The sequence below is a fragment of the Crinia signifera genome, chromosome 1, assembly GCF_055691185.1.
Source record: "Crinia signifera chromosome 1, ASM5569118v1, whole genome shotgun sequence".
Lineage (NCBI taxonomy): Eukaryota > Metazoa > Chordata > Amphibia > Anura > Myobatrachidae > Crinia > Crinia signifera.
In genome coordinates this window covers 29,217,236-29,361,414 of record NC_139217.1, presented here as the reverse complement: position 1 = coordinate 29,361,414, position 144,179 = coordinate 29,217,236, and the positions used below count along the sequence as shown (strand labels likewise).

At 47.6% G+C, this 144,179-nt stretch overlaps 2 protein-coding genes across 3 annotated transcripts; both read left to right on the top strand.

Moving 5' to 3' along the window:
• The first annotated feature begins 884 nt into the window (after positions 1–884).
• On the top strand, positions 885–12,633 carry LOC146075143 (transmembrane protein 127-like). The gene is made up of 3 exons (XM_083184131.1): positions 885–1,205; positions 9,348–9,518; positions 12,005–12,633. The coding sequence occupies exons 1-3, from the start codon at positions 986–988 to the stop codon at positions 12,298–12,300; spliced, it is 687 nt and encodes a 228-aa protein (XP_083040257.1). The 5' UTR covers positions 885–985; the 3' UTR covers positions 12,301–12,633.
• A 24,050-nt stretch (positions 12,634–36,683) lies between these two features.
• LZTS3 (leucine zipper tumor suppressor family member 3) lies at positions 36,684–135,755 on the top strand. Of its 2 annotated transcripts, none has more exons than XM_083183924.1 (4): positions 36,684–36,875; positions 117,999–118,346; positions 124,858–125,688; positions 133,563–135,755. In XM_083183924.1, exons 2-4 carry the CDS (start codon positions 118,038–118,040, stop codon positions 134,265–134,267), a joined length of 1,845 nt encoding a protein of 614 aa, XP_083040050.1. In that variant the 5' UTR covers positions 36,684–36,875; positions 117,999–118,037; the 3' UTR covers positions 134,268–135,755. The 2 variants fall into 2 exon arrangements, with proteins under 2 accessions (XP_083040050.1, XP_083040137.1); XM_083184011.1 differs by lacking the exon at positions 36,684–36,875 and adding an exon at positions 57,869–58,165.
• The last annotated feature ends 8,424 nt before the right edge of the window (positions 135,756–144,179 follow it).

Below are 144,179 nucleotides of genomic sequence, written 5' to 3'. Positions count from 1 at the left end.
AAGGGTGTGCGGCCTGATGTTTAATTTATTTGCATCCCACCACTGGACAGTTGTATATTTGTGAATTTCTTTAAGCTACCGTAATTATTCTAGCTTTATATCATGGATCCATTGCAAAAGATACGGTATTCACATTGGGTGGTAAATTTGATAAGACGGGAGATGTATTAAAGATGAGATGTTGCCCATAGCAACCAATCAGATTCTTATTCATTTAGCAGCTTCTAGAAAATAATAGATAGAATCTGATTGGTTGCTAAGGGCAAAATCCCTACCATCTTAGTAAATGTACTCCTAGCAGTGTTACGGCTTGCAGCGAAGTCAGGAAGCATGCATCCCGGTGCTTGCACATTCCAACAGGCACTTTTACGCCAAAGGGAGGGGCTAATGTGGCATTTGCATATAACCATGGCCGCAACTCTGGCAACAGTGGCGACAGCATACCTCCATATACCGAGTGGCATACCCATACCTCCCAACATGACCCTCTCCAGGAGGGACACAATGCTCTGTTTCTGGACTTCCCTGGTAATGTATGATTGCTGTCACCTTTCTTATCAATGAACCTGTTTGGCACAGGCGATGGCAGTCATACATTAAGAGGGAAGTCTAGAAAAAGAGCATTGTTTCCCTCCTGGAGAGGGTCATGTTGGGAGGTATGGGTATGCCACTCGCCCAGGTGAGGCCTGCAGCTGAATGGGAAAAAGCCCAGTGGTAATGGGGATGGGGAACTTTACATCTCCCAGCTTGCAGGCCTGGTCACAGTACAACATGCAGTACTAGCGCATTACACTCGGCCGCCATCAGGGGGAGCTCTATGCCCGCCGAGTCAGTTCGCTGTTCCTCACACTGACCGGGCTGGCGCACTACCCCCAGCTGTCTCCAGGGGCCACCGCAGCTCAGTGACAGGCGCGGCAGCAGCAGCAGCAAGATGGCGCCGCCGGAAGTGGCTGGGTGACAGCGGCCGGTGACAGCCGGGATAGAGATGGCGCTGCAGACAGGCCCTGGGCACGGGATCCCACCCGTCGCTGTCCTCGCTTCCTCCCAGCGATGTCTACCGGCCGCCTTCTCACAGACCATGGCCGTGGTGAGCGCCTGCACCGCCCTGGCCGACCCCAGCTGGCTGCTAGTACAGATGAAGGGACAGGTCTACGTGTACGGGCCGGCCTATGTGCTGCACGGGGGGCTCAACCTCACCGAGACCGGTAAGAGCAGGGGAGACCCGGGGGACAGGTGCATAGTGTTATACAGTATGTACAGGGGGGACAGGTGCATAGTGTTATACAGTATGTACAGGGGGACAGGTGCATAGTGTTATACAGTATGTACAGGGGGGACAGGTGCATAGTGTTATACAGTATGTACAGGGGGACAGGTGCATAGTGTTATACAGTATGTACAGGGGGGACAGGTGCATAGTGTTATACAGTATGTACAGGGGGGACAGGTGCATAGTGTTATACAGTATGTACAGGGGGGACAGGTGCATAGTGTTATACAGTATGTACAGGGGGGACAGGTGCATAGTGTTATACAGTATGTACAGGGGGACAGGTGCATAGTGTTATACAGTATGTACAGGGGGGACAGGTGCATAGTGTTATACAGTATGTACAGGGGGACAGGTGCATAGTGTTATACAGTATGTACAGGGGGGACAGGTGCATAGTGTTATACAGTATGTACAGGGGGGACAGGTGCATAGTGTTATACAGTATGTACAGGGGGGACAGGTGCATAGTGTTATACAGTATGTACAGGGGGGACAGGTGCATAGTGTTATACAGTATGTACAGGGGGGACAGGTGCATAGTGTTATACAGTATGTACAGGGGGGACAGGTGCATAGTGTTATACAGTATGTACAGGGGGGACAGGTGTATAGTGTTATACAGTATGTACAGGGGGGACAAGTGTATAGTGTTATACAGTATGTACAGGGGGGACAGGTGCATAGTGTTATACAGTATGTACAGGGGGGACAGGTGCATAGTGTTATACAGTATGTACAGGGGGACAGGTGCATAGTGTTATACAGTATGTACAGGGGGGACAGGTGCATAGTGTTATACAGTATGTACAGGGGGGACAGGTGCATAGTGTTATACAGTATGTACAGGGGGGACAGGTGCATAGTGTTATACAGTATGTACAGGGGGGACAGGTGCATAGTGTTATACAGTATGTACAGGGGGGACAGGTGCATAGTGTTATACAGTATGTACAGGGGGGACAGGTGCATAGTGTTATACAGTATGTACAGGGGGGACAAGTGTATAGTGTTATACAGTATGTACAGGGGGGACAAGTGTATAGTGTTATACAGTATGTACAGGGGGGACAGGTGCATAGTGTTATACAGTATGTACAGGGGGGACAGGTGCATAGTGTTATACAGTATGTACAGGGGGGACAAGTGTATAGTGTTATACAGTATGGACAGGGGGGACAGGTGCATAGTGTTATACAGTATGTACAGGGGGGACAGGTGTATAGTGTTATACAGTATAGACAGGTGCATAGTGATCTTTGTACAGGGGGGGGACAGGTGCATAGTGTTATACAGTATGTACAGGGGGGACAGGTGCATAGTGTTATACAGTATGTACAGGGGGGACAGGTGTATAGTTTTATACAGTATGTACAGGGTGGACAGGTGCATAGTGTTATACAGTATGGACAGGTGCATAGTGATCTATGTACGGGGGGGGGGGGCAGGTGCATAGTGTTATACAGTATGTACAGGGGGGACAGGTGCATAGCATTATATGTACCGGGGGGACAGGTGCATAGTGGTGTACAGTATGTACAGGGGGGACGGGTGCATAGCATTATATGTACAGGGGGGACAGGTGTATAGTGTTATACAGTATGTAGAGGGGCAGGTGCATAGTGATCTATGTACAGGGGGGGAGGTGCATAGTGATCTATGTACAGGGGGGGGCAGGTGCATAGTGATCTATGTACAGGGGGGGACAGGGGCATAGTGTTATACAGTATGGACAGGGGGGACGGGTGCATAGTGATCTATGTACAGGGGGGGGGACAGGTGCATAGTGATCTATGTACAGGGGGGGGACAGGTGCATAGTGATCTATGTACAGGGGGGGGGGACAGGTGCATAGTGTTATACAGTATGTACAGGGGGGACGGGTGCATAGCATAATATGTACAGGGGGGACAGGTGTATAGTGTTATACAGTATGGACAGGGGGGGCAGGTGCATAGTGATCTATGGACAGGGGGGGGCAGGTGCATAGTGATCTATGTACATGGGGGGGGGGGGCAGGTGTATAGTGATCTATGTACAGGGGGGGCAGGTGCATAGTGATCTATGTACAGGGGGGGACAGGGGCATAGTGTTATACAGTATGTACAGGGGTGACGGGTGCATAGCATATGTACAGGGTGACAGGTGTATAGTGTTATACAGTATGTACGGGGGGGCCGGTGCATACTTTTATATGTACAGGTGGACAGGTGCATAGCATTATATGTACAGGTGGACAGGTGCATAGTGTTATATATACACAGGGTGGACAGGTGCATAGTGTTATATATACAGGGTGGACAGGTGCATAGTGTTATATGTACAGGGGGACAGGTGCATAGTGTTATATGGACAGGGGGACAGGTGCATAGTGTTATATGGACAGGGGGACAGGTGCATAGTGTTATATGGACAGGGGGACAGGTGCATAGTGTTATATGGACAGGGGGACAGGTGCATAGTGTTATATGGACAGGGGGACAGGTGCATAGTGTTATATGGACAGGGGGACAGGTGCATAGTGTTATATGGACAGGGGGACAGGTGCATAGTGTTATATGGACAGGGGGACAGGTGCATAGTGTTATATGGACAGGGGGACAGGTGCATAGTGTTATATGGACAGGGGGACAGGTGCATAGTGTTATATGGACAGGGGGACAGGTGCATAGTGTTATATGGACAGGGGGACAGGTGCATAGTGATATATGTACAGGGGGACAGGTGCATAGTGTTATATGGACAGGGGGACAGGTGCATAGTGTTATATGGACAGGGGGACAGGTGCATAGTGTTATATGTACAGGGGGACAGGTGCATAGCTTTATATGTACAGGGGGACAGGTGCATAGCGTTATATGGACAGGGGGACAGGTGCATAGCGTTATATGTACAGGGGGACAGGTGCATAGCGTTATATGTACAGGGGGACAGGTGCATAGCTTTATATGTACAGGGGGACAGGTGCATAGCGTTATATGTACAGGGGGACAGGTGCATAGCGTTATATGTACAGGGGGACAGGTGCATAGCGTTATATGTACAGGGGGACAGGTGCATAGCGTTATATGTACAGGGGGACAGGTGCATAGCGTTATATGTACAGGGGGACAGGTGCATAGCTTTATATGTACAGGGGGACAGGTGCATAGCGTTATATGTACAGGGGGACAGGTGCATAGCGTTATATGTACAGGGGGACAGGTGCATAGCGTTATATGTACAGGGGGACAGGTGCATAGCGTTATATGTACAGGGGGACAGGTGCATAGCGTTATATGTACAGGGGGACAGGTGCATAGCGTTATATGTACAGGGGGACAGGTGCATAGCGTTATATGTACAGGGGGACAGGTGCATAGCGTTATATGTACAGGGGGACAGGTGCATAGCGTTATATGTACAGGGGGACAGGTGCATAGCGTTATATGTACAGGGGGACAGGTGCATAGCGTTATATGTACAGGGGGACAGGTGCATAGTGTTCTATGTACAGGGGGACAGGTGCATAGCGTTATATGTACAGGGGGACAGGTGCATAGCGTTATATGTACAGGCGGACAAGTGCTTAGCATTATATGTACAGGGGGACAGGTGCATAGCGTTATATGTACAGGGGGACAGGTGCATAGTGTTATATGTACAGGGGGACAGGTGCATAGCGTTATATGTACAGGTGGACAGGTGCATAGCATTATATGTACAGGTGGACAGGTGCATAGCGTTATATATACAGGGTGGACAGGTGCATAGTGTTATATGTACAGGTGGACAGGTGCATAGTGTTATATGTACAGGTGGACAGGTGCATAGTGTTATATATACACAGGGTGGACAGGTGCATAGTGTTATATATACAGGGTGGACAGGTGCATAGTGTTATATGTACAGGTGGACAGGTGCATAGTGTTATATGTACAGGTGGACAGGTGCATCTCCTATATATTTGTCTACATCTGTCACTCAAAGTGGGTGTCTGTGTCTATAACGCTCTGTTCCTGGACTTTCCTCTTAATGTGTGATTGCCTTCATCTGTGCTGAACACCTTTCTGAGAAATTAACCTGTTTAAAACAGGTGATGGCAATCATACATTAAGGGGAAGTCTAGAAACAGAGCATTGTGTCCCTCCTGGAGAGGGTCATGTTGGGAGGTATGTGACAGAGAACCAGCCCAGTGAGCCCACAGACAGTGCCAGACACCCACTGCCTTCCCATGTTGGCCAGCACTGCTACTCCACAGCCACCAGGTGAGCGCCTCCCTCCCGCGATTTGCGGCAAAACCTCCCCCCCCGCGCCCCCCCTCCCGCGATTCGCGGCAAAAACACTCGCTCCCCCGCGACCCCCCCTACCGCGATTCGCAGCAAAAACACCCCCGCGACCCCCCCCTCCCGCGATTCGCTGCAAAAAGAACCCCCCCACGACCCCTCCCGCAATTCGCGGCATAACCACCACCCCGCGACCCCCCCTCCCGCGAATCACGGCAAACCCTCCCCCGTGACCCCCCCCCCCCCGATTCGCGGAAAAAACACCCCCCCCCCCCCCCCCCCGCGACCTCCCTCCCGCGATTCGCGGCAAAAAGAACCCCCCCGCGACCCCCCCTTGCACGATTGGCGGCACCCCCCCTGCGACCCCCCTCCCACGATTCGCGACCCCCCCCCCACCGCAATTCGCAGCAGCCCCAGGATTAAATGGCACATGCAAAACACTGACATGGCTATGGTCGACAATGAAAAAGGTTGACATGAGTTTTTGAAGATTTTTTTTAAATTTTTTTAATTTTTTCATATTCATTGTCATGTGTCGACATGGACACCAATGAAGTGGCACACTTATGTCAACATTTACATGTGTTGACCTTTCTGTGTTGATTTTTTCTTGTGGCGATTCGCGTCACACCCCCCGCAACCCCCCCTCCTGCGATTCGCGGCACCCCCCGTGACCCCCCTTCCCGCAATTCGCGGCAACCCCCCACCGGAACTCCTGTGAACCCCGCCCTCCCGCGATTCGCGGCACCCACCCCCGCGACCCCCCCTCCCGCAATTCGCGGCACCCCCCCGTGATTCGCGGCAGCTCCAGAATTAAATTGCACATGGAAAACACTGACATGGCTATGGTCGACAATGAAAAAGGTTGACATGAGTTTTTGAAGTTTTTTTGTCATTTTTTGAATATTTTCATATTCATTCTCATGTGTCGACATGGACACCAATGAAGTGCCACACTTATGTCAACATTTACATGTGTTGACCTTTCTGTGTTGATTTTTTTCTTGTGGCGATTCGCGTCACACCCCCCGCAACCCCCCCTCCGGCGATTCGCGGCACCCCGGCACCCCCCCGCGACCCCCCCCCCCTCCCGCAATTCGCGGCAACCCCCCACCGGAACCCCCATGAACCCCGCTCTCCCGCGATTCGCGGCACCCACCCCCCGCGATTCGCGGCAGCCCCAGGATTAAATGGCACATGCAAAACACTGACATGGCTATGGTCGACAATGAAAAAGGTTGACATGAGTTTTTGAAGTTTTTTTTTTCATTTTTTTAATATTTACATATTCATTCTCATGTGTCGACATGGACACCAATGAAGTGCCACACTTATGTCAACATTTACATGTGTTGACCTTTCTGTGTTGATTTTTTCTTGTGGCGATTTGCGTCACCCCCCCCCACCCCCCCCCACAACCCCCACTCCCGCGATTCACGGCACACACCTCCCCCGCGATTCTCGGCACCCCACCCCGTGACCCCCCCTCCCGTGATTCACGGCACACCCCCGCGACCCCCCCTCCCATGATTCGCCGCAACCCCCGCCCCGTAACCCCCCCTCCCGCGATTCGCGGCACCCACCCACGCGACCCCCCCTCCCGCGATTCGCGGCAGCTCCAGAATTAAATTGCACATGGAAAACACTGACATGGCTATGGTCGACAATGAAAAAGGTTGACATGAGTTTTTGAAGTTTTTTTTTTTTATTTTTTGAATGTTTTCATATTCATTCTCATGTGTCGACATGGACACCAATGAAGTGCCACACTTATGTCAACATTTACATGTGTTGACCTTTCTGTGTTGATTTTTTCTTGTGGCGATTTGCGTCACACCCCCCACCCCCCGCAACCCCCACTCCCGCAATTCACGGCACACACACACCCCCCCGCGATTCTCGGCACCCCACCCCGTGACCCCCCCTCCCGTGATTCACGGCACACCCCCCGCGACCCCCCCTACCATGATTCGCCGCAACCCCCGTAAACCCCCTCCCGCGATTTGCGGCAACCCACCCCGCGACCCCCCTCCCGCGATTCTCTGCAATCCCTCCCCCGATTTGCAGCATCCACCCCCCCACAACCCCCCCTCCTGCAATTCGCGGCACCCCCCGCGACCCCCCCTCCTGCAATTCGCGGCACCCTCCGCGACCCCCCCTCCCGCGATTCGCGGACACCTAAGTTGCAATACAGGGCATCTTTCATACAATTCTAACCATATTTCTCATATACAAACGTTCACAAATTAAGGGGGCGCAGCCCCTTACGACGGTGTGAAGAGCGCCCGTAGGGCGCGATGAATCACCTAGTAGTGTTATATATACACAGGGTGGACAGGTGCATAGTGTTATATGTACAGGTGGACAGGTGCATAGTGTTATATGTACAGGGGGACAGGTGCATACTTTTATATGTACAGGTGGACAGGTGCATAGCATTATATGTACAGGTGGACAGGTGCATAGTGTTATATATACACAGGGTGGACAGGTGCATAGTGTTATATATACAGGGTGGACAGGTGCATAGTGTTATATATACAGGGGGACAGGTGCATAGTGTTATATGTACAGGGGGACAGGTGCATAGTGTTATATGTACAGGGGGACAGGTGCATAGTGTTATATGGACAGGGGGACAGGTGCATAGTGTTATATGGACAGGTGCATAGTGTTATATGGACAGGGGGACAGGTGCATAGTGTTATATGGACAGGGGGACAGGTGCATAGTGTTATATGGACAGGGGGACAGGTGCACAGTGATATATGTGCAGGGGGGGACAGGTGCACAGTGATATATGTGCAGGGGGGACATGTGCACAGTGATATATGTGCAGGGGGGGACAGGTGCACAGTGATATATGTGCAGGGGGGGACAGGTGCACAGTGATATATGTGCAGGGGGGACAGGTGCACAGTGATATATGTGCAGGGGGGACAGGTGCACAGTGATATATGTGCGGGGGGGACAGGTGCACAGTGATATATGTGCAGGGGGGGACAGGTGCACAGTGATATATGTGCAGGGGGGACATGTGCACAGTGATATATGTGCAGGGGGGGACAGGTGCACAGTGATATATGTGCAGGGGGGGACAGGTGCACAGTGATATATGTGCAGGGGGGGACAGGTGCACAGTGATATATGTGCAGGGGGGGACAGGTGCACAGTGATATATGTGCAGGGGGGACAGGTGCACAGTGATATATGTGCGGGGGGGACAGGTGCACAGTGATATATGTGCAGGGGGGGACAGGTGCACAGTGATAAATGTGCAGGGGGGACATGTGCACAGTGATATATGTGCAGGGGGGGACAGGTGCACAGTGATATACTGTATGTACAGGGGGGACAGGTGCACAGTGATATATGTGCAGGGGGGGGACAGGTGCACAGTGATAAATGTGCAGGGGGGACATGTGCACAGTGATATATGTGCAGGGGGGGACAGGTGCACAGTGATATACTGTATGTACAGGGGGGACAGGTGCACAGTGATATATGTGCAGGGGGGGGACAGGTGCACAGTGATATATGTGCAGGGGGGGACAGGTGCACAGTGATATACTGTATGTACAGGGGGGACAGGTGCACAGTGTAAATGCTGTATTCAACATTGCAGCAATGTTCGCCTACCCAATATATACACATACCACAACTTGTTACCCCACTTACTGTCACCCCCTGCCCACCAATCATTATAAGCACCTCTGCAAGAGACAGAACAATGGGCCGGTCCTGGCAGAAGCTAATATTGTAATAATGTTTATTGTGTACAGCCATTTACTGGTTGTCTTTGTCTCATGAAGGTCCGGACCGTCTCCTCTATGAGAAGGGTCTCTGTGTCCTGGTCCTCATCCTGACTTGCTGCTACATTAGCATTCTGATCGGTTTCTCTGCCTTCCTGCTGGACTTCCTGGACACCCGCCTCAGGAGGATAATGGGGATGAAGGTGTCTCCTGCTCTGCACTTCACCACCGGTAACTATCATTAGGCCTAAGAAATGGGACTTACTATGGAAAAGTTCCCACAACAAGAATGTATGTGATTATACGGGTTACGCACCATCCTCTGTGCTACCTGGATTTGTGCTTGTACTACAGGAGATCGCAAGCTGAAATTCACAGTAAATGCAGCCTTGGGACGGGTCATGGGAATTAATTGGAGCTAAATTCCCTATTATTTTCTATTCCTTTTGTATTTTTTGGATACAGGATACATGCGCTGCATAAATAAGATCATACCACAGATGGAGCCATTTTCATTCCCCCCGCCCACAGCGCCATTCGCCAAGACGGGGATGCGCAAGCATCTCACACTGCCGTGAATGGTCCGCGTGAGTGTCTCATACGCACGCATGTCCCAATTCTTGGCAAATGGCTGTCGGGATGATTGAAAACGGCTCTATCTGTACATCAAAGACCCCTGGCATCACTTGGGTTTCATTTCTGGTACTGAGGGTATACAATGCTCCCACCAGGTGACATCAGTGTTAAAAAAAAAAAGTGTTAAAAGGATTGTGATGGCAATCCCTAAAACTTGGACAATCAGATGAACGACTGTACACCAGCACATACCTGACCCTGAAGATGATCGGTGGCACAATTAATTTCATTTTTATTTCTCCAAATTTGTCAATGACATTTTTTTTTTTTTCCAATCCTAGCGGGTTCATTGGAAAATGCTGATACTCTGGTGAGCCGTGATTCAGGCGCATCTGGGAATCAATGGGTTATGGTATACAGGGTCAACACTAAAGGGTCGACATGGCCTGCACATAAAAAGGTTGACATTCGTTTTTTTGGTGTCACGTGGACTCCAAGTTAGTGTACCACGTTTGTTTGGTGTCACGTGGACTCCAAGTTAGTGTACCACGTTTGTTTGCCATGTTTCGGCAGGATGGCTCGCTCCGCTGCACTCAATACTTTCCTGTTCCCAGCTGAGCCCACGTGGATGTAAAGTCCAAAAAACGGTACTTATGTAGTATCTGGGCTGCCGATTTTGTGATTGTATGCCTTACCTTAAGGCATACAATCAGATGCGATGCGATTCGATGCGATTTTGCATAGGATTCAATGTTAAGAAGGTCCTGTTCATTTCCCCACTATCCAAGTGGGCATAGAGTTGATTTTATATAGTGTGGCGAGCGCAGCGAGCCACCGAGCCCGAAGCGTGGCGAGCGAACGCATATTTCTTAAAAAGTATTCTGTGTCCCCTCGCGGGGCTCGCTACGCTCGCCACAGGTTTATGTCCGACTCCATGCCCACTTGGATAGTGGGAAAAGGAAAAGGACCCCTTTTTTCCATTGAATTCTATGTTAAAATGGACTCAGACCATTTTAACATTGAATCCTATGGAAAAATCTTGACCATCGCATCGCATACGACTTGGTCGCATGCGATCCGATCCGATTTCTAAATCGGACGCCCAGATACTACATAAGTACCCAAAAAACTAATGTCCACCTTTTCTCTACTGACCTTGTGCATGTCGACCTATTGACTTTTGACCTATCGACTGTATATCCTTATAAAGCTGCGTAATATGTACAAATGTATGTAAAGAGCTCATGTGATGTGGAAATCGGTCGCTTCCTTCTATGCGGTTTGGAGTATGATGAAATCCTCACATAACAGGAAGCTTTGCATACTGTACGTGTGGAATTCTAGTTGTTGGCTGTGTGTGTCAAAGCCGGTCCGATTTGACCTGTTTTAATCCGCTTTCATCATATTGGGCCGATAAATCAGATGAAAATAGGCCAAATTGAATGTATTTGACTTCCGATCCAATGCGCGTTCCAATGCACATTGGATCAGATCCAACAGATCATACGTGCAGCACATATGATCTGTTGGATCGGATGCATCAGCGTCACATCGCAGGTGCTTTTTAGCACACGTGATGTATCGCATCCGATCTGTAAGTGTGTGCCAGCCTGCAGAGCAGGGAAGTGCCATCCCCGCTCTTCGCCTACGACACCCCTCCCCCTTTCCTCCCTGCGGCACTGTTGCGGGCGGGCAGCAGATTTAAAAACTCCCGTTCAAAACCACAGTGCTGCTGATTGGCTGAGAGAGCTGTCTCAACCAATCAGCGGCCCTCATTCTTTTGAATGGCAGTATTCAAACCTCTTCCCTGCCAGTAGCTCTCCAAGAGTTTTTTACATGCGATAAATCGCATCTGGCTTATCGCATTTGAAAAATGGCACATCAAGTGCTAAATTGCATGCAGCTCAACTGAGGGTGCTGCCGGGGAAGTTGAGGGGAAATCTATTCCGACTGTCCCTCGGACAAGTTGGACCTGTGTGCAGGGACCATTAGAAACCTTGTAGAGATCTGTCACATGACCTCTTGCATAGTGCCGACTATTTGTCACATGACCTATTTTTTTTTTTTTTTTTTTTACACAGTCCATGTTGCAGCAATTGTCTGATCTGTGTGAGTAACGCAATTCTCTGATCACTTTGCAGTCTTGTCATCGGGGGCAGCTGTGGCTCTGTGCTCCTACCTCTTCATTGTTCTCTCCCAGGAGGTCCACGTCCAGGCCCCGAAGCTCCCTCCAAGCTATGTCACTCTAGGAGAAAGCTTTTATTTTGCCATCTGTGCCTGCGGTGCATCTATTATCGCCACTGGCCTGAGTTTATATTACCCTAGAAGGTACAGGAGGGAATACTGCACAGAAGCCCCCACATCACAGGTTGCTGGGGAGACCTCTCCGCTTCTCCAGGAACCAGAGACCGCAGATCCCCCAGGAGAGTACGGGTAACCTGCACTCGGGGTGTTCCTGCAATATGGACTGTGCAATCGAGCGGAGGACCAAATGTTATTACTGCACTCGTTAATGGAACCTTTTAATTTATTCGTTCTACAGTATTATTTTGTTATGTTTATTTGATGTGAATCTGATGGACGCCCGTAGGTCCAGGCCCTTGCACTGTCTTGTTGCTCCGTTCTCACTCAGGACGTTACCTCTGTCTGCCTCATCTGTAATTGTTCTCTCTATATGTGTAATAATATTTTATGTATATGTTATTCTGAATGCCCAGCACTGCAATGTCTTGTGGCGCTTACAAATAAAAGCTGATGCGCTTTTAACACACTTATTATTGTTGACCGCTACGCTGCAGCCTTTCCTCTGTTTCCATTGCGCAGGTATGGGGATTAGAGTCGACATACATTAGGTGGATCACTAAAGGTTGACACATGAAATAGGTCGACACGCCTAAGGTCGAAAGGTCTACACAAGCCTTTTTTTTTTGTCACGAATTTTAACGTAAGTCGACATGTACCACGTCAAGTTAGCCATGCTTCGGGCACTGTGCCTCACTGCAACTGCATTGGTACAACCTCACCTAGAGTACTGTGTTCAGTTCTGGAGGCCATATCTCCAGAAGGATATAAATACATTAGAGACTGTACAAAGATGGGCAACTAGAATGGTGCATGGCCTACATCACAAAACGTACCAGGAAAGACTAAAAGATCTTAATATGTAAACTTTAGAGCATAGAAGGGAAAGGGGGGACATGATAGAAACTTTCACATATCAAGGGTTATAACAAGGTACAGGTTGGAGACATTCCTCACAGGAAGAGGAGCAGCAGAACACGAGGACATGCACTGACACTAGGGGGAGGAAGATTCAGGGGAAATGTGAGGAAGAATTACTTCACAGAAAGAGTAGTAGATAAGTGGAATAGCCTCCCATCAGAGGTGGTAGAGGCTCTCACTGCCCTTCTCTCCTCTCACTGCCCTCCTCTCCTCCCTCTCCCTATGGAAGTCCTGAGCAGCCCCACGATTGTGCAGCCTCAAGTATTGCCATAAAGCAGCTATATCGCACCTGCATTTCTCCCTCCGCTCCCGGTTACCTCTACTCCAGGTTGTGCCGGTTGTATTGTTGGATGCACCATGCAGGAGAGTGAGAAGCCGGGATCACAAGGAAGTCACAGTGATGTGGTCAGGGTGATAGCGACCTAGACACCTCCCACATCCTCTATAATAAAAGGTTAACGCTAATACTCACCTCTGAGAAGGATTCAAGTGTTCTGCACGCCTGCAACCACTAAAGTTGATTAATTTGGCTGTTCCAGCGCTGACATCGGCCCTTATTCAGATCTGATCGCAGTACAAATTTGTTCTCAAAATGGACAAAACTATGTGCACTGCAGGTGGGGCAGATGTAACCTGTGCAGAGAGAGTTAGATTTGTGTGAGTTATTTTGTTTCGGTGCAGGGTAAATACCGGCTGCATTACTTTTACACTGCAATTTAGATTTCAGGTTCAACACACCCAACCCAAATCTAACTCACATCTGCCCCACCTGCAGTGCACATAGTTTTGTCCATTTTGAGAACAAATTTGCACTGCGATCAGATCTGAATAAGGGCCATTATTTGGACGGGTTGGGATCTATTAATGTCATAGTGGAATGTGCTGTAACATAGGGTTTGTGCGTCCATGACATCCAAGCCTGTTCTGCAACCGGCTGTAACCAGCTGCTTTAGTTAAATAGGAGTGTAGGCTTGTGTGTAAAATTTAAATGGGTACACGTATGGACACCATATATGGCAGCGGTCTAAAATAAATAGTAGGCATTGTCATTTTAATTAAAAACTTATAATTCATTAAGAATGTTACCGCGGAAACCAGGGTCGTGGCATACTGCAAAAGGTGCGGCTACTTCAGTCGGAATTGGATACGGGCCTTGGCCACTGACCGGATTTTCAATGTCAGCATCCCGGAGACCTAGAGAACATGTCAGTATGTCAGCCTGATTGCAATGGTTGCAACGAGTGTATGGAGAAAACCTGTGATGTCACCAATCCTTTCTCCAGCAGGGGGCAGTAAAAGAGCTGGTTATCTCTATTAGATCCAGGTTCACTGTAAATGCGTTAAAGGAGTGATTCCCAAGTACCACTGGCAGGTGATGTTTTCTTATCCATGGACAGGTGAGATCATCTATATTGCTGGGTGAGTAATTACCCCACCTGATCCCACAGACCAAAATAATCAATTCATTACCTGTTTGGAAAACGAGGGTGGGGAACCCCTGCTTGAAATTACATACAATGGGGGACTCCTCAAACGAATCAGGTGTCCATAAACAATGAAAGTGCCATGTTTGCATTTCCAGACATCCTCCTTGCAATAACTCTAAATTAATGTTTCCCTAAGTTTGATATGTGGTCTGATGTGCGACAGAGGAACCCAATAACTGTGACGTACCCTAAATCTAAGGATGGCTCTTTCACCCATCTGTTTCATGCAGTAATCACGCAGGTCTGAAATCGGCCGCATCTAGCGACTTCTAGCAAATTGTGCATGTACTGTAGTGCACATATTATATTTATAAGGTGCCACAAGGGATAGGCAGCGCCACACATGACACACATTAGAACAATAAAGGTTATACAGAAACTTCTGCCAATCCCGAGGGAATGCCTCTTACCCTAGCAGGTAAATACCAAGACCGGCGTTCCCGCCTCTGTTGCAATACGTATGTTTTAAGATGCACATTATACATCGTGAGTGTGGCCATGTACAGACTTGCGTATGACTCGGAATCGGCCCAGTATTGGGATTCTCGTCCCGTTAGAACCATCGGTACTTGTTTCCTAGCACGGCCACCCCGATTTCCATCGGGGTGGTCGTGTCGGAAAAATTGCGTCGGTCGCATCGCATACGACCAAATCGCATGCGATGCGACCGACCCGATTTTTAAATTGAATCAAATGTGAATAGGGTCCCTGGGACCCGATTTTTCATTGGATTCAATGTAAAATATTCCCTAGACCCCCAATTTTACACCCTGAACCCCACGCCACGATTGACGCCAACCCGAAGCGTGGCGAGCGGCGGCAGTGCGCGTCCTCCGACCTTTTCATTCCCCTACTATCCACATCGGCGTGGAGTTGAGAATATAAAGTGTGGCGAGCCACCGAGCCTGAAGCCACACTTCGGGCCCCGCGAGGGGACGCGTATACCTGTGAAGTTATACGCGTCCCCTCGCGGGGCCCGAAGTGTGGCGAGCGGACGCGTATAACTTCACAGGTATACGCGTCCCCTCGCGGGGCCCAAAGTGTGGCGAGCGGACGCGTATAACTTCACAGGTATACGCGTCCCCTCGCGGGGCTCGCCACGCTTCGGGCGCGGTGGCTCGCTGCGCTCGCCACACTTTATATTCTCAACTCCACGCCGACGTGGACAGTAGGGGAATGAAAAGGTCGGAGGACGCGCACCGCCACCACTCGCCACGCTTCGGGTTTGCGTCAATCGTGGGGTGACGACGGGGCCATATATAATGTGAAATGGGTCATATTGGCCCATTTCACATTGTTTCCTATGTGAGATGGACTTAATCAAGTCCATCTCATCTTGTGCCATTATAATGGCACAAGACCGACGCGATGCTCCCGATTTCAATGTAAAAAAATATTTTAACATTGAAGCCTATAGCAAAATCGCGTCCATCGCGTCGGTCGCGTCGGGGGCAATGTTAATGGTCGCGACCGACGCGATGCCCGCGATTTCGCCTTTGCCGGCAAAATGGACCTGATTTCAAAGGAAATCGGGTCCATCGCGGGCATCGTGTACCTTAATTTTAAGGTACACGATGCCCGCGATTGTGGCCGTGCTAGGAAACAAGTACCGAACCATCTGACGGTGGTGGGTGAAAGAAACCGCTTTGCCAATTTATGCAACTGAGACTCCCGCCCAAATCCTGAAGCTATCAAAATAAGCTACGAGACATCACCTAGATATTAGTTTCTATGGCGACATCTTTGCGAAATGCAAATCTACTAATCCGGAAACTGACGTTCCTGGAGTAGGTGAAAAACACGACAAATATCCAGTCTTTCGTTTCGTCTGGTCAGAAGGATGGTCAGTGCATGGTAGAAGCTATAGACCAGAGGTTCTCAAACTAGGTCTTTAAGGCACCCTTGCAGTACAGGTTTTAAGGCTATCTATGATTAAGCACATGCAGCTTCAATAGTACGTTGGTCAAATTGATTTAACTATCTGTACACAATAATGGACATTCATAGAACTGTTTCTGCGCATGTCTACGCAGGGAGCGTGCGAACTCGGCGAGAAGTCCGGTCGCCGAGTGCTTGCTCCTGGCCTTCTGACCACTGCTGCCAGCCTGTATCAGCAATGTCCTATGCACAGACCTGCAGTTGAAGTAATGGTGTGTGACAGGCGGGTGTCGCTTAGCATGTGTGAGGGGAGAAGCCGGTCCCTTGGGTACTAAATTGCTCTAATGACCGTAGAGGTCGCGCCATTGTTTACAAGTGTAGATGCAGCAAATTAATAGGCGTATCGTCCTCGTCCAGTCTGTGCGCGATGAAACTTACTGTCCACTTGTGTAACGAATCGTGTAATTAGGAGATAGTATTAGATTAAGCCAGAAATTGGTTCGTGAAGACCCAGGACAGCTGATGAACCAGCAAAGTCTGTGCCAAAATCCCACTGTATATTATGTAAAATGCTATAGATTAATTTCCTAATTGGACTTTAATAGTTTTATATTACATTATTTGACCGGATAATAGTATGTAAGGTTCTGAAGATAGGGGGTCATTCGGGTGAGGTTGCATAGGGTGGAAATTTCAGTTTGACCATGCTCAATCTGATGCAGAGTGTGCTGGGATGTGTAGTTCAACAACAGCTGGAGTGTCAAGGTTATCCACCAAGGTCCTAGGATGTGGGTCGGGCACTACAGCAGCAGGAGAGTCTGCTTGTAATAGAACAGCGCTATCACTGCTGCTGCCAAAGGAGTGTTAGCGACTCCCAACAGCACCCGAATTCCAACACTGGGTCCGATAAGTATACTTACCTTTCTAACCTACCCTATGCTGCTGCAGCCAAACCCTGACCCCGGCACCCTAACCCTAAATCCCCCAATTAGTGCCCAAACCTGCCTAACCAGCATACTTACAATTAGGATTCTTGCAGTCGGGGTCTGGCATTTGCATCTCCATCGATGTCGGGATTCCAGAGGGGGTCTTCTGGCTGTGAGTTGGGATTCTGGCACAGGATGTTGAACACATCCCCCTCCTACCTCCAGCTTCCATGCGCCATGCAGAGCGAGATGCCCGGCCAAGTTCAGACGGAACTTGGCCGGATCTGTCTTGTTGTGAAGGTGGGAGTTTCAGGGGGGCCCGATGACAGTGCACAGGAACCGCCCTGACACGTGGGCGTGATTTTGCGATTCTGAGTTGTGCATACAGGGAAGGGCAGCATTTCTCTAAACTTAGGGTATCATGCATATTGTATGGAGCCTGTGCGGGTACTGATCTAATAATGGTTCTGTTGCTTGGGTAAAACCAGTAGGCGGCATGGCTTCCTGCATTATCGTAATGTAGTAAATTCCGCAGCTGCTCACCCCTACACCCGCTTTGAAAGAATGAAATAAGTGTCCCTGATTGAAACCTATACTCGCAGTCTAGGAGAACTAGCGCCGAACGCCCCCCCCCCCACACACACCTGAATCCTCTCCCTAGTGTACACTAAGACATCACCTCGCATGCGGTCACTGACCATCGAATGATTTGTGCTCGTAGTGCTCAGCGTTCTTTTGTGAAAGTGACAGGCCAGTAGCAGCAGCCAGAAGCCAGCAGGAAGCAGCAGCCAGGAGCCAAGCCAGCAGGACTGAGAACGAGAGAAGTCCGCACCTGAAAGCAGGATCTGGAGCAGGGAAAGGTTAAGGCTCATGCAGAAGAGCGTTGTGTGGATTTGGGATTAGGTGGGGGGCCCCAGAAATATCATTGTACAGGGCCCCAAGATTTCTGTTGCCGGCCCTGGCCGGGGGGAGCTATGGCTGATGACAGTGAGAGGTGTCACTGCCGGCTGCCTCAGCGCCTTCCTAGCACCTAAGCTGAGGATGCTGGTCACCACAGTAATGCTGCTTATCAGCAGTGCATGGCTACAGTACAGAGGGGCCGGGGGGAGCTATGGCTGATAAAAATATCTATTTCCAGCTGCGACAGACACATTCCTGGACTGTTACCTCCTCGCTGCAGCAGGTGACACCAAGTACACGCACTTACTGAGGAGAGGAACAATCTCCTCTCCGACATGTAACAGATAGGACTAATGCTCACTGGATTTGCCCCCAGGCCTGGCAGGCGTTATGTCTCTTGAGAATATGTTTACTGACTAAGACGGGAGTTCTAATGAAGATGGGCTGTTGACCATAGCACATAGTTATCTCCCCTCCTGCATTCTGCAGGAGACTCCCTGACATAGCAGCAATCTCCCTCTCTCCCTGATTAGTCTAGCATTAGTCATTAGTTTCAGAGAACTGTCTGCTTTATGGGGCAGCCATTTTATCATGCCCCCACATGCACAGCGCCCCCCCCCCCCCCTGGTGCTATAGTTACGCCACTGTATCCCACTTCGAATAGAACACCCATCTTAGTAAGTTTACCCCCCTGTGATTCTAGCAGGAAGCTTCATAAACTCTTCCATTGCAGTCCAGGTTTTAAGAATATCCATGTTTGAGTTTAGATGATTAAATGAAATTAAGATAATAATTAAGTCACCTGTGCTAAATCATGGATATACTAAATCATGGCATACTGTAGTCACATGTGATTTGACTGGAGCGAGGTGTAAGTTACTTTGCTTGGTTGCATTACATGACGGAATGCCCCCTGCCCGCTCTCCAGACCCCTGGCTTCCGCTGAACCTGGCGCTGAACCTGGCAGTTATGTTCAGGTTTCTGACCGCTGACATCACTGCCAGAAGTTTGCCCCAGAATGCCGTCCGGCGGATGCGTGATCATCAGTCCCTCCTGACATATGCTGGGCACTGCATGATGAAGGGGTAGAATTTATTTTAGAATGGATGTAGGGGGAATGGGGAGGGGTGCAAATCACCCCTAGGTATATTTAAAAAAAAATTAATATGCTATTAGTTAATTGGCCAAAACCTGGACTGTAGCGGTGCAGTTGGGGAATCCCTGTTCTAGTGTATCAGTGCATGTAGTTGATCTTATCACAACCAGCCCATAGCATTGTTTTCTGTGGGCACTCTTCTGGCACCGTGGAGGACGCATGAAGGGCTTGATTCAGACCTAAACAATTGGGGAGAGAAAGAAGACTCTTTTTGTGGGGCACTCTTTTAATTCAGACCTGCCAGCTGGGCTGCATGTGCTCAGAACCCAGCGAGCTGGGTAAATTAGCCATACCGAAGGCATTGTTTTGAAGGCACGGCGGTACTTGTTTCCAAAAACGGCGCCCCCGATTTCCTTCGCAAAGCATCACATGCATCGCATGCCTCTATATTGCATGCAATGCAATGCGATGCAGTGCCACCCCCACTATCAAAGCCAACCCGAAGCGTGGTGAGCGCAGCGAGCCCGCGAGGGGGCGGCGTTACGCGTCCTCCGACCTTTTCCTACCCCCACTATCCACGTCGGCGTGGAGTTGATTTGAGATAGTGCAGTGAGCCCCCGAGCCCGAAGCGTGGATTACTTAACATGTATTCCGTGTCCCCTCGCAGGGCTCGGCTTCGCTCGCCACACTTCGGGCTCACCACACTATCTAAAATCAACTCCACGACGACGTGGATAGTGGGGGTATGAAAAGGTCGGAGGACGCGTTCCGCTGTGCTCGCCACACTTCGGGTTGGCGTTGACAACGGGGGGCATTTAATATTGTAAGCACCCATCAGGGTTGTACAATTAAAAATCGCATTACATCGCATGCCATTTGCTGGCATGCGATGCAATGCGATATTTAATTGTACATTCCGGGTCACTTTCCCGAATATCGCATCGCATACCATCGCATACCTTATGGCATGGTATGCTAGGAATCAAGTACCGCCACAGCTTTCAATTTGAGCTGTGAAAGTTTTTAGCCCACAAACTCTCCACCCCACCCCCAGTCCCTATCTGCTCCTACCTCCAATCTCTGTCTTCACAGCTCCCTCTCTCCATATCTACCAAGTTTGCAACAGGTCAGTGTCCCTGCAAAAATTGGTTTCACTTTCTGTTAAGGAGTAATTTGGTCCGTCGAGGGGCCTTTAGTGGTCACTGGCAGTACTTTGCCTCATAGGCCCTTATTCAGATCGCAGTACAAATTTGGGTACTTGTTTCCTAGCACGGCGCCACCGACTTTTATCTTATGGCATCGGGGCTATCATATCGGTTTGCATCACATGCGATGCAATCAGACCCGATTTTTAATTGTACAGCCACCCTGATGGGTGATAATGCCCCCCCATTGTTAACGACACCTCCACTATAAACGCCAACCCAAAGCATGGCGATCACAGCAAGCCCGCGAGGGGCGGCGGTACGCATCCACCGACCTTTTCATACCCCCACTATCCACGTCGGTGTGGAGTTTATTATAGATAGTGTGGCGAGCGCAGCGAGCCACCGAGCCCGAAGCGTGGCGAGCGGACTCGGATTACTTCACATGTATTCCGCGTCCCCCACGCTTCGGGCTCGGTGGCTCGCTGCCCTCGCCACACTATCTAAAATAAACTCAACACCGACGTGGATAGTGGGGGTATGAAAAGGTCGGAAGACGCGTACCGCCGCCCCTGTATAATGTAAAATCGGGTGTAATCGCGTCGCATCACATTGCATGCCATTGTAATGGCATGCGATGCAACACGATGTTAAAATTGTATAGGAAGCTCTTAAAACCCTAATATCGGGTCAGATCGGGTCCCATCGCATACCTTAACTAATGGTATGCGATGGGACCCGACGGTCGCCGTGCTAGGAAACAAGTACCCAAATTTGTTTGGAAAATGGACAGAACCATGTGCACTGCAGGTGGGGCAGATGTAACATGTATAGAGAGAGTTAAATTTGGGTGGGGTGTGTTGAAACTGAAATGTAAATTGCAGTGTGAAATAAATGCAGCCAGTATTTACCCTGCACAGAAACAAAATAACTCACACAAATCTAACTCTCTCTGCACATGTTACATCTGCCCCACCTGCTGTGCACATGGTTCTGTCCATTTTCCAAACAAATTTATACTGCGATCAGATCTGAATAGCCTTGTCTACATATTAGTAAGCCCGCTCGAAGCAAGAGCTTCGAAAGCTAGTCTGCTACATTGTGATTTGCATCTATATGTATGTCTAGTGTCTGTGTGACTCCAAAACACTGCCATCTGTTGGCAGCAAGTGGAACTACATCTAGCTTTTGATGCATTTGTAAGTAGAGCCTCATACGGCCAGCCTGCACTGTTCTTGCACAGAGAAAGATATCAAGGGCAAAGAGGTCGAGCCATACAGGAGGTGAGGTGACATTTCTGGGGCACTGCCATGCTCTCAGCTATTTGCCCTTTTTTCACCAACAGTTTTAATTAGCCCGATGTACAGGAAAGCAGGAGTGGAATTGAAGGGAAGCCTTTATTACAGGAGAAGCCTGTCTGCTCCTTCCACAGGTATCATGGTTCCCATCACATTACAGTATTTACCAGGGGCGCTCGGCTGCTGAGCTGGCACATATATGCCGTTACTTGGGATGTGATGTGATGTATGCTCCGAAGCACTACAATCCCCATAATGGCAGATTTACCTACGGCATTGAGTGCTCTCTTTTGCATTGTAAATGCTCCTTCTGATGCCTGGAGACTCAGAATAGATGCTTGATAGGAACTGTACCTATCATGATGTAAGATAGCAAATGTATTATGCAGTATCGCAATGGGCCCTTGTGTGCTTTACATCAGGGGTGGCCAAACCTGTCCTCAAGATCTACCAACAGTTCATATTTCTCAGGCAACCTGTGGATCTATAGTAGGAATGAATGCAGCATGTTTGAAAATGTGACAGTGAGTAATGACTGCACCTGTGCACCAGCGAGGGAGTCTGGGAAATGTGACAGTTAGTAATGACTACACCTGTGCACCAGCGAGGGAGTCTGGGAAATGTGACAGTTAGTAATGACTACATGTGTGCTCCAGCTAGGGAGCCTAGGAAATGTGACAATTAGTAATGACAACACCTGTGCACCAGCTAGGGAGTCTGGGAAATGTGACAGTTAGTAATGACTACACCTGTGCACCAGCTAGGGATTCTGGAAAATGGGACAGTTAGTAATGACTACACCTGTGCACCAGCTAGGGATTCTGGGAAATGTGACAGATAGTAATGACTACAGCTGTGCACCAGCTATGTCGTCTGTGGAATGTGACCGTTAGTAATGACTACACCTGTGCACCAGCTAGGGAGACTAGGAAATGTGACTGTTAGTAATGACTACACCTGTGCACCAGCTAGGGAGACTGGGAAATGTGACAGTTAGTAATGACTACACCTGTGCACCAGCTAGGGAGACTGGGAAATGTGACAGTTAGTAATGACTACACCTGTGCACTAGCTAGGGAGACTGGGAAATGTGACAGTAAGTAATGACTACACCTGTGCACCAGCTAGGGAGACTGGGAAATGTGAAAGTTAGTAATGACTACACCTGTGCACTAGCTAAAGAGACTGGGAAATGTGACAGTTAGTAATGACTACACCTGTGCACCAGCTAGGTGATATGGAAAACGTGAACCATTGGTAGATCTTGAGGACCAGTTTGGCCAACCCTGCTTTACAGGGTGCTGCTCAAAAACAAGGGATAACCATGCGGAGGAACATTAGGTGATGACAAGGTATGGGGGAACCGGGGCTTGGCTTGTGCATTACAAGCTTTTTTGGGCTTAGGTGGTTGTATCTGTGGCAGATTGGGTTCAGGGTCCATTGTTTCCTATTGTTCTACCCTAGGTTTTTGAGAAGCATTATTTTGTATTACAGGTTGAGTATCCCTTATCTGCAATGCTTAGGGCCTTCATACTTACTGTACCTGGTCCCGTGGTGGTGCCCCGGAGTCCACATCGGCCTTCAGGATACTCTTCAACTGCATCACTGGTCCCAAGGGAGCATTGCGCGGATGCAGGACTATTTGTCTATCTACAACAAGAAGATAGACAGCCATTAGGTCAAAACCATTAGTTCGACAACTCAATAGGTCGACATGCCATTAGGTCGACATACCATTAGGTCGACTTGTTATTAGGTCGACATGCCATTAGGTTGACACTGCCATTAGGTCGACAGTGTCTAGGTCGACAGTCAAAAGGTCGACATGGGATTTTTCACTGTTTTTTTACCCAAATGTCGACACAGTCGACATGGACACAGTTTGAAGTGAACCGCAGCCCCTCGCATCGCTCGCTTCGCTCGCGATGCTTCGGGCACGGTGCCTCGCTGCGCTCGGCACACTATTTTATTCTCACACCTCGCCCTAGTGCAGTGATTTTCAACCTTTTTACCTTGCGGCACACTAAATAAGATTTTAAAATTGCCAAGGCACACCATGAGATCCCCACAGAGCAAAACACATTGGCCCCCACAGGAAAAACAACAAACCTATTGGTCCCCATATAAAAAACAACCACACTGGTCCCCACAGGTAACAAAAATAAAATACATTGGCCCTTTACATGAAAAGAAGAGACCAGTAAATAACAGTTGAACTGGTGGTGGCTGTAAACTGGTTTGGGCATCTCTAGATCTAGGGGCACACTTGAGAACAGCTCAAGGCACACTAGTGTGCCACGGCACAGTGGTTGAAAAACACTGCCCTAGTGGATGGTAGGGCATGAAATACCGCCTGTCGGCACATGCCGGCTCAAAAAACAGTGAAAACCCCATGTCGACCTTTTGACTGTCAACCTTTTGACTGTTGACCTAATGGCAGTGTCGACCTAATGGCATGTCGACCTAATGACATGTCGACCTAATAACATGTCGACCTAATGGCATGTCGACCTAATGGCATGTCGACCTATTGAGTTGTCGAACTAATGGTGTCGACCTAATGGCTGTCTATCTTCTTGTTGTAGACAAATAGTCCGGATACCGTCTTGTGATGGTCTGCAGAACCCCAGCGAGTCAGGGTGGAGGGCAGTGGGGATATTGAGGCAGAAGTTTGTAGTCACAGGGGCTAGGGACTAAGAGATCTACATTACCTGGAGCGCACTTGGGCGCGGTGTAGTGCTCCCGCAGGTCTTCTGGAGTTCCGGCGCTGGCGGGGATGGAGCGCAGCACACTAACAGAAGTTGGCGGTGAGTCAGTGCGCCCTCCGCGCGTCTCCCTCTGGAGGGGTGGATCTAATGGCAGGGTCCCGGTGGCATGGAAGGGAGTAGGCTGCAACCTGCAGGGTCAGGGAGTACCCGACCCCCATCTCCGCAGCGCTAACTCACCCGGTACATGGGGTAGGGTTGGGATACAGCAGGAAACTTGTGGTGTGTCTTCCCAGATCGCCAGCTAGGCCATGCCCCCGCTGGAGGGCTTTGAGGCTTGAAAAGCAAGCACCAGTTCCTGGGTGCATGGGGAGGAGGTGCCACTTCCTCCGCGTCTGGTGTCCCTGCACTGCCTGCAGCAGCTTTTGTAAACAGCGCGCCCCTCAGACTCTGATGGCACCGGCTCCCTCAAGCCACCGCGGTGGCTGCCTCACTATAGTTATGCCACTGCCGAGGGGACACCGTGTTAGATTATGTGCAAAGGGTTATGGCCAGTGTTCCCTCTAAGCTGTGCGCATGTGCGCGCACACACAATTCGCCGAGCGCACGCACAGACATTACAACAGAGCGCACAAAGCAGCAGCTGTCCCCTTTTTGCAGTTGTGGACTCAATTAATGTGTGTTTCACCCATTAACTACATTGTGGGCTGTGTTTTGAATGTTTTGAATGTTTAATATCATTTTGAAGTAAAGTTAACACAAATGTTGAACGTCGTTTTCCAGTTATATATATGTGACGCACAAAAATTTAAATTTCCTACCAAAGTTGCACAGCCAATACCTTTTGCCACACACAGGCCTTCGTATATTTAGAGGGAACATTGGTTATGGTGCGAATAGACAGTGAGGTGTTCATGAATTCACGTGTCAACAGGTGAACTGCTTGAGAAAGAAACTTTTTAGGCTTCTGGTGGGAATAGCCCTGTAGCGTCTGCCTGATGGCAGCAGGGTAAACAAGCCATGGCCAGGATGTAGTTGGTCCTTGACTATCTTCGTTGCCCGCTTTTTTGCTCTGGACAGGTACAGGTCCTGGACAGAGGGAAGGTCCGTCCCGATTATCTTTTCCGCAGTTCTGACTACCTTTTGGAGTCTGCATTTGTCTCTCTCGCTGGCGGAGCCGTACCAGACTAGTATTGAGCACAGTACAGACTCCACAATCGAGGAGTAGAAGCTTCTGTGGGATGTTGAACTTCCTCAGTTGCCTAAGGAAGAATAGCCCCTGCTGCGCTTTTCCAACAATAGTATCAGTGTTGGGCCCCAATTTAAGGTCCCGGGAGATTGTGGTTCCTAGGAACTTGAAGGAGTCCACTAGCGACACCACACTGTCAGCAATTGTTAGCGGAGGAACACCAACAGCCTTCTTCCTAAAGTCCACTACCATCTCAACGGCTTTGAGTGGGTTGAGCTCTAGATGGTTGCTGCTGCACCACCGGGCCAATCGGTCCATTTCTTGCCTGTAGGCCGATTCCTCCCCGTCCTTGATAAGACCAATGATGATAGTGTTATCTGCTACAGTAATTTGAATATCTTTACTGATTGTGCCTCAGAGGTGCAGTCATTGGTGTACAGGGAGAAGAGCAGGGCTGATGGACCGCACTTGGGAGGTGAATTTCCCTACTTTCACAACTTGTTTTCTATCAGTCAGAAAGTCCACAATCCAAGAACAATGGGGATAATTGTGTTGAAGGCCCAGCTGAAGTCGACAAACAGGACCCTTGCATAGGTACCAGGCATATCCAGGTGCTGCAGAATGAAGTGCAGGCCCAGGTTGACTGCGTCCTCAACGCATCAATTATATCGGTAGGCGAACTGGAGGGGTCTAGCTGGTGGCCAGTCACAGCTTTCAGGTGGTTCAGTACCAGGCGCTCTAATGTTTTCATGATCATAGACATCAGAGCTATCGGCCGGTAGTCGTTCAGATTTGTAATAGTGGATTTCTTGGGGACTGGAACAATAGAGGGGCTTTTGAGGCAGGAGGGAACCTTGCATAGCTCCAGTGATTTGTTGAAGATCCTGGTGAATATGGGGGAAAGTTGACCCGCGCATACTCTCAGGGCAGATGGTGACAACCCGTCAGGACCTGGTGCTTTCCATGGTTTGGCCCTCTTGAATATCTCCTCCACCTCTACTTGGGTGACCCGGAGTGACTGTAGCTGGCTGTCGACATTTGGGGCAGCATAGAGGGTATGCTTTGGTTCACAGTGCACTACTTTCTCAAACCCACAGGCAGGTCACATACAGTATACCCCATGGCAGGTTACCCAGGGTAGGTGTGTCAGCCACAGATTACTGAAGTTGATTTTGGCATCCGCTATTACCCTATTTCTGGACTGGATTTTTCTCATTGGGGTTTTTTGGGTCATGATCACATACTGTATAACATTCAATATCTTAAGGCCCCTAAAGGACACTAGTCCGATTTGGGACGGTTTTACCCGATTCAGACAGATCGGGCTGAGAAATCGTCCCAAACAGTATGTGTTTGACATCCCATCGGGTTCCATGTGCGGACCTTATGCGCATCGGGCTGGAGTCGGAGGTCAGACCTCTGAATTTGGAATAGAGAAATTATAGACAGAATTTGATAGGTTGCTATCGGCAACAGCAGCTCTTCATTTTTAAAAGCTTGAGAAAATTGACACATATGTCAGTGACAGATCCATATGAAGGAACTGTTGGGGGGACGCTGTTGGTAACGTTTATATAAAGATTCTGGAATGAGCGGACACCACTGTAGCTCGCTGCCCGCCCATGTAACAGTACACTGCAACCATTGCTGCTGCTGCTGTGTTCTAGTGAGGCATGCATGCCCATATTCTGTTGTCATGGTAACCGCATCACCATTCTTGTCAGTATCCTCCTGGTAAATTCTCTCCGAGCCTCGGCATGTGACTTTGACATGTGAGAAGAACTGTGCAGAGACGAGTGGAGACGTTACATAATACGTAACAAGGAGAAATGATCTGTGCCAGGATTTACATCGTGTGAAATGCTGTAAGTAGCACAACACATTCTGTTACTTATATAATACATTCCTGTACGTATAAATGCAGCATAACGAATACCGCTATTAAAAAATTCTATATGTGCCGATTATTTTATTCAGAACCTAGGGGCTAATTCGCATTGCCGCAGTGCGAAGAGGGTGAAATTCATTTGGGATCCCTGAGCATCGAATACACCCCCCCCCCCCCCGCCCATGTGCAACGTCATATGCTGAGACTTACTAGGTGCTGCGACGGCTGTAGGGAGATCGTAACCGATGACGACGGCAGCATCCCTCATACCCTCCAACATGACCCATTCCATTAGGTACAAAATGCTCTGTTTCTGGACTTCCCTGCCAGTGGCAGTTGCAGAGGTGAGCCTGCAGCACAGTCCAATATTCAAATAGGGGAGCCACTCCAAACATCACTGTCCTAGACTCACTGGCAGTTGATGTGAATTTTGGACTGTGCTGGAGTCCAACCTCTGTAATGGCCACTGGCAGGGAAGTCCAGGAACAGAGCATTTTGTACCTAATGCAATTGGTCATGTTGGAGGGTATGATCCCTCCGTCCCAATGGCCAGAAGCCATCTGCATTTTCTGGGGTGCCGCCCACGATGCCAGCAGGCTGTCAATCAGCCAGCGTACGGCCTGCGATCACAGGGCCATTGCCGGCTGTAATCACATTGAGGGACCGCTCAGATGCACTGCGGACTGCATTTCTCCAATGAATTCCCGGCCCTGCGATTCATTATGAATCAGCCCCCTAATACCAGACCAATGACAGATCAGGCAATGAATATCTTTTTTGTTTTAACGATCCCTTATTTATTTTATTAGCAGTTTCTTATATAGCGCACACATATTCTGAACATCAGAGTATATTAGAACACTCACATCTGTGCCTGCCCCAGTGGAGCTTACAGTCTATATTCCCTATCACATGTACACGCACACACAGACATTCTAGGGTTTATTTTTGTTGGGAGCTAATTAACCTACCAGTATATTTTTGGATTGCGGGAGGAAACCGGAGTACCCGGAGGAAACCCACGCAAGCACGGGGAGAATATACAAACTCCTTCTCCATCCAGGGCCGGTGCTAGGCACCGGAGCGCCCCAGGCGAGTCGGGGTGGGGGCGCCCCGGTGCCGGGGGGGGGGGGAGCGGTGGTAGTGGGGTACCTGTGTAAAAAACTTGCGGCACCGGTGTCCCTGCAGTGCTGGAGCGGGCAGGGGTGTCCGTGCCGCGGGGGTACCTGCGGCGCTGTCATTGTGTATAAAATGTGTAGAAAATAACTAGCGCTTCCCGCGCCGTGCTAGTTATTTTCTATTCACTGCAGGGACCCTGCCGGCCGCCGCCAGCTTTGTACACAATGACAGCGCCGCAGGTACCCCCGCGGCACGGACACCCCTGCCCGCTCCAGCACTGCAGGGACGCCGGCGCCGCAAGTCTTTTACACAGTTCGCTAACCCTCCATGCTGGGGGTGAGGGGCGAACTGCCGCCCTCCAGGTGCCGGCACCCTAGGCAAATGCCTAGAGCTGCCTAGTGGTGGCGCCGGCCCTGTCTCCATTACATCTAAAAGTTTTGGGCGTAACAAGGCAATTTGATAACTGTTCATTTACTTTGCAAATACTGGACCAGAAAATGCCCTTAAGTCATTTTAAATAATCTCTGAACTAATATTTCCCATTTATCAACCCGAATATTCAAAACTTATCTGGATGATGTAATGATGCAAAAAAATATATATATTTCCGACCCCTGCAAACGGGGCTTTTTTCAGGGATTTTTCTCCTCCTGCCGGAGTATTACATTTCTATTGTTCTATTCTAGAATTAGTAACAGCTTACCTAATGTTTTATAACAGAAAATCACAAAGCAAACTGTGAACTAGAGCCGTCAGAAAAACAAGAACACCGAATCTATTTCCTAAACCCGTGAAACCATTCTCAGTTCTATCAAACGGAAACTTCAAATTTAAGCATTATTGTCTCCTGCTGAAATCAACCCAACATTTGGCAAGCAGGGACAAGTATCGGTAGAGGCAAATGCGCCAAAGCAACCCTACTAAGGGCCTAATTCAGACCTGTTTGCTAGGCTGCGTATACACGCCGTCCCATCACCCGCATCCCATTGGTAGCATGTGAGGGGATGTGTATAAGAACACATCGCTTGCAGCCGAAGGAGAGAGAAATGATTTCTCTCCCCTTCGGTAATAAAAGTCAGTGTGAAGAGGTGGTGAGAGCTGACGTCATGTGACGTCAGCCACCCGCCACCAATCAGGCATCTCCCTGCCTATGTTCCCAGGGAAACACCAAGCATTTTTGGGGGGGACGCCCATAAAACACTGTGTGTCTCCTTGCTACCGCTCCCTTCCCTCCCACTATGGAGCGAACGGCTTGGCAATTATCCAGCTCATCTATCCGCCTTCTGCAGCTCTCTCCAGCTCCTCTAGTTTCCTGCAGCTCTCTCCAGCTCCTCTATTCTCCTGCAGCTCTCTCCAGCTCCTCTATTCTCCTGCAGCTCTCTCCAGCTCTCCCCAGCTCCTCTATTCTCCTACAGCTCTCTCCAGCTCCTCTATTCTCCTGCAGCTCTCTCGAGCACTCCCCAGCTCCTCTATTCTCCTGCAGCTCTCTCCAGCTCTCCCCAGCTCCTCTATTCTCCTGCAGCTCTCTCCAGCTCCTCTATTCTCCTGCAGCTCTCTCCAGCACTCCCCAGCTCCTCTATTCTCCTGCAGCTCTCTCTGGCTCCTCTATTCTCCAGCAGCTCTCTCCAGCTCTCCCCAGCTCCCCTTCCCTCACCCAGCTATATGCAAATACTCTTTTCTCCAGCTGCTCATTTGCTCCTATCTTCTTACCCCACCACACCCTTTCAACCCAAGATTCATGGTAACAACACCCTCTTCGCCACATCTACCAAGTTTGGCCATGCCACCCAGAACCTTGGCCCTTCAGATCCCTTGGCAGCCCTGATCACTGCTGACCCACTGCACCTGTATGTGGCTTAGAGAGATTAATGCTAACATGTGAATAATGTCCACTGTAGCTAAACAGTTACATTTAATAAAAATGGAATTGTAAATAATAAATAAGTACAGCTACTTGGGTGGGAAAACGACCCTGTTCCTTCGCTTCCGAGGCCTTCTTCAGCAACCATAGCTACTGGGGTAAATCACAGGTAGGCGAAACTACCGATCCATCTTGTGGCCTACAGGTTCTTTGCCCTCACTACCAAACCGGCCTTGGGCTGGTCATTTACAAAAAAGGAAGGATAATGCCTCATGTTATTTTGGGTGTTAGGCCTGCGTGGATTACTTCAGAGGTACTAATGCCTCTAAGCCGGCACAAACCTGAACAGAAGACCCTAGGAACCTACCTTTGGACCTGTCAACATCATCATCAAGTATGGATTCACCGCTATGGGAGCCAGGCGGTGGTCACCGTTCAGACAGAACACAATGGGTGGTCGCTTCTCCTTTCTCAGGGTCAGTTTGTACGTGGCCTAAAGAGCACACGAACAAGCCCATTAATATATAATATAGCTCATTAGCTTTGAAGACTCTGCTAAAAGTGATGGAGAAGTACAAGGTTTTATCTACGCCACTAACAGGTGTTGTCTCTCATGCCCCTTGTGTAAAATCCCTCACTGTAACAGAGCTCAAAGAAGATTCATCCACAATTTCGACAACACCAGTAGGGGGCTGCTGAGCCCTGCCATTCCCCACAATGTGTTTCATCCACCTGCCTCACTTCTGAAAACCTCACATTCTCCCTTTGATGCCTACCCTGACGGCTGGGACGCTGGCTGGCAGGCTTTACAAATGTTATCACATGTGAAGTGGTGGATTTAAAAAGAATATTTTAACGGCAGGTTCACTGGAAGTTCACATTCCTCTATATACCAGACGTGAGTGATGGCTCATTCGCACATAAAAAAAAAAAGGCAATTTCAACCTATTAAACCAAACCAAAAAGAAGATCAGGTCGAGCTTGACTGTATATTAATGGATAGAAGCGCTCTACAAAGGCATCATTTGACAAGAAAGTCAATATATAGGAAACAGAACATAAAGTCAAAAGTTCGAAATGATTTTGTTACTTCTGTTCTGTCTCTAGCTGCGCTCTTAAAGCGGCGACGTTATACAGCGGTGGTACTTCGGCTGCAAACAATGTATATGTTATGTAGTAAGGGCCTGATTCTGGTTGGACAAAACTATGCTGCACTGCAGGTGGGGCTGATGTAACAAGTGCAAGCCAATGTTGACCTACCATGGATGGTGCAACTAGTAAACCATACTTACCGACTTTTGAGCTGCCCTCTCCGGGAGAGGGCAGCCAGCTCTGTTAGACAGGGAGGCGGAGCCATCTCTGGGAGTGAAAAAGAGGTGGTCCGGGGGCGGGGCAACATACATGCTGTCCTGTTGGGGGACGTGCCTACAGCATTGCATCATTTTAGCCCCGCCTCGCAATGCCGGTATTTCAGGGTGTGGCTAAAATGCAGCGATCGCGGGATTTTACCCGCGGACCCTCCCGCCCAGGGACAGATCGCGGGAGGTGGGGGAATATGCGGGAGGATTGCCACCCTTTCCGGGGGGCCGGGAGGGGGACCCGATTTCCGCAACCCTATAGTAACCACTGCCATCAGACCATTGATAGTGGCTAAACATCGATGGTTGCCGGCCAATCCGGTGATAAGCTGTGAGCTGAATCAATACCGTGGCATATTTATTATTATACTTTATTTATAGGGTACCACAAGGGTTCTGGAGTGCCATGAAAGGTGGCCCTGGGCAAAGCAATGCACTATGGGGGTGATTCTAGTTCACCCGCCCTGTTGCAAATGCAAAACGTGGACCGATGTTAAAGATCTGCGCATAATCGCTTATGTGCATGTGCAAGACTTTGCTGCAAGCGCCTCTCGGAGACTAGGGGGGGGCGCGCAGGAGGCGGGTAGGGGGCAGTCGCATGCGAACGCTCTGCATTAACCGGGCGTACCCACGAAAACGATGGATGTGCCCCTTGGGAATGGGGGCGACCAGCTGCCTTCTAGGGACGGGCGGCTGACATCACCAGAAGTCAGCTGCCAGCCCTGTTCTCGGATCAGGGTGCCACTAATCCAGGTCGCCAGAGAGTGAACCAGAATCAGGACCTATGGGGGTTATTCTGGTTAACTCCTTCTGGCAAATTCCTTCTTATGCTGCCCATACACTTATGCAATGGGATTCGATGCGACATCGATGTATGGGCAGCATTAGATGGACAAAACCATGTGCACTGCAGGTGGGGTAGATGTAACATGTGCAGAAAGAATTAGATTTGGGTGGGGTTTTGCAGTGTAAAAATAAAGCAGTCAGTATTTACCCTGTACAAAAACAAAATAACTCAAATCTAATTCTCTCTACACATGTTACATCTGCCCCACCTGCAGTGCACATGGTTTTGTCCAGCTAAGAAGGAATTTGCAAGAAGGAGTGAACCAGAATAAACCCCAATGTCCCTACCCACACGTTTGTGGGAATATGATGCCGTCCTGTATCATTTCTCTGCATGCTTCCATACAGTGACTGGCTGTAACTTACCTACCAATCAGCATGCTGACAACCATTCACTGTCTGACTGCAGGGGGGAGCCAGCAGATAATGCTGCACTGATTGGTGGATAGCTCCAGCCGTCCACCAATTAGCAGGCTGCCAGCCATTTGGTATCTGGCTTCAGCCTGGGATGCAGGCAACATTCTTTACCTCCCTCCCAAGAAGCTCCATAGGCACCTGCCCAGGAGGCATTAATGCGGTGATGGGGAACTTTCGGCCCTCCAGCTGTTGTTGAACTACACATCCCAACATGTCCTGCAACAGTTTTGCTGTTTGGCCATTCTAAAACTGTTGCAGGGAATGCTGGGATGTGTAGTTCAACAACAGCTGGAGCACCTAAGGTTCCCATTCCTGCTTTGAGGCCCAATAAGACCTTAGGATCCTGGGCATCTGTCCAGTGGGCCTCAATGTTAAGATGCATACCTCCCAACTGTCCCACATATCACGGGAATGTCCTGGTTTTTTGGGGCGTTCCCGCGGCCAGCAGTGTCCTGTGGTGGTGGTGGTGGGGGATCGGCAGTTGCGAGTTGGCCAGATGTACTAAAAGTGATAAAGTGGAGATATAAAGGGCCAGATGCACTAAGCTTCAAAAGGTGATAGGTGATAAAGGGTGGGATGTACTAAGGGTAAAATGCGGTAAAACCCCGGTTTTACCGCATTTTCCTATGTATTAAAACCCCGCCGCCACGGTACCGCTTTGTAGGGTATCGCCACCTTTGGGTGGTGATACCCTATAGAAGCCAATGGGCTTCTATCGCCGCCCGACGCCAACCCAACGCCTTCGCTGACCCCCCTGTCCCCCCTCACTCTCGGTTACCTTAGTCCAGGTCCTCCTGGACCCCAGAAGGTAAGCCCTTCCTCTCCCTAGTAACGCAGCCGGACGTCCTTCCGGCTGCAGGGGGAGGAGGAGGCGCCGGGGACAGCCTGCTTAGCTGTCCCCGGCGTGAGGGGAGAGCGTGGCGGCAGGGAGATGACGGAGACCCCCCCTGCACACCACAGTACAGGATATCGCGGGGGTCTCCATCACTGCACCGCGATGCCAGCCGCATATGTTAGTACATATGCGCTGGCATCGCGGCGGGCAGGCAGCCAATCAGCTCCTGTCTGACAGTTTTCAAACACAGTCTGTGACATGGCAGGCAGGAGCTGATTGGCTGGCTGTTTATCACTCTCCATTTTATCACTTTTGAAGCTTAGTACATCTGGCCCATAGTGCCAAATAATCAGATCCTAACTGCCACATGGTCAATGGTGACAGTAGGGGGCTGGGTGTTCTGCACTTTATGACTCTCCACTTTATCACTTTTAAAGGCTTCGTATATCTAGCTGGCCTCTATGTGGTATAGCAGGCCATATTGCACAATTTGCCTTATATTGCAGGGATTCGGTATGAAATCCCGACGGTCGAAATCCCGACATTCAAAATACCGACAATTATTGACCGACGGTCAAAATCCAGACATGGTCAAAATACCGACATTTAAAATCCCGACAAGGTCAAAATAAGGTCGACATGGGTTTTTTCACTGTTTTTTTACCCGCATGTCGACATGAACACAGTTGGAAGTCAACCGCAGCCCCTCGCATCGCTCGCTTCGTTCGCAAAGCTTCGGGCACAGTGCCTCGCTGCGTTCGGCACACTATTTTATTCTAGTGGATGGTAGGGCATTAAATACCGCCTGTCGGCACATGTCGGGTCAAAAAACTGTCAAAAAACCCATGTCAACCTCGCGAACTGTTGACCGAAAGTCATGCTGACTTTTTCACCTGTCTACATTCTATATGTCGGTATTTTGACTTTGTCAGGATTTTGAATGGATTTTAAATGGATTTTGAACTTCTCGGGATTTTGACCTTGTCGGGATTTTAAATGTCTCTATTTTGACCATTTCTGGATTTTTACCTTGTCGGGATTTTGACCCCGGTCAATGGTTGTCGGTATTTTGACTGCATCCCTATTGCAGAATATGTGGCTACAAAGCACCGTAGATTGGGACAATGGTCAGCATCAGCTAATGTGACTGGTGGCAGCCAGCCTGATGCTACGTGGGTTTACTACAGTATATGAAGGAATTCCCATCATTTAGATCCACCACAATGACCTGAATTTCCCTCATTTTAATTCCCCATCCAACTTAAGTTTCTTTCATAAAGATTTGCGAAAATCTCTATTTGAATTATTATTTTTCTTTCCACCTCTACAGTATGTCCAATTGGTTGAAGAATGACCGGGCCCTCAGTATTGGGTCACAATTTGGGATGGCGGCCCTATTACTACAGGGCCAAAGACAGATTATGGAAAATAGATGTCCTCCTTTTTAAAACATAACCAATCCCACTGGTGATACACAGCCGGGCACCATGGATACAACATGCATCGTATCTGGGGATGGAGACATGATGTATTATTTATACAGATGGCGGAACGTTTACTATACTTGTTTTGGACCAATTTAGGGTATAATGGCATTTGGTATGATCAGTATAACGGTTATTATGTCGACATAAGAATACGGACATGGTCGAATTATGACATGTGCAGCATGTCGACAGTGACCGTGTCGATTATTGGACTTGTCCACGTGGAAGAGACGACAACATCTCATGTTTTGGACATCAGATCCGCAATCCAGTGTACTTTGGATTAGGGTCGGAGATTGGACCTGCTGCACATCTCATCTCCGACTCGGACAGCATCCCGGCAGCGCGGAATAGGATCTCATACGATATATCGTATGCAAAAGGACCGCGAGGATCCATCATATGTGATCCTGCCTCACGGGAAGCTCCCTGGTGGCTCAAGGGGCATCACATGTAACTTCTACCATCGGGGAAGTTGCATAGTAGTGTGTGTGGGGCCTAGCCGCCCGCATTCACAGACTGCCATCATTTCAAATGGAGACAGGTATTGATACTGTGAACATATCTACATTGAGGATGTCCTCGTGGTTCCTGAGGACAGTTTGAACTATGCCGACATGCAAATGTCAACACTGTGGTTACAAATGACATTTTTCTGACCGGATAGCCTATTAAATAACACACAAGGGAGGTTCCTGAAACATTAACCCCTTCCTGCCCATCTGTCATACAACAATAAAAATAATAATGAAAATAATAATAATAATAATAATAATAATAATAATAATGATAATAATAATACCCCAGAGCAGCTCCCTACATTGTGCAGCATACTAATGCAAATAAATGTAATATCTGGCATGGTATGCCCCCTCTCTGCATGCAATGCCCCTATTTGCATTCATCTGCAGAATAATATATATATATATATATATATTTTTATATATATATATATATATATATATATATATATATATATATATATATATATATATATATATATATATATATATACACAGTAATAGCGCCATTTATATTTATATATATATTCACATACACAGTAATAGCGCCAGGCTCAGCAGGAGCAGGAGGGGCTGCGGGCCAGCTGGGGGAGGGCACCGGTGGGCCAGTGATGCCACTCTGGCAGGGATGTGGGGCGGAGTGAGTGGCTGCTGCCCCCGGGGCACACTGATGATGCCAGCAGCTGGATCTGACACCCTGTAGTACCGGCGGGCCAGGATGGAGGAGGGGGCGGCCAGGTGAGCTGCAGGCAGCCGGTGCAGCCCGCGTACAGCCCGGACACAGAGCCGATGCACCGCGCGGACTGGAGCAGGGAAGATGCCCCGTACATGGAGGTGGGTGCCGGGCAGGGGGCGGCTGGGGCAGCGGGGACTGCAGTGCAGCACAAGCAGCGGCGTCTTCCCAGTAGATGATGTCATCCCAGGCTATGGGCGACACCGGGCCGGGGCCGCGGCTGCTGCTGCTGCTGCTGGTCTTACTCACTGGCTGGTATACAGTGTATGGGCAGAGTCACTGGCAGGCTGTGTGGTATACAGTATATGGGCTCAGTCACTGGCATGGCTGGTATACAGTATATGGGCTCAGTCACTGGCATGGCTGGTATACAGTATATGGGCTCAGTCACTGGCAGGGCTGTGTGGTGTATACAGTATATGGGCTCAGTCACTGGCAGGGCTGTGTGGTGTATACAGTATATGGGCTCAGTCACTGCAGGGCTGTGTTGTATATATGGGCTCAGTCACTGGCAGGGCTGTGTGGTATATATGGGCTCAGTCACTGGCAGGCTGTGTGGTATATATGGGCTCAGTCACTGGCAGGGCTGTGTGGTATATATGGGCAGAGTCACTGGCAGGGCTGTGTGGTATATATGGGCTCAGTCACTGGCAGGGCTGTGTGGTATATATGTGCTCAGTCACTGGCAGGGCTGTGGTATATATGGGCTCAGTCACTGGCAGGGCTGTGTGGTATATATGGGCTCAGTCACTGGCAGGGCTGTGTGGTATATATGGGCTCAGTCACTGGCAGGGCTGTGTTGTATATATGGGCTCAGTCACTGGCAGGGCTGTGTGGTATTATATGGGCTCAGTCACTGGCAGGCTGTGTGGTATATATGGGCTCAGTCACTGGCAGGGCTGTGTGGTCTATATGGGCTCAGTCAGTTGCAGGGCTGTGTGGTCTATATGGGCTCAGTCACTGGCAGGGCTGTGTGGTATATATGGGCTCAGTCACTGGCAGGGCTGTGTGATATATATGGGCAGAGTCACTGGCAGGGCTGTGTGGTATATATGGGCTCAGTCACTAGCAGGGCTGTGTGGTATATAGGGGCTCAGTCATTGGCAGGGCTGTGTGGTATATATGGGCAGAGTCCATGGCGGGCTGTGTGGTATATATGGGCTCAGTCACTGGCAGGGCTGTGTGGTATATATGGGCTCAGTCACTGGCAGGGCTGTGTGGTATATATGGGCTCAGTCACTGGCAGGGCTGTGTGGTATATATGGGCTCAGTCACTGGCAGGGCTGTGTGGTATATATGGGCTCAGTCACTGGCAGGCTGTGTGGTATATATGGGCTCAGTCACTGGCAGGGCTGTGTGGTCTATATGGACTCAGTCAGTTGCAGGGCTGTGTGGTCTATATGGGCTCAGTCACTGGCAGGGCTGTGTGGTATATATGGGCTCAGCCACTGGCAGGGCTATGTGGTATATATGGGCAGAGTCACTGGCAGGGCTGTGTGGTATATATGGGCTCAGTCACTGGCAGGGCTGTGTGGTATATATGGGCTCAGTCACTGGCAGGGCTGTGTGGTATATGGGCTCAGTCAGTGGCAGGACTGTGTGGTATATATGGGCTCAGTCACTGGCAGGGCTGTGTGGTATATATGGTATCAGTCACTGGCAGGGCTGTGTGGTATATATGGGCCCAGTCACTAGCAGGGCTGTGTGGTATATATGGGCTCAGTCATTGGCAGGGCTGTGTGGTATATATGGGCAGAGTCACTGGCAGGGCTGTGTGGTATATATGTGGTCAGTCACTGGCAGGGCTGTGTGGTATATATGGGCTCAGTCAGTGGCAGGGCTGTGTGGTATATATGGGCTCAGTCACTGGCAGAGCTGTGTGGTATATATGGGCTCATTCAGTGGCAGGGCTGTGTGGTGTATATGGGCTTTGTCACTGGCGGGGCTGTGTGGTATATATGGGCAGAGTCACTGGCAGGGCTGTGTGGTATATATGGGCTCAGTCACTGGCAGGGCTGTGTGGTATATATGGGCTCAGTCAGTGGCAGGGCTGTGTGGTATATATGGGCTCAGTCACTGGCAGGGCTGTGTGGTATATGGGCTCAGTCACTGGCAGGGCTGTGTGGTATATGGGCTCAGTCACTGGCAGGGCTGTGTAGTATATATGGTCTCAGTCACTGGCAGGGCTGTGTGGTATATATGGGCTCAGTCAGTGGCAGGGCTGTGTGCTATATATGGGCAGAGTCACTGGCAGGGCTGTGTGGTATATATGTGGTCAGTCACTGGCAGGGCTGTGTGGTATATATGGGCTCAGTCAGTGGCAGGGCTGTGTGGTATATATGGGCTCAGTCACTGGCAGGGCTGTGTGGTATATATGGGCTCAGTCACTGGCAGGGCTGTGTGGTATATATGTGCTCAGTCACTGGCAGGGCTGTGTGGTATATATGGGCTCAGTCACTGGCAGGGCTGTGTGGTATATATGGGCTCAGTCACTGGCAGGGCTGTGTGGTATATATTAGCTCAGTCACTGGCAGGACTGTGTGGTATATATGGGCAGAGTCACTGGCATGGCTGTGTGGTATATGGGCTCAGTCACTGGCAGGGCTGTGTGGTATATATGGGCTCAGTCACTGGCAGGGCTGTGTGGTATATATGGGCTCAGTCACTGGCAGGGCTGTGTGGTATATATGGGCAGAGTCACTGGCAGGGCTGTGTGGTATATATGGGCAGAGTCACTGGCATGGCTGTGTGGTATATATGGGCTCAGTCACTGGCAGGGCTGTGTGGTATATATGGGCTCAGTCACTGGCAGGGCTGTGTGGTATATATGGGCTCAGTCACTGGCAGGGCTGTGTGGTATATATGGGCTCAGTCACTGGCAGGGCTGTGTGGTATATATGGGCTCAGTCACTGGCAGGGCTGTGTGGTATATATGGGCTCAGTCACTGGCATGGCTGTGTGGTATATATGGGCTCAGTCACTGGCATGGCCGTGTGGTATATATGGGCTCAGTCAGTGGCAGGACTGTGTGCTATATATCGGCAGAGTCACTGGCAGGGCTGTGTGGTATATGGATATGGGCTCAGTCAGTGGCAGGGCTGTGTGGTATATACGGGCAAAGTCACTGGCAGGGCTGTGTGGTATATATGGGCTCAGTCACTGCCAGGGCTGTGTGGTATATATGGGCTCATTCACTGCCAGGGCTGTGTGGTATATATGGGCTCAGTCAGTGGCAGGGCTGTGTGTTATATATGGGCTCAGTCACTGGCAGGGCTGTGTGGTATATATGGGCTCAGTCACTGGCAGGGCTGTGTGGTATATATGGGCTCAGTCAGTGGCAGGGCTGTGTGGTATATATGGGCTCTGTTACTGGCAGGGCTGTGTGGTATATATGGGCAGAGTCACTGGCAGGGCTGTGTGGTATATATGGGCTCAGTCACTGGCAGGGCTGTGTGGTATATATGGGCTCAGTCACTGGCAGGGCTGTGTGGTATATATGGGCTCAGTCACTGGCGGGGCTGTGTGGTATATATGGGCAGAGTCACTGCCAGAGCTGTGTGGTATATATGGGCTCAGTCACTGCCAGAGCTGTGTGGTATATATGGGCTCAGTCACTGGCAGGGCTGTGTGGTATATATGGGCTCAGTCACTGGCAGGGCTGTGTGGTATATATGGGCTCAGTCACTGGCAGGGCTGTGTGGTATATATGGGCTCAGTCACTGGCAGGGCTGTGTGGTATATATGGGCTCAGTCACTGGCAGGGCTGTGTGGTATATATGGGCAGAGTCACTGGCTTGGCTGTGTGGTATATATGGGCTCAGTCAGTGGCAGGGCTGTGTGGTATATATGGGCTCAGTCACTGGCAGGGCTGTGTGGTATATATGGGCTCAGTCACTGGAAGGGCTGTGTGGTATATATGGGCTCAGTCACTGGCATGGCTGTGTGGTATATATGGGCTCAGTCACTGGCAGGGCTGTGTGGTATACAGTATGTGGTCAGTCACTGGCAGGGCTGTGTGGTATATATGGGCTCAGTCACTGGCAGGGCTGTGTGGTATACAGTATGTGGGATCAGTCACTGACAGGGCTGTGTGGTATATATGGGCTCAGTCATTGGCAGGGCTGTGTGATATATATGTGGTCAGTCACTGGCAGGGCTGTGTGGTATATATGGGCTCAGTCACTGGCAGGGCTGTGTGGTATACAGTATGTGGGCAGAGTCACTGGCAGGGCTGTGTGGTATATATATGTGGTCAGTCACTGGCAGGGCTGTGTGGTATACAGTATGTGGTCAGTTACTGGCAGTGCTGTGTGGTATATATGGGCTCAGTCACTGGCAGGGCTGTGTGGTATATATGGGCTCAGTCACTGGCAGGGCTGTGTGGTATATATGGGCACAGTCACTGGCAGGGCTGTGTGGTATATATGGGCTCAGTCACTGGCAGGGCTGTGTGGTATATATGTGCTCAGTCACGGGCTGGCTGTGTGGTATATATGGGCTCAGTCACTGGCAGGGCTGTGTGGTATATATGGGCAGAGTCACTGCCAGGGCTGTGTGGTATATATGGGCTCAGTCAGTGGCAGGGCTGTGTGGTATATATGGGCTCAGTCACTGGCAGGGCTGTGTGGTATATATATGTGGTCAGTCACTGGCAGGGCTGTGTGGTATATATGGGCTCAGTCAGTGGCAGGGCTGTGTGGTATATATGGGCTCAGTCAGTGGCAGGGCTGTGTGGTATATATGGGCTCAGTCACTGGCAGGGCTGTGTGGTATATATGGGCTCAGTCACTGGCAGGGCTGTGTGGTATATATGGGCTCAGTCACTGGCAGGGCTGTTTGGTATATATGGGCTCAGTCACTGGCAGGGCTGTGTGGTATATATGGGCTCAGTCACTGGCAGGGCTGTGTGGTATATATGGGCTCAGTCACTGGCAGGGCTGTGTGGTATACAGTATGTGGTCAGTCACTGGCAGGGCTGTGTGGTATACAGTATGTGGGATCAGTCACTGGCAGGGCTGTGTGGTATACATGGGCTCAGTCATTGGCAGGGCTGTGTGGTATATATGTGGTCAGTCACTGGCAGGGCTGTGTGGTATATATGGGCTCAGTCACTGGCAGGGCTGTGTGGTATACAGTATGTGGGCAGAGTCACTGGCAGGGCTGTGTGGTATATATATGTGGTCAGTCACTGGCAGGGCTGTGTGGTATACAGTATGTGGTCAGTTACTGGCAGTGCTGTGTGGTATATATGGGCTCAGTCACTGGCAGGGCTGTGTGGTATATATGGGCTCAGTCACTGGCAGGGCTGTGTGGTATATATGGGCACAGTCACTGGCAGGGCTGTGTGGTATATATGGGCTCAGTCACTGGCAGGGCTGTGTGGTATATATGTGCTCAGTCACGGGCTGGCTGTGTGGTATATATGGGCTCAGTCACTGCCAGGGCTGTGTGGTATATATGGGCAGAGTCACTGCCAGGGCTGTGTGGTATATATGGGCTCAGTCAGTGGCATGGCTGTGTGGTATATATGGGCAGAGTCACTGCCAGGGCTGTTTGGTATATATGTGCTCAGTCACTGGCAGGGCTGTGTGGTATATATGGGCTCAGTCACTGGCAGGGCTGTGTGGTATATATGGGCTCAGTCACTGGCAGGGCTGTGTGGTATATATATGGGCTCAGTCACTGGCAGGGCTGTGTGGTATATATGGGCTCAGTCACTGGCAGGCTGTGTGGTATATATGGGCAGAGTCACTGGCAGGGCTGTGTGGTATATATGGGCAGAGTCACTGCCAGGGCTGTGTGGTATATATGGGCTCAGTCACTGGCAGGGCTGTGTGGTATATATGGGCTCAGTCACTGGCAGGGCTGTGTGGTATATATGGGCTCAGTCACTGGCAGGGCTGTGTGGTATATATGGGCAGAGTCACTGGCAGGGCTGTGTGGTATATATGGGCTCAGTCACTGGCAGGGCTGTTTGGTATATATGGGCTCAGTCACTGGCAGGGCTGTGTGGTACAGTATATATGGGCTCAGTCACTGGCAGGGCTGTGTGGTATATATGGGCTCAGTCACTGGCAGGCTGTGTGGTATATATGGGCAGAGTCACTGGCAGGGCTGTGTGGTATATATGGGCAGAGTCACTGCCAGGGCTGTGTGGTATATATGGGCTCAGTTACTGGCAGGGCTGTGTAGTATATATGGGCTCAGTCACTGGCAGGGCTGTGTGGTATACAGTATGTGGGCAGAGTCACTGGCAGGGCTGTGTGGTATATATATGTGGTCAGTCACTGGCAGGGCTGTGTGGTATACAGTATGTGGCCAGTTACTGGCAGTGCTGTGTGGTATATATGGGCTCAGTCACTGGCAGGGCTGTGTGGTATATATGGGCTCAGTCACTGGCAGGGCTGTGTGGTATATATGGGCACAGTCACTGGCAGGGCTGTGTGGTATATATGGGCTCAGTCACTGGCAGGGCTGTGTGGTATATATGTGCTCAGTCACTGGCTGGCTGTGTGGTATATATGGGCTCAGTCACTGGCAGGGCTGTGTGGTATATATGGGCAGAGTCACTGCCAGGGCTGTGTGGTATATTTGGGCTCAGTCAGTGGCAGGGCTGTGTGGTATATATGGGCTCAGTCACTGGCAGGGCTGTGTGGTATAAATATGTGGTCAGTCACTGGCAGGGCTGTGTGGTATATATATATGTGGTCAGACACTGGCAGGGCTGTGTGGTATATATGGGCTCAGTCACTGGCAGGGCTGTGTGGTATATATGGGCTCAGTCACTGGCAGGGCTGTGTGGTATATATGGGCTCAGTCACTGGCAGGGCTGTGTGGCATATATGGGCTCAGTCACTGGCAGGGCTGTGTGGTATATATGGGCTCAGTCACTGGCAGGGCTGTTTGGTATATATGGGCTTAGTCATTTTCAGGGCTGTGTGGTATATATGTGGTCAGTCACTGGCAGGGCTGTGTGGTATATATGTGGTCAGTCACTGGCAGGGCTGTGTGGTATATATGGGCTCAGTCACTGGCAGGGCTGTGTGGTATACAGTATGTGGGCAGAGTCACTGGCAGGGCTGTGTGGTATATATATGTGGTCAGTCACTGGCAGGGCTGTGTGGTATACAGTATGTGGTCAGTTACTGGCAGTGCTGTGTGGTATATATGGGCTCAGTCACTGGCAGGGCTGTGTGGTATATATGGGCTCAGTCACTGGCAGGGCTGTGTGGTATATATGGGCACAGTCACTGGCAGGGCTGTGTGGTATATATGGGCTCAGTCACTGGCAGGGCTGTGTGGTATATATGTGCTCAGTCACTGGCTGGCTGTGTGGTATATATGGGCTCAGTCACTGGCAGGGCTGTGTGGTATATATGGGCTCAGTCACTGGCAGGGCTGTGTGGTATATATGGGCACAGTCACTGGCAGGGCTGTGTGGTATATATGGGCTCAGTCACTGGCAGGGCTGTGTGGTATATATGTGCTCAGTCACTGGCTGGCTGTGTGGTATATATGGGCAGAGTCACTGGCAGGGCTGTGTGGTATATATGGGCTCATTCAGTGGCAGGACTGTGTGGTATATATGGGCTCAGTCACTGGCAGGGCTGTGTGGTATACATATGTGGTCAGTCAGTGGCAGGACTGTGTGGTATATATGGGCTCAGTCACTGGCAGGGCTGTGTGGTATATATGGGCTCAGTCACTGGCAGGGTTGTGTGGTATATATATGTGGTCAGTCACTGGCAGGGCTGTGTGGTATATATGGGATCAGTCACTGGCAGGGCTGTGTGGTATATATGGGCTCAGTCACTGGCAGGGCTGTTTGGTATATATGGGCTCAGTCACTGGCAGGGCTGTGTGGTATATATGGGCAGAGTCACTGGCAGGGCTGTGTGGTATATATGGGCTCAGTCACTGGCAGGCTGTGTGGTATATATGGGCAGAGTCACTGGCAGGGCTGTGTGGTATATATTGCCAGAGTCACTGCCAGTGCTGTGTGGTATATATGGGCTCAGTCACTGGCAGGGCTGTGTGGTATATATGGGCTCAGTCACTGGCAGGGCTGTGTGGTATATATGGGCTCAGTCACTGGCAGGGCTGTGTGGTATATATGGGCAGAGTCACTTGCAGGGCTGTGTGGTATATATGGGCTCAGTCACTGGCAGGGCTGTGTGGTATATATGGGCTCAGTCACTGGCAGGGCTGTTTGGTATATATGGGCTCAGTCACTGGCAGGGCTGTGTGGTATATATGGGCTCAGTCACTGGCAGGGCTGTGTGGTATATATGGGCTCAGTCACTGGCAGGGCTGTGTGGTATATATGGGCAGAGTCACTGCCAGGGCTGTGTGGTATATATGGGCTCAGTCACTGGCATGGCTGTGTGGTATATATGGGCTCAGTCACTGGCAGGGCTGTGTGGTATATATGTGCTCAGTCACTGGCAGGGCTGTGTGGTATATATGGGCTCAGTCACTGGCAGGGCTGTGTGGTATACAGTATGTGGGCAGAGTCACTGGCAGGGCTGTGTGGTATATATATGTGGTCAGTCACTGGCAGGGCTGTGTGGTATACAGTATGTGGTCAGTTACTGACAGTGCTGTGTGGTATATATGGGCTCAGTCACTGGCAGGGCTGTGTGGTATATATGGGCTCAGTCACTGGCAGAGCTGTGTGGTATATATGGGCACAGTCACTGGCAGGGCTGTGTGGTATATATGGGCTCAGTCACTGGCAGGGCTGTATGGTATATATGGGCTCAGTCACTGGCAGGGCTGTGTGGTATATATGGGCTCAGTCACTGGCAGGGCTGTATGGTATATATGGGCTCAGTCACTGACAGGGCTGTGTGGTATATATGTGGTCAGTCACTGGCAGGGCTGTGTGATATATATGGGCTCAGTCACTGGCATGGCTGTGTGGTATATATGGGCTCAGTCACTGGCAGGGCTGTGTGGTATATATGGGCTCAGTCACTGGCAGGGCTGTGTGGTATATATATGTGGTCAGTCACTGGCAGGGCTGTGTGGTATACAGTATGTGGTCAGTTACTGGCAGTGCTGTGTGGTATATATGGGCTCAGTCACTGGCAGGTCTGTGTGGTATATATGGGCTCAGTCACTGGCAGGGCTGTGTGGTATATATGGGCACAGTCACTGGCAGGGCTGTGTGGTATATATGGGCTCAGTCACTGGCAGGGCTGTGTGGTATATATGTGCTCAGTCACTGGCTGGCTGTGTGGTATATATGGGCTCAGTCACTGGCAGGGCTGTGTGGTATATATGGGCAGAGTCACTGCCAGGGCTGTGTGGTATATATGGGCTCAGTCAGTGGCAGGACTGTGTGGTATATATGGGCTCAGTCACTGGCAGGGCTGTGTGGTATATATATGTGGTCAGTCAGTGGCAGGACTGTGTGGTATATATGGGCTCAGTCACTGGCAGGGCTGTGTGGTATATATATGTGGTCAGTCACTGGCAGGGCTGTGTGGTATATATGGGCTCAGTCACTGGCAGGGCTGTGTGGTATATATGGTATCAGTCACTGGCAGGGCTGTGTGGTATATATGGGCTCAGTCACTGGCAGGGCTGTGTGGTATACAGTATGTGGGCAGAGTCACTGGCAGGGCTGTGTGGTATATATATGTGGTCAGTCACTGGCAGGGCTGTGTGGTATACAGTATGTGGTCAGTTACTGACAGTGCTGTGTGGTATATATGGGCTCAGTCACTGGCAGGGCTGTGTGGTATATATGGGCTCAGTCACTGGCAGAGCTGTGTGGTATATATGGGCTCAGTCACTGGCAGGGCTGTGTGGTATAAATGGGCTCAGTCACTGGCAGGGCTTTGTGGTATATATGGGCTCAGTCACTGGCAGGGCTGTATAGTATATATGGGCTCAGTCACTGACAGGGCTGTGGGGTATATATGTGGTCAGTCACTGGCAGGGCTGTGTGATATATATGGGCTCAGTCACTGGCATGGCTGTGTGGTATATATGGGCTCAGTCACTGGCAGGGCTGTGTGGTATATATGGGCTCAGTCACAGGATGCGGTCATTCGTCAGACTGCATTTAGGTCTACAGTCATTAGGTCGACCCCACTAGGTCGACTGGCAGGAAGGTCGACCTGACTTAAGGTCGACATGGGCCAAGGTCGACATGACTTAAGGTCGAATTTGCATAAAGGTCGACATGAGGAAGGTCGACTGGTCATAAGGTCGACATGGGTTTTTCACTGTTTTTTGAGCCGACATGTGCCGACAGGCGGTATTTCATGCCCTACCATCCACTCGGGCGTGGTGGGAGAATAAAATAGTGTGCCGAGCGCAGCGAGGCACCGTGCCCGAAGCATCGCGAGCGAAGCGAGCGATGCGAGGGTCCGACTCTCATTGCCAACTGTGTCCATGTCGACTGTGTCGACATTCGGATCAAAAAACAGTGAAAAACCCACGTCGACCTTATGACCAGTCGACCTTCCTCATGTCGACCTTTATGCAAATTCGACCTTAAGTCATGTCGACCTTGGCCCATGTCGACCTTAAGTCAGGTCGACCTTCCTGCCAGTCGACCTAGTGGGGTCGACCTAATGACTGTAGACCTAAATGCAGTCTGACGAATGATCCCATTCCCTCAGTCACTGGCAGGGCTGTGTGGTATATATGGGCTCAGTTATTGGCAGGACTGTGTGGTATACAGTATATGGGCTCAGTCACTGGCAGGGCTGTGTGGTATATATGTGGTCAGTCACTGGCAGGGCTGTGTGGTATATATGGGCTCAGTCACTGGCAGGGCTGTGTGGTATATGGGCTCCGTCACTGGCAGGGCTGTGTGGTTAATATGGGCTCAGTCAGTGGCAGGGCTGTGTGGTATATATGTGCTCAGTTACTGGCAGGAGTGTGTGGTATATATGGGCTCAGTTACTGGCAGGGCTGTGTGGTATACAGTATGTGGGCAGAGTCACTGGCAGGGATGTGTGGTATATATGGGCTCAGTCACTGGCAGGGCTGTGTGGTATATATGTGCTCAGTTACTGGCAGGACTGTGTGGTATACAGTATGTGGGCAGAGACACTGGCAGGGCTGTGTGGTATATATGGGCTCAGTTACTGGCAGGGCTGTGTGGTATACAGTATGTGGGCAGAGTCACTGGCAGGGATGTGTGGTATATATGGGCTCAGTCACTGGCAGGGCTGTGTGATATATATGGGCTCAGTCACTGGCAGGGCTGTGTGGTATATATGGTATCAGTCACTGGCAGGACTGTGTGGTATATATGGTATCAGTCACTGGCAGGACTGTGTGGTATATATGGGCTCAGTCACTGGCAGGGCTGTGTGGTATATATGGGCTCAGTCACTGTTAGTATAATGTTAGTTTCAGCTGCATTATGGGATGGTAACCTATGAGGGTTATAGATTTCTGTTGGGCCATCGAATACCATTGAGAAAGGAAGGAAGTAACAGCCCTGGGTAGTCATATTCCTTAGATGATCCATTTAGCCAAAACATATTTAATCCCACGAATGTACGCTCCGAAACACTCACTTTGGTATGCAATTCTGCGTGTTTCCACATGTTCTCTGCCCCTTTGTAGGTTCATGAATTAGGATTGTCCTACTCCCTCAGAATAGCCTAAAGACAAATGCTGCTAAATTCTCCCAGAGTCCCAGACGAGCCCCCCGGATCCTACCTATGTAACCAGTCTTGAATCACATCATTAAATCACTTCCCTGTAGTTTTAGCATTGTGCAGTGGGAAGTTGTGTCATATTAATGCGAAACGCGTCACTCCCCCATCCTCTTAAATGGTCAACTTGGACCTACTGTCCAGGTATCACCCTACAAGTATGCTATAATATGTCCAATTTATTACCTCTATGTGAGTTCTAGGAGAGAGATAAAGTTACCAACCAACCAGCTCCTGTCATTATTAAAACACAGCACAACATTTCGGCAGAAAGCGGTAATCTGTAAAGTAAGTATAGACTTACTTTTCATTCCGAAGGGTTGAAAAATCATTCGATGATGAGTGACCATCGAACCAGCGAGCCTGGCGGCCAGGTCTGAATCAGTGCAAAGTGAATGAACAAAGTCATGGATTATGCAGGATTATAGTCAGGTGTAGGGTTAACCAGTCATAACCAACAGGTGACAGTGATCATCATTTCATATGTAGGTTGAAACACAATCATAAACTGAAACAGAAACAGCTGTGTAGGAGGCTTAAAACTGGGTGAGGAACAGCGAACTGCTGCTACAGAGCTGTGGAAGGCCCTCACATCACATGTAATATTGACAGAGTCGCAGTATTACCTTGTCACATGCTGGCAGTGTGGCAGAGGAGGGTTACAGGTAGGATATGCCAGGGGAGTTTAGGGATACATACAGTACTAGGCATGTATACTGTATATATATATATATATATATATATATATATATATATATTACTATCATGGTGTGGCAGACTGACTCATAGCTCAGCAAGTCTCCCGGGTGCTAGTGTTGGTGGGATGACAGCGTGACCTGAATTTGTCGCTGAGAATTACTCTTCTGGCATAGATTCGTTGGGCTGCACGTACTGTATCACAGGACGCTCCAGCTGCAGGTAACCAGGAGTCAGGTCTGGCTCTATAAATAATAGTCTGTTGTGGGGGTGGTGGGGGGGATGTAGTGGAATGGAAATGATTCTATACGGCCAAAATGAAACGGATTGCATGTTTCCACGTTACTATTGTGCCTGTTAAGTTCCCAAGGGGTCCCAATGACCTGTTTCAGCGCTTTCTCTGACATTGTGTAATGTTTCGCTATAATAAGTACCGGAGAATATTAAATGACTCCATATTGTTAACCCTTCCAGTCCTGCCGGCCTTCGCCTGCCAGGCAAACATTGCCGTTATGTGAATTTGCTAGATTTTTGTGTGGTTTATGTTGAGTTTTGACTGTTGACCTACACATTGTTGGCATACCGTACCATCTTTATAGCATTAATAACAGAATGATTGCCCGCCACCCGATCACATTTTTTTTTTTTTCCCTTTGCAAATAAAAACTTTTAAGTCCACCGGAGATTGTCCGAAAAGGGGAGAGTAATTACTTTGTATCCTTGATTTGTTTCTTCAGGCTGCTACTTATTGGTAATGCTGCAGATTTAATGTAATGCAACTACTATGGCAACCACAGGCGCATGGCACATGATCTAGTGAACAGAGATGATGTGAAATGATGAAATTCTTAGATTTGTGACAACACTATGAGCAATACTTAAACTGATTAATCAGGCTGCAATCACAGATGAACATCGTGACCAATGGTCGTTATCTTCGTTTGGAACTGCAATCGAATTGCAGTTTTTAGCAATTGTAAAAGCGGGCAGCAGGAGGTATGCGTCCTCTCCTGCATTTGCATTGCCGATGGGGACAGCACTGACACTGGGCTGGAATTTGGGGAAGTACAGTATATTTAGGGCCTGATTTGGAAATAACCCCCCACCCAATTTTTAACGGGCATAATTATGACCTGAAAGCACGGCTGTGAATTCACAGGCCGGTCGAAAATTGATGCGCACCACCAGTAGTACACATGCACGAGGCTGTCATGCAATAAAAGCCTGCTACTGCTACACAAGGTGATTCACAGGAAGACGGTGTTTGGGGGAGGTAGCTGGCCGTTTTCTGGGAGTGTCAGGGAACGTGCAGGTGTGTGAGGGGAAGTCATGTGACATAAGCTCCGGCCCCGATCAGCCTGATTCTATCACAGCGGCTGAGTAAGTCCTGGGCTATGCACACACTGTGCACACTGGGGAGTCATTACATGGTGAGCGGCTGTTATCTGGGAGTGTCAGGGAATACGCAGGTGTGGCCAGGTGTGTGAGGGGAAGTCATGTGACATCAGCTCCGCCCCCGATCAGCCTGATTCTATCACAGCCGCTGAGTAAGTCCTGGGCTACGCACACACTGCACACACTGGGGAATCATTACATAGTGAGCGGCTGTTATCTGGGAGTGTCAGGTAATACGCAGGTGTGGCCAGGTGTGTGAGGGGAAGTCATGTGACATAAGCTCCGGCCCCGATCAGCCTGATTCTATCACAGCCGCTGAGTAAGTCCTGGGCTATGCACACACTGCACACACTGGGGAATCATTACATGGTGAGCAGCTGTTATCTGGGAGTGTCAGGTAATACGCAGGTGTGGCCAGGTGTGTGAAGGGAAGTCATGTGACATCAGCTCCGCCCCCGATCAGCCTGATTCTATCACAGCCGCTGAGTAAGTCCTGGGCTATGCACACACTGCACACACTGGGGAATCATTACATGGTTAGCAGCTGTTATCTGGGAGTGTCAGGTAATACGCAGGTGTGGCCAGGTGTGTGAAGGGAAGTCATGTGACATCAGCTCCGCCCCCGATCAGCCTGATTCTATCACAGCCGCTGAGTAAGTCCCGGGCTACGCACACACTGCACACACTGGGGAATTATTACATGGTGAGCGGCTGTTATCTGGGAGTGTCAGGTAATACGCAAGTGTGGCCAGGTGTGTGAGAGGAGGTCATGTGATGTCAGCTCCGCCCCCGATCAGCCTGAATCTATCACAGCCACTGAGTAAGTCCTGGGCTACACACACACTGCACACACTGGGGAATCATTACATGGTGAGCGGCTGTTATCTGGAAGTGTCAGGTAATAGGCAGGCGTGGCCAGGTGTGTGAAGGGAAGTCATGTGACATCAGCTCCGCCCCCGATCAGCCTGATTCTATCACAGCCGCTGAGTAAGTCCCGGGCTATGCACACACTGCACACACTGGGGAATTATTACATGGTGAGCGGCTGTTATCTGGGAGTGTCAGGTAATACGCAAGTGTGGCCAGGTGTGTGAGAGGAGGTCATGTGATGTCAGCTCCGCCCCCGATCAGCCTGAATCTATCACAGCCACTGAGTAAGTCCTGGGCTACACACACACTGCACACACTGGGGAATCATTACATGGTGAGCGGCTGTTATCTGGGAGTGTCAGGTAATAGGCAGGCGTGGCCAGGTGTGTGAGAGGAGGTCATGTGATGTCAGCTCCTTCCCCGATGAGCCTGATTCTATCACAGCCGCTGAGTAAGTCCTGGGCTACACACAGACTGCACACACTGGAGAATACATGGTGAGCGGCTGTTATCTGGGAGTGTCAGGGAATAAGCAGGCGTGGCCAGGTGTGTGAGGGGAAGTCATGTGACATCAGCTCCGCCCCTGATCAGCCTGATTCTATCGCAGCCGCTGAGTAAGTCCTGGGCTACACACAGACTGCACACACTGGAGAATCATTACATGGTGAGCGGCTGTTATCTGGGAGTGTCAGGGAATACTCAGGCGTGGCCAGATGTGTGAGGGGAAGTCATGTGACGTCAACTCCGCCCCCGATCAGCCTGATTCTATCGCAGCCACTGAGTAAGTCCTGGGCTACACACAGACTGCACACACTGGGGAATCATTACATGGTGAGCGGCTGTGAAAGGATTTGCAGCTTATCGCAGGCTTGCACCGGGCAGGATTTCTCTCTGGCGGGGTGGCGTATACCTGATCGCAGGGCTCCGAAAATTAGCAGCCCTACGATCAGGTCTGGATTAGGCCGAAAGTACCAACCAGTCATTTCTTTTCAGAACACTGCCTGTAACATGGCAGTTAGGAGCTGATTGGCTGGTACTTTATCTTTCTCTACTTTTTCCAAGGCTTAGGGCCCGATTCACACCTGGTCATACAGGGCCGAATTGGGCTGCAAAGAGGTCTGCATCCGCCCACTGCCCTACGAAATCCCACCTTGTGATTAGGTTTCCAAGGCTTGCGACTTACAAATTAATTTTCCTCTTGTCCCTGGTGTTTGCAGCCACTTCCGGCCGCCCGTTGACGTCTCTTGCCCTACCCCAGCAGGCAAAAACATACCTGTGGCTTTTTCTGGACCATTTTTGCGGGCACGCCCATGAAAACGGCCAGGATCCACCCCCACACGCCCACTCCCTGTTAATCATGCTGCAATCGGCTTGCAAATAGAAATATTTGCTAAAACCGATTGCAGTGGGTGCAACTATCCGCCGCCACTGTATAGAAGCACTGTGCATGGTCCCCTACAACCACTGCATGTACAGACACAAGTGCGTCTTCCCCACCTGTACTCACCTGTATGCTCCTGGCGGGATCTGGTACATACTGTACATTCTATACAGCGCTGGGTACCTATCACACGTACCCTTCGCGTTAACCATGTATCATCCTGAAACACTGTTCCGCCTCACTCATAAACCAGCGGACCTGGCCAGCTCCATCACATACCTCTGCCATCTATAGGACCGGCCAATCAGAGCAGTGCTTATCTGAGGCGTAGGACAAAAACACTATGAAGCGGTTACTGTGGGCGGGAGGACAGATTTGTGTACTGGCACGGTACTTGTTTTCTTATTTCAGTAAGGCGACAACAGAAGAAAGCAACGGGAGCCGACCGTTATCATCGGTGTAAAGCATTTGTTTTTATATTTTGAGTCTTTTTAAAATTTCAATTTTTTATTTTTTTTTGCCATTTAAACATTTCTGTTTATAATTGGACAGTAAAGCTCGGGCTCCAGTCCCACTGTGCGTGTGCAGTCCAGCAATTATCGCCGGCGCTATATATATACTGTACATAGGATGACTCATACTGGGGTGGATTAGGTACAAGCCCAATCAGGTATAATGGTTTCCATAGCAACCGCACAGATAGCGACATTCAAACTCCAGAATTGGAGACGAGCACATCCTATGGCAGCAAAACATGGCAAATATTGGGTATTATTATTTTCACTAAGGGGGTTATTCAGACCTGTTCTCAATTTGACAGAGGTCTGAATAACCCCCTAAATCATCAGATCTGAATGGGGCCCTAAGTCCCGTTACCCTGGTACAGGGACATGTAAGCCCAGGTCTCTCTGGTAAGGAGCGATACTTCTGAGCAGCAGGCCATGTGTTAAGGATCTCATTCCTGGGGCTTTCTGATGCAGAACTCATTATCTTGATATAAGCTCTGACAGATGTGTATTGCAAGCAGGGCTGGGGTATAGAATTGTCATGCGTCAGTAAGCAGCCAGGCTTTTATTTAGTAACTACTGTATGACTGAAGTCCAATAAGTATGCTGTCTTGTTACCCAGAATGCCATTCTGCAACAATGGTCTGAGCCTATCAGGACAGGAGGAGAGCTGCAATGTGGCCTATGTGCTGTGTTGGCATGCCGATAGTGCTGGGACATCCTTATACACAGAATATCATCCTTATATACTGAATATCTGTGATCCACCTAATATAACAAAACCGTCTGCTAAATATTCATCTCAAGATGCATTAGGCCCCAAATTGTTGCTGTGTCATTCTCCAGGCTGTATGACATGACCATTATTTATTTACAGTTTCTTATATAGCGCAGCATATTCCGCTGAGCTTTACAATTAGAAACAACAGTGATAAAATAACAGACCGACATAGGGGTAGGAGGGCCCTGCTCGCAGGCTTACAATCTATAGGACCATTTGTAGTCTATCCATAAATTCAGCCAGACAACTGTACCACTGAGCCACACAGGAGAGCTGTGTACCGCTGGGCCACACAGGAGAGCTGTGTAGCACTAGGCCACACAGGAGAGCTGTGTACCGCTGGGCCACACAGGAGAGCTGTGTAGCACTAGGCCACACAGGAGAGCTGTGTACCGCTGGGCCGCACGGGAGAGCCGTGTATCACTGGGCCGCACAGGAGAGCCGTGTACCACTGGGCCACACGGGAGAGCTGTGTACCACTGGGCCACACGGGAGAACTGTGTACCACTGGACCACACGGGAGAGCTGTGTACCACTGGGCCACACAGGAGAGCTGTGTACCGCTGGGCCACACAGGAGAGCTGTGTACCGCTGGGCCACACAGGAGAGCTGTGTAGCACTAGGCCACACAGGAGAGCTGTGTACCGCTGGGCCGCACAGGAGAGCCGTGTACCACTGGGCCACACGGGAGAGCTGTGTACCACTGGGCCGCACGGCCACACGGGAGAGCTGTGTACCACTGGGCCACACAGGGGAGATGTGTACCACTGGGCCGCACATGAGAGCCATGTACCACTGGGCCACACAGGAGAGCTGTGTTCCACTGGGCCATACAGGAGAGCTGTGTAACCAGTGGGCCATACAGGAGTGCTTTGTTCCACTGGGCTACACAGGAGAGCCGTGTACCACTGGGCCACACAGGAGAGCTGTATACCACTGGGCCACATGGGAGCTGTGTTCCATCGGGCCACATGGGAGCTGTGTAGCACTGGGCCACACGGGAGCTGTGTAGCACTGGGCCACACGGGAGAGCTGTGTACCACTGGGCCACACGGGAGAGCTGTGTACCACTGAGCCACACAGGAGAGCTGTGTACCACTGGGCCACACGGGAGAACTGTGTACCACTGGGCCACACGGGAGAACTGTGTACCACTGGGCCACACAGGAGAGCCGTGTACCACTGGGCCACACAGGAGAGCTGTGTACTGCTGGGCCACACAGGAGAGCTGTGTACTGCTGGGCCACACAGGAGAGCTGTGTACCGCTGGGCCACACAGGAGGGCTGTGTAGCACTAGGCCACACAGGAGAGCTGTGTACCGCTGGGCCGCACAGGAGAGCCGTGTACCACTGGGCCACGCGAAAGAGCTGTGTACTACTGGGACGCACAGCCACACAGGAGAGCTGTGTACCACTGGGCCACACAGGGGAGATGTGTACCACTGGGCCGCACATGAGAGCCATGTACCACTGGGCCACACAGGAGAGCTGTGTTCCACTGGGCCATACAGGAGAGCTGTGTAACCAGTGGGCCATACAGGAGTGCTTTGTACCACTGGGCCACACAGGAGAGCCGCGTACCACTGGGCCACACAGGAGAGCTGTGTACCAATGGGCCACATGGGAGCTGTGTTCCACTGGGCCACACGGGAGCTGTGTAGCACTGGGCCACACGGGAGCTGTGTAGCACTGGGCCACACGGGAGCTGTGTACCACTGGGACACACGGGAGAGCTGTGTAACACTGGGCTACACAGGAGAGCTGTGTACCACTGGGCCACACGGGAGAGCTGCGTACCACTGGGCCACACAGGAGAGCTGTGTAACCAGTGGCGAATCTAGAACCTTGTGGGCCCCATAACAAAATTTTTAATGCCCCCCCCCCCCCCCCCCCTACGCTAAAAATTTGGCAGGCACATGCATGCACACGTCATGGCTCCAGAGACACTGTATGAGGACCCACCTGTGCACTGACTCTCACATACATTCTGTATATTATGAACATGTCCAGCAGTCAAGCCATGTTGGGGGCGCATTGTCCTGTATCTGTATAGGGTGAGGTAGGCATGAAGCTGCTATGCTGGATATGGGGCTATATGTGGTGTTGTGAGGCTGTAATGCCGGACATGGGGCTATATGTGGTAGCATGAGGCTGTTATGCTGGACATGGGGCTATAAGTGATGGTCACGAGGCTGTTATGCTGGACATGGGGGCTATATGTGATAGCATGAGGCTGTTATGCTGGACATGGGGCTATAAGTGATGGTCATGGGGCTTTTATGCTGGACATGGGGCTATACGTGATGGTCATGAGGCTGTTATGCTGGACATGGGGTCATATGTGTTAGCATGGGTCTGTTATGCTGGACATAGGCCGGTTATGCTGGTCATGGGGCTATAAGTGATGGTCATGGGGCTGTTCCCCCGGACATGGGGCTATATGTGTTAGCATGAGGCTGGTATGCTGGACATTGGGCTATAAGTAATGGTCATGGATCTGTTATGCTGAACATGGGGCTATAAGCCATGATCATGAGGCTGTTATGATGAACATGGGGCCATATGTGTTAGCATGGGCCTGTTATGCGGGCATGGGCCTATAAGTGATTGTCATGAGGCTGTTATGCTGGACATAGGGCTATATGTTGTAGCATGAGGCTGTTATGCTGGACATGGGGCTATATGTGATGGTCATGGGGCTGTTATTCTAGACATGGGGCTGTAAGTGATGGTCATGTGGCTATTATGCTGAACATGGAGCTACATGTTGTAGCATGGGGCTGTTCCAACGGACATGGGGCTATATGTGGTAGTATGGCGTTAGGCTTCTACGCATTTCTGGCAAAACAACAGGAATAGTGTCACATGCACTGAAAGCACTGTCCCAACATATTGGTACAAATCCATGTAATCTCCACCTCTTTCTCCAATCCAGAAGTTCAAGTATGTAAATAAAGAGGAGAACAAAACAATGATGTAACACTGTGTAATCAATAAAAATCCTCCTCCAAACGTGTAGGGAGACTGTGAGGAAACGGTGCTCCCAACGTTCCCAAACGATCCAGGATTGGTAGAGAGTCACCTCACTCGCTGCGCTCGCCACACTATATAAAATCAACTCCACGCCGACGTAGATAGTGGGGGTATGAAAAGGTCGGGGGTGAAAAATACAATTGCATCACATATACATATACACTGGGTGTTTTTTGGCATTACATATACATATACACTGGGGGTTTTGTGGTAAATTGCAATGCACAAAAAATCGCATGCAATCGCAATTGATTTTGAGTGTAATGCGATGCGATCTGCGGTCAGGGTGCAGTGAATAAATTAACTAGTGAGACCGCATCGCATTCATCGCATTGCACTAAAACATGCCATGTGATGCGAGTTCATTACGCAGAATAGCCCACTAAGAAACTTGCGTAGTGGGCGCCGTACTAATACACAAGTACCCATTTTTCTTTTGTATATCCTATTCTACACATTTCTCTTTTTATTCTATTTATGTGGGGAATGCACATAGAAAAAGAGGGGGCCCCGCCATAAGTTCGGGCCCCAGCATGCCTAGAAGCGGCCCTGATATCAGCGCCTCTCTCTATGCACCCCCCTGTTCTGCAGAACCCAGATGTGATCTCAGGAACATTCTCAGTGTCAGTCTCCGGCCAGAACCCGCCTCACAGAGCAAATGATTCCTCGCTGCCTCATTAAAACGCATATTCTACTGATAAGAAATATTACAAATATCTCGGCTTGTAAACTGGCACCGTGGGATACGGGAGCGTGACACCCACCTACCAGCCTACTCTGCCAGCCAGCCCAACCGTACACTCAGTCCTACACAGAGAGACGTGACTCACACACACAACACACCACACACACACACACACATGAAGAGCACGCGAATGCTGAGGATCTGAGCTGCAGTTTCTCTCCGTATGAGAACCATGCTGAGGAACGCTGGGATATGCGGCAGTATTGGGGAAGGATGGTGCTCCTGTGCACAGCACACACAGCTGTGGGGCTGAGGATTTGGTGGGCCCCAATACAGGAGATGGGAAGCGAGTGTGCAAAGGTAAGGGGGGGCTTAGCACCTTGTCACAGCCTGGGACTGCCTGCATCCGCAGACATTCACGGGATCGTTTCTGCTGCTATCTGTGTTATCCTGCAGAACGTGACACTGTGCATTCTGCGTGCTTGGTGCATCTGCAGTTTGCATGCAGAAATGAGAACAACGCTACGGCATTGCTACATGTATGTAAGCGTACGTCCCTACATGCTCTCTGTCTCCGTGTGTGCGTGTCAGTGTATGCATGAGCCCGTGAGGATGTTACATGTAGGGCTGCAGTGACTTGAGATCACGTGACGCACTGATATGTTATTTATATTGTCTGCCAATGGGTTGTAAATGTTGGAGCACCGTTAACCCGTTAGAGACCCCCGGGGGACCAGTTACAATTTCAGTTGCCCCTATGGCTGTGCAGTGGGGGGTTCTCCGCACATCACAGGATTGCCTTCCACACTCACCTTTGGCTGTAAGGTGGCGTATAGTAAAGTGCAAGCTGTGTGGGCAAGACTGCAAATGATTAAAGCGGCAATCATTTACACTGCAAAATCAAACTGGTTTCTTTAAAAAAAACTGGAGATTTCTTACCAAATCTCTCACTTATGATGTTAAAGGCAGTCGCGCAACCAAACTCTGCTGGCGTGTGATGTACAGTATCCCTGGCACACGCACACACGTACAGAATGTGACTGTAGCTGAATACGATTGCCGGTACTTTCCTACGCCGTCTGGGTATGGTGCAGGGGGAGGGGGTGCATGACAGCCACTGGTGCATTGTGTACGATGGGAAGTTTATGGTATCAGTGTGGAGCATGACCACTAGGCCAGATGGATGCAATCCAGTCGTACAGCTCACCAGATGACGTACTGCGATACTACACGGGATAAAGTCTTGTGCCGTTTAAAGCATAATAATGATACGTGAAAATACGCCGGCCTATCGGATGGCCTATGGAGTAATCAGAATTAAAATTGATACAGTAATTTGTTGTTAGGTGTGGATGGAGCCGGGGTTACTTACTTGGGCAAAACGGGCCCCTAGCTGTAAAAACATGTGCTGAGCACCCCCAATCAGGACTGATGCTGATGTGACTGAGTATCAGGAGAGTATGAGTCTGTAATGGGACAGTAGTGATAAGACTCCGGGCTAACACAGGAGCCAGATCTCTAGACTGTGAGTAATATACAGTATATGTAATGGGTGTGGTATAAATATCCGACGGTCGGGATTCCGACAGTCATTAGTCAGAGGTCGGAATCCCGACTGCACAGCGTGGGGAGCGCAATGAAGCCTCATATTTTATTCTCCCTCTATGGGGGTCGTGGACCCCCACGAGGAAGCAGTCGGGATTGCGACGTCGGAGTAATGACTGACGGAATCCCGACTGTCGGGGAGCCGTCCGGCACCCTATGTAATAAGACCTCATGGGGATATTGCTGTTATGTGAGTACATTATATTATAAGCATTTCCAGCGGTCAGGACATGTTGGGGTGCAGTGTCCGATGTATAGGGTGTAATAGATGTATTATGGTCGGTGGTCAGGACATGTTGGGGTGTAGTGTACTGTGTCTGTATAGGGTGTAATAGATGTATTATGGTCGGTGGTCAGGACATGTTGGGAGTGTAGTGTCCTATGTCTGTATAGGGTGTAATATATGTATTATGGCCAGCGGTCAGGACATGTTGGGGTGTAGTGTCCTATGTCTGTATAGGGTGTAATAGATGTATTATGGCCGGCGGTCAGGACATGTTGGGGGTGTAGTGTCCTATGTCTGTATAGGGTGTAATAGATGTATTATGGCCAGCGGTCAGGACATGGGGGTGTAGTGTCCTATGTCTGTATAGGGTGTAATAGATGTATTATGGCCAGCGGTCAGGACATGTTGGGGTGTAGTGTCCTATGTCTGTATAGGGTGTAATAGATGTATTATGGTCAGCGGTCAGGACATGTTGGGGTGTAGTGTCCTATGTCTGTATAGGGTGTAATAGATGTATTACGGCCAGCGGTCAGGACATGTTGGGGTGTAGTGTCCTATGTCTGTATAGGGTGTAATAGATGTATTACGGCCAGCGGTCAGGACATGTTGGGGGTGTAGTGTCCGATGTCTGTATAGGGTGTAATAGATGTATTATGGCCGGCGGTCAGGACATGTTGGGGTGTAGCGTCCTGTCTGTATAGGGTGTAATAGATGTATTATGGTCAGCGGTCAGGACATGCTGGGAGTGTAGTGTCCTATGTCTGTATAGGGTGTAATAGATGTATTATGGCCAGTGGTCAAGACATGTTGGGGTGTAGTGTCCTATGTCTGTATAGGGTGTAATAGATGTATTATGGTCGGCGGTCAGGACATGTTGGGGTGTAGTGTCCTATGTCTGTATAGGGTGTAATAGATGTATTATGGCCAGCGGTCAGGACATGTTGGGGGTGTAGTGTCCGATGTCTGTATAGGGTGTAATAGATGTATTATGGCCAGCAGTCAGGACATGTTGGGGTGTAGTGTCCTATGTCTGTATAGGGTGTAATAGATGTATTATGACCAGTGGTCAGGACATGTTGGGGTGTAGTGTCCTATGTCTGTATAGGGTGTAATAGATGTATTATGGTCAGCAGTCAGGACATGTTGGGGTGTAGTGTCCTATGTCTGTATAGGGTGTAATACATGTATTATGGTCGGCGGTCAGGACATGTTGGGGTGTAGTGTCCTATGTCTGTATAGGGTGTAATAAATGCATTATGGCCAGCGGTCAGGACATGTTGGGGGTGTAGTGTCCTATGTCTGTATAGGGTGTAATAGATGTATTATGGTCAGCGGTCAGGACATGCTGGGAGTGTAGTGTCCTATGTCTGTATAGGGTGTAATAGATGTATTATGGCCAGTGGTCAAGACATGTTGGGGTGTAGTGTCCTATGTCTGTATAGGGTGTAATAGATGTATTATGGTCGGCGGTCAGGACATGTTGGGGTGTAGTGTCCTATGTCTGTATAGGGTGTAATAGATGTATTATGGCAAGCGGTCAGGACATGTTGGGGTGTAGTGTCCTATGTCTGTATAGGGTGTAATAGATGTATTATGGCCAGCGGTCAGGACATGTTGGGGTGTAGTGTCCTATGTCTGTATAGGGTGTAATAGATGTATTATGGCAGCGGTCAGGGCATGTTGGGGGTTTAGTGTCCTATGTCTGTATAGGGTGTAATAGATGTATTATGGTCGGCGGTCAGGACATGTTGGGGTGTAGTGTCCTATGTTTGCATAGGGTGTAATAGAAGTATTATGTCCGGTGGTCAGGACATGTTGGGGGTGTAGTGTCCTATGTCTGTATAGGGTGTAATAGAAGTATTGGTACTCTTTACCTAGAAGGGCGGCCATCGCGGGCATCGCATGCACTAAAAAATCGCATGCGATGCGACTGTCGCGATGCCCGCGATTTCCCATAGGGAACAATGTTAAATGTCCCAATTGACCCGATTTTGCTGTTCAATGTCTCAATTGACCCGATTTTTCCATTGGTAACAATGTTAAATGGCCCACAGAGGCCAAATAGGCACCCTGAAGTGTGAAATGGCCCCCACAATTGTTAACGCCACCCCACGATCAACGTCAACCCGAAGCGCGGCGAGCGCAGCGAGCCCGCGAGGGGCGGCGGTACGCGTCCTACGACCTTTTCATACCCCCACTATCCACGTCGGCGTTGAGTTGAGAATAGAAAGTGTGGCGAGCGCAGCGAGCCACCGAGCCTGAAGCGTGGCGAGCGCAGCGAGCCCCGCGAGGGGACGCGGATACCTTCACAGGTATCCGCATCCCCTCGCGGGCTTCACAGCTGTCCGCGGCCCCTCGCGGGGCTCGCTGCGCTCGCCACGCTTCGGGCTCGGTGGCTCGCTGCGCTCGCCACACTTTCTATTCTCAACTCCACGCCGACGTGAATAGTGGGGGTATGAAAAGGTTGTAGGACGCGTACCGCCGCCCCTCGCGGGCTCGCTGCGCTCGCCACGCTTCGGGTTCACGTTGATCGTGGGGTGGCGTTAACAATTGTGGAGGCCATTTCACACTTCAGGGTGCCTATTTGGCCTCTGTGGGCCATTTAATATTGTTTCCTATGGAAAATCGGGTCAATTGAGACATTGAACAGGAAAATCGGGTCAATTGGGACATTTAACATTGTTCCCTATGGGAAATCGTGGGCATCGCGTCGGTCGCATCGCATGCGATTTTTTGGTCGCATGCGATGCGACCGACGCAATTTTTTTTTACTAACGATGCTCACGATCAAAATCGTGGGCGCCCTTCTAGGTAAAGAGTACCGAAGTATTATGGCCGGTGGTCAGGACATGTTGGGGTGTAGTGTCCTATGTCTGTATAGGGTGTAATAGATGTATTATGGCCAGCGGTCAGGACATGTTGGGGTGTAGTGTCCTATGTCTGTATAGGGTGTAATAGATGTATTATGGCAAGCGGTCAGGACATGTTGGGGTGTAGTGTCCTATGTCTGTATAGGGTGTAATAGATGTATTATGGCCAGCGGTCAGGACATGTTGGGGTGTAGTGTCCTATGTCTGTATAGGGTGTAATAGATGTATTATGGCAAGCGGTCAGGACATGTTGGGGTGTAGTGTCCTATGTCTGTATAGGGTGTAATAGATGTATTATGGCCAGCGGTCAGGACATGTTGGGGTGTAGTGTCTCATGTCTGTATAGGGTGTAATAGATGTATTATGGCCAGCGGTCAGGACATGTTGGGGTGTAGTGTCCTATGTCTGTATAGGGTGTAATAGATGTATTATGGCCAGCGGTCAGGACATGTTGGGGTGTAGTGTCCTATGTCTGTATAGGGTGTAATAGATGTATTATGGCCAGCAGTCAGGACATGTTGGGGTGTAGTGTCCTATGTCTGTATAGGGTGTAATAGTTGTATTATGGCCAGCAGTCAGGACATGTTGGGGTGTAGTATCCTATGTCTGTATAGGGTGTAATAGATGTATTATGGTCGGCGGTCAGGACATGTTGGGGTGTAGTGTCCTATGTCTGTATAGGGTGTAATAGATGTATTATGGCCAGCAGTCAGGACATGTTGGGGTGTAGTGTCCTATGTCTGTATAGGGTGTAATAGATGTATTATGGCCAGCGGTCAGGACATGGGGGTGTAGTGTCCTATGTCTGTATAGGGTGTAATAGATGTATTATGGCCAGTGGTCAGGACATGGGGGTGTAGTGTCCTATGTCTGTATAGGGTATTATGGGCAGCGGTCAGTACATGTTAGGGTGTAGTGTAATAGTGTTCCCGCTAGGCTGTTTTAGCGGAGCGCTGCGCCCTGCCCGGTATTTAAAGGGCAAAATGCACCCTGCCCCTCTAGCAGCGCCCCGCTAAAACAGCCTGCTGCCTGTCCCCGGGGAAGCCCAGCGCTGCCGTAGATGGTGGTGCCCGGCGCTTTCCCGACAGCTCAGGGACGTCGTTGCGGCCGGGCATGTCCCCTTTAGTGATGCGGCGGCCCGGGCACGCTGCCTTTAGTGACGCGCCAGCCCGGGCACGCCCCTTTAGTGATGCGGCGGCCCGGGCACGCCCCCTTTTAATGACGTCGGCGTGCCCGGTCCGCCCCTCTTATGCTGCCCCAAATACACCAGCGCCCTGCCCCATTTAGTTCCTAGAAGGAACACTAGTGTACTAGTATGTCAATATACTGTAGGGTTTATTATGGTCATGGCCAGTGGTCGTGGGTGAACTTATATTGTGTCTTATTACAGTGCAACAGTTCATATTGTGCCACATTACAATACCTCTACTTCATTTTGTGCCACATTACAATGCCTCTACTTCATTTTGTGCCACATTACAATGCCTCTACTTCATTTTGTGCCACATTACAGTGCCCTAGTTTATATTATGACACGTTATTCTACCCTCCTGGTATGCACTGTGGCTGTGTTGGTGATTGGGATGTGGACAGTGAAATGAGTTCTTTTTTTGGAGGGTGCTCCCACAATGTAGTTGTCCTGGGGCTCCCATAAGCCTTAATCCTGCCCAGTGTGTTTATGGGAGGTAATGGCGGGGTGGATTAGTTAAAGGCCGTGTGTCATGAGCATTTTGTGCGAGTGCCTCAGCCACTGACTGCATTTGTGCACGCAGTTCTAACAGCCCCGGTAGCTTAATTCCTACAAAAACCCAGCCACCCACCCATGAGTAACCCTTGGATGTTGGCTTATCTGTTGTATTAATCTAAGCTGCACTTTGGTTTAATCGCGCACTATTCCTGGATTCTTTGTATTTCCTACCGATCTATGAAAACCACACCCACAATTCATTCAAACTCCACCCCAATCCCCCATTCAGATCAAGGAGCACCCAAACGCTTCAAAATCTAGCTGCCCAGGCCTGCCAAAGAGGTGCAACAACTCCATCAACATTTGAGAGGTGCACTTCCGCTTTACAGTGACGTAGCATTGACTGAATTTTTTTATAATGTCATGACTACACCCCCTTCATTTTTGGACCCACTATTTTCCATGGAACCATGACCACACCTACCGTTGCCAGTCTCACTTATTATGAAGCCCCGCCTACTTCCCCTACTATGTTCTTTCTCTCTGGGGTCTGCAGAGGATTGTTGATCTGCCGAAATTGGGTCCAGTTGACCAGAAAGTTTACTGAACATAGAGTTGCAAAGTAATTAGTGTTCTTGGGGGCTCATTTCAGTTCTTACACACATAGGGGATAATTCAGGCCTGATCACTGGACAGCTAATTTCCATAGTCCTACACAATCACTCACCAAAAAATGGCTTCCCCACCCTCCGGGACCGGAACGGACATCATCAGTACTCCCTTCCAATGCCAGGATGTTCCTGCGGGTGCCAGCCCCAAATCGATGAAAAGCCTTCGCTGGCTCTCGTCGCAGGTTGGCGTGGTGCATGTGCACTACGAAGCGTGTGCATGCGCGTTTGTAATAATAGGCAGGGCTGCTGGTGTTCTGAATCAGGCCCATTGGACATTACACCACAAGGTGCCATCTTTGTGGAGTTTTGCATTTCCCCTGTGTTTTAGTTCAGTACAATGACAGCACAACATTCAGTAATTGTTGAGTGAACTTACAGCTTCTGGCCTCCAGAGTAAATAGCAAGGTACATGTCACAGACAGGCAAAATGTTCCCTTCTGTAATGTTGATCTGACATACATACCTTTAATAGGAGTAATCCCAGCATGCCGCATTCCATCGCTCCGATAAGGCCAAGGGAGGACCCAGAGGAGATAACAAGTCAGCAAAGTTAGACATTTGTTTATACACTTTGCAAGACGTTACTTTGATCAGAGGTTGACCTTGAAATACCTGGAAACTGTCCAAAATCCAAATCATTGTGAATCATCTTTCTGTCCTTTCATCACGGAATAAAAAGTTGGCTATAGATAATGTATATTTTCCCAGGGTGTGGTATGGCTGCCCGTCAATCGGGATCCCGACAGTCCGTATACCGACATCGGAATCCCGACTGCCGGTGCTCCGACAGGGGGGCGGGTGCAAAGAAGCCCCTTGCGGGCTCTCTGTGCTCGCCATAGGTTCTATTCACCCTCTATGGGGGTCGTGGACCCCCATAAGGGAGAATAGACCCTGTCAGTCAGGATCCCCCTGTCGGAGCACCGGCAGTCGGGGTTCCGATGTCGGTATACTGACTGTCGGGATCCCTATTGTCGGGCAGTCATCCGGCACCCATTTATCCTAACTTTACAGTTTTCGCTACCTGAGTTTTCTACTATATTCCAGTTTTTGATGGTTGTTCTCTTATCATTTCCCTCTGCAGTGCTGCTTACCAGACTCACCTAAATATCTGTCTGATTCCTGGTATTAGTGGCATGCATGCACGTACAGTCGGAGTGCTGGACTTGTCTGACAAGTGATACGTTTACTGTCACCAGCCAGTTATGCTGGGTAGCTTCCATTATCTATGTTGCCCCAAAAGGTCGGGCCGCTGATGTCACTGTTGGGGGTGGGCCGGGTCAGCTATCACTGTTGGGGGCCAGCTGGGATAGCTGACGTCACTTTTGGGAGCGGGCCTACATCACTGTTAGGGGCAGGCCAGGCCCAGCGACTTTAGTACAGGGGACGGGCCCAGCATCTACAGCAGTGCTGGGCTTCCCCCCTGAGTGCATCAGCGGGGTCAGATGACAGTCTGTTCTAGCAGGGCGTTGCTAGAAGAGCAGTTGCGCAGTTTTTCCCTTTAAAAATCACGGCGCCCTGCTAAAACAGCCTAGCGCGAACACTACTATATTTACCAAAGGCCGATGTTGATCAATATCAAGATCAATCTTAGTCACTGTTGGGCTTCTACGGCTATAAGACACATTTACTATCATTTTAAAATTAATTAAAAAATGTATTTCTTCGTAAATGTGTCTTTCAGCACTAGAAGCCCAACATCGATTAAAGACCAATTTTTACCGATCAACAGCGACTAAAAAGTCCTTTATAAAATATACCCCCAAAACTAAGAAGGGTCACCTGTGTAACGGTCACAGGTCAGTGCTTGGGTCCCCAAAGGGGCTTGTATTCATTATTTTGTGCAGTTCGTTTATTTACTGTGTAATCTCCTCCGGCGTTTAGAACGTTCATTTCTGAAATGGTTTCACTGATTTCTTTCTGTTCTAAGAATTAAAAATGATACCCCAAAAATAAAAGGCCCTCTTACAGCGTACCGCTGGTTACCGTCGGGGAGAGAAGCACTGATTCGGCATATTACGGCACATGTATTTAGCCAATTATCCACATTTAAGGACAATAGGCCCTGCGATGGTAATGCAGCAGCAATTGCAGGTTCCTTGACGGGGTAATATTTCAGCAGCATTATATAGCAGCGACACGAGGCACACCTGCGTAGTGACTAGGAGCGATGGGATTATTACAGTGCTGCGCTGTTATAGTAACACAGCTGTGTGTACACTGACTCATTACAGCTATTAATCATGTCACATCTGGATATCCTGTTACAGTATCAGCGCAGTGTACAGTATCTATTGGCGCAGGGAGCGTATGAGTCTCTGTACAGTGCCGCGTCGCACTTGGTGCTATATAAATATTAATACTGATGATATTCTCAGCTCCAGTGTTTACATTGTATTTGTACTATGGTGTTTTTTAGAGTTAACCGCAAGAACTATTGTGATCTCCACCCAGAAGAAATTTATTGAAAGGCTGCTGTTCAGTGCAACCCCATACAATGGATCTTTACAAAAAAAGCTGTCCCGGTCTCAACTGGACTGTCCTGTCTCATGGACTCCGAAAGGGGTGGGGCTTACAGACATGAATGTTAAGATTCTCTAGAAAGTGGGCGGGGATATGGAATTTTGCCGCATCACTCTGAGAAGTCCAAGAAACAGCTTCCATTAATCAGGGCTTCACGCTGGCAAAAAAGCTGTTGCCAGGAAATCATAGAAGGTGAATGGGGTGGGCACCCACAGAAGAGGAGGGGCTAAGCAGTGCTTGATGGAAATGGGGGTGGAGCTAAGCAATGTGCGACAATATAAAGAGAAACATTTCTGTGTCACCATTGGATGTCTGTGCACGCCTGAACAGAATGACACTTGAATTGCTCTGTTGGACACCATTTAGTGGCTTGCACACAAAACAATTGAAATCCCCCCCCCCCCATAGAGTTGAGGAGCAGCATTCCTGCAATCCAATTCCAAACACGCATTGCTATTTCAGTAGAATTTTGCATTTTTCCCAGCACATTGAAGTATGGCACCGTGGGTTAAATTTGACATCTTTTAAAAGTCTCCAGTGCTTTCGGGTACCCTTGCCACAACTATCACGAATTGGCATTTATGATTGGATCCGGCATTTCTCTGGTAGTCATATTTGTGCAGAGTTTTTGAGTTTCATGACACAAACTCATATTTTTTTGAAAATATATTTATTAGATTTTCAAATTTTTTCCATAACATACATTTCACATGGAGTATACGAAAAGGGGGGGGGAGGGAGAACAAACCATTTTCTCCAAAACAGTAGTTCGCAAATCACCAATGTCATTACTTATGCCAAATGGAGTACATCTAATTATCCAATCATTGTTTTTAACAGATATTGTCGTAAATTACGTGGTTTTAACTGACAATCTACACATCTAGACCTAACCTTTTGAATTATTATCATTTGAGATCACACATGGTCTTATAAGGAAAAACGCTGTATGTTACTTATAAACATCAATCAAACTGTTTCTTGGAGATGAAATATACTAAAGTAAAATAAAACAATGCGGAATGCATGGGGGAGTAAGGAGAAGGGTGGAAGAAGGGAGTTGATTAAATATATCAACTATCAACTTGGGGGGGGTAATGGAGGGGAACATAATTTCAACAGTGGGAGGGGGGGTGGAAGGGTGGGGGGATGTCCTAGTTTCACTTAGGTCATAATTACTTTGTGAGTGGTATCATGCGGTCACAGCTAGTTATCCGTCCATCTCAGCAGTAATTGGGGGGGGGGGGGGGGGCATGGAACGTACTTATACACCTCTTCTTGATCACATCAGTACAAAGTTTATATATGACATTTCAAACCACATATGAGTCATTTGGAGATCACCATTGGTTCACAAATCCAATTCATTGAAATTGCGTCTTTGAAAGGCCAATGGTTTCGTGCGTATAAAAGGTTCCCATTTTCTCCTAAAACTAGGGGACAGTGATTTTGAAACATAAAGGGAGTTGTACCTTTCATATGACATATTTCTAGGCTTTCACCTAATTGGATTGAAGCCATTGGTATTTGTTACAATAAATATGTTTTGGTATTTACTGTACATATCAAAGAGACTGCTTCATTCAGATGTCAACGGTCTCTTCTTCCTCCTTGCTAACTGATACCCCTAACACTCCGACACAAAAAACTAGTTATTACAGGTTAACCTGGATGGTGGCTCAATGTACTTGGGTTAAGCAGGTTCCAGACTCAGAAATCGGGTATCTACCTGGGTTGGCCTGGGAAGGACCCCGGTAACCCCAGTTTGGTACTTCTGCCAAGTAAAGAGGTGCCCTTGTACATCAGGGGTTCCCAACCACAGTCCTCTAGGCACATTAATGGTGGGTACCCACTGGCGGATATATCGCTGGACCATTGGCCAGCATGCACCAGCGATATGTCGGTGAAGGGCATTGTTCACAGGCATATCTAAAGATATATCGTTGCTTCGTGCTATGTTTATGGGCGATCCGCCAACCACCCATACACCCGCACCAGACCCGGCGGTGAACGACAGCTCAATGGGCAGGCTCATGTAAATGCACCCGCCCAGTTGTGATGTAAGTCACAATGGATTGGATAACATTTATGGAGCGCACGTTGTCCGATCTGTCTGTAGATATGTCAGGTGCGACTATGCCGGTCTGGACATTTCTATTCGGGCAAGATTTGTAACTTATTTGTGCTAATAAATCAACGTGATTCGACAAATCTGCGGTCTATATTGTCACAGCCTAGCGCCCATGTGCAGCAGGAAGGCACCAAGTGGGAGGTTACGTTACTGTAGGTGCCTTGGAGGAATCCATTGGCCCTGGTCACCAACTGCTGTTGGCAAATGTTAATAAATCCTTCTGTCTAAAACAGCCTGGGATGTGTTCCCTGGGTATGAGCCATCTCCATCACTATTATTGCCGGAATGCTGTACTTTTGACAGTTATTTAACGTTTCATGCTGTCTCAGCAGTACAGACGGAGTGTCAACTCCCACTCAGAGCCATAAATACGCATAGAACAGGGATATCTGCTCAGAGGGATTTAATGCCATGTATGAAAATGGGATTAAAAAATAAAAGCTAAACTTTCTAATAAGCTGCACTTTTCGCTTCCCTGAGCTCTAGGATTCATGGCTGTCCACCTTGATTTAGGATTTGGGGCATCAACATGTAGGAAGTTAATATTCAGTAAAATCTCTTATCACTTTATAATCTCAACTCAAGAAATGCCCGTTAGACCCTCAATTTAAATTTAAATTTGGCTGAAACATGCCCCAAAAAAGCCTTTGTCAGGTAGTTTGGTCCAACAACCCACGGAATCTATTACATGGTTATTTCGTTGGATCCTCCTCTTCCCTAGAAGCAACCTAGAGAACATATGAAGGCCATTAAGCCTTTGTAACTAGATAAAGTCCAGCCAGAGTTGAACTCTATTCTTACATTAGCCACCATAGATACCGTCCTTCATAAGGAAATGTTAAGAGAACCATGTCTATGCCTGGGGTAGAACCAAAGCACGTAGATCTTAAGTTATCATGCCATTGCCCTTTTGAGTTAATTGATCACCACTGAAATGTATCCCAACTATTCAAAACAAATTCATCATGATCAAGTGGGCTTTATACGGTGTAACCCGGTGGTTACCAAACTTTCTGAATCACGGTGCCCTAGATCAGGGGTGGCCAAACCTGTCCTCAAGATCTACCAACAGTTCATGTTTCTCAGGCAACCTGTGGATCTATAGTAGGAAGGAACGCAGCAGGTTTGAATATGTGACAGTTAGTAATGACTACAATTGCGCACCAGCTAGGGAGTCTGGGAAATGTGAGTTAGTTATGAGTGCACCAGCTAGGGAGTCTGGGAAATGTGACAGTTAGTAATGACTACACCTGTGCACCAGCTAGGGAGTCTGGGAAATGTGACAGTTAGTAATGAATACACCTGTGCATCAGCTAGGGAGTCTGGGAAATGGGACAGTTAGTAATGAATACACCTGTGCACCAGCTAGGGAGTCTAGGAAATGTGACAGTTAGTAATAGCTACAGCTGGTCACCAGCTAGGTGATATGGAAAACGTGGACCGTTGGTAAATCTCGAGGAACGGTTTGGACACCCCTGATCTATAGTATCATCATTTTTTCAAGGCTCCCCAACTCCAAAAGTTTCTTATTGATAAAGTAAAAAATATATATGCCATGGCTCACTTAAATTTGTCTTTTTGTTGCACTCTAACCTAGGCATTATTTGGGTATAGGACTGAACAACCTTAAATCCCTAAACAAGATAACAAAAACTCAGTATACTCATATAAGCAGTACAGGGCTTAAAGTGATCCTGGAGAGGTGGTGAAATACATTTTTGCCCTATTTCCCATACTTTATAAATGAATAGCAGTCTCACAATCATGGTCACACAAAGGTACCCCAATTCGAATTACCACAAACAGTTGCATCTGTCTGTGTATCAGTGTGTCATCATCAGTGTGTGTCGGCAACTCTGATGGCATAAGAGTGGCATGCGGAGGAGTCTAATAGCATAATAGCATCACTTGGAGGAGTCCAATGGCATTACAGTAGCATGTGGAGGAGTCTTATGGCATAGTAGTGGTGTGTGGATTAGTCTGATAGCATAATAGTGGCACGTGGAGTGGTCTTATGGCATAGTAGTTGTGTGTGGAGGAGTCTAATGGCATAGTAGTGGTGTGTGGAGAAGTCTTATGGCATAGTAGTGGTGTGTGAAAGAATCTTATGGCATAGTAGTGGTGTGTGGATTAGTCTGATAGCATAATAGTGGCACGTGGAGTGGTTTTATGGCATAGCAGTTGTGTGTGGATGAGTCTAATGGTATAGTAGTGATGTGTGGAGGAGTCTTATGGCATAGTAGTGGTGTAAGGAGGAGTCTTATGGCATAGCAGTGCTGTGTGGAGAAGTCTTATGGCATAGTAGTGGTGTGTGGAGGAATCTTATGGCATAGTAGTGGTGTGTGGAGAAGTCTTATGGCATAGTAGTGGTGTGTGGAGGAGTCTTACGGCATAGTAGTGGTGTGTGGAGAAGTCTTATGGCATAGTAGTGGTGTGTGGAGGAATCTTATGGCATAGTAGTAGTGTGTGGAGGAGTCTTATGGCGTAGTAGTGTTGTGTGGATTTGTCTGATGGCATAGTAGTGGTGTGTGGAGGAGTCTTATGGCATAGTAGTGGTGTGTGAAGAAGTCTTATGACATAGTAGTGGTGTGTGGAGGAATCTTATGGCATAGTAGTGGTGTGTGGAGGAGTCTTATGACGTAGTAGTGGTGTGTGGATTTGTCTGATGGCATAGTAGTGGTGTGTGGAGGAGTTTTATGGCATAGTAGTGGTGTGTGGAGGAGTCTTATGGCATAGTAGTGGTGTGTGAATTAGTCTGATGGCATAATAGTGGCATGTGGAGTGGTCTTATGGCATAGCAGTGGTGTGTGGAGGGGTCTTATGGCATAATATTGGTGTGTGGAGGAGTCTTATGGCAGAGTAGTGGTGTGTGGAGGAATCTTATGGCATAATAGTGGTGTGTGGAGGAGTCTTATGGCATAGTAGTGGTGTGTGGAGGAGTAGTGGTGTGTGGATTTGTCTGATGGCATAGTAGTGGTGTGTGGAGGAGTCTTATGGCATAGCTGTGGTGTGTGGAGGAGTCTAATGGCATAAGTAGTGGTGTGTAGAGGAGTCTTATGGCATAGTAGTGGTGTGTGGATTTGTCTGATGGCATAGTAGTGGTGTGTGGAGGAGTCTTATGGCATAGTAGTGGTGTGTGGATGAGGCTTATGGCATAGTAGTGGTGTGTGGATTAGTCTGATGGCATAATAGTGGCATGTGGAGTAGTCTTATGGCATAGTAGTGGTGTGTGGATGGGTCTTATGGCATAATAGAAGTGTGTGGAGGAGTCTTATGGCATACTAGCGGTGTGTGGAGGAGTCTTATGGCATAGTAGTGGTGTGTGGAGGAGTCTAATGGCACAGTAGTGGTGTGTGGAGGAGTCTTATGGCATACTAGTGGTGTGTGGAGGAGTCTTATGGCTTAGTGGTGTGTGGAGGAGTCTTATGGCATAGTAGTGGTGTGTGGAGGAGTCTTATGGCATAGTAGTGGTGTGTGGAGAAGTCTTATGTCATAGTAGTGGTGTGTGGAGGAGTCTTATGGCATAGTAGTTGTGTGTGGAGGAGTCTTATGGCATAGTAGTGGTGTGTGGAGGAGTATTATGGCTTAGTAGTGGTGTGTGGAGGAGTCTTATGGTATAGTAGTGGTGTGTGGAGGAGTCTTATGGCTTAGTAGTGGTGTGTGGAGGATTCTTATGGCATAGTAGTGGTGTGCGGAGGAGTCTTATGGCATAGTAGTGGTGTGTGGAGGATTCTTATGGAATAGTAGTGGTGTGTGGAGGAGTCTTATGGTATAGTAGTGGTGTGTGGAGGAGTCTTATGGCTTAGTAGTGGTGTGTGGAGGATTCTTATGGCATAATAGTGGTGTGTGGAGGAGTTTTATGGCATAGTAGTGGATTGTGGAGGAGTCTTATGACGTAATAGCGGTATGTGAATTTGTCTGATGGCGTAGTAGTGGTGTGTGGGGGAGTCTTATGGCTTAGTAGTGGTGTGTGGATGAGTCTTATGGCTTAGTAGTGGTGTGTGGAGGAGTCTTATGGCTTAATAGTGGTGTGTGGAGGATTCTTATGGCATAGTAGTGGTGTATGGAGGAGTCTTATGGCATAGTATTTGTGTGTTGATGAGTCTTATGGAATAGTAGTGGTGTGTGGAGGAGTCTTATGGTATAGTAGTGGTGTGTGGAGGAGTCTTATGACGTAGTAGCGGTATGTGGATTTGTCTGATGGCATAGTAGTGGTGTGTGGGGGAGTCTTATGGCTTAGTAGTGGTGTGTGGAGGAGTCTTATGGCTTAGTAGTTGTGTGTGGAGGAGTCTTATGGCTTAGTAGTGGTGTGTGGAGGAGTCTTATGGCATAGTAGTGGTGTGTGGATGAGTCTTATGGCATAGTAGTGGTGTGTGGAGGATTCGTATGGTATAGTAGTGGTGTGTGTGGAGGATTCTTATGGTATAGTAGTGGTGTGTGGAGTAGTCTTATGGCTTAGTAGTGGTGTGTGGATGATTCCTATGGCATAGTAGTGGTGTGTGGAGGAGTCTTATGGCATAGTAGTGGTGTGTGGATGAGTCATATGGAATAGCAGTGGTGTGTGGAGGAGTCTTATGGTATAGTAGTGGTGTGTGGAGGAGTCTTATGGCTTAGTAGTGGTGTGTGGAGGATTCTTAATGAATAATAGTGGTGTGTGGAGGAGTCTTTTGGTATAGTAGTGGTGTGTGGAGGAGTCTTATGGCTTAGTAGTGGTGTGTGGAGGATTCTTATGGAATAGTAGTGGTGTGTGGAGGAGTCTTATGGTATAGTAGTGGTGTGTGGAGGAGTCTTATGGCTTAGTAGTGGTGTGTGGAGGATTCTTATGGCATAGTAGTGGTGTGTGGAGGAGTCTTATGGGAGAGACGGACGGTCATTTGACAGGTATTTAAAAAATCTAATAGCCGCCATTGCGCGTCCCGTCCCCGCCGCTGCTATTTGTTATCACATGCCCGGCCAGGTCAGCCAGCAGCACTCGCCGCACCCGGCACCACGTCCCCTCCCGACTCCCGCAGTGCTGCTGATATATATGAACATCACCGCCCGGCCAGGTCAGCACTCCCCGGCGCTTAGGGACCCGCTGCCCGCCCCACTGCTCCCCCTGATGAGAGCACCGCCGCCCCCTGCCCCTCACCGCCCGCCCCCTGCGCCCTGACATGTGTTCAATCGCAAGCGATTGATCACATGTCAAATTTGGCTCATCAAGTGCCAAATTGTGTGTGAGCCTCCCGGGGAGCTCCCGGGCGGCTCAAAGGAGAATTGGGTCCGACTTGTCTTAAGGACAAGTCGGCCTAATGTATGGGGGCCTTTAGTAGTGGTGTTTGGAGGATTCTTATGGCATAGTAGTGGTGTGTGGAGGAGTCTTATGGCATAGTAGTGGTGTGTGGAGGAGTCTTATGACGTAGTAGTGGTGTGTGGAGGAGTCTTATGGCATAGTAGTGGTGTGTGGAGGAGTCTTATGTCATAGCAGTGGCAGGTGGATTTGTCTGATGGCATAGTAGTGGTGTGTGGAGGAGGTTGAGCGTGTGAAATGTGCAATAACCAACGCTATTTGACACTTGTTTGTATTTGCACCCCCCCCCAGGCTGAAAGTTGCCAGCTAGCCCCTGCCCCATATACATTTATTCAAATTGTTTTACCTACATGCTGGTTGCCTGGGGTTTCATGTCCGTTGCCAGGGGTTCCATGCTTCCAGGAGTGCAAGTGTTCTCGGAATCCTGCACTTCTGAGTAAGACTGTGGGTGAAATTTAATGACATGTGATTTTTAAGCATGTCTAAAAATCGCACAAAATCGCGTTATTGGGCCGATTTCCGCATATTTAATGAGATGCGATTGCGCTGCAAAATAGCGCAATAAAGTGCGATTTTGTGCGATTTTTAAGTCCTGAAAATGTGCGATTTTCAGTCATGAAAATCGGCACATTTTCAGTAATGTGCGGTGTGTTTAAAAAAAAAAAAAACGGCGTGCGTTCCCCCCTCCTAAGCATAACCAGCCCCGGGCTCAAAAAGCCGGTGCTGGTATCATAAAATCAGAGGGACAAACAAATAGGGGTTCCCTTGATTTAATGAACCTGGTCTATTTTTTTTGCGATTTTTAGTAACCTTTACTAAAAATCGCAACCCATTAAATATGCGAGTTCCATACTTTTTAATGGGAAAACATTTGGATGCGGTTTTTAGTCTAACTAAAAATCGCACCTTTAAAAAATGCGAATTTTTCCGAAAATCGCAACATATAAAATATGCGATTTTCGGAAAATGTCCGAAAACGGCAGTTTTTGCGAAAAAAAATCGCAAAAATAAAAAAAACGCACCCTATTAAATTTCGCCCTCTATGTGATTTGCTTCCTTGACAGACGCTAGAGGTTCATTAGGATCTCTAGCTTCAGTCTCCTCCAAGGCGTTGGCCATTTTTGGGGGGCTGTTTTCAGCAGTTTCTAACCTGATGGCGAGGCAGCATGGAATCAGACAGAGGCCCTACGGCTTCTGCAATGTACTTTCACTTTGAGCTGTGACAGTTTTTAGCCTGCCAGCTCCCTTTCTCTATATCCAGCAAGTTTAAAACAGATCTGTGTCCCTGCAAACAATGCTTTCACTCTTTGTTATGACCTCTTTAAGCACACAAAGGAGTAATTTGGTCTTGGTATTATTTTGGTGCCTGAAGGTGTATTGCTTCAGCCACATGGGTAAGTCTGTTCTTCATCTCCTACATGTAAATAACGGCTGATGAGGAGACATTTCCAGCACATGGATGAAAGAACATAGATTTATAAGAAGTCTTTATGGGACTTGTAGAATGTGTTCAAAAGGGAGGCATACGCTGGGGATACAATTAAGGCTTTGCTCCGGAATGAGCCCTTTCCAGATTCATTTCTGCTGATTAACTCATGGGGAAAGCTGAATTGCACTTTTATGCCGTTATTTTATGTAAATCTCCTGATTTCCGGCCTTAACTAGAGCAGAACATGTTAGAGTCTTTACAAACCATTTTAATCTCAGAGCGGATCTCCGGTGGGAATCTGCTTGGTGACCTTTAAGCTAAGACATCAGTTTAGAGGAGAGGATGTTTGGATTGTACTTATTTTGCAAGGTTGTCCTAGAATTGTGATTATAGGGCACTCGCTCCTCTGTAAGTACATCATATAGAAATCTGCTGACATACCGTACGATGACTTTTCTATACATTTTTAGTAAATAGATGGAAGGAAGGGATTTTAAAAAATATATATTTTTTTCTTCTCTTCTCTCTTCTAATTTTTTTTCCTATTCACATCCCCATATAAATTACATACAGATGGAGCCGGCCTCTTCATTGCAGGGGCTGGCGATTCGGAAGGGGGCGCATGCACAAGACGCTTGCGCGCCCGTTCTGACGTAGGTCCCCACCGCCGAAACCGGACCCCCCCCCTAACCCTGCCCGTCTCCCTGAAGTGGAGACGGGCAGGGTCATGCCGCTGAGTGACTGGGAAGCGCGTGCTTATGGGGTCCCTCTCCTCCAGCGCCTGCCAGTGGGGAGGTTCTGGCGAGCGCTGAGAGTGAATGAGAGGGGCGCTGTTCTAGATGAAAGCCCATAGTTGCCTACCCTCCTGCATTCTGCAGGAGACTCCCTGAAATAGCAGCAATCTCCCTCTCTCCCTCATTAGTCTAGCAATCTCCCTCGTGTCACCTAGCCCACATTACACTGTTACATCATAGTTACCTCCCCTCCTGCATTCTGCAGGAGACTCCCTGACATAGAAGCAATCTCCCTCTCTCCCTCATTAGTCTAGCAATCTCCCTCATGTCACCTAGCCCACATTACACTGTTACATCATAGTTACCTCCCCTCCTGCATTCTGCAGGAGACTCCCTGAAATAGCAGCAATCTCCCTCTCTCCCTCATTAGTCTAGCAATCTCCCTCATGTCACCTAGCCCACATTACACTGTTACATTTTGGGGGAAAAGGAATGAGAGACAGATACATTTACATTGAATCATCAGCGCCATTTCCCAGCACTTTACCAAGTATAGTAGCGCTTACTAACTGCTTTGGGGCTCATCTACATTTGTATATACAGTAAGTCATTCTAATAGATTCCTTTCAGATGTAGCAGTGCACACCCACGCTTCTAGGTGCCACGTTCACAATCTATTTTCACAATCTCTCCATATATGGAACTAGACACGCCCTTTGGGTGGAGCATGACACGCCCCCTCAATGGGGCACTGAGCAAAATTCTACTACCAACTATAATCTCCCTGAAACTAGTTTTCAAAAGTAGGCAAGTATGTGAAAGCCCCATGTCTCTGCTGGAGGTACGGTACAGTGTGATGAGCTGGATGATGTCTTTATTCCCATAGATATGCTTGCAGTAGTATTATATCCATGCAGCCATTGCCCAGAAAGAGCAGCTGTATCCAAAGCACAATCTCAGCCACATTACAGTAGTGTGGCACAAAGTGTATAATACAAGTGTGCAGGCAGTAATAGTACATTGCTTATTATGACTACCTGCATCGGGCCATTACTTTAATGCCAGTGATCAGGTTGCCTAGAGCTGAGAGGCAGTGGGAGTGTAACCACGGGCACCCTACATTGCCATGACAACCACTGGTTTCATTCCCAGGGTAACAAGATTTTGCAGGTTTGTCAACTTTTGCTGAGATTTTCTTCTGGTTTCCTCATTTTCTATTGCTTCCTTGCAGGGACATATCTCCTGTATAATGGGTGCATGGTGTACACCTCTTCCCTGCACCCATACATGATACTGTACATACCTCTTTGCTGCCAGTGCTGCGGCAATCACAGGGAAAATGGCGCCGGTGCCATTTTAACAGCGATACACCTATTGGGCGGTAGACTCTAGCACAGTCTTCTCATCGCTTGTCGGCACAAGATGTGGGTCCCACTCCTATGCAAATATGCACCAATCGTGTCCTTAGGGCAGGGTCTAATGGGGAAAATGACCTGGCCCTGCCCACCTGCCCTTTTGTGGGCTTCACCAAAGAATGTAGGCTAGTATGTTTTAACATGAGCCATTTTTGTTGTGTCGACTTTTGTCAGCTGATATTTCGGTGTCAACTTTATGATTGCCTAAGTTTTGTCTGTCTACATTTGGTCTACAGATGGGGCAGGCCTCTTCCTTGCTGGTGAATCGCCAGAACGTCTCAATCTCCGTCGGCGGGGCGACGGGAACCCTGTCCGTCTCCGCCTCAGGGAGACGGACAGGGTTAGGGGGGGTGCGGGCAGGCGGTGGGGACCCCGGGTTACCTCCGACAAGCCGGCGGTGACCCAGGGGAGCGGCTGGAAGCGCCGTCGGAAGGGGACGCGCGCGCCTCTCGTGCGCACGCGTCCCCTTCTCGCTATACAGATGGCGCTGCCGGGGGATGGCGGCTGGCGTCGCCATCGCCATCCCCTGCCAAGATGGGACCTGCCCCATCTGTACATGCCATCAGCATCCCATAATATCTAAACTTATACTAATTAGTCTAATGTTTAATAACGCATTGTTTCTGTGGCAGGCTGACCATGTAGTGTAGGGGGCAAATGCTAAGCACATATAAACATACATGTTATCATGTATGTAATATATCTGCTGGTTAGTCCCAGTGGGGATTAGCAGAGCTGGGTGTATTCCTGAGACCTGTGGTGCCCAGGAACCAGCATAATGCTTCACTTCACTCCTTCTTAACCCGCCCCTGAACTCTCATTGGCTATTTTCACTGGTGTCTGTGGGCGGCTTAGCAGTGTGTGCAGCTATATCAGGGCTGGGCAATTGCGGCCCTCCAGATGTTGAGGAACTACACATCCCAGCATGCCTTGCATCAGTTTCAGCATGGCCACATAGCAAAACTAATGCAAAGCATCCTGGGATGTGTAGTTCCTCAACATCTGGAGGTCCGCAATTGCCCAGCCCTGAGCTATATGCTTCATAGCTCCAGTGACACTCAGCGTTCCCTGGAAATAGGGATGGCCATTGTTGCCATTGCCATCAATGGTTGCCATGTGGGCCTATCAAAACATGTGGGCGGAGCTTAACGAGTGTCAGGGGCGGAGCTATTCACCGTGTCCCGTCACTTGGAAAAAAAGCAAAAGTATTCGACATCGGCCATAAACCATCAATGATTTCGAATTATTTATGGTTGATGGCCATCGCTACCCGGAAATCTTGGGGCAATCCCAGCTGCCCAGAAGAGTAAGAACCAGCCCTTAACCACCACTCACCAATTGAAGAGTACGGACTTGGTGGTCTGGTGTATAGTGAGGGACGTAGCCACGATGATGAAAATGTGCAGCTACAGTATGCCTCAGTCATGCCCCCAACAGCCCCCTTTGATGTGTCATGCCACTGCAATGTCCCGCTATTCCAGGCAATACCACCTTGCTGTGCCCTGGAGGCGGGATCCAGAAAATCTGTGATTAGACCCACAGAACATGGAAATAAGAACTACAAATCTCAGCAAAGCCAGCAAGAGGTAGTACAATGTGTAGTTCGGGACCCACCAGAGACGAGGTCACCTAGACGTTGGTTGGTGGGCAGGTTTTTTTTGCCCAGAACCTTGTAGAGTATGCTTCGCCACTAAAGTTTGTCTTTGTTGAACTACAAGTCTCAGCGTGCTAGCACCTATTACTTTAGGTGTAAATGCAGTCCAAGTCCCCCCTCCCCCATACGATATTTATTTTCATTTCTCCCATACTATATTTAAGCTGCCTTATCCAGGTGGGCATTACGCAGCCCCCTGCACCCATGTTCTGTAATACCTTTCCGTATCCCCACATCAGCAGCGCCGCCCAGGCAGAAGAACGCAAGTTACTGACGTGCATCTGTAACGTACTAGGTGTGGGTGCTGAGGTGAATAGTCATTTATCGGAGGTGGGAGCCACTAACCAGATGCTGATCATCCATGACATGTATTTATATGGGGAAATCAGTGTGTGCTGAGATCATTACACATTGCAAATGAGGGAAACAGCTTCCCAAAGTCTCCAAGACTAATTGTAGCATGCACGCTGGCAGTCAGCGACGTTGAAGTGTGTAACCATGGCAGCCAGCTCCCCCCGGCAGTATCCCACTCACTTGGCTGGGAACGCAGAGATGGAAGGCGGCTTTTTTTAGCATATCCCTCTAAGACAGACCTTAATTAGGACGGGGCCAATACTGCTGGGCTGTCTTATATCTGTGTGGCGCAATGGAATGTGCTGCCCACAGGAGATGCCGGCTGGGTTAGTGCATTTCACCAAATTGCTCAACCGATGCACCAAAGTGCCCATAATCTTAGTCGTTATACATGTATTATTCATTTCACTTTATTTTTCTTTACATGTTCTTCAAAGCCACTGTGTGTTTAAGTGAACACGTATGCCTCCCATACACAGTGCGATGAACGGTTGCGATGCGATGCATGCTACCATGCACATCCCATTGCACAGCACATGAAGTATGTGCTGCATGTAATTTTTGAACTAGATCGCATCCCATCTAGTTCAAAATGCAGAGTGCTTTAGCACGTCGCATGCACACCATGGCCGATGCACCATGTCCCTTATTCTGGTTCACTCGCAAAGGCAAATCCCTTCTCAAATGGACAAAACCATGTGCACTGCAGGTGGGGCAGAGGTAACTTGTGAAAAGAGAGCTAAATTTGGTTGAGTTATTTTGTTTCTGTGCAGGAAAAATACTGGCTGATTTATTTTTACACTGCAATATAGATCTCACTTTGAAGTAAAACCCCACCCAAATCTAATTCTCTCTACACAAGTTACATCTGCCTCCCACCCCCCTGCAGTGCACATGATTTTGTCCATTCGAGAAGGAATTTGGCTTTGCGAGTGAACCAGAATAAGGGCCTATATATGGACACCATTAGAGGTCTTTGTACTAAGCATTGGAGAGAGATAAAGGGCCTTATGCAGACTTGATTACTGCTCTGCGAAATTGCAGAGCCCTGCAATCAGAAAGCCTCCGCCCTGCTAGAGTTAAAACACACCCAGTTGAAGGTCGCAAATGGCTTGTGAAAAATATCGCCAATCAAATGATTTTCCCAGTCTGTGCGTTACCCAGAAACAGGCTGATGAGAGCCGGAGCTGACGTCACACACCCTCCCTAAAAACGCCTGGCCACGTCTGCACTTTACGTGACCTTTACAGATAACGGCCGGTAACCACCCACAAACGCCAGCTTCGTGTCAGTCAAACAGCGGCTGGCTTGCAATTAAAAGGAAATCACTTCTTTTTGTCTGATTTTTGTCCTAGGCATTGCTCATGTGTACTGCTATGCCAACGCAAGCACAGTCATTCGATAATCAGTCACGGTGCAATTTTGCATAACAGAGATCCTGTCTCAGTAACATTGATGATATTGAGAACAGGGATAGAAAGCAGAATCTCAATTTTTGGAGATGACACAAAAATGGGCAAGGTGGTTAGAACGGTTGAGAATGTCAACAAAGGAACTTAGGTAGACTTCATGAATGGTCTGATAACTGGAAAATGAGGTTCAATGTAGATAAGTTTATGCATCCCTGAGGGCAAAACCAGCGTGCAACTTATACATTAAACCCAGTAGAAATGGGGAAATCAAAATTGGAACAGGACCTAGGAGTCCAAAATGACAACAAAGTAGGGTGCAACACTCAGTACCATGGTGCAACCACTAAGGCCAACAGGATACTAGCATGTATAAAAGGGGGCATGGAAACTACTGTAGGGAAGACAATGTCATTTTACCACTGTACAAGGCATTGGTTAGACCTCACCTGAAATTTGGAGTGCAGATCTGGGCCCCACTTTGCATAAAAAGAACATTTCGGAACTGGAAAAAGTCCAGATAAGAGCAACCAAGCTAAGAAAAGGCTTGGAGTTCTCAAGCTACGAGGACAGACTGGCCAAATTAGGAATGTTTACGCTAGAAAAGAGATGTTTAAGGGGAGATATGCTTAAAATGTACAAATATATCAGGGAGCAATATTCTAATCTATCAGGTAACCTCTTCACTCTGAGGTCGGAAACTAGGACACGGGGGGCATGGTTTCAGACTAGAGAGAAGATTCCGTACCCTTAGAAGGATAGTTTTTTACGGTCAGTGCAATAAAGGTATAGAACACTCTTCCAGAAAAGGTGGTGATGGCAGACACATTGAACACATATAATATAAGGTTAAATGGTTGAATCTACTGGAAGATGACATTCAGGGGTACAATTAATCACTATTCAGCCATAGGTGGAACAGATGGTAATACAGGTCGCGTCTCCCATCTCTGTGTATTCCAAAAACCGAAATATTCCGAAAACCATGAACCATGTTTTTTTCAGATTATTTTTGGTTGGTTTTTTTTTTTTGTCATACTTACCTCAACCCCCAATATCCACGGCGGCCTTCAGGATCCTCTTCAGCGACATCTCCAGACCCAGGAGTGCATTGCCTTCAGGCCGCCGGGGACACCGTGGACGTCAGGGGACCACCAGGGGACCAGGTAAGTATGGGGAAAAAAATTGTCCAAAATCCGGAAAAATCCCTTATCCAAAATGCTTGTGGTCCGGAGCATTTTGGTTAAGGGATACTCAACCTGTACTAAAATGGGGATATCACGTCTAGCCTACACCACCTAGCGTGTCCTGTATATGGTTGAACTTCATGGACGCAAGTCTTTTTTTCAACCTCATCGACTATGTAACTATGTAACCCCCTAAAGTCCCAAGCAACCAGCTCCTAACTACCATGTTACAGGAAATGACATGTTACCATGTTTTTTGGAAAATGACAGGACACTGTAGGGCACACTTTGATGTGGCTCATACGTGCCAACATTTTAATTTTACTCTCCGGTAGAAGCTGGAGGGTGATGCGGATGGGGCCATGCAGTGGCGGTAAAAAGCAGTGTATCGGCAGATTTGCATAGGGGTGGGGCTATTAGAGTAGATTTGCATCACTGGCCCTGCCCCTCCAGACGTTTATAGGTACAGTGAGTGTGCCTAGGGCATTGGTTCCCAACCATGATCCTCAAGTACCCCAAACAGTCACCCGGCAGGTGCACAGGTGCACTCATTATTCAGAACCAATTTAAAAGATCTACAGGTGGAGTGAATTATTTTGCCTGTTATTCTGTGTGGGGACCTGGAAAACATTCGTTGTTAGGGGTACTTGAGGACCAGGGTTGGGAACCACTGGCCTAGGGTATACTCAGTGGCATTTTAAAAGAGGAGAGGGCCCCCTTCTCTCTGGCATTACAGAAGACTCCTAACTTTGTGCTCATACCTTGTTCTCAGGGACATTTCTATGCGCATGCTCAAATCACCAGGAAAATGGCGGCTCCAGGGGTTGGGCTGCAGCAAAGTCTAAAATTTAAATAGGGGAGGAATGCCAACTCCCAGTTTGGAATGGCAGTTGGTGGCCGTTGCTGTGCCTCCCCTATTTGACTTTTGACCTGTGCTGACAAACCCCCCTCCTGAAGTGCAAACATCCTATATAATGAAAGGCTAATGAGGCTCCTTACCTCTGTATTGCATTCGCTCTAGTGCGCACAGACCCTTGCGCTGACGTTACTGTTATGCTTCCCGTCATTAAAGGCTGGCAACTAATAATTTAGTACATGATGTTTTATATGAACAGATCAGAATGAAGACACCACCGCTTCTCCATCAACACCTATTGTGTCTCCTACTTTAATCCTAACCCCCTCTATACATATCACAGCTGCACGCCTAATAAATCTGTTAGTGTGCTACTGTCTGCTATCCCATGAGTCTGTTCTCGCTCAGTGACTTTAGTGAGCAGATATTTTTATAGAAGGAGAACAACAAATGTTAGACGCAACACTGTAGCATTCCGACACGGAAGGAACACAAGCATCGCACAGCGGGAAGCGGATATAATGATGGCCTATTTGTGAGATGCTCCTGTTACATGCACAGAGAGGAGGCGAACATTTTTGTTGGGGGGAACTGATATTAAAGAGATCGTTTCTGAGAATTGGAATATAGAAATATGACTAGGAGCCGAGGAAGCTCTGAGGGAGGTGAGCGGCCAGTCTCCCAGGCTGTATAACATGCAGTAGGCCGGGCACTCTGCTTGGCAATGTATCGCTATGACCGCCACTGTCACAGCACTCTATACCGTAAGCAGCCCTGGATCTGCCACAGCATTACTTTCATTTGGGCAGGGGTCATATGATTGACAGTCAGTGCATACCTCCCAACTGTCCCGCTTATCGCGGGAATGTCCCGGTATTTTGGGAAATTCCCGCATCCCTCCCGCCGCCGGCAGTGTCCCGTGGCGGTGGGGGGGGGGGGCTCTGTTGTGAGACCCCCCTATCGTCCATGAATAAACGTCTACATGCAAAAAGGTCTACATGCAATAGGCCGACAGGGTCAATGAGTCGACAGGGTCAATATGTCTGCATGAAAAAGGTTGACATGAGTTTTTCACATTTTTTTGGGTGGCAATGTTGACAACTGTCAACATGGTCCCCCCAGTAGTGAGGGCTCGCCATGCTTTGGGCTCGGTGCTCCGTTACCCTCACCACACTATTATATTCTCCTGCTATGCTGACATCGATGGAGAAGTAAGAACAAGGCGATTTCATTTAAATAAATAAAAAAACAAGAAAAACTCATGTCGACCATGTTATGTGTCTACTTTGTTCATGTGGACATTTTGACCTATTGCATATCGACCTTTTGGGGTAGGCCTATTGCCTGTCTATCTAGACACTGTAGATATTTCAAACGGAACCACTGTATACCACCCAGTGGTGGAAAATGTATATGCCACATGTAACTTCGACAGTTGTGGTCACCATAGCAGCTGCACTCCCTGCACTTATGGTAGTCATGTCCTTGTTGTTTTCATGTGTCAACAATTGTCATGTCCACTTTTTGGTGTTGACCTTTTTACTGTTGACATAGACATTGTTGACCTTTCATTTATAACAGTGCAACATCTTGTCCCAGTATGACTGACGTCCGTTTATGGTACGAAAGATAGATATAGACAAAAGGTCGACACGGTCAAAATGTCCGACATGTCGACCTTTTGCTTGTGCCAAACCATTGCCATTTAGAACGAATAAGCAAAACAGGAGACAGTGGCTTACAGTTGAATACAATAGAGGATAAGTGCAGGGCACAGAAACATCGCTATGTCAGCGGGATGCGGTAATTTGGTCTACAGCATTATGGTAAACAGTCATTAGGTCAATACCATTAGGTCGACATGTGTCTAGACATAGGAAAAGGTCGACATGGTTCTAGGTCGACAGGTCATTAGTTCGACAGGTGTATAGGTCGACAGTGAAAAGGTCGACATGGGTTTTTTCACAGTTTTTTTGAGCCGACATGTGCCGACAGGCGGTTTTTCATGCCCTACCATCCACTAGGATGTGGTGGGAGAATAAAATAGTGTGCCGAGCGTATCGAGGCACCGTGCCCGACACATAGCGAGCGCAGCGAGCATTTCGAGGGGATGCGGTGCACTTTAAACTGTGTCCATGTCTATTATGTTGACATTCAGGTGAAAAACCCCATGTCGACCTTTTCACTGTCGACCTAGACATTGTCGAACTAATGACCTGTCAAACTAACGGCCTGTCAAACTAATGACCTGTCGACCTAGAACCATTTCGACCTTTTCCTATGTCGACCTAGACCCATGTCGACCTAATGACTGTCGACCATCATGCGGTAGACCAAATGATCCCAACCCATGTCAGCAGGGGACACTGGAATAAGTATCAGGGGGGCAGAAAACCACAGGAGTTGGTGCCGTCAAAGATGGTTTAAGTAAGTGAAGAAAAAGCATGGGGGAAGAGGGCCCTGCTCGTGAGAGCTTGCGTTCTACATTTTTATCACTGCTATTTGTGGCATTAAGAAATTAAATACCATTTGAATATCCTAACATATATCCAAATGTAGAGGGGCTCTAACATGAGCACATCCGTGTGTTTCAGGAGAGAGCAGTGGTCGAAGTGGGCCGGTATACAACGGTATGGCATACCGGCACTTCTCCACTGTGAGTAATTATTATTATTTTTTTAAGTAATAGGAGTGTGCAGACTAGTGTCACACTGCTATTACTAAGTGTGTGGCACCCACAGCTGCTGAAACCACTGAGAAGCTCTCTGAGGATTCAGCGTTCCCAGGGATGCAGTGCGCGGATGCAGCATACTTGCCTACTTTTGAAAACTAGTTTCAGGGAGATTATAGTTGATAGTAGAATTTTGCAAAGCACCCCATTGAGGGGGTGTGTCATGTTCCTCCCAAAGGGTGTGTCTAGTTCCATATATGGAAAGATTGTGAAAATAGATTGTGAACGTGGCACCTAGAAGGGTGGGTGTGTACTACTACATCTAAGAGGAATCTTTTATAATGACTTATATCCAAATGTAGATGATCCCCAAAGCAGTTAGTAAGAGATACTATACTTGGTAAAGTGCTGGGGAATGGTACCGATGATTCAATGTAAATTTATCTGTCTCTCATTCCTTTCCCCCCAAAAAAATGTAACAGTGTAATATGGGCTAGGTGACATGAGGGAGATTGCTAGACTAATGAGGGAGAGAGGGAGATTGCTGCTATTTCAGGGAGTCTCCTGCAGAATGCAGGAGGGTAGGCAGCTATGGGGTGCAGTGATGTCATGTCCGCAAATGAGGAGCCAGGGCGCCCGGCACAATGGGGAACAGGTCATCAGACACTCGCTCCCCACACTGCAAAGCCTGCATCCTCCCACTCGCCGTGTCTCCCGTCATCCACCCGCCCACTTGCCTGGCGCCTGTGTCTCCCATCACCTGCTCACCTCTGTCTTGTCTCCTGTCATACGTCCGTCCGCCTGTGCCTTCGGTCATACATCCGGCCACCTGTGCATCCTGCTGTCCCAGAGCATTACAGCAGGACAGATCAGGATGGCAAAAGACTGACCTGCAAGTAGAGTCTGCGGCTGTGCACTGCGCACAGACAGTGGTAGCCAGGGACAGAGGAGCAGGGATAATTTGCAAGGTGAGGGGGCAGGGAGGCTGGGCAGGAGAAGCAGGCTTTATTTTATACAGTGTGCGCATGCATATAATTATATATATATAAACACGAGAGGTGCAGCTCTCCAACTTGTGTTAATCCTTTTAAATCCAGCCTCCCCAGTCACCTGCTTTCACCCTGTCACCTCAGCCTCCCCAGTCACCCTCTATCTCTGTAACCCCAGCCTCACCACTACAGAGGAGTGCCTACTCGCCCATTGCCCCCAAATATAGGACAGACCAGTACCCAGGTTCCCTCTGCCCCTTTTGCCTTATACACTACAGGACAAGCCTCTTTTTAAGTGACCACACCCCTTTATAGGTGACCATGCCCCTCTTAAAGTAGCCACGCCCCCTTGCCACGAGCACGCGCGCATAATTCCATCCTTATTTTTTGCATACCCCCACTTCTAAATTTCCACTTCGAGCACTGGGAGAGAGAGGATCACATTATTGCTCACTACACTCCTCTATCAGGACCCCTGCAGCCCCCCCCCCCCCAAGGATTCCGGTTAATCTGTCACCTGGTCATTTTTGACCAGGTGAAACCCATAGGCTAGAACAGGCTAATGCCATCTGATCTGGCGATATCTGCTTGGAGCAATCACTGGAATGTGGTCCAATAGGGGCTGTGGCTGGTGTCAGAATTGAGGGTTTGCATGGTGCTGTAAAACTCTACAGTATATCTGAATTGATCCCATACCAGAATTCCCTGTCTTTTATATAATTAGGTTACACGGGACAGATGCATTAGGCCTGATAAAGTGGAAGGTGATAATGCACCAGCCAATCAGCTCCTAGCTGTCATTTTTCAAACACAGCTGATTGGCTCCTACGTTATCACCTTCCACTTTATCATCACTTTACCACTGCCTCAGTGTTGGCCAGATGTATCAAGTTTCAAAAAGTGATAAACTGGAGAGTGATAAGCAACCAACCAATCAGCTGCTACCTGTCATTTTTCAAACCCAGCCTGACATGGCAGGTAGTAACTTATTGGTTGGCTGTTCATCACTCTCCAGTTTATCCAGTATGTGTATATATATATATATATATATATATATATATGGTGAAAGAGACGTTGTCCTTAATGCGCTGATTAGATAGAACCAACAGCTGAATAACCAAAATAAATTGTAGTTAAAAGTCACCAAAGTCCTAAATATCGGACTGCTGCTCCTCCTCTCGTGTAGGACACGAATGCCAAGGGTCCAACTGGCAAATAAAGATCTAGAGTGAAGAGAATAGAAGAGGGCGCTTCATGGTGCATTAAACGAGTAGATTTATTGGATCCAAATACACAATAAAATCCAGAGTAAAAGCAATTGCTCGTACCAAGTAATACAACACTGTGGGCTGATTACCACATGGCATGAAATTATCACACAGGCAAAACTGCTCACTTGTCCGGACAGGCGAATGGAGAACTCCGGGAGTCTGCTACTGACAGGCGCTGGCTTGCGCTGCTGGAGGCAGGAGGACGGGGAGACACCAACACCGGATAGGATCAAAGGGAGACAGCCACAACAGTCGGGTAGAGCGTCACGAGCCACGTGACGCTCTACCCGACTGTTGTGGCTGTCTCCCTTTGATCCTATCCGGTGTTGGTGTCTCCCCGTCCTCCTGCCTCCAGCAGCGCAAGCCAGCGCCTGTCAGTAGCAGACTCCCGGAGTTCTCCATTCGCCTGTCCGGACAAGTGAGCAGTTTTGCCTGTGTGATAATTTCATGCCATGTGGTAATCAGCCCACAGTGTTGTATTACTTGGTACGAGCAATTGCTTTTACTCTGGATTTTATTGTGTATTTGGATCCAATAAATCTACTCGTTTAATGCACCATGAAGCGCCCTCTTCTATTCTCTTCACTCTAGATATATATATATATATATATATATATATATATATATCAGTATATAGTAGCACATTTCTACACATAAATATATAATTTTTCCCCCTTTCCATCCGTTATCCTGCCGTTAGATCCCTGAGGTTTTATAATCCTGAGACAAAAATGAATCAATAGAAATTGTTTTTAATTGTCCTAGCTGGGCTGACCTTGGTTGGATTAGCGGCAGATTACGCTGCCGAGGCCTCACCAGCAGGAGATGGGGCTTCGTACTCCACTTTACAGGTAATCCAGGGAAACAGTGGAAGGGTTCCAGTCAGTGATAATAAATGGCTGATAAGCTAATCACATGTCACCGGTAGCATGATCTGTGTATAGCTGGCTCACAATCAAGACCTGCTCACAATCATGATTGTCCAGATTTCCCTTCAACTCCTGGCAAAATTGGTGTTTTTTTACATACAATGTACTCACAATGTGCACACAATCTGTAGTACAATCTAGCTGCTGCAGGCAACCAAGGGGTCAGTGCTCGTTGCCAAGGCTTTATGCTCATTGCCAGGAATTAATCCTCCTTGCCAAGGTTTAATGCTCGTTGCCAGGGGTTAATGCTTGTTGCCACGGGTTAATGCTCATTGCCAGGGGTTAATGCTTGTTGCCACGGGTTAATGCTCATTGCCAGGGGTTAATGCTTGTTGCCAGGGGTTAATGCTCATTGCCAGGGGCTAATTCTTGTTGCCAAGGGTTAATGCTCATTGCCCAGGGGTCTTGGAGCTTCAGAGGAGACAAACGCTAGAGGTCATATTTGACCGCTATCGTCTGACAGGGAGCACATCGCTGAAGCTTTACCCGGAAGTGCCAAGATAGCATAGCGTTGTGCTCCCTGTCAGACACTTGAGGTCTAATATGATCTCTAGCATCTGTCTCCTCCGAGGCAGAGGAGTGCGGGGAAAGGTGGCGGCGGCAGTGGAGTGCGGCTGAAGGCTGTGGTGAGCGGAGGAGTGCGGCAGCGGGGTAAGGTGGTGGACCCATCAAACGACCAATTGCATGTGCTTAAAAGCACATGCGATTTGGTCCCAATCACAACTGATCAGTCTGATCAGAGGACCAACCATTCGAACCCGCGGGACCGCGCATTGCACGATTGTGTGCATACGATGTGCGCACAATCTACATGCAATCCGTCTTCCAACCCATCGAGATTGTACGCGTGGGTACAATCTCATTTAGGTGTATGGGGGCCTTACGTTATACCACTTTCACATCATGAATGCAGAATCTTGATCACTTCACCTGGTACTTGGGAACTTCATCAGGGTGTTTCACCTAGGAACAGGTTTTCTGGAAACCCCGTCCGGTCACCTCAGGATTCTTGTAATCAGATGAGCAGCAGCAAATCCCATTGCACAGATGAAGGATGCTGGCGGTGGACAGGCGCAGTAGCGTCCCATGTACTATCACATCCTGGGATTATCTGTCGCTACGTCATTTTGTGTCTTCTAACATCCGCGGCTTAATTAACATAACTTGTAATTTTCCCTGCTTTACCTTTCGGAAGATGAAGTGACAGATCCCTTGTACCAATGATGTAATGATCACTTTGTATTATCTTCAGATGTTCATGTTTCCACCTGTTTCCCTGGTAAAGGCTGTTCCCATGGCAATGTCCCGGGCCTGTATGAGAGCTCATGGTTGCAGCCGTTGTCATAGCTTCCTGTCTGCTTGTCATCTTACAGCATCAGGCTGTGATGAGCCTTGTTGACTGTTAGTGGCCACATGTATGTCGACATTAATAGTGTCGACCCAATGACCCATACCCCTTAGTAGATACTGGATGTGCCGTATACTTAGCCTTTAGGTGATTAGTTGCCAAAAATGTTACATTTCCCAGAGACCTTCTACTGATAAACCGGTGTGTCGTACCGCGGTACTACTGATAAACCGGTGTGTGGTACCGCGTTACTACTGATAAACGGGTGTGTCGTACCGCGTTACTACTGATAAACCGGTGTGTCGTACCGCGTTACTTCTGATAAACCGGTGTGTGGTACCGCGTTACTACTGATAAACCGGTGTGTCGTACCGCGTTACTACTGATAAACCGGTGTGTCGTACCGCGTTACTACTGATAAACCGGTGTGTCGTACCGCGTTACTACTGATAAACCGGTGTGTCGTACCGCGTTACTACCGATAAACCGGTGTGTCGTACCGCGTTACTACCGATAAACCGGTGTGTCGTACCGCGTTACTACCGATAAACCGGTGTGTCGTACCGCGTTACTACCGATAAACCGGTGTGTCGTACCGCGTTACTACCGATAAACCGGTGTGTCGTACAGCGTTACTACCGATAAACCGGTGTGTCGTACCGCGTTACTACTAATAAACCGGTGTGTCGTACCGCGTTACTACTGATAAACCGGTGTGTCGTATCGCGTTACTACTGATAAACCGGTGTGTCGTACCGCGTTACTACTGATAAACCGGTGTGTCGTACCGCGTTACTACTGATAAACCGATGTGTCGTACCGCGTTACTACTGATAAACCGGTGTGTCGTACCGCGTTACTACTGATAAACCGGTGTGTCGTACCGCGTTACTACTGATAAACCGGTGTGTCGTACCGCGTTACTACTGATAAACCGGTGTGTCGTACCGCGTTACTACTGATAAACCGGTGTGTCGTACCGCGTTACTACTGATAAACCGGTGTGTCGTACCGCGTTACTACTGATGCTGTCCTGGCTACTGTTGGAAATTTGCACCTATCAAATGACATATTACTATTTTTGTTGTGTACTGTATACAATCACTTGTTTGAGCTTATTCCTGCCATTGCACATTCGGCGGCATGTAAGGCGCAGCCATGTGACCGCCATTAGGAACTGCTGCACGCACCTTTGCGTGAGAGACTCAGAACCAGGCTCACAGGAATAACTCCTGGTTATCACTAGTGCGGCTTGTTCTTGTGGTGACTACTGACATATGGGAAATGGCGGCAGATTGCAAGGTGTATACATTATATTAACACTCTAGGGGCACATCCTGGAACACTGACATATCTCCTGGCTGTCAGCGGCCTTTATCTGGCATTATTACTTATAGCTGTGTCAGGCACGTGACCCCTGAGAGGCACCAGGAATCCTAGGTATGTACATGAGCTGCAATATCTATAGAGAGTGCTGTTCTCTTCCAGCCGCCACAGCCCCAGAACCTCTCAGGTGTATTCCTCAGAGACCTCGGCCAGTTGGTGTAATGGTGGATCCATAACGTGTGGCTCTAGGTAGGAACAGCAGGGGAATTATGGGAAAGGGCTGAGCACATAGGCCTGTTACAGGGGATGATATGAAATTGGTATATATGTGTACTAAGCCCTGGCTATAAAGCAGAGAGAGATAAAATACTTTTGCATTTTAAATGATTGCTACTTTTAAGCATTGCACAGAGCCTGCGGTTGGCAGGCTATCCGATTTACCTGTATACAGATGGGGCAATGCTCATCGAACCCGCCATTGTGGTGGGTCATTTGTTGTGGTCAGTGTGCCTGCAACCTTGCGTGGGCACTGCCTACGCACCAACTTCCTATAGCAGTGATGGCTAACCTTGACACTCCAGCTGTTGTTAAACTACGCATCCCAGCATGCCCTGCTACAGTTTTACTTTTTTGGCCATGCCAAAACTGATGCAGGGCATGCTGGGATGTGTAGTTCAACAACAGCTGGAGTGTCAAGGTTAGCCATCACTGTCCTATAGGGAATTCATGGTGTGTATGCATTAGAGACTTAGACGCTCATGGTCTCAAATTGGCGCATGCGTATATATCTGTATCCCGAGATACAAACTGCATCGTTAATGTATGTAAAACCAAACTGAAATCATGCATTTAAAATGTCCGGTCACTGAGGGAACGATGCAGGGGGATATATAGGGGCCTGATTCAGACCAGAAAACGGACAGTTACCGACCACAAACGGCGGCTTCCTGTCAGTAAAACTGAATAGAAGAGATGCCTCAAATATGTGACCACTGTATATTTTTATATGAAGGAAGTTATAGAATCGTTCATGGAGGGATGACACTTTATATAAGCCTGTCAAAATAACAGCTTGGTACTCTTTACCTAGAACGGCGCCCGCGATTAGAATCGCGGGCGTCGGGGGTAAAAAATCGCGGGCATCGCGGGTAAATCGCGGGTACATAAAAATCGTGTACCCGCGATCACCGCGATTTTCCCATAGGGAACAATGTTAAAAAGCCTGATTGACCGCGATTTTACTTTAAAATGCCTCAATGCCCGCGATTTTCACATAGGAATCAATGTTAAATGGGCTACAGAGCCCAAATAGGCAGAATTAACCCTTAAATGTCACCCCAATTTTTGTACGCCACCCCACGATCCACGCCAACCCGAAGCGTGGCGAGCGCAGCGAGCCCGCGAGGGGCGGCGGTACGCGTCCTCCCACCTTTTCATGCCCTACTATCCACGTCGGCGTGGAGTTGAGAATAGAATAGTGTGGCGAGCGCAGCGAGCCACCGAGCCCGAAGCGTGGCGAGCGCAGCGAGCCCCGCGAGGGGACGCGGATACCTTCACAGTTATACGCGTCCCCTCGCGGGCTTCACAGGTATCCGTGGCGAAAAGCGGACACCTGTGAAGCCCGCGAGGGGACGCGTTTACCTGTGAAGGTGTCCGCGTCCCCTCGCGGGGCTCGCTGCGCTCGCCACGCTTCGGGCTCGGTGGCTCGCTACGCTCGCCACACTATTCTATTCTCAACTCCACGCCGACGTGGATAGTAGGGCATGAAAAGGTCGGAGGACGCGTACCGCCGCCCCTCGCGGGCTCGCTGCGCTCGCCACGCTTCGGGTTGGCGTGGATCGTGGGGTGGCGTACAAAAATTGGGGGGACATTTAAGGGTTAATTCTGCCTATTTGGGCTCTGTAGCCCATTTAACATTGATTCCTATGTGAAAATCGCGGGCATTGAGGCATTGAATGCAAAATCGCGGTCAATCAGGCTTTTTAACATTGTTCCCTATGGGAAAATCGCGGTGATCGCGGGCATCGCGTCGCGGCCGTTTATGTACTGCCCGCGATGTCGCGATCACCGCGATGGGCGCCGTTCTAGGTAAAGAGTACCGGCAGCTCAGAAGTGGCGTAACTAAAATGTGTGCGCCCTCCTGATACAATAAAAATGTCTCTTGCAAAATGGCCGCCTCCTCACAGCAGACAGTTATTAACCCCTTGGGTGGTATGCCTGGAAATTTTCTGGGCTCAGCTGCTCTACCGCAGCGGGCTGTCCCGGAAAATTTCCGGGCATACCACTAATGGGGAATAGGTTCGCCAGTGGTGTCCAGGTGTGCACCACTGGCGCACCATCTCTCTTGCTTTCTGTTAAGGAGTCATTCGGTCTATTGGCCTCTAGTGTTCACTGGTGGTACTTCAGCTAATAGAGGTGAGGAGGTATTAGTCTTTTATTTATTTATATATAGATAGAAGGCGTACTGTCACCTCACTGTGACCGGTCTCTGGCAGAAGTGCTGATGGACCTGATTTGGGGATGTTCCAATGGGATGCGGTCATTTGCTCTACAGCATGATGGTCGACAGTCATTAGGTCGACATGGGAAAAAGATGACATGGGTCTAGGTCGACATGGTTCTAGGTCGGAAGGCCATTAGTCTGACAGGTCGTTACTTCGACAGGTCATTAGTTTGGCAGTCAAAAGGTCGACATGGGGTTTTTCACTGTTTTTTTAGCCGACATGTGCCGACAGGCGGTATTTCATGCCCTACCATACACTAGGGCGTGGTTGGAGAATAAAATAGTGTGCCGAGCGTAGCGAGCGCTGCAAGGGGATGCGGCGCACTGTAAACTGTGTCCATGTCGACTGTGTTGACATTCAGGTAAAAAAAAAACAGTGAAAACTCCCATGTCCACCTTTTTACTCTGTCGACCTAGACATTGTTGAAATAATGACCTGACGACCTGTGGACTAATGACCTTTCGACCTAGAACCATGGCGACTTTTTCCCACGTCGACCTAGACCCATGTCGACCTAATGACTGTTGACCAAATGATCCCAACCCGTCCCAACTGTACATCTGGCCGCTACGTGCACACCTGTTGTTGGGTTGGCTGACGTGTTGTTACACTGAATAATGGTTTGCAGGTGTCGCTGTGGGAGTCTCTAATCCTAGTCACCTGCTACATAGTAAACACTGGGGACATTCCCAACCATGTGTGGGGCAAAGGTTATGTTATGTGTCCGTGGTAGAGCGGTACACCGGATGGACAGATGAAGGGTGCATAGATCTGGGGCTGCTAATATGCAGAGCAGGTAAGGTCTGGATGACACAACACTGGGATATTAAGTGACCAGTGAGGAGTCTAACTGGGGCGTTACTCCTGTCAAACCGTAATGCTGGGGAGGACAGAAACCTCCCTCATTCCCTGTTCCCCAAGTGTAATGCTCCACACGAGATTCCAACCTCCACTGTTGTCATTTAGGGGGTAATTTCTGGTTGGTTTGTAAAAGTAAACTCCTTCTTTAATGGACAAAACTATGCTGCACTGCAGGTGGGGCAGATGTAACATATGCAGTGAGAGTTAGATTTGGGTGGGGTGTGTACTTCAAACTGAAATCTAAATTGCAGTGTAAGAATAAAGCTGCCAGTATTTACCCTGCACAGAAACAAAATAACTCACCCAAATCTAATTCTCTCTGCACATGTTACATCTGCCCCACCTGCAGTGCAGCATGAGTTTGTCCATTATAGAAGGTGTTTACTTTTGCAAACCAACCAGAATCAAACCCTTAGGCCAGTGATAAACTGGGGGTGGTGTGTGTGTGTGTGTGTGTGTGTGTGTGTGGGGGGGGGGGGGGTATTGTGGTGATCAGATGCAAATAATAGCATCAAATAAACACTGTTTTCTTCTGCTTGTAATGACCCCCTGCCGTCATATCCTAACATTACATTCACGGAATTCTTCCAATTAGCTGCCGTGTGAGTGCATTATGTTGCTATAACATATCCCCATCCATAGAAATTACTGAAGCTGCCAATTTATGTCATTATTATATAATATATAGAGGGATGGTAATTGTACAGACCTATGGTATAATGATATACAGTATGGAATCTGTATAACGCCATTGTATTATTGTATTTAGGCCGGGATAGCAATCTTGGGGCATTGTTTTAATCTCTGGATTGAAAAATGCTCAATCCCGGGATCCCAGGATTGGCCTCCCTAATAATAAAAAGTGTGGTGCGTCCGGAGAGTAAAGGCCCCCATACACTAGGGCGACTTGTCCTTAGGACAAGTCGCCCCCGACTTCCCCCTGAGCTTCCCCGGCTGCTCCCCGGGGGAGCTTGATTAGATTAGCACTTGATGTGCCATTTTTTACATGTGATAAATCGTCTCGATTTATCACATGTAAAAAAACCCGGGGAGCAGGGGGGGGCTACAGAGGTGGGAGCAGGGGGGCTGGGGACGCTGCGGGGGACACGTCTGTGTCCCCCGCTGCTGGGGACGCTGCGGGGGACAGCGTCTGTGCTGCGAGGCGGTAGAGGGAGCAGGGGGGGCTGGGGACGCTGCGGGGGACACGTCTGTGTCCCCCGCTGCGGGGGACAGCGTCTGTGCGGCGAGGCGGTAGAGGGAGCAGGGGGGGGCTGGGGACGCTGCGGGGGACACAGGCTGCATAGAGCCGGGCAGGGGGAGCCGGCCGGGAGCTGTCAGTAATGAATAAAAAAAAAAAACCCATACAATGAATGGGCAGCCTGTGATTGGCTGCTGAGCGCTCTCTCAGCCAATTGCTGACTGGCTGAGAGAGCGCTCAGCCAATCACAGGCCGCCCATTCATTGTATGGGCTTTTTTTTTTTATTCATTACTGACAGCTCCCGGCCGGCTCCCCCTGCCCGGCTCTATGCAGCCTGTGTCCCCCGCAGCGTCCCCAGCCCCCCCTGCTCCCTCCACCGCCGCGCCGCCCCACTAGGTCCCAAGTCGGGTGGTCGGACGTGCAGCAGGTCCGACCACCCGACGCAGATCCGATGCACGGGACCGCGCATCGGATCTGAGGGGACATCAAAACTAGCCGATTTTGGTCCGATTTCGGCCAGATCCGACTGATCTGGCTGAAATCTGACCAAAATCGGCTAGTGTATGGGGGCCTTAAGAGTATCAGAGCGGCAGTGGATCTGGGAGTGGCAGAGTGGCAGTGGATCTGGGAGTGGCAGAGCAGCAGTGGGTCTGGGAGTGGCAGAGCGGCAGTGGGTCTGGGAGTGTCAGAGCGGCAGTGGGTCTGGAAGTGGCAGAGCGGCAGTGGGTCTGGGAGTGTCAGAGCGGCAGTACATCTGGAAGTGGCAGAGCGGCAGTGGATCTGGGAGTGGCAGAGCGGCAGTGGGTCTGGGAGTGTCAGAGCGGCAGTACATCTGGAAGTGTCAGAGCGGCAGTGGGTCTGGGAGTGTCAGAGCGGCAGTGCGTCTGGGAGTGGCAGTGCGTCTGGGAGTGTCAGAGCGGCAGTGGATCTGGGTGTGGCAGAGCGGCAGTGGGTCTGGGAGTGTCAGAGCGGCAGTGGGTCTGGGAGTGTCAGAGCGGCAGTGGGTCTGGGAGTGTCAGAGCGGCAGTGGGTCTGGAAGTGGCAGAGCGGCAGTGGGTCTGGGAGTGTCAGAGCGGCAGTACATCTGGAAGTGTCAGAGCGGCAGTGGGTCTGGGAGTGTCAGAGCGGCAGTGTATCTGGGAGTGGCAGTGCGTTTGGGAGTGGCAGTGCGTCTGGGAGTGGCAGAGCGGCAGTGCGTCTGGGAGTGGCAGAGCGGCAGTGCATCTGGGAGTGGCAGAGCGGCAGTGTATCTGGGAGTGGCAGAGCGGCAGTGTATCTGGGAGTGGTAGAGCGGCAGTGCATCTGGGAGTGGCAGAGCGGCAGTGTATCTGAGATTGGCAGAGCGGCAGTGCATCTGGGAGTGGCAGAGCGGCAGTGAATCTGGGAGTGGCAGAGCGGCAGTGTATCTGGGAGTGGCAGAGCGGCAGTGTATCTGGGAGTGGCAGTGCATCTGGGAGTGGCAGAGCGGCAGTGTATCTGGGAGTGGCAGAGTGGCAGTGCATCTGGGAGTGGCAGAGTGGCAGTGCTTCTGGAAGTGTCAGAGCAGCAGTGCGTCTGGAAGTGTCAGAGTGGCAGTGCATCTGGGAGTGGCAGAGCGGCAGTGAATCTGGGAGTGGCAGAGCGGCAGTGTATCTGGGAGTGGCAGAGCGGCAGTGTATCTGGGAGTGGCAGAGTGGCAGTGCATCTGGGAGTGGCAGAGCGGCAGTGTACAGAAGTGTCAGAGCAGCAGTGCGTCTGGGAGTGGCAGAGGGGCAGTGCTTCTGGGAGTAGCAGAGTGGCAGTGCATCTGTAAGTGGCAGAGCGGCAGTGTACGGAAGTGTCAGAGCAGCAGTGCGTCTGGGAGTGGCAGAGCGGCAGTGTATCTGGGAGTGGCAGAGTGGCAGTGCATCTGGGAGTGGCAGAGCGGCAGTGTACAGAAGTGTCAGAGCAGCAGTGCGTCTGGGAGTGGCAGAGGGGCAGTGCTTCTGGGAGTAGCAGAGTGGCAGTGCATCTGTAAGTGGCAGAGCGGCAGTGTACGGAAGTGTCAGAGCAGCAGTGCGTCTGGGAGTGGCAGAGCAGCAGTGCGTCTGGAAGTGTCAGAGCGGCAGTGTGTCTAATCACAGCAATTTTAGGGCCATATCCCAGGAGTTGCCACACTAATTGTATTATTTTATAAGACATCAATGCAGTATATTACCATTTACTAACAAAAGGAAGATGGCTAGATATTTGGCCTTGCCATACTCGTAGATTCCAGAGGAGGAATGTCTTAGCGGGTAATCCCTCATGAGAAAACTCTCTACAACATTTGAATGGGATCCAGTCAGCATTTCGGCACTTGGGATGTAGCGGTCGGAATAGTGACGCCGGAATCCCAACACTGGTCAGAAGACTTCCACCGGGACACCACTCACAATGCCGGCTCTGGAATCAGTATCAGTATCCCGAATGTAAGAATACCGGCACTGGTAAGGGGGGTTAGGACATGGGAATGGGTGGAAGTTTAGGGTTAGGCTGCAGGAAGGGAACATTGAAGGGGGGGTTACAATATCTACCACCCGAGGATTCCACACTGTCGGTCTTCTCACCGCCGGCATCCCAAGCGCCATGTTTCTGATCTGTTCTATGATTCCATTATAAATGATATTATAAATGATATTACCCAGATATTACCTCTATATGCATCTCAGGGGAGATGGTTCCTCGCAGCACCCCATACCGTGTACGCACAGAAAGTATCCCGGCCATTTATCACAAAGGACAACTCTTACCGGGAGAGACGTCCTGTGCACATTTCTTGGTGCATACCTGTGTTATTTACACCAGGCTATATATCTTGTATTGTAAATATGATGCTTAGTACATCCCACCCCCTGTGAGGAGACTCCAAAATTAGCTTTATGCCACTTTATAAATTATATTTTATGAGCCAATAAAAGATTTGTTTTAATTGTCTTAGGTGTCCTCATCGATGAAAGCCGACATTTGATTTGTGGCTGTGAGTCTCAGTTCCTTTGCCCTGTGTATGTGTGTGTATTATTGCTGACAGTTATTTACTGTATATAGCTCACACATATTCTGCAGCGGAGAGGATTTCAGTCATCTACAACTTAGATGGTGTATGACGTCACATGACATCAGAGCCCGCCCCCCAATTTGTCAGGAAGCGGACCTATGAATGTGCAGAATGAGCGTGTGTTCAACCTAGCGAGCAGGCCTGAATTACCCCATTACTCTACAGTATATGAACAAACAAGATGTTCTATGTAAGTGCATGGCAGAAAGTCACAGGTAGAAGGGGGTTTAATCATTAACCCTGCAGCAAACACTGGCACAGGTGAGAGGATTGCAGAAATAAGGTGATTGACTCCTTCACTGCTGGGTGGAATTGAAAACACTCCAATTCGCTCAGTAGTCATTGGGTTCAGGGCCTAGAGGAGGGCTGGCTGAAGAGTTCGCTCTCCATGGTGCTGCTATGAAGATTGGGGTAAAGGATAAATATTCGGTGCTGAATAAGCAGGGGCTGGCGTAGCGTTGGATGACAACATAGTGTACAGATGTAGCTGCACTCATCACTGCAGCATTTCCACCGCACATACTTGTTTGTCCCTTTCTTGTGACATCACCACTCAATGGTTTTCTATGAGCCGCGGCAGCACATTAGATGCAGTTGTGTGGCAATGGGATTGCGCCAATCACCACTAAAGTCTCTTATGGAGCATACTTGCCGACTTTTTGCAAAGTGCTCCGTTGAGGGGGCGTGTCATGCTCCACACAAAGGGCGTGTCTATTTTCATATATGGAGAGATTGTGGACATGGCACCTAGAAGCGTGGGTGTGTAATTTAAATTGACTTATATCCAAATGTAGATGAGCCCCAAAAGAGTTAAGGTGGCCATACATCAGAAAGATATTGTACCCAATCATACAATCTCAATCGATTGTAAGATGGATTGTATGCAGATTGTGTGCACATCTTGTGTACACAATCATACAATCAATCATAAGATGGATTGTATGACTGATTGTATGACTGATTGTATGATGGATTGTATGCAGATTGTGTGCACATCTTGTATACATAATCATGCAGTAGATGGATTGTATGACTGATTGTATGATGGATTGTGAGTAGATTGTGTGTCCAAAAACCACCAAGGACTGCCGGGGATTTCAAGGGAAATTGTACACAATCATGAGCGCAATCGATCTTAAGATCGATCTTTCTGATGTATGGCCAGCTTTAGTAAGAGATACTATATTTGGTAAAGTGCTGGGAAATGGCGCTGATGATTCAATGTAAATGTCTCTGTCTCTCATTCCTTTTTCCACAAAGTAAGTGGTAATGTGGGCTAAGTGACATGAGGGAGATTGCTAGACTAATGAGGGAGAGAGGGAGATTGCTGCTATGTCAGGGAGTCTCCTGCCAAATGCAGGAGGGGAGGTAACTATGATGTAACAGTGTAATGTGGGCTAGGTGACATGAGGGAGATTGCTAGACTAATGAGGGAGAGATGGAGATTGCTGCTATGTCAGGGGGTCTCCTGCCAAATGCAGGAGGGGAGGTAACTATGATGTAACAGTGTAATGTGGGCTAGGTGACATGAGGGAGATTGCTAGACTAATGAGGGAGAGAGGGAGATTGCTGCTATGTCAGGGAGTCTCCTGCCAAATGCAGGAGGGGAGGTAACTATGATGTAACAGTGTAATATGGGCTAAGTGACATGAGGGAGATTGCTAGGCTAATGAGGGAGAGAGGGAGATTGCTGCTATGTCAGGGAGTCTCCTGCCAAATGCAGGAGGGGAGGTAACTATGATGTAACAGTGTAATGTGGGCTAGGTGACATGAGGGAGATTGCTAGACTAATGAGGGAGAGATGGAGATTGCTGCTATGTCAGGGAGTCTCCTGCCAAATGCAGGAGGGGAGGTAACTATGATGTAACAGTGTAATGTGGGCTAGGTGACATGAGGGAGATTGCTAGACTAATAAGGGAGAGAGGGAGATTGCTGCTATGTCAGTGAGTCTCCTGCCAAATGCAGGAGGGGAGGTAACTATGATGTAACAGTGTAATGTGGGCTAGGTGACATGAGGGAGATTGCTAGACTAATAAGGGAGAGAGGGAGATTGCTGCTATGTCAGGGAGTCTCCTGCAGAATGCAGGAGGGGAGGTAACTATGATGTAACAGTGTAATGTAGGCTAGGTGACATGAGAGAGATTGCTAGACTAATGAGGGAGAGAGGGAGATTGCTGCTATGTCAGGGAGTCCCCTGCAGAATGCAGGAGCGGAGGTAACTATGATGTAACAGTGTAATGTGGGCTAGGTGACATAAGGGAGATTGCTAGACTAATGAGGGAGAGAGGGAGATTGCTGCTATGTCAGGGAGTCTCCTGCAGAATGCAGGAGGGGAGGTAACTTTGATGTAACAGTGTAATGTGGGCTAGGTGACATGAGGGAGATTGCTAGACTAATGAGGGAGAGAGGGAGATTGCTGCTATGTCAGGGAGTCTCCTGCAGAATGCAGGAGGGGATGTAACTATGATGTAACAGTGTAATGTGGGCTAGGTGACATGAGGGAGATTGCTAGACTAATGAGGGAGAGATGGAGATTGCTGCTATGTCAGGGAGTCTCCTGCAAAATGCAGGAGGGTAGGTAACTATGATGTAACAGTGTAATGTGGGCTAAGTGACATGAGGGAGATTGCTAGACTAATGAGGGAGAGAGGGAGATTGCTGCTATGTCAGGGAGTCTCCTGCAGAATGCAGGAGGGGATGTAACTATGATGTAACAGTGTAATGTGGGCTAGGTGACATGAGGGAGATTGGTAGACTAATGAGGGAGAGAGGGAGATTGCTGCTATGTCAGGGAGTCTCCTGCAGAATGCAGGAGGGGAGGTAACTGATGTAACAGTGTAATGTGGGCTAGGTGATATGATTAAGATTGCTAGACTATGAGGGAGCCCATTGAACTGCCCATTTTGGCATTTTCTACTAGCTACCTTCCTTGTCCTGAATAGGGGTTTCTGTCCTTATGGTGTGACAAATGTATCTTGTGGCTGGTTAATAGCAGTTGTCCAATCTCTGGTGGCTGATGTATAGCAGGCATCTAGTCTCTGGTTGTTGGGCTATAGTATATGTCCTATCTCTGGTGGTTGGTGTATAGTAGATGTCCAATCTTTGGTGTTTGGTATATAACTAATGTCCTATCTCTGATGGTTGCTGTATTGTAGATGTCCAATCTTTGGTGGTTGGTGTATATTAGATGTCCTATATCTGGTGGTTGGCATATAACTGATGTCCTATCTCTGGTGGCTGGTATATAACTGATGTCCTATATCTGGTGGTTGGTATATAACTGATGTTCTATCTCTGGTGGCTGGTATATAACTGATGTCCTATCTCTGGTGGTTGGTATATAACTGATGTCCTATATCTGGTAGTTGGTACATAACTGATGTCCTATCTCTGGTGGCTGGTATATAACTGATGTCCTATCTCTGGTGGTTGGTATATAACTGATGTCCTATATCTGGTAGTTGGTACATAACTGATGTCCTATCTCTGGTGGCTGGTATATAACTGATGTCCTATCTCTGGTGGTTGGTATATAACTGATGTCCTATCTCTGGTGGTTGGTATATAACTGATGTCCTATCTCTGGTGGTTGGTATATAACTGATGTCCTATCTCTGGTGGTTGGTATATAACTGATGTCCTATCTCTGGTGGTTGGTATATAACTGATGTCCTATCTCTGGTGGTTGGTATATAACTGATGTCCTATCTCTGGTGGTTGGTATATAACTGATGTCCAATCTCTGGTGGTTGGTATATAACTGATGTCCTATCTCTGATGGTTGGTATATAACTGATGTCCTATCTCTGGTGGTTGGTATATAACTGATGTCCAATCTCTGGTGGTTGGTATATAACTGATGTCCTATCTCTGGTGGTTGGTATATAACTGATGTCCTATCTCTGGTGGTTGGTATATAACTGATGTCCTATCTCTGGTGGTTGGTATATAACTGATGTCCTATCTCTGGTGGTTGGTATATAACTGATGTCCTATCTCTGGTGGTTGGTATATAACTGATGTCCAATCTCTGGTGGTTGGTGTATAACTGATGTCCAATCTCTGGTGGTTGGTATATAACTGATGTCCTATCTCTGGTGGTTGGTATATAACTGATGTCCTATCTCTGGTGGTTGGTGTATAACTGATGTCCAATCTCTGGTGGTTGGTATATAACTGATGTCCTATCTCTGGTGGTTGGTATATAACTGATGTCCTATCTCTGGTGGCTGGTATATAACTGATGTCCTATCTCTGGTGGTTGGTATATAACTGATGTCCTATCTCTGGTGGTTGGTATATAACTGATGTCCAATCTCTGGTGGTTGGTATATAACTGATGTCCTATCTCTGGTGGTTGGTATATAACTGATGTCCTATCTCTGGTGGTTGGTATATAACTGATGTCCTATCTCTGGTGGTTGGTATATAACTGATGTCCAATCTCTGGTGGTTGGTATATAACTGATGTCCAATCTCTGGTGGTTGGTGTATAACTGATGTCCAATCTCTGGTGGTTGGTGTATAACTGATGTCCTATCTCTGATGGTTGGTATATAACTGATGTCCTATCTCTGGTGGTTGGTATATAACTGATGTCCAATCTCTGGTGGTTGGTATATAACTGATGTCCTATCTCTGGTGGTTGGTATATAACTGATGTCCTATCTCTGGTGGTTGGTATATAACTGATGTCCTATCTCTGGTGGTTGGTATATAACTGATGTCCTATCTCTGGTAGTTGGTATATAACTGATGTCCTATCTCTGGTGGTTGGTATATAACTGATGTCCAATCTCTGGTGGTTGGTGTATAACTGATGTCCAATCTCTGGTGGTTGGTGTATAACTGATGTCCTATCTCTGGTGGTTGGTATATAACTGATGTCCTATCTCTGGTGGTTGGTGTATAACTGATGTCCAATCTCTGGTGGTTGGTATATAACTGATGTCCTATCTCTGGTGGTTGGTATATAACTGATGTCCTATCTCTGGTGGCTGGTATATAACTGATGTCCTATCTCTGGTGGTTGGTATATAACTGATGTCCTATCTCTGGTGGTTGGTATATAACTGATGTCCAATCTCTGGTGGCTGGTATATAACTGATGTCCTATCACTGGTGGTTGGTGTATATTAGATGTCCTATCTCTGGTGGCTGGTATATACAGTAACTGATGTCCTATCTCTGGTGGTTGGTATATAACTGATGTCCTATCTCTGGTGGTTGGTATATAACTGATGTCCTATCTCTGGTGGTTGGTATATAACTGATGTCCTATCTCTGGTGGCTGGTATATTACTGATGTCCTATCTCTGATGGTTGGTATATAACTGATGTCCAATCTCTGGTGGTTGGTATATAACTGATGTCCAATCTCTGGTGGTTGGTATATAACTGATGTCCTATCTCTGGTGGTTGGTATATAACTGATGTCCTATCTCTGGTCGTTGGTATATAACTGATGTCCTATCTCTGGTGGTTGGTATATAACTGATGTCCTATCTCTGGTGGTTGGTATATAACTGATGTCCTATCTCTGGTGGTTGGTATATAACTGATGTCCTATCTCTGGTGGTTGGTATATAACTGATGTCCAATCTCTGGTGGTTGGTATATTACTGATGTCCTATCTCTGATGGTTGGTATATAACTGATGTCCAATCTCTGGTGGTTGGTATATTACTGATGTCCTATCTCTGGTGGTTGGTTTATAACTGATGTCCAATCTCTGGTTGCTGGTATATAACTGATGTCCTATCTCTGGTGGTTGGTATATACAGTAACTGATGTCCTATCTCTGGTGGTTGGTATATAACTGATGTCCTATGTCTGGTGGTTGGTATATAACTGATGTCTTATCTCTGGTGGTTGGTGTATATTAGATGTCCTATCTCTGGTGGCTGGTATATTACTGATGTCCTATCTCTGATGGTTGGTATATAACTGATGTCCAATCTCTGGTGGTTGGTATATAACTGATGTCCTATCTCTGGTGGTTGGTATATAACTGATGTCCAATCTCTGGTGGTTGGTATATAACTGATGTCCAATCTCTGGTGGTTGGTATATAACTGATGTCCTATCTCTGGTGGTTGGTATATAACTGATGTCCTATCTCTGGTGGTTGGTATATAACTGATGTCCTATCTCTGGTGGTTGGTATATAACTGATGTCCTATCTCTGGTGGTTGGTATATAACTGATGTCCTATCTCTGGTGGTTGGTATATAACTGATGTCCTATCTCTGGTGGTTGGTATATAACTGATGTCCTATCTCTGGTGGTTGGTATATAACTGATGTCCTATCTCTGGTGGTTGGTATATAACTGATGTCCTATCTCTGGTGGTTGGTATATAACTGATGTCCAATCTCTGGTGGTTGGTATATTACTGATGTCCTATCTCTGATGGTTGGTATATAACTGATGTCCAATCTCTGGTGGTTGGTATATTACTGATGTCCTATCTCTGGTGGTTGGTTTATAACTGATGTCCAATCTCTGGTTGCTGGTATATAACTGATGTCCTATCTCTGGTGGTTGGTATATACAGTAACTGATGTCCTATCTCTGGTGGTTGGTATATAACTGATGTCCTATGTCTGGTGGTTGGTATATAACTGATGTCTTATCTCTGGTGGTTGGTGTATATTAGATGTCCTATCTCTGATGGTTGGTATATAACTGATGTCCAATCTCTGGTGGTTGGTATATAACTGATGTCCTATCTCTGGTGGTTGGTATATAACTGATGTCCAATCTCTGGTGGTTGGTATATAACTGATGTCCAATCTCTGGTGGTTGGTATATAACTGATGTCCTATCTCTGGTGGTTGGTATATAACTGATGTCCTATCTCTGGTGGTTGGTATATAACTGATGTCCTATCTCTGGTGGTTGGTATATAACTGATGTCCTATCTCTGGTGGTTGGTATATAACTGATGTCCTATCTCTGGTGGTTGGTATATAACTGATGTCCTATCTCTGGTGGTTGGTATATAACTGATGTCCAATCTCTGGTGGTTGGTATATTACTGATGTCCTATCTCTGATGGTTTGTATATAACTGATGTCCAATCTCTGGTTGCTGGTATATAACTGATGTCCTATCTCTGGTGGTTGGTATATACAGTAACTGATGTCCTATCTCTGGTGGTTGGTATATAACTGATGTCCTATGTCTGGTGGTTGGTATATAACTGATGTCTTATCTCTGGTGGTTGGTGTATATTAGATGTCCTATCTCTGGTGGTTGGTATATAACTGATGTCCAATCTCCGGTGGTTGGTATATAACTGATGTCCTATCTCTGGTGGTTGGTATATAACTGATGTCCTATCTCTGGTGGTTGGTAAATAACTGATGTCCTATCTCTGGTGGTTGGTATATAACTGATGTCCTATATCTGGTGGTTGGTATATAACTGATGTCCTATCTCTGGTGGTTGGTATATAACTGATGTCCTATGTCTGGTGGTTGGTATATAACTGATGTCCTATCTCTGGTGGTTGGTGTATATTAGATGTCCTATCTCTGGTGGTTGGTATATAACTGATGTCCAATCTCTGGTGGTTGGTATATAACTGATGTCCAATCTCTGGTGGTTGGTATATAACTGATGTCCAATCTCTGGTGGTTGGTATATAACTGATGTCCAATCTCTGGTGGTTGGTATATAACTGATGTCCAATCTCTGGTGGTTGGTACATAACTGATGTCCAATCTCTGGTGGTTGGTATATAACTGATGTCCAATCTCTGTTGGCTGGTATATAACTGATGTCCAATCTCTGGTGGTTGGTATATAACTGATGTCCAATCTCTGGTGGTTGGTATATAACTGATGTCCAATCTCTGGTGGTTGGTATATAACTGATGTCCAATCTCTGGTGGTTGGTATATAACTGATGTCCAATCTCTGGTGGTTGGTATATAACTGATGTCTAATCTCTGGTGGTTGGTATATAACTGATGTCCAATCTCTGGTGGTTGGTACATAACTGATGTCCAATCTCTGGTGGTTGGTATATAACTGATGTCCAATCTCTGGTGGCTGGTGTATAACTGATGTCCAATCTCTGGTGGCTGGTGTATAACTGATGTCCAATCTCTGGTGGCTGGTGTATAGCAGATGCCAAAACTCTGGTCTCAAACCCAATGGCCATATTCTCCTCATGTGCTATTACATGTAATAAATGTGCACATTCCCTTATATTACATGGAGAGCCATTAGCAGTATCATGTAAGAAATCATATGGTGGTAACAGTATGGGTGTCACCACAAAGCTTCACTGGTGCAGCTATCCTCGGCTATACCGTAGTACAGAACACCACTGGGCTTTTCCAGCTTTGGTAAATGTCTGATGTCAGCAGATAGTGTGATGTCACACATAGGGGTAATTAGTGAAGTCACCGAGGCACGTGGACCATTGTTTCTCATGCCTCAGTAATGTAACTCGTTCCCATGGCACTACATAGCTCTGTTAATTATCTACAATATGTTCTATTATAGCTACTACAAATGACAGACTACAGTAGCTAGGTTATAGCTGCACTTTAATATGCACGGTCTAGGACTAGGTAACCATCTCCGCTGCAGCAAGCCAGATGAGCAGGGTGCATATTGTGGATCTGGCCAGAAGCAGCAGAGATGGAGGCTGCCCAGCTCCTGCTCTCATAGCACCGTGATAAATCACCAATCTTGTTTCCTAGGAGCAATGAGACGCAGCTTAACAGATAAAGGAAAGGTAAAACGCCCACTGAAGTAATTGGCACAATTCTCAGTTCTGTTCTGTCTCCAGGGAGTTTGATCCACTTCAATCATTATCCTTCAGCGAAACCTCTGCTGCCAATATGAAGAGCCTCACTAAAGGCCCCGACAGCTAGAACTACTGTACCTGCATTATAGTGCTTGTAGCATTCACTAGGTGTTATGTAATAAGAACTTACAGATGTCAGTAAGAGGTGACTTTTATGTCTAGGTGTGATCTCCCTTCTGTGGCTGCTATGCATGACATCACAACACACATCATAAAGATTTCACCCTCTACTTACCGGCCGCATACTGTGCAGATGTCACCCTCTACTTACCAGCCGCATACAGTACATATGTCATCCTCTACTTACCAGCCACATACTGTACAGATGTCACCCTCTACTTACCAGCCACATACTGTACAGATGTCACCCTCTACTTACCAGCCACATACTGTTCAGATGTCACCCTCTACTTACCAGCCGCATACTGTACAGATGTCACCCTCTACTTACCAGCCACATACCGTACAGATGTCACCCTCTACTTACCAGTCGCATACAGTACATATGTCACCCTCTACTTACCAGCCTCATACTGTACAGATGTCACCCTCTACTTACCAGCCGCATACAGTACAGATGTCACCCTCTACTTACCAGCCGCATACAGTACAGATGTCACCCTCTACTTACCAGCCACATACTGTACAGGTGTCACCCTCTACTTACCAGCCACATACTGTACAGATGTCACCCTCTACTTACCAGCCGCATACTGTACATATGTCACCCTCTACTTACCAGCCACATACTGTACAGATGTCACCCTCTACTTACCAGCCACATACTATACAGATGTCACCCTCTACTTACCAGCCGCATTCTGTACAGATGTCACCCTCTACTTACCAGCCACATACTGTACAGATGTCACCCTCTACTTACCATCCACATACTATACAGATGTGTCACCCTCTACTTACCAGCCTCATACAGTACTATACAGATGTCACCCTCTACTTACCAGCCGCATACTGTACAGATGTGTCACCCTCTACTTACCAGCCTCATACTATACAGATGTCACCCTCTACTTACCAGCCGCATACTGTACAGATGTCACCCTCTACTTACCAGCCTCATACTATACAGATGTGTCACCCTCTACTTACCAGCCTCATACTATACAGATGTCACCCTCTACTTACCAGCCGCATACTGTACAGATGTCACCCTCTACTTACCAGCCGCATACTGTACAGATGTCACCCTCTACTTACCAGCCGCATACTGTACAGATGTCACCCTCTACTTATCAGCCGCATACTGTACAGATGTCACCCTCTACTTACCAGCCGCATACTGTACAGATATCACCCTCTACTTACCAGCCGCATACACTACATATGTCATCCTCTACTTACCAGCCATATACTGTACAGATGTCACCCTCTACTTACCAGCCACATACTGTACAGATGTCACCCTCTACTTACCAGCCGCATACTGTACAGATGTCACCCTCTACTTACCAGCCGCATACACTACATATGTCATCCTCTACTTACCAGCCTTATACTGTACAGATGTCACCCTCTACTTACCAGCCACATACTTTACAGATGTCACCCTCTACTTACCAGCCGCATACAGTACATATGTCACCCTCTACTTACCGGGTGCATACTGTACAGATGTCACCCTCTACTTACCAGCCGCATACTGTACAGATGTCACCCTCTACTTACCAGCCACATACTGCACATATGTCGTCCTCTACTTACCAGCCGCATACTGTACAGATGTCACCCTCTACTTACCGGGCGCATACTGTACAGATGTCACCCTCTACTTACCAGCCGCATACTGTACAGATGTCACCCTCTACTTACCAGCCACATACTGTACAGATGTCACCCTCTACTTACCAGCCGCATACAGTACATATGTCATCCTCTACTTACCAGCCGCATACTGTACAGATGTCACCCTCTACTTACCAGCCACATACTGTACAGATGTCACCCTCTACTTACCAGCCGCATACTGTACAGATGTCACCCTCTACTTACCAGCCGCATACTGTACAGATGTCACCCTCTACTTACCAGCCGCATACTGTACAGATGTCACCCTCTACTTACCAGCCGCATACTGTACAGATGTCTCCCTCTACTTACCAGCCATATACTGTACAGATGTCACCCTCTACTTACCAGCCGCATACAGTACATATGTCATCCTCTACTTACCAGCCGCATACTGTACAGATGTCACCCACTACTTACCAGCCACATACTGTACAGATGTCACCCTCTACTTACCAGCCGCATACAGTACATATGTCATCCTCTACTTACCAGCCGCATACTGTACAGATGTCACCCTCTACTTACCAGCCGCATACACTACATACAGTATGTCATCCTCTACTTACCAGCCACATACTGTACAGATGTCATCCTCTACTTACCAGCCGCATACTGTACAGATGTCACCCTCTACTTACCAGCCGCATATTGTACAGATGTCACCCTCTACTTACCAGCCGCATACTGTACAGATGTGTCACCCTCTACTTACCAGCCACATACTGTACAGATGTCACCCTCTACTTACCAGCCGCATACTGTACAGATGTCACCCTCTACTTACCAGCCACATACTGTACATATGTCATCCTCTACTTACCAGCCGCATACTGTACAGATGTCACCCTCTACTTACCAGCCACATACTGTACAGATGTCACCCTTTACTTACCAGCCGCATACTGTACAGATGTCACCCTCTACTTACCAGCCACATACTGTACAGATGTCACCCTCTACTTACCAGCCGCATACTATACAGATGTGTCACCCTCTACTTACCAGCCGCATTCTGTACAGATGTCACCCTCTACTTACCAGCCACATACTGTACAGATGTCACCCTCTACTTACCATCCACATACTATACAGATGTGTCACCCTCTACTTACCAGCCTCATACTGTACAGATGTCACCCTGTACTTACCAGCCGCATACTGTACAGATGTCACCCTCTGCTTACCAGCCGCATACTGTACAGATGTCACCCTCTGCTTACCAGCCGCATACTGTACAGATGTCACCCTCTGCTTACCGGCCGCATACTGTACAGATGTCACCCTCTGCTTACCGGCCACATACTGTACAGATATCACCCTCTGCTTACCGGCCGCATACTGTACAGATGTCACCCTCTGCTTACCGGCCGCATACTGTACAGATGTCACCCTCTACTTACCGGCCGCATACTGTACAGATGTCACCCTCTACTTACCGGCCGCATACTGTACAGATGTCACCCTCTACTTACCGGCCGCATACTGTACAGGTGTCACCCTCTACTTACCGGCCGCATACTGTACAGGTGTCACCCTCTACTTACCGGCCGCATACTGTACAGGTGTCACCCTCTGCTTCCCGGCCCCATACTGTACAGGTGTCACCCTCTATTTACCGGCCGCATACTGTACAGATGTCACCCTCTACTTACCGGCCGCATACTGTACAGATGTCACCCTCTACTTACCGGCCGCATACTGTACAGATGTCACCCTCTACTTACCGGCCGCATACTGTACATATGTCACCCTCTACTTACTATCCTCATACTGTACAGATGTCACCCTCTACTTACCGGCCACATACTGTACAGATGTCACCCTTTACTTACCAGACGCATACTGTACAGATGTCACCCTCTACTTACCAGCCGCATACTGTACAGATGTCACCCTCTACTTACCAGGCGCATACTGTACAGATGTCACCCTCTACTTAACCAGCCGCATACTGTACAGATGTCACCCTTTACTTACCAGACGCATACTGTACAGATGTCACCCTCTACTTACCAGCCGCATACTGTACAGATGTCACCCTCTACTTACCAGGCGCATACTGTACAGATGTCACCCTCTACTTAACCAGCCGCATACTGTACAGATGTCACCCTCTACTTACCAGCCACATACTGTACAGATGTCACCCTCTACTTACCAGCCACATACTGTACAGATGTCACCCTCTACTTACCAGCCGCATACTGTACAGATGTCACCCTCTACTTACCAGCCACATACTGTACAGATGTCACCCTCTACTTACCAGCCACATACTGTACAGATGTCACCCTCTACTTACCAGCCACATACTGTACAGATGTCACCCTCTACTTACCAGCCGCATACTGTACAGATGTCACCCTCTACTTACCAGCCGCATACTGTACAGATGTCACCCTCTACTTACCAGCCGCATACTGTACAGATGTCACCCTCTACTTACCAGCCTCATACTGTACAGATGTCACCCTCTACTTACCAGCCTCATACTGTACAGATGTCACCCTCTACTTACCAGCCACATACTGTACAGATGTCACCCTCTACTTACCAACCATCCAACCATATACTGTACAGATGTCACCCTCTACTTACCGGCCACATACTGTACAGATGTCACCCTTTACTTACCAGCCGAATACTGTACAGATGTCACCCTCTACTTACCAGCCTCATACTGTACAGATGTCACCCTCTACTTACCAGCCACATACTATACAGATATGCAGATATATTGTAATTGATTTTAAATATTGACAAATACAACTCTCTATTTATGTTTTAGAGCTGTTTTGACTCCATTACATCGGTCGAGTTTTATGTTTAACATGGAGATAACATCTGGATTCGATCTTTTACTGACCCCTGTTGTTCTGAGCCTAATACATGAGACTTTTCACAAACTTGGATGCTATTACACTGGCCGATTTTGCAAAATTTTCAGAATTTGACTGAAAAATCAGACATTCGACAAAACTGGAGCAAACTTAGCTCCCGTTACATCCTGACCATAACGTGTAAAATGTAAGGTAGAAGCTGATTGGTTGATCTCTCACAATTTTCTCTCTCTCTGATAAATACCTTCCTTAATACTTGTAGGATTTATATGGGTCCCGGGACTGACAATATATCCCCTTCTCAAACCCCCCGCATACCTCGTGATTCCTTATTACTCAACCTCTACTTTATTTGAAGGGATATTTGTTTATGACAAATTATACTTGAGAGACTACAGTCCTGGGCCCCCTTTCTATCTGGGCCCGGTACTGGAACCCCAGTAGTCCCCCCTCAGACACCCGGTATATGCTTACTGGTGCCAGTAATTACCTCTATGGAACAAGTTGCTGTTGCTGACTTTCACTTTGTCTTTGTTGGGAACCAAGTGGGAATAAATCTTCTTTAAAAATGTGAAAATAATATAATTATGTATAAACCAAGATCAATCTTTAACCTGCTCACTCTCGTAGGACTGTAATCACGTTGGCAGAGATGGAGTGTTTGCTGATAAAGTTACTCTGCTACACTCTAAGTTCACACGGAATCCGCCATGTAGAGGCGAGTTATGAATTCTCTCTGCGGGAGAGAACATTTCTCCTAACCTTTCCTTCAACTCGCTTTCATCTGCCGCAATTGCTGAAAACACTTAACTGGGGAAATCTCTTGACTGAGAAATTGATTTTGACAGCTTCGAGAGCAGAGGAACATAGGGAGATGGAGACGGAGGGGAGCCAAAAGTTCACAGCCAAGGCGGGAATCCAAGGGGGTGAGGGGGGCACATGGGTGGCTGGAACTTGATATGCTGGCAAAGTTGTTAATGAGATGTATAATGGGCAGAGCATTACAAGCTGGTGAGTGCCATCTCCGAGTGATGCCAGGGTGGGCTTGCATCTTTTAATAAATATTGGGCACTAGAAGTTGTAGAACTGTGTCAGGAAAGAATGCATTACTGATGTGTCCTCAGTAACCTATTCACAAACGGCGCCATGGCAGGCCACAGCCTATGAGACTAAGCCTTGCCATGCATGCCAACATACAATTTTGTACAGAGTGCGTGTCTTATTTGCACCACAAATGCGACAATGGTATAATGCACAAGGAAACAAGACACTATCACTGGTATTGCATGCAGTAGTAGTGTGCAACTTTAATGCTAAACAGTAGTGCACGCAGGGGTGGGGGTTCTCAGTACCCAGAAAACCTGACAGAGGAGAGAGACTGGGCAGAATATTACTAAGCCCCGCCCCCTCACAGATGAGAGAGACCAGGCAGAATATGACTAAAGCCCGACACTTTGCAGAGGAGAGAGACCAGGCAGGATATTACTAAGCCTCGCTCCCTCACAGAGGAGAGAGACCAGGCAGGATATTGCTAAGCCTCGCCCCCTCGCAGAGGAGAGAGACCAGGCAGGATATGACTAAGCCTCGCCCCCTCACAGAGGAGAAATCAGGCAGGATATGACTAAGCCCCGCCCCCTCACAGAGGAGAGAGATCTGGCAGGATATAACTAAGCCCCACCCCCTCACAGAGGAGAGAGACCAGGCAGGATATGCCTAAGCCCCGCCCCCTCACAGAGGAGAGAGATTTGGCAGGATATAACAGCCCCACCCCCTCACAGAGGAGAGAGACCAGGCAGAATATGACTAAGCCCCACCCCCTCACAGAGGAGAGAGACCAAGTAGGATATGACTAATCCCCGCCCCCTCACAGAGGAGAGAGACCAGGCAGAATATGACTAAGCCCTGACACCGCAGCAAATAATTCAATGGTGAAAGGAGTGGAGCCAATTTAATGCCATTTTTATTAGAGTTATGGCAGTTTGGCCCCACCCCATACTAATAGAATGACAAATCGGACATAGAGCTGACCCATGAACTATAGTTACACTCGCAGAGGAGGTGAGTCGGGCGGCGTGCTAGTTGGCGCCTTCTCACTGTTGCTGTTCATTTATATTGGTTCCTTAAGACTTTGGTCCTGGTGAAACCAATTTTACACGCTCTCAACAAAATGGCTATCTCCATTTACAAACTTATCCTGGCAATAAATGCCTCGTCACGAAGGTTGTTTCAGATGCTTTCTACTATATCCATCACTGCTCAATCATCCTCCTCTGCCTCTGCTTAATGTGTTGGAGTGACTGAGACGGCTACTTCTTCTTCTTCCATTCCTGATTCCCCTACATATCTTGTTGCTGGCTGCACTGAGGTCCTGTCTCTCCCATGGGCGCCCTGCTTTGTGGAGAAGTGCTGCGTACCAGGGCTTCGATGCAATTGTGTTACTATGCATCATCTGGAGATTTCCCCTATTCTAATAATTGAGGAAGGTGGATCCATTTACCGACTTTGTGGAAAACGAACATTATCGTTGGAGCAGGACTACTGCTTTGCTTTTACGATTGAAGTCTTTGTCACTTGGCCACATTAATGATAATGATCTACATCGCTTCTATACACGGCTGACTGCCTGTTTCCAGTTTTGTTATGTTTTTTGTTGCTTTGCTCTGTTATTGTTCACAATGAACATATTTCCTATAACTCTACATTGTGTTTATCCTTGTATTACATGTATTTGCGTTTATTAATACTAGCTTCTGTATATTCGACCAATGCGGGAGAGCTGAGCCACCATAGCATAAGGTCATTATATAGGTTCTGAATGTGGTTCTGTACATGCAATACTTGATAAGTGATATGTTCCAGGTTGCTTTGGTTACACCCAAATGGCACCTTTGGGTGGCTAAAGCAGCGCTTATTTAGGTTAGAAGAAATCCTAGTTACAGTGGGACTTTTCACCATAATTACTATATCTATACTATGTCTTGCTATTATCCTTGACTGCATTGCCATATGTTATGACGTCTCTATATTTACCTTAGCCGACGTATTATCCTTTTGTTTGCTTTTAGTTTTTATTTTGTTAGGTTTATACTTATACCAAAACGCAATAAAAATGATTAAATTAAAAAAAAGTAATGGCTTTTTCTGGCCACTCTTCATGAAGCCCAGCTCTGTGGAGTGTACGGCTTATTGTGGTTCCGTGAGCAGATACACCAGTCTCTGCTATGGTACAGTACTCTGCAGCTCCTTCAGGGTCACCTTTGGTCTCTGTGCTGCCTCTCAGATTAACGCCCTCCTTGTCCGGTCTGTGAGTTTTGGTGGGTGGTCCTCTCTTGGCAGGTTTGTTGTGGTTCCATGTTCTTTCCATTTGAAGATGATGGATTTGATGGTGCTCCGGGGCATCATCGATGATTTGGATATGTATATATATATATATATATATATATATATATATATATATATATATATATATATATATATATATATATATATATATATATATATATAGAGGTAGAGGTGTAGGCCTGGCACTCCTCCAGCAGTATATGTAACCCAGGTGCCTTCAGGAGCAGAAGTACAGGATAGTGAAGAGACAACAGCGGCACTCTGGGAATTTTTGAAAAAAATATTTTCAGCAAAAAAGCTTCCAATGTTTCGGGGTATATACCACCCCTTTTTCAAGGTTATACGTGCACGTATATATATATATATATATATATATATATATATATATATATAGCATATATATATATATATATATATATATATGTATATAGGGGTCGTGAGGACCGGCACATAGAGCATCCAGTAGGTCAATGGGTAAGGTGCCTTCCACATCAAAGGTTAGAACATAAAGGTGCAAAAGTTGTCAATATACATGGTCAACGGTTTCGGAGCTGACGCCCCTTCCTCAAGACCACTGACACATCAACTTAGTCAAAACTAAACACAAAAGTGAGGTGCAAAAAAAACGGAAAACAGAGTACTGTAACAGATTGCATTTAAATAGTGAAACACTTACGTGATACCAGGGCATTGCTGGACGCCGGGAGCGGCTTCCGGCAGCGTGTGCTGTCGCCTGACTACTGACGTCAGTCAGTTGTCCTGACAACGGGGCTAGCGTCCGTGCCTGTGTGTGGACGGAGAGAGTGAAGGATCAAAATAGTGTTAAGAGCGCTCTAACCCTATGCGGGGAGGCGCATAGTCAAATATATTGTGAAACGTATACCTAATGCCGGTGCTGTAATAAAGTATTAAAATAGGTTAAAAAAACGAAACGAAACCGTTGACCATGTATACTGACAACTTTTGCACCTTTATGTTCTAATACAAGTAATCCACGATTTCTTTGAGTGCCGCCTCTTGTTTTCATTTTTATGGAAATCGCCAGTATATATGTATATATATATGTATATATATATATATATATATATATATATATATATATATATATAGCAATTTATCATATTTATGTTAGAATCTGTTATCACAATGCATAAATAATAAAGTCTGCCCTTTATGTTTTCTTTATAGTGCCATTGAGTCACATCTCCCATCTTCTCCGCTGCTGCCATGGCAAAACTAGAGTCCAGACCTGTCCTGAGTGACCCAGCCTACCAGAGCCAGGATTCTTTCCACTCGTTCACCAGCCGGTCTTCCTCTGACATTCCCTCCCAGGGCACTATGGGCAGCGTTGGCAGTGGAGTCGCCAACGACCAAGAGTTTGCCATGAAGAGCGTGGGCACCAGGACTCAAAACAGCCTCAAGCAGAACGACAGCTTCAGAAATGGCTACTCCAACCGGTACTCGGGGGAAGAGAAGGCCTACAAGTCGGAGAAGAACTCCATGTACATAAATGGGGAACAGCGAAAGAGCGAAAAGGTAACGAAGCCGGCGTTGGGCGCTGTCCACTATGGTCTCTTCCATGGTCCAATTGGCATTCTATATCCTCTGAGAATAGATGGGTTCCTATCTCACTATACATTTTATGGAGGAGTGCATGTAGGGCCACATGTGGATTGTGGGTGGAATGCCATAGGCTAGAACCACATTGCTGTAGGATTATTTTATTTATTATTACACATTATGGTATAATGATAAATATCTAAAGAGTTGATGAATCGGGATGAATAACTTACATATATTTATCCTATTAAGCTTGACCAGAGTTTCTCAGGACACGTGTGTGAGTCACGGTACCAGCCTTTGGGGGGGGTGCTGGGTATTCAATCCCCCCTGGAGGAAATAGCGGCCCTCGCCTATTCAATGCTGCAGTTTCCGACAAAACAGAACCGACTTAAAAACAAGTCGGATCTGTGTTGTCGGAAATCGCCACGGATTTTTGAATCCACGGTTGTTTTTCGACAATCCACCACTGTTTTAGACAATCCTCAGACTTTCCGACACTCTACATCTGTAACATTGTATTCCAACTGTTACGTCGCAGTCGAGGGAAATGAAAACGGCTTTATCAGACACTCCGACAGTCGTAAGCCTGAATTGAATAACCCCCTTTATGTTTCACTTAACAAGTCAAAATAAACTAAACTGAAGACGTGCCATTAGGCTTATGCTCTCATTATACTGCTTATTGTAATAAAAACTAATTATAGTTCGCATTGTCTTTCCAGTAGGTATATGTAATCATTGTTTGTTGTATTTATTACAATATTTGAACTTTAGTTGTGACGAATAAACACATCAGATGTTTTTTTCCAGTTGGGAATCACCCCCTGACCAGTAAGACTGGGACTAGGTGGTAGGTTTATTGATAGAGCAGAAGCCTTCCAGGTGCGGGGAGGACAGTTATCACTGTACTTCCAGAAAGGTGAACACAATATGGGTGAGTCCAGTCAGGACTCCTAAATACGCCTAAAAGATTTGTATTCGTATAGTAAAATATGAATTTTTTAGGCATATACGTATTTTCAGAATTTACTATCCTGAAAATACGTAAATATATATATATGGAGTGGGGAGTGGGGGTTCAGCAACTAATAATGTCAAACGACAGGCAAATTAACTGAAAGATATAAAACATTTATTTTAACAATGCGGGTATAAGTGAAATATAGAAATTATGTTAAAAGCATATATCTATAAAATAGAGTATAAAAGTAAATAAATGTAAAAATGCAAAAAAGTACAAAAAAAGGGGCTGTAGGTATAAAGTGCTTATCTTTTGATGGAGGAGGAGGTGGTAGGCAGCGCCCAATGCGTTTCGTCCTTAGGGCTTTTTCAAGGTATATATGGGCGCTAATACAAATCAATACGCCATCGGAAAATACGAATCAGTCAAATACGACTGATTAGTAAATTTTCCTCCAGAATATGAATTTGCATACGGCTAAAACAGCCGTATGCATTCGTATTCAGGCGAATTAAGAATACGAATACGAATTTTCGTATTCCTCATCTTAGTTAATTACCCCCACTGTATCACCATAAAGGTGAGGAGTATCTGGGTGAAGTTGTGGACCATGAGTTGCTATAGAGGTGTGCGATTGGTTTATAACACAGAAGCAGTGTCGGACTGGTGCATGAAAGTCACACCGGTGGGATTGCAGTGGTTGTTGCTCAGGTGGGGGTGGGGCCATCTGCCGCATTAGTTTGCCTAACCAATAGAGAGAGTGCATGGAATGAGCCCCTTCAAATAACTGTCAGTCACTGCATCTGTCCAGGAATCTCATTGCTGTGCCACTTTTTTATTTATTTTGTTATTTTTATCAAATAAGCGTGCTACTTACAGTTATGAGCCACTATGAGGAATATAATACTTCAAGCAGCCGGTTTTTAAGCCGGAACCTCTTATGAGTGCTCTGCAGCCAACCAAAATGTCTCCAATTGCCAGCGTTACTCTGGTACCCCTTTTACACCAGAAAATGCAAGGCCCCAACCGGGAATATGGCCCAGGAATCATGCTAGGCCATTCCCGGGTTGGCCCCTTTCACACCAGAAAAGTCCCTGCATTTTCTGGTGTGTGAAGGGGGCGGGGAGGAGGCGGGCAGTCGGCGGGATGGCGGCGGAGGGGTGAGAATACTCACCCCGGTTGCTTGTCCTCTGTGCAGGCCGGGGATCCTCACAGGAGGTGGGCGCAAATGACTGGACAGGTGGCAGAAGAAGATGACGCCCTCACTGCCGCCGGAGAGCTGCGTCATCTTCCTGACCGGACAGGACTCTGAGGACCAGTAACCCGGGTAAATATACCCTACCCCATTCACACCAGCCAGGTCCCCGGGTTGAACCCAGGAACAATCCTGCTCCATAGCAGGGTTGAAATCCTGGCAATTTTTGCCGGGATTTTGGCCCGGGAACCTTTCACACCCGGGAAATTAGGCTGGTGTGAAAGGGGTATGAGAGATCAGCAAAAAGGTGCTCAGACATCACTAGCCCAGCAACACGGCTGGTCAGTTGGTCCTGACTCTGGATCTAGTAGGGCTAAAGTCCCAGATTTCCCCAAAAGCTAGAATGCAAGAATCTAAGTTCAAAACCATTTATAGCTAAAGTTGGAATCGCCTTTTATCTAAGCACAGAAGACCATTCTGTACCCAGGAAAAGTCTGATTGTAATGGTTAAATGTACAGTAGGTAGAGACCTGTTCCAGGGGGGGGACGGAGTGGGGCAACACCCTTTGCTCGACTTATGGGGCAGGTGGGCCTGGTAGATGTATGGAGACTAAGATATCCGACGGCTAGCTGCTTCTCATGTTTTTCTGGCACGCATGGGGTTTTCTCACGTATTGACATGGCATTGATATCTAGACGGCTGGTCCCCTCTGTGACTGCTATTGAATACTTACCCAGAGGTGTCTCTGACCACTCCCCGGTGTGCCTTGAGGTGGAGTTGGAGGGCACCAGGGGTGCAAAATTTTGGCGTTTCAACCCTTTCTGGCTGACGCAGATGGGAGCAGCCTCTGAACTGTTAGTGATGTGGGAGGAATTTTTTGAAAATAATCCTGTGGAAGGGGACACTGCCCTGGTGTGGGATACATTTAAGGCGTTCTTGCGGGGCTCATTGATCTCCCGGGTCGCACAGCTGAAGGTCTTTAGTCGTAGAGTTGAGACCGAATTGGAGAGGCAGAGTACAGAGCTTGAACAGAAATACTTGACAACTGGGCTTGCGGCGGACCGTGTGGAGTGGCTGGTTGTACATAAACAATGGACAGAGATGTTGTTGGATAAATCCAAGCAACGTCTTCTGTTCCAGTCTCATGACTTCTACACACAGGGGGACAGATCGGGTAAATTTCTGGCTTACTTGGCCAGAGAAAACCTTCCGCCTACAATTGTACAAAGCATAAGACGGGAGGATGGTGGAATATGTACGGGGATTCTCCCAGTGGCGACCTCTTTTTATAATCACTTTGAGAAGGTATACGAGACCCGAGTAACCTACAGCCCGACAGAACTAACTAACTACCTTAATGAGATCACGACTCCCAGTTTGAGCACTGACTCCAGGGAATTTCTGGATGCCCCCCTCACAGTGGAGGAAGTTGAGGCGGCAATTAAGGCCTTCCCCAATTCTAAGTCCCCGGGAGTGGATGGTCTCCCAATTGAATTATACAAAACCCATATAACATTCTTTGCCCCTAGACTCCTATCCCTGTATAATCATTTGCTGAAACAGGGCTCCCTTCCTGTGTCTATGGCGGAGGCGTTGACTGTCCTTATCCCAAAGCCTGGCAAAGACCCGCTATCCCCTGACTCTTACCGACCCATCTCATTATTATCTACTGACGTCAAAATATTGGCCAAGCTACTGGCGATACGTTTGAATGCGGTTGTGCTTCAGGTGGTACATGCTGACCAGACTGGTTTCATGCCTGGCAGATCGACAACCCTAAATCTGCGTCGCCTTTTCACCTATTTGCAGTGGGCCCGGGAGGGAATGGAAGACGCGGTGGTGGTCTCTTTGGACGCAGCCCGCGCTTTTGATTCAGTTGAGTGGAGATACCTGTGGGAGGTTCTGAGCAAGTTTGGAATAGGCCCTAATTTTCTCTCATGGGTCAAGTTGCTATATACTGGGCCGACTGCCCGTGTGATGGTTAACGGTTATACCACAGAATCCTTTAGCTTGGGTAGGGGAACCAGGCAGGGGTGCCCCCTGTCCCCCCTGCTCTTCGCACTTGCGGTGGAGCCGTTGGCCTGTCACATTAGGGCGTCCCCCTTAATTAGAGGGTATGGGATAGGAGATACTGAGGAAAAAATCGGGTTATATGCAGATGATATGATCCTGTATTTATCTGACATGACCTCCTCCCTCCCAGCATTACTGACCCTGATGACGGAATATGCTCGATTCTCGATTTAGGAATAAACTGGGATAAGGTGGTGGTATTTCCCCTACTCCCTACTACACAACAACCCCAGTCCTACAGCTGTCCCCTGCGCTGGTGTACACAATTTAAATACCTGGGTATCCAGATTTCCCATACTCCTGCCGAATTTATATCCTTAAACCTAACCCCGCAAATTGACCACCTACGCCAGAAGGCCCGCACCTGGCAGACACTCCCCTTGTCGGTAACGGGTAGGGTGAACCTCATTAAAAATGACGGTTCAGCCCAAATTTCTATATATACTACAGAACTCGCCCACTTACATACCTATTTCCTACTTCCAGCTCATTACTAGACACATAGTTTCTTTCATATGGGGAGGTAGGCGTTCCCGGGTGGCAACTAAAACCCTATGCCGATCAAGATATGATGGAGGCTTAGCACTCCCAGACTTAAGACTGTACTACCTGGCGGCACAATTGGCCCAACTCGTTGGTTGGGTCACATTGGCAAACCACGATAACTTGTCTACGGCTCTTTTGAGCAGGACTGGCCTGCCCTTCACACCTTTGCAGTTTCTGCTTGCAAAAACTATGATTGGGACACTTCCTCCTCTCCTACAACAGGCCCGTAGGGTGTGGGTGTCGGTGGGAAATATACGGGGAGACCCGGTGGTAGACTCCTGTTCTCCTATCTGGAGAAATAAAGAATTCCCTGAGTTATACAAATTAAAAGCAGGCAAGGACTGGACATCATTTGGCGTCTCTGAAATAGGCCACCTCTTTCAGGACGGGACGTTCTGTTCCTTTGAACAAGTGATTGATAAAAAAGACAGTTCTTCTATAAGTATCTCCAGCTTAGACACGCGGTGGGTGCGCAGTGGAGGGGAAACACACCTGATTTGGCCACATCCCCGGTTCGCTCGTTGGTTAGTAAGCTCCCTGATCGAGGGAGGGTTTCAGCTCTGTACTCTCCTCTGCTCACCTTTTCGGGGGTAGACCGTTTGGAGGGTTTACGGGCCAGATGGATGGTAGACTTGGGGCCTATTGAGGATGAAGAGTGGTCACATATGTTGAGCTCGCCCAGAGATGCCACAGCATTTGCACGTTTTCAGCAGATTCAGTTATATGTCCTGCACCGGGTATACTGGACCCCTCACAGACTTATGAAGATGGGTGGTACTGGGTCTGATGCGTGCCCCAAATGTAGGAGCCCAGATGCAGACTTTTGGCACCTACTGTGGCAATGTCCACGGGTGCAATCCTTCTGGATGGCTGTATTGGCTAGCGTGCGGGACACGGGAATACAGGTCCCGCTGACTGACCCTCGTGTATGTGTCTTCGGACTTGAATTGGAGGAACTGCTCCCTAGGTGTCATAGAACCTATGTTAATACCCTTCTCACACTGGCCCGTGTATGTATTGCAAGGACCTGGATGGGGCCCTCTGCCCCAGCGCACGCAGCGTGGGTAGCCCTGGTTAACACTACCGTATCCCATGAGAGCTTTATGTACACCAAGAGGAACTGCTTGGGGAAATATGATAAAGTCTGGAACCTATGGCAGTCATCTGCCTTATACCTACAGGACCCGTGCCTATGATTTATTGAAACCCCACTCTAGACATGCCGTGACCCTTAAATACCGGTTAGAGTCTAAGACTCGACCAAAATTAACTGGGACCTTGTATCCTATAAAACCACTGCACCCCTTACTTGTGATGACAACTGCTTAATATCATTATGTATATGTATAGAAGGGAGCACGACAAACATATCCTATTTATATTACAACGTGGAATAATGTAACACACAAATAATTGTTTTTGTTTTGTTTGCTTGTTTTATTATTATTTTTTTTTTTATGTTAGTTATGTAAATGTATTACATGCAATTTTCAAAAAAAACAATAAAAAAACACTTGATTAAAAAAAAAAATGTACAGTAGGTAGCCAGAATCTATGCACCATGAACCAAAAATATATAATTGATGATTAAATACACCAGTACGTCAGAAAACAGTTGTCTAGATGTTGACATTATCGCTGAAACATCATAACAGATCACAACATGATCAACGCACTTTTAATGCACTTGTACTTTCTCTTTTTACAGAGCAATGAACCTTTGGTAAGACCCTCTGCCTTCAAGCCGGTGGTTCCTAAGAATTTTCATTCCATGCAAAACCTATGTCCACCAGGGAACAACGCAGTCACTGACAACAGGAAGGGTTCGGGTCATGGGAACAGCACCAGTCCGGCTGTCTTGAAGAGCAGTTTGGAGAAGACCGGCCATAACAGGTCTTCCAACCAAGTGGGAGGTCTGTCAGATTCCGGTCGTAACTCGCTGACCAGCTTACCAACTTATGGGACTGGCTACAGCCAGCATGTTGGCCCAATGAGTGCGTCAACAAGCCATATAAATCGTATCGGAACTACCTATGTAGAAAAGAACATAGTAGGTTACAATGGAATTTCTACCTCAGATAGTGGGCGGTCTTCCAGCAAGAGTACTTCCTCTTTCAGCAGACTGAATCATCTCAATGAGAACATATCTTTCCACTCACCCTCGAGCGATGACATTATACAGGACCTAGAGGATCGGCTCTGGGAAAAGGAACAAGAGGTGATACAAATGAAAAGGAACTTGGACAAAAGTGAGGCGGCCATTTTTCAGGTCTTTGAGGAGAAGCAGAAGATCTGGGAGCGTGAAATGGAGGACTTGAGACAAAATTATGCCAACAAGCTTCAGCAGGTGTCAAAGAAAGCACAGCGTGCTCAGCAGGCTTTACAGCTTCAGATCTTCAAGCTACAGCAGGAAAAGAAGAAGTTCCAAGAGGACGTTGGTCAGCTGCTTCAGGAGAGGGAGGAACTGGAGAAGAAGTGCATGGTCTTCAAGAAGGAGCAGTCTGACTTCCTCCCCAAGATTGAGGAAACCAAGTGGGAGGTAAGACGATAAAGTCCATTTGTCAACTACACACTGAGGAGGCAGTCAGGACATTTAGGCCTTGAGCATCAGTAATAGCTCCAGCATGTGGTGAACTGAATATTGTTTGCCTCCACTGTAGGGATGGCCATAGTTGGTCAGCAACTATCAAAGTTTAACACTGATTTTACGTGTTTTGCTATCGATAGCAGAGACTTCATTTTTCACCAGTAAATGTTCTTGGAGCACAGATCTTAGTCATCCCCCAATCGTATTACTTAGCTCTGAACACTTTCTCTGGCCAACCCACATTAGGGATGATCATCAATAGATCTGCAGTATCTGCATCACTTTATATTGGCAGGTGTTGCCACTCCACGAGCGATATTGTTAACCATTTCTGTGGAACTCCCAGACAAAAGATATAGTGCAAACACACACTGAACCATATTGTTTGCCACCCTCCCCTTCCCTCAGAATATGCAGTCATTGACAAAATAATCAATATTGAATACAGATGACAGAGAGCATCATTAACGACCCGCAGGAGCAGGCATTGTTTACAATATAGTGTGTACACTCCAGCCCAGGGGTGGCCAAACCAGTCCTGGAGATCTACCAACGGTCCACGTTTTCCAGACAACCTAGCAGCTGCACAGCTGTAGTCATTACTAACTGTCCCATATACCAGACCACCTAGTTGGTGCACAGGTGTAGTCATTACTAACTGTCACATTTCACAGACTCCCTAGCTGGTGCTCAGCTGTAGTCATTACTAACTCACATTTCCCAGTCTCCCTAGCTGGTGCACAGCTGTAGTCATTACTAACTGTCACATTTCCCAGACCACCTAGCTGGTGCACAGGTGTAGTCATTACTAACTGTCACATTTCCCAGACTCCCTAGCTGGTGCACAGGTGCAGTCATTACTAACTGTCACATTCCCCAGACCACCTAGCTGGTGTAAGGGTGTAGTCATTACTAACTGTCACATTCCCAGACTCCCTATCTGGTGCACAGCTGTAGTCATTACTAACTGTCACATTTCCCATACCACCTAGCTGGTGCACAGGTGTAGTCATTACTAACTGTCACGTTACCAGACTCTCTAGCTGGTGCACAGCTGTAGTCATTACTAACTCACATTTCCCAGTCTCCCTAGCTGGTGCACAGCTGTAGTCATTACTAACTGTCACATTTCCCAGACCACCTAGCTGGTGCACAGGTGTAGTCATTACTAACTGTCACATTTCCCAGACTCCCTAGCTGGTGCACAGGTGCAGTCATTACTAACTGTCACATTCCCCAGACCACCTAGCTGGTGTAAGGGTGTAGTCATTACTAACTGTCACATTCCCAGACTCCCTATCTGGTGCACAGCTGTAGTCATTACTAACTGTCACATTTCCCATACCACCTAGCTGGTGCACAGGTGTAGTCATTACTAACTGTCACGTTACCAGACTCTCTAGCTGGTGCACAGCTGTAGTCATTACTAACTGTCACATTCCCCAGACCACCTAGCTGATGCACAGCTGTAGTCATTACGAACTGTCACATTTCACAGACTCCCTAGCTGGTGCACAGGTGTAGTCATTACTATCTGTCACATTCCCCAGATCACCTAGCTGGTGCACAGGTGTAGTCATTACTAACTGTCACATTTCACAGACTCCCTAGTTGGTGCACAGGTGTAGTCATTACTAACTGTCACATTTCCCAGACTCCCTAGCTGGTGCACAGGTGCAGTCATTACTAACTGTCACATTCCCCAGACCACCTAGCTGGTGTAAGGGTGTATTCATTACTAACTGTCACATTTCCCAGACTCCCTAGCTGGTGCACAGCTGTAGTCATTACTAACTGTCACATTTCCCATACCACCTAGCTGGTGCACAGGTGTAGTCATTACTAACTGTCACGTTACCAGACTCTCTAGCTGGTGCACAGCTGTAGTCATTACTAACTGTCACATTCCCCAGACCACCTAGCTGGTGCACAGCTGTAGTCATTACTAACGGTCACATTCTCCAGACCACCTTGCTGGTGCACAGGTGTAGTCATTACTAACTGTCACATTTCCCAGACTCCCTAGCTGGTGCACAGGTGTAGTCATTACTATCTGTCACATTCCCCAGATCACCTAGCTGGTGCACAGGTGTAGTCATTACTAACTGTCACATTTCACAGACTCCCTAGCTGGTGCACATGTGTAGTCATTACTAACTGTCACATTTCCCAGACTCCCTAGCTGGTGCACAGGTGTAGTCATTACTATCTGTCACATTCCCCAGATCACCTAGCTGGTGCACAGGTGTAGTCATTACTAACTGTCACATTTTCAAACCTGCTGCATTCATTCCAACTATAGATCCACAGGTGGCCTGATATACATGAACTGTTGGTAGATCTTGAGGACCGGTTTGACCACCCCTGCTCTAGACGATATGAACGATATCTCATTAGCGATATCATTTTTGTGCATATCGTTAATGATGAATTTTCTAGTGTGTACCACATATGCCTACCAGACGCTCTCCTTCAGGGAGAAAATGCTCTGTTCCTGGACTTCCCTGGTAATGTAGGATTGCCATCACCTGTGGGGAGCTAGGTAATTGATAAGAAAGGTGTCACCACAGGTGATGGCAATCCTACATTACCAGGGAAGTCCAGGAACAGAGCATTGTCTCCCTGAAGGAGAGCGTCAGGTAGGCAAGTATGGCGCAATATCTAACTACACTTCATGAATTGACCTCAGATCACTTTCCGGCAATAACCGGCCCTGGCATTTTTAGTGGCTATTTTGCACATCTCACAGCAACGTTGGCACTCAAAGGGTTAAATTGCAGAGTTTCTGAAAATATGTAACTTCATACTGTATATACTATACCGCATAAAGGGCTAATTCAGACCTGATCGCAGGACAAATCTGTTCTCAAAATGGGCAAAACCATGCTGCACTGCAGGCGGGGCAGATGTAACATGTGCAGAGAGAGTTAGATTTGGGGCAGCTATTTTGTTTCTGTGCAGGGTAAATACTGGCTGCTTTATTCTTACACTGCAATTTAGCTTTCAGTTGAAACACACCTCACCCAAATCTAACTCTCTCTCTCTCTGCACATGTTACATCTGCCCCCACCTGCAGCGCTGCCTGGTTTTGACCATTTTGAGAACAAATTTGTCCTGCGAACAGGTTTGAATACCTCCAAAGCAGTGTGGGGCATCCCCGCGGGCACAGCGATTCTCCTGCGCATACACAGGTCTGAATTAGGCCCATGGTACAGGATTACACTACATATAATCTAGGAGAGGGTAATAGAGGAACAGGCTGTACAGCGAGAAAGTATAAACAACTAAAAGCGTCTAGTAACAAGCATTCAAAGAGGTTCAAGTGGATAGCAGGAATGCACTTACAGGTCTTAATAAGAGATGAGAGAAATATTCTCCTTGGTACAGATTGTGTAAATTCTCCTTGCGAGCAGGTAAATGTCGCCACAGCGAATGCAGCCGCCCGCCAAGCGAATCTCCGCATTTGCATGTATGCGGCCGCCCGGAGAAAAAATAGTTAGATGGTTGCTGACCGCTGAATGATTTTTCCTCCGTTATTGAAGAAAAGTGATCCAGGACTTACTTTTCCTTAGAACCCTGTCCTCCGAATTCAGGGTGGGCGCTGACACCATCTATTCACCTGCGTCTGCAGGGGTACGCACAGTGGGGGTTATTTTGGTTCACTCTTTCTGACAAATTCCTTCTTAGATGGACAAAACCATGTGCACTGCAGGTGGGGCAGATGTAAAATGTGCAGAGAGAGAATAAGATTTGGGTGAGTTATTTTGTTTCTGTGCAGGGAAAATACTGACTGCTTTATTTTTACACTGCAATATAGATCTCACTTTGAAGTAAAACCCCACCCAAATCTAACTCTCTCTGCACAAGTAACATCTGCCCCACCTGCAGTGCACATGGTTTTGTCCATCTAAGAAGGATTTTGTCAGAAAGAGTGAACCAAAATAACCCCCAGTGTTTTTATGAGCAAGCAAAGGTGCTGATTATGCTTCGCCCAAATAACGACCCTTCGTACTATATGTTTGTGTTTTCTCTTAATAAAGGGTCTGGAGATGCTCTATAAAGCAGAGTGCTGAGTAGTACAGTATAGAAGACCTGAATCAACCATTACGCAGACCAGGCAACTTCTAGCTATTGTTTCATAGAATGTACTTGTTAAATGATAGCTAGAAGCCTATTGTTTGGTGTGGGCAACTTCTCTACTTCTACTCATTAGAAGATTTGATATATCTCCCACAGTATGTCCATTATCATGAATATATGTACACCCTATGGGGCCCGGGTCAGCTACTGAGAAGACAAAAGTCCCCGTCGTGTAGTATTTAGTATGTTTTTCCAGAAGGGAACGTAGCCACACCTCCCGGATTTGGCTACCCGGAGCCTTTCATCTCACACCGGCCTTGTCCTTAATAGAAGAAAGCCCATCGCACCTGTGTAGAACTTGGACTGAAAATAGTGAGACTCTTTTTTGTTCTCTATGTTGGAAAGCAGAGCGAGAGTAATGTGAAACTGGTTAATAGGGTGGAACGCTGAGCTGGAAAGGTTAGAGATCCACCGGGCCTGTATACATAGCAGGGGAGCAAAGATGCCTGGTACAGTACACACAGAGGTCCCAAGTGTCCACATTGTTTGGTTGTCCTGGTGAATTTGCTTACTCTATTGTATATATTGATTGTCTGACACAACTGGTAAGTAGAACTGGTCAGTCGTTGGGTTGGCCTGCTCATGTGTAGGTATTATGTTACTCTGGTGAAGAAGAACTTTGTATGACCCTCATGAAGCTGGTTTATTGAGGCCACCTGGTGGTCTAGTTTCCACAGTTTAGTTCTGCCTTCAGTACAGTAAGTCCCATGATGTAACCCTGGTGAAGAAGGCCTTTGTATGAACCTCATAAAGCTGGTTTATTGAGGCCACCTGGTGGTCTAGTTTCCACAGTTTAGTTCTGCCTTCAGTACAGTAAGTCCCATGATGTAACCCTGGTGAAGAAGACCTTTGTATGAACCTCATAAAGCTGGTTTATTCAGGCCACCTGGTGGTCTAGTTTACACAGTTTAGTTCTGCCTTCAGTACAGTAAGTCCCATGATGTAACCCTGGTGAAGAAGACCTTTGTATGAACCTCATGAAGCTGGTTTATTGAGGCCACCTGGTGGTCTAGTTTCCACAGTTTAGTTCTGCCTTCAGTACAGTAAGTCCCATGATGTAACCCTGGTGAAGAAGACCTTTGTATGAACCGCATAAAGCTGGTTTATTGAGGCCACCTGGTGGTCTAGTTTACACAGTTTAGTTCTGCCTTCAGTACAGTAAGTCCCATGATGTAACCCTGGTGAAGAAGGCCTTTGTATGAACCTCATAAAGCTGGTTTATTGAGGCCACCTGGTGGTCTAGTTTCCACAGTTTAGTTCTGCCTTCAGTACAGTAAGTCCCATGATGTAACCCTGGTGAAGAAGGCCTTTGTATGAACCTCATAAAGCTGGTTTATTGAGGCCACCTGGTGGTCTAGTTTGCACAGTTTAGTTCTGCCTTCAGTACAGTAAGTCCCATGATGTAACCCTGGTGAAGAAGGCCTTTGTATGAACCTCATAAAGCTGGTTTATTGAGGCCACCTGGTGGTCTAGTTTGCACAGTTTAGTTCTGCCTTCAGTACAGTAAGTCCCATGCTGTAACCCTGGTGAAGAAGACCTTTGTATGAACCTCATGAAGCTGGTTTATTGAGGCCACCTGGTGGTCTAGTTTACACAGTTTAGTTCTACCTTCAGTACAGTGAGTCCCATGATGTAACCCTGGTGAAGAAGACCTTTGTATGAACGTCATAAAGCTGGTTTATTGAGGCCACCTGGTGGTCTAGTTTACACAGTTTAGTTCTGCCTTCAGTACAGTAAGTCCCATGATGTAACCCTGGTGAAGAAGACCTTTGTATGAACCTCATGAAGCTGGTTTATTGAGGCCACCTGGTGGTCTAGTTTACACAGTTTAGTTCTGCCTTCAGTACAGTAAGTCCCATGATGTAACCCTGGTGAAGAAGGCCTTTGTATGAACCTCATAAAGCTGGTTTATTGAGGCCACCTGGTGGTCTAGTTTACACAGTTTAGTTCTGCCTTCAGTACAGTAAGTCCCATGATGTAACCCTGGTGAAGAAGACCTTTGTATGAACCTCATGAAGCTGGATTATTGAGGCCACCTGGTGGTCTAGTTTACACAGTTTAGTTCTGCCTTCAGTACAGTAAGTCCCATGATGTAACCCTGGTGAAGAAGACCTTTGTATGAACCTCATAAAGCTGGTTTATTCAGGCCACCTGGTGGTCTAGTTTACACAGTTTAGTTCTGCCTTCAGTACAGTAAGTCCCATGATGTAACCCTGGTGAAGAAGACCTTTGTATGAACCTCATGAAGCTGGTTTATTGAGGCCACCTGGTGGTCTAGTTTCCACAGTTTAGTTCTACCTTCAGTACAGTGAGTCCCATTGCTGAGTCCTGCACAACTCACATAATTTATTATTGCGGTGATGAATATGGACCATGTGCTTGGAAAGATGTTAAAGGGAAATGTTCTGATATTCCTGATGTCTGAACTGAGGTTTTTGATAAAAAAAAATCGATATGCTCATCAATGTCAAGATCAACCAAGTAGAGTAAAGCTGGCCATACTATACATCTACAGATTTATTGTCAGATCTGGCTGGTTTGAACAAAAAAAAACTGGTAATATCTGAACTACAGTTTTCCTGCATTTCCTAGCAAATATTCAACTGTCATTTGCTCTTATCCATCACCAGGTTTTTGTTCCAACCAGCCAGATCGAACAATAAATCTGTAAATGTATGGCTAGCTTAAGACTAATGTTCTAGGGCACAGGTTCTCATACTCGGTCCTCAGGACCCCACACAGACCATGTCCGTAATGAGTGCACCTGTACTCCTGTGGGATGACCTGGGAACTGTGAACTGTGTGGGACCGAGTTTGAGAACCCCTGTTCTAGGGTGAATCAGGTCAATGTATATGTAGGAGTCTCTGATGGTCATTAATAAAAACAGCTTGAAAACGCTATTTAGATGGTTTGTCCACCCTCTATGCTAATCCAATAATCCATGATTCTTTAGCATTAGTGACCAGTGGCATAATACTAACTCCATATCTCACCATTTCCTAGAGCTGATAACTAATGCCAGTTGGAAGCACCAGTGCCGTTGGCATTTTATTGAGGGTAGTACTGCACATAGTTCTCCCCAAAAATTTTTTTCCAGTATGCATGTCTGACTAAATGTCATTAACCTTTTTTTAGAGGACACTGCAGTAAACTTTTTGAATATAAACCAGTAGATACCAAAACACAACTTGTCGGAAAGTAAACACCAAGGAAACACATGATAGGTAGATTTAATACATTTTGGTTTGTCCAAGCCATCAATGATCAGCAGATTTTTATGATAGAATTAAAATGACAATAGAAATAAAGGCTACACCAGCATTATTTAGTATTTATTACAGTTGCCACTTTAAATCCACCCGTTAAATCCACTAAACGATGGTGGTTATTAAATCCAGCCCTTGGTAAGAAAACTTTCCGTGTTCGTCAAGTTCAAGGAAGTTCTGCAAAAAGTTTGTTTTATTAACAATCCATCCACCGGCCACAATGAGTATAATGCTGTAGACCTATCAACAGTATTATGATTTCCTACAAGGCTGGAGATGTTATACAGTTAATCAATAGTATGGTCAGTAAAAGGAGTAGTTTCTAACAAATTAATTTATTTGTCCGCCCCCTAGAACATCCTTTGACCATGAACGTCGTTCATTTCATACGTCTATTCATGTATGTTTTTCTTTTGTAGGTGTGTCAGAAAGCTGGTGAGATATCTCTACTCAAGCAGCAGTTGAAAGATTCCCAGGCAGATATCACTCAGAAACTCAATGAGATTGTTGGCCTAAGAACACAGTTGAAAGAAGCCAAGTCCGTACTGAGGGAGAAGGAGGAGCAGATTGTCTCCATCAAAGATTCCTACAGCTCAAAGAGCGTCAGCTTGGAAATCTGTGAGAGCGAGATGCAGAGGAAGCAAAATGAAGCTCAACAAATGAAGGAGAAGCTTGGCCAATGTGAGCATGAGATAGCAGGTTTAAAGGAGACCTTGTCCAACCTGGGTCAGAACCCATACAGTGTGGAACTCAACGAGAAACTGAGGGAGACCCTGGCCTGTGAGAGTGACGAGGTCAAGATGAAACGCCAAAATGAGGACAACGTGGTGACCCTGAAGAAAGATATTGAGAAGCTACAGTTGGACTTAGCTGTAGAGAAGCAGGAGAAGGATCAGCAGGTGTTGGACTTTGAGGAAGAAAGACGCACATGGCAAGAAGAAAAAGAGAAGGTGATAAAATATCAGAAGCAGCTGCAGCTTAATTATGTGGAGATGTATCAGAAAAACCAACAACTAGAGCAGAAGATCAATGACATGGCCACAAAGGTCACAACACCCCCAGCAGAAGATAAGAAGCCTTGGACACCATCCAGGTTGGAGAGAATAGAGTCCACCGAAATATAATGACGGTTGTCCAAGCGTACACAGATAGTCTTTCACTGTGCATGTCCTATCTACTCCGGCCCATGGTCATAAGGTGAAAAGACCTCATAGAGTTCTGAAAGGACCTTTAACTATAACCCCATGGTGCACCCTTCGGTACTCAGAAGGTGTCTCAGCAGAAGAACAAGTGCTTGCTGTAATCTAACTGCAGATGAAACATTTATGGTATACGTTCTGTTATGCTGCAAGTGATGCTATATGTCGGTTTCCCCTTACATCTGCACCTCCCTCTGCCTGCAGGGCCGAGAGTGTATTACATGGTTATAATGTATTGCCGGTTCCAGTGCTGTCCAAGGGGGAGGTGCAGTCCTGTGACTATTACTGGTCCTTAATTCTTTAGGACTCTTTAAGAAAGGTCAAAGTGACTTGGATGTTGAGTTATTTTAGCCATATTGGCTAGCAATGGAAGTTCTGCTGTGCAGTGAAATCTAGCGATCTACCTATTATAAGCTTCCCACAGTTCGAGTCACTGTTTACTGTGAATTATCCCAACATTTTAGAGGGATGGTAGAAAATGTATTTTATATTAACCACTAGGGATTTCCAGTAGTAGAGGGTAGCTATATTTGCCAATACACACCACCATTTATACATGATTTCTATTGACTGTTTGGTAAAACACCAAACTTTACATAACAGCTGCAATAAGCAGTAGTATAATGTCCCATTTCTGCATTGAGTTTAATTCTGTTGTCATAAATCCATACAGTGAACATCAGGGACAGTCTTGTTTTAATATCTGGGCAAGAATGTTCAAGCAGAGAACTGTACCTTCCCATACAAGTCTTGACCATATTGTGGCTGCTGTTACAGTAACTAAGAGCCAGCAACGAGATCACTAGAGGAAGCTTCAGTAAGTCAGGGGAGGTGAGACATTGACTTCGTTCCTTGGTGGCCACCTACTGCTATCATGGTGATTTCACCCCTGATTCTACTCTTTCACTAAAGCCCTGTATATACGGGCGATTTCAGCCTTAATCGCCGGGAATATGGTCACCGAGCAACCATATCCCCGTGCGTACATGGTCGCTGATGAAAACGGACGCTCAGCAATTTGGTCGCTGAGCCAAATACTGTATATCGCTCAGCGACCAGTCGCTCCATTTGTAAGGCTTGGTACAGGTATCAAGTATATGTATGATCGTGAAAATTCATTGAAAACATTAGGGGCAATAAAGAAGAAATTCATTAGTGCTGCTCTCATTAATAAGAAGTTTAGCGAACATTAATTAATATAATTACTAAAACAACAATTCCTATAGAAGAAAATACACAGGGAGTAAGTGTGTGTCTGCCGGGGCTATTGTTAGGCTGCCGCCTGCCGGGACCGGCCTTACCCCGCCGCTGCGTCTGTGGTCGAGAGTCGGGACCTGCAGATCTAGTTGTCTGCGTCCTGCCTCTCCTCCTGGCTCCTTATGAAAAATGTCCCTCACAAAATGGCCACCACCTTACAGCACACAGTTTTTGAGGATGCTAGAGGAGGTGGCGGCCTCCTCTAGTATCCTTAAAAACTGTCTGCTGTGAGGGGGCAGCCATTTTGTGAGGGACATTTTTCATAAGGAGCCAGGAGGAGAGGCAGGACGCAGACAACTAGATCTGCAGGTCCCGACTCTCGAGCACCATGAAGCAGACAAGCTGATCATGTCACAGCCACAGATGTGGAGGGGGGTAAGGCAGGGTGTGGATGGGGGGGGGGGCTTAACTTTACTGGAGGGGGGTGTAAAATTTGTCGTTACGCCACTGGAATGATTCAATATACAGTATAGTCTAACATGAGGGGACTGACGGTTTTCTGTTGAACCAATATACTGTAGCATGTGGTCTTGTAAGGAATCAGGGTGTTGATTCATGGTTCTTGGAGTAACAACAGCCCATGTATAATTAGATCCTCCCACATATAGGCTCCTCCCATCAGAAAATGTCTTCCTTGCTTTGAATTGCACCTATGACTCATAGCATATCTGAAGACTTCATAAATTCCCAAGATTTCTCTTTATCTCTGTGTCTCTCACACACATATACATACAGGGCAGTCTGGAGCTGCCATGGGCCTGGGTACTGAATGAGAAGGATGTGTTCAAATCCAAGTATGTGTGACAGCAGTTGCACAGGAAACATTTCTCCCCTTGGTAGTGTTAGAAATTGGAAAATGTCCCCTTAGCTGCTGACCTGGGTTTTCTGTCGGGCCCTTCAAGCACATTCAGCCCCAGCTATTTAGTACTCGTTCCTTTTAAACAGCTAGTAAGATAATCTGCCCACTCATACTGTATATCAGGCAATGGCCCGCTGGTAGAGAGTCAATTGGAATCAGGACAGGTGCAAGGTTTATCAGCACCCTAGACAAAACTTACTGATCCAACAACCACCAACCACACACCAATATCCACTGTCCAGTACCTCAGGGGAATGTGTTGAGGAGGCGTCTTAGAAGTTCAACACCTGATGTTTGCAGTAAGTTTAACCAGTATGCCTCTCTCAGAGACCTCCTTAAATTTGTGATAGACAGACTCAGGGGCGCCCCCCCCAGATTCTGGAGTCCCTAGACAGCCATTCCTGATCGTAGTGCATTACTCACCAGACCGAGTGAAGAACCTACATTCTCATCTCCTCATTATTCTGTTACATGCTGGAAAATCTTCAGAAGAAACTCCCAGGGATAAAACCAAAGAAAAGTGCTGTACAACTTCAGGAATACATTGCATATTCCCTCCTGTTCAGGGATTTACCAGCAAAACCACTCGTCCAGTAATCTACAGAATATAAGATCAGTTGGGAGCCTTCTGCAGAGCCTCCTGTCAGCTGCCATAGGTCACATGGATTGATAGTCAGTGCCACTCTGGTAATAATGCACAGCTCACAGTGGGTAGATAGCTAGATTTTATTCCATTAACAATGCTGCAACGAATCGTGTGTTTGTTTACTTATCCGGCATACGTGTCCATAGAGAGAATGGGGACACCATGACTGGAGCAATGACAACGCTTGGATCGAGTCGTTCTGGTGGATGACCCAAGGCTGGGGTACCCTAACCCGGTCCTCAAGACACCATAACACCAATATTTCCATGCTTAAACTTAGGTGACTTAATTAGTATCTCAGTCAACTTGATTATATCATGGGCACAGCACGGGTATCCTTAAAACATAAACTGTTAGGGCCTATTGATGACCATGGCCCAAGAAGTGGGCTGCTTTGCCATACTGTGTCTTAGGCCCTGTACACACGGGCGTTTTAAAACAATGCCTATTATATTGTACTTTGTCCTCACAATGGGCGAGTTGTATCAAACATTGGAGAGAGAGATAAAGTGGATATTCCCGGCCGCCTAAGGCTGTGTTTGAAAAATGACAGTTACAGTAGAAGATAATTGGTTGGTATTTTATCTTGCTAAGGGGCAGATGTATTAAGCCTTAACAAGAGATAAATGCAAGGGTGATAAAGAGAGATAAATGTCCAGCCAATCAGCTCCTTGCTGACTTTTTTTCAAACACAGCCTGTAATATGGTTTATCTCTCTTTATCACCCTTGTATTTATCTCTTACATAGTTACATAGTAGGTAAGGCTGAAAAAAGACTTGTGTCCATCTAGTTCAACCTGGTATAGATATCCAACTAAGATATCCAACTTTTGCTAAGGCTTAATACATCTGCCCCTTAGTTTGATACATCTCCCCCCCAGTGTGTCCTCATTGCCCTTATAGGTGTGGCATGGTAACACTTGTGAGAGTTGCCGTTGTTGTAAGCAAATTGATCGGTTGCGGAAACGGTTGCGTGTGCAGGTTTAGTTTAGCTTAGGTTACATTATTTTGGGGACTATCAGCCTTTAGGGGCATTTAGTGGTTTGCATTTGTTGAACATCCAATTTCAATGTCCTTGTGAACTAGCATTGTGGTGTATAAAGCTGGACACACACAATACAGACTTTTTCGTTCACCGATCAAGTCCATGAGTTTTCCAGGAGTAGATTCCCTCATACTGTATATGGCTTCCATGAAACTCAATCACTGGTCCATGAGTTGTTCAGGGGTAGATTCCCTCATAATGCCTCTGGCTTACATGAAACTCAATCACTGGTCCATAAGTTGTCCAGGAGTAGATACCCTCATACTGTCTATGGCTTACATGAAACTCAATCACTGGTCCATGAGTTGTTCAGGAGTAGATTCCCTCATACTGTCTATGGCTTACATGAAACTCAATCACTGGCCCATGAGTTGTTCAGGAGTAGATTCCCTCATAATGCGTATGGCTTACATGTAACTCAATCACTGGTCTATGAGTTGTCCAGCAGTAGATTCCCTCATAATGCGTATGGCTTACATGAAACTCAATCACTGGTCCAGAGTTGTCCAGGAGTAGATTCCCTCATACTGTCTATGGCTTACATGAAACTCAATCACTGGTCCATGAGTTGTCCAGGAGTAGATTCCCTCATACTGTCTATGGCTTACATGAAACTCAATCACTGGTCCATGAGTCGTCCAGCAGTAGATTCCCTCATACTGTATATGGCTTACATGAAACTCAATCACTGGTCCATGAGTTGTCCAGGAGTAGATTCCACCATAATGCCTATGGCTTACATGAAACTCAATCACTGGTCCATGAGTTGTTCAGGAGTAGATTCCCTCATAATGCCTATGGTTTACATGAAACTCAATCACTGGTCCATGAGTTGTCCAGGAGTAGATTCCCTCATACTGTCTATGGCTTACATGAAACTCAATCACTGGTCCATGAGTTGTCCAGGAGTAGATACCCTCATACTGTCTATGGCTTACATGAAACTCAATCACTGGTCCATGAGTTGTCGAGGAGTAGATTCCCTCATACTGTATATGGCTTACATGAAACTCAATCACTGGTCCATGAGTTGTCGAGGAGTAGATTCCCTCATACTGTATATGGCTTACATGAAACTCAATCACTGGTCTATGAGTTGTCCAGGAGTAGATTCCCTCATACTGTCTATGGCTTACATGAAACTCAATCACTGGTCCATGAGTTGTCTAGGAGTAGATTCCCTCATACTGTATATGGCTTACATGAAACTCAATCACTGGTCCATGAGATGTGCAGCAGTAGATACCCTCATACTGTCTATGGCTTACATGAAACTCAATCACTGGTCCATAAGTTGTCCAGGAGTAGATACCCTCATACTGTCTATGGCTTACATGAAACTCAATCACTGGTCCATGAGTTGTCCAGGAGTAGATTCCCTCATACTGTATATGGCTTACATGAAACTCAATCACTGGTCCATGAGATGTCCAGCAGTAGATACCCTCATACTGTCTATGGCTTATATGAAACTCAATCACTGGTCCATGATTTGTTCAGGAGTAGATTCCTTTATAATTTATATGGCTTACATGAAACTCAATCACTGGTCCATGAGTTGTTCAGGAGTAGATTCCCTCATACTGTATATGGCTTACATGTAACTCAATCACTTGTCCATGAGTTGTCCAGCAGTAGATACCCTCATACTGTCTATGTCTTATATGAAACTCAACCACTGGTCCATGAGATGTCCAGCAGTAGATTCCATCATAATGCATATGGCTTACATGAAACTCAATCACTGGTCTATGAGTTGTCCAGGAGTAGATTCCCTCATACTGTCTATGGCTTGCATGAAACTCAATCACTGGTCCGTGAGGTGTCCAGGAGTAGATACCCTCATAATGCATATGGCTTACATGAAACACAATCACTGGTCCAGGAGTAGATACCCTGAATGAAGGTCCTTCATCATTTCTAGTTTTGTCACCTGTATCCAAACATCAACTTTATCTGGTCCTAGTGTTGGACCTCTTTGTGGTCTACTGAAACAACACTTTTAACTGTTGCCTCTAATGACAAATATGTAAAAGGTGGATTTACTAAAATGTCTACAAATGAAAAATGGAGGTGTTGCCCGTATCAACCAATAAGATTATGCCTATCATTTCCATATTACATTTCAGAAAATGATAAACAGAATGTAATTGGTTGCTATACTCCACACTACCACTTGTGTATTTTATAAGCTTAGTAATTCTACCGTTTTAAATATTCTCACTTTGGGGGTTATCCTATTAATCCCGATACACTTTTGCTCAAAGTAAAAGGTCTGTATTGGGCTATACAATTACTGCCCTTTTTTTTTTTTGGGGGGGGGGGGGGACCTGTTTTGGGGAGATAACAAATGGGATCCAGTAAGTTTCTGATCACATGTGTTATCGCAGATCCGTGGGCTGCTTATCGCAGGCTATGGTTCAGGTGCCTGAGGCTCTATCAATAACCAATTAGTAGCAGCGTAACTTGGCACTGCCCAGTCTGACCTGGTAGGGTACGTGTGCAAGTGTGACCTGAGTTCACACATGCACACAAAGCAAACTTGGCTACTCTTGCAAAATGGTTGGGAGGCTCCTGATAATCTGGTGGCACTCCCGCCTGTCTGGAAGAGTGAGCAAGTCCATTGCATTCGGCTGTATCCACCACTTAACCAGGTAAAGTTGGTGGACTGGTAAACTGCTGAGACATTATGGACTTAATCGCATCATCCTGGCTACGGCCTTGCTGTACAATGCTAGGGCGTGGCCACGATGATGCAGCAGCATAGTTACCTCCCCAACTCCACCTCATTTACCGAGATTATTATTAGCATTATTGTTATTACTATATTATCTACAGTAACGTTTAGCATGTTTCAATCCAAAACCCATAATTCACACATCTATATAATAAGTTGAAGAGTCTGTGTGCGTGTGTGCGTGTCCGTCGCATTGCGGACACACCGTGGCACTCAGAGACACCAAATTCAGCAACAAGATACTTCTGGACCCGGTGGTGTGCACCTCGAAGCCGTTTTTGGGAAATTTCACTTAGAAATTTAAAAAACACCAAGTTTTAATTTTCCTTCATTGATGTTCAGGGGAAAAGATCGACGATCTGGGAAACTGTTGCGAAGGAACAACTCCACACCTGATTTCATTGCTGTCATTGAGTATGAATGACACATTCTAACATTATGGTGAAGGCTTTAAACAATTAGGAAATAATTGAGGATATACATAGACCACACATAACACACACACGTACAAACATTGTACACACACACACACAGTACACCACATACACACACATAGCACACAACACACACATTTATACGTAGAGCACCTCACACACCTACACATTGGACAGATACACACACACAACACACCACATGCAGTACAATACAAATCCATACACACTACAACACACACCCAAAAACAGTACAACATACACACAGAACACACACACTTAAACATTGCCAGGATACGCACAGCACACTACACACACATATATACATAGCACACCTCACAAACTTACACATTCGGCAGATACACACAACACTCACAGTACAACACACACCCACATTCACTACAACACACACCCAAAAACAGTACAATACAAAGAACACACCCACTTAAACATTGCACAGATACACACAGCACACTACACACACACACACAGATTTATACATAGCACACCTTACGCACTTACACATAGGGCAGATACACACAACACACACACATAACATACCTCTAACAGCACAACACACACCTACATTCACCACACACACCCAAAAAACAGTACAACACACACACTTAAACATTGCATAGATACACAAAGACACAACACACACATACTGTATATACGTAGCACACCTCACACACTTACGCATTGGACAGATACATACAGTACAACACACACAGAACACATAAAAAATAATTTGCCGTTTATTTAACAGTCTGTACCGGCAAACAAAAACTGTACCTAATGTACCGTTTCTACTTTGTTCCCCATATCCGTCTCTCCAGTCCTCCAGCCTGTCACTGCGCTCCCCGGCCAGTTGCACTGAGAAATCTTTGTCCTGGCCATTGCACCCATTGATCAATACAAAGTGGGTACACTGCACTCACCCTGTTAGTCAGTTGGATATCAGGCACTGCTCTGCCTTAAGGGTTTCCCAGACTCTTTTGGTTCATAGGTAATGTTTGGTCGATGGGCATGAGCGCTGCATGCATATGTTTGAATGTTATGAGTGTAAGAAGTTGAAGAATAAGACTTTAGATGAAGATTTGTGACGTTATAGTGTACAATTTACTCAATAAATCGTGAAAAAAATATGTGTACATAGAAGTACAATCAAGAAATGAAAGTAGGATTAAAAAATAAATTCTGATTCAAACTGATAATTGTTTGGATGGCGGTGGGTTGCGAAACAAATATATAGGTGGAGGGGGTATGGATATTGTGGGCATAATTGGTGTTTGTTACACCTACAGGGGGTCCCCAGTTGATGATAAATTTTCACTACAATGTCACCGTAGGGGGATTTCCAATTGGGGTTCAGGAGGTCTTTTAGGGACCCCTTTACAATCCTGATGGTCTCTTCTCCTGGAGCCTACGGTCTCCCTCAGTGATTGACTATCATTAAGGGAGACTTTAAGCTCAAGGAGAAGAGACCTACAGGATTGTAAAGGGTCCCTAAAAGACCACCTGGACCCCAATTGGAAATCCCCCTACGGTGACACTGTGACTGATATTGTAGTGAAAATCCCATCAATTGAGGGCCCCCTGTAGGTGTAACAAACACCAATTATGCCCACAATATCCATACCCCCACCTATAGATTTGTTTCACACCCCACCCCATCCAAACAATTATCAGTTTGAATCAGAAATTAATATTTAATCCTACTTTCATTTCTTGATTGTTCTTCTATGTACACTTACATTTTTTTTCACGATTTATTGAGTAAATTGTACACTTTGTAACATGGCAATTATTTTTCTCAGTCTAATTCTTCAACTTCTTAAACTCCAAACCTTATCAATGCATCCATTGATGATTGTGATGGCTGGATCAGTGGATTGGCCCGGCGGGTGTAGGGAAGAATTTGGCCCATTGCACCCATTCCCAGTGGTGCATTACAGTGGTGCGGGTAGCATGCGTCACGTCATGACATCATGTGGCCAGGCCCGCGGACCTGCTCCCACACTCAGGGGCTGCCCCACTGTTTGGTAGAGATGCCCAATGCATGTGCTTTACAGATCCCCACACCTCAGAGACTGCTGCAGGTTCGGTGAGGGGAGTGGCAGTGGCAGGGAGCAGTGAATTTTTTAGTAATTATGGCGCAGTAAGTAACGCCCACCCCGGTCTCCACGCACTCAGCGACTGTAATTACACACCCTAGAAACTGTACCATTGAAAGTATAGAAATTGAGGTGTGGACATGTCCCTTTCTGATTTTGTACCGATTTCTGACCCTCAGATGTTGGAGGATATGTCATACAGTAGGTGCTAAATCTCAGGAGTGGATGTGGAATTCATCAACACATACAAGTTATCAACTCAGGAGCGTTGTGTTTCAAACAACAACACCACACCTGATTTCATTGCAATCATTGAGTATCAATGCAAACACATTCTAACATTATGGTGGAATCTATAACAAATTACAATCTAAGGTTTTTGGCACAGCAAACTGTAAGATGAAATTTTTAGCAATTTTGGAAATAAAGAAACCACAAGGTTTTCCCGAGCAACGCCGGGCGGGTCAGCTAGTTTAAAATATTAATTCCAAACCTTTGGGAAGATCCGAACCGGTACTGGATCCAGACCAAGTTTTGGTTCAGATTGGATCCACAAACTTTGGGTGTATTTAGATTTCTGGATTACTGAACTGCACTTTTCTAATTCACAGAGGGGTAACTGGTACCGTGGGTAATAATTGGTAACTGAAGCTAAAAATATATAATACATACAGATGGTGTCACAGTTATCACACAGTGACTATCCCAGTTATCACTATTTGCTAAATCCATCATTCCCCCCCCC

Excerpts from the sequence above, each read along its gene's own strand:
- LZTS3 (XM_083183924.1), top strand. The coding sequence starts at position 118,038 with ATGGCAAAACTAGAGTCCAGACCTGTCCTGAGTGACCCAGCCTACCAG. Across the intron at positions 118,347-124,857 it reads AACAGCGAAAGAGCGAAAAG|AGCAATGAACCTTTGGTAAG; the intron begins GTAACGAAGCCG and ends CTCTTTTTACAG. Across the intron at positions 125,689-133,562 it reads TTGAGGAAACCAAGTGGGAG|GTGTGTCAGAAAGCTGGTGA; the intron begins GTAAGACGATAA and ends TTTCTTTTGTAG.
- LOC146075143 (XM_083184131.1), top strand. The coding sequence starts at position 986 with ATGGCGCTGCAGACAGGCCCTGGGCACGGGATCCCACCCGTCGCTGTC. Across the intron at positions 1,206-9,347 it reads GCTCAACCTCACCGAGACCG|GTCCGGACCGTCTCCTCTAT; the intron begins GTAAGAGCAGGG and ends TGTCTCATGAAG. Across the intron at positions 9,519-12,004 it reads TGCTCTGCACTTCACCACCG|TCTTGTCATCGGGGGCAGCT; the intron begins GTAACTATCATT and ends ATCACTTTGCAG.